Source organism: Geotrypetes seraphini, chromosome 17 (assembly GCF_902459505.1).
Source record: "Geotrypetes seraphini chromosome 17, aGeoSer1.1, whole genome shotgun sequence".
NCBI classification, from domain to species: Eukaryota; Metazoa; Chordata; class Amphibia; order Gymnophiona; family Dermophiidae; genus Geotrypetes; species Geotrypetes seraphini.
The window spans coordinates 16,301,615-16,419,902 of NC_047100.1; the positions used below are offsets into that span (position 1 = coordinate 16,301,615).

General features: G+C 41.9%; 1 protein-coding gene across 1 annotated transcript; it reads right to left on the reverse strand.

Annotated features, from left to right (window-relative positions):
* Positions 1-722: 722 nt before the first annotated feature.
* IL17RD (interleukin 17 receptor D) lies at positions 723-111,809 on the reverse strand. The gene is made up of 13 exons (XM_033925724.1): positions 111,613-111,809; positions 51,181-51,238; positions 40,780-40,905; positions 27,282-27,400; positions 24,452-24,572; positions 22,478-22,522; positions 22,228-22,379; positions 19,224-19,289; positions 14,262-14,316; positions 13,261-13,371; positions 9,295-9,479; positions 2,616-3,546; positions 723-1,965 (listed from the first exon to the last, which is right to left on the reverse strand). The coding sequence occupies exons 1-13, from the start codon at positions 111,742-111,744 to the stop codon at positions 1,850-1,852; spliced, it is 2,217 nt and encodes a 738-aa protein (XP_033781615.1). The 5' UTR covers positions 111,745-111,809; the 3' UTR covers positions 723-1,849.
* Positions 111,810-118,288: the final 6,479 nt, after the last annotated feature.

A 118,288-nucleotide genomic window follows, 5' to 3' on the forward strand; every position in this document is an offset into this window, starting at 1 on the left:
CTTAGCACTATTTGGAGGGAATTCATTAATGTCTGCTGCTCTTAAGATGGGTTATTTTAGCACAGGGTCCCATTTTATCTAGTGAGAACTTGTGGTATAATGGTATAACACGTTGTGAATTCCCCCTTTAACTGACCAAGAGCCATTCCTGCCCGGTTAAATAGCTCTGAATATGGGGCAGATACTACATAGGTGAGTATCATTCTAACTAGTGCTAAACATGTTTCCAGTGAAGAAAAATTAAAACCACTTAAAAAAATGTGCATCTTGTGTTTTGTAAACTCCAACTAGAACTGATCTCTGGCTTTATTCTGCTACGGGTCCAGGGCAGGAATGATAGTTTAAATGCATCTTCCATTTTTAGATTAAAGATGGAACACTTGTAGCAAGAAGTGTGGCGTTCTCTATCTCCAACTTGTACAATAAGTTTAAAATTAAAAATAAAAATTTACTAGCGCACAGTTAAAGATGCCATTTATACTTTATTTGAGCTTGGTGTGTGGCTCAGGTAATATAATACTCCATATCTGGAACTTGATTAGAAAATCATATTTGAGCTGCAGAATTCTAAACGTGGAAGGGCATTTTCAATGGGATGTCTAAATCTGAGTTTGGATGTTTTGGGAAAGATGTTCAGAAATCTAGTAGAGAAAATGTCCATTTTCAAAACAGCAAGATGTCTAATTTTTTTTTTTAATGACCTATCTAGACGTTTTGGCCCTTAGTACGTCTATCTTTATTGGCCATTTTCAAATACAAAAATGTCCAAATGAAAAGCACACAAAACAAGCTATTGGGACATCCAAGCAGCCAGCATTCTTAGCAAACCGGCCACACAGACATCTGAGCACAGCAGATGGGCATTCTAGGGGGTACTGTAGTGAATGTCACATTTAAAAGTCCCAGGTACATGTCACTATAACCTGTTTATGCTATATGGTGAGACCTCCAAAACCTACCCAAAACTTACTGTACCCACCCGTACACCACAACAATAGCCCTTATGCCTGCAGGTGTCAGGCAGGATTTTGGAGGGCTCACTTCAGAATATAAATAGATTATAGTGACATGTACATGGGGCTTTTAAATGTGACATTCACTGCAGTGCCCCTCTACGCTGCTCAGCTGTCTGTGTGACCACCTGAAGCTGTAAAACAGGCTGGAATGTACTGGGAGGGGGGGGGGGTCACATCTCTGGGTGGCGGGAGGAGGTTTGGTGACCACTGGGGGGGAGTAAGAGGGAGGAGGTCATGCCTTAATCTCTTCATAAATTGTTATTATTATTATTTAGTGTTCATCTGGTCAGTTTGGGCACCTTTTTGACCCTTATTCGTTTTTAAAGCAGGTCTAGCTTCAAACATCTAAATGATGCCCTGGATGTTTTGTTAAAGAACGTTCAAGACCTAAGCCCACCCAAAACACTGCTAACACGCCCTCTTATGATTTAGATGCACTGGAGCCAAAACAACCAGAAAGACGTCTGGAAAGTCAGTTTTGAAAATGCCCACTTGATTATTTTGACTAGTAAGATGTCCAAGTGCCAGTTTATGCTGTCTTTTTTGAAAATGAGTCCTATAGTAATAAGCAACCATGGAATGAATAGTTGAATTTCATCTCTCTTACCCCATCTTCAATTATATACATTCAGAGCAATAAATGTTCTTATGAGGCTATCTGGATTACAAATCCACCGACAATAAACTCCGGTTTCTACTCCTGGCCCAAGGAGAAGGGTCTCACTTGCTTCAAGTAGTCTAGGGCTCTGAAGTAAACGTAGTACGCAGAGGTTTGCACCCTTTTAGGGGCCATCTGTTAAAGTGGCAATGCATATCAAAATTTGTAAGATGCATTACAAAGGAGCTATGGTCTGCAGTTCTTCAGAATGAATGTGACAATGAGATTCTGCTTTATATATACCAAGGACCAGAGCTTTGGTGGGACTGAGGCTGGATAGGTCTTCTTCTCCTAGAAGAAAGAGAGCAAAAATTAGTTGGGATTCTTACCCAAGTTCTTGGTGTCAAGCTTGGAATAAAGGTAGTCTGGAATAACATAGTTTGAATGGAGACTTTGGATGACATCAGTGAGAGGTAGCATTAACAGCAATGGTTGCCAGGAAAAGCATCCAAAGAAGCTTGGGGCATGATTTTAGACCTTGGATGATAAAGACACATGACAAAAAATAGAGCCAAAGCATGAAGAGAAGTTGTTCTGTCTAAGTGGACTGAAAGGACTAGAGTCTGAACAGATGTAGTTGCCAACTGAATATCTGTTCCAGTATTGAAACAAGCCCAAAATTCAAATTCAGGCTTGTTTTGGTTTTGGCCAAAACATGCCAGTGTTATTTCGGCTGAAACTGAAAATCTGTCCTCCCCCAAACAAAAGCAGGCCCTACTCCCCCTCCCCAGAACAAAAGCAGTCTCCATTCCCAACCTGTTTGAACAAAATCAGCTACCCCTCCTCAGGCATGAACTGCTCCAGTAATAACCAGATAGTGTTGTGGTGTTCAGAGGATATATCTAGCAGCACTGTCCAGTTATATAATTTTGAATATTGACCTCAGTGGGGTTTTTTTTTTTTAAATTTACTGTATAATATATTACACAATTAAATCTTACCTAATCCTGAAAATGAGGAGATGCTCTCTGCAATGGAAGATGTTTCTGTCTGGTCTGTTAAAAGTCCTTCCATTAAAGGAAGCGATAATTCAGATGACGGAACTGAAGAATCGTAGATTCCAGAATCCCGGGGCATATCTGCAGGAATAACAGCTTTCACAGCATGCAGTAATGGCTGAAGCACAGAGTTGCCATCTTGAATGTCCTGGGAATCTGTGTCCTCAATCAGGTTCAGCTGCTGAGACAAAGAATGAGAGTCTGAGCTAACCACAGCAACGACGCTGACGTCTGTCTTTAAGCAGAAATCATCATCTGAGAGTTTGCTTGCCATGTCATTTAATACCAGGCCAGAGTCAAACTTTTCCATGATGGGCTCTTGATAATATGAAGTAGGAGGCAAGGAAGGAAGGAACTGCTTCTCGAACCAGTCAGGCTCCTGATCAATAAACTGATGCATGTTGCAGATGGCAACGTAGAGGGGCAGACCAGACTTGCTTCGAAAGTAGTTTCTTTTACTGGCGCTTACAGAAAATTGCTCAGAGTCTTGCAGACTAAGGTCCTTTGAGTGCAGATGAGAGTAGAGCTGAGGGATGTGATCCATGAGTTTGTATTTTTTGGTGCGCTCTAGTACACCAGGAATGTCACCTTCAAAGGAATAATCAAAATACACAGTGATAAACTTGCTAGCATCCGATTCTTGTTTCCTTTGACATAGTTTCTCAGCTATTATGGACACAGCCACAAGGAAGAGTTCTCCTCTTCCAGTATCTTTGCTTGTTCCCTTGTGTCTATGGTTCTTTTTTTCCACAAAATATTTCATTCCTTTGGAGCACACAATGACGACGTACTGGGACTCGTTGATTTTCCGATTCAACCACTCCCTCTGCCCAATTTTACAAATTTTTAAATGTTCCCATAAATCCACTGCCACCTGGGAAAACAAACAGCAACCTGGTTTACATTCAAAAGATTTAACTAGCTTATAAGAGAAAATGGTGAACCTTTATTCTCAAATAATAGAAACATGATGGCAGATAAAGGCCAAATGGCCCATCTAGTCTGCCCATTCGCAGTAACCATTATCTCTATCTCTCTCTGAGAGATCCCACGTGCCCTGACAACTTCCTGCCCCTCTCCTTAAAGTTTTAAATACTATTTAAAATCTCAGAATAATAATGAAGTGACACAGCTATATTGTGGTACTTGCACAACAGTGGTTATCTGATCACTTTGGATACCTTCTGGGCACTTATACCTGTTTTCAGATTGCCTAAGTCACAATGTATAAGTTCCGTCTAGTCAGTCTCTTAAACTTTCAATTATCGCTGCAGGACGACTAAGTCTAGGTCAGTCCACATCCTGCCTACCTCCCGCCCTAACCACTCCTTCAAAAACGCCCCTTTAAACTCTGGGCGCACAGCAGCACTGAAAAAGCCTAAGCTGCTTTTAGATACGTCTAAAACCCGTTTCGATTATCAGCACTTGGATGACCTGTCTTTTCGATCATCCAAAGTGTCGATTTAGGCGGGTTTTTAGATGTATTTTCGTTTCGATTATGAACCTCTTAGTGTTTGGGCTGAATCCTAAATTAAAAGAATAAAATATCCAGTGATCTTTTTTATTTCTCTGAAAAAGCTGACCATGAATGAGAAAAATGTTCAATTTAAACACCAGGGGTCAGCCTTGCTACACTTAACATGATCTGCTACTCAGAAGCATTTAACTCTCTCTCTCTACATGTTGCATTTTGTTGCAGGTATACATGATCAAGTTGGATAGCCTTTTTTTAGTTGCACTCCAAAAGAGCGGCCCCTGTAACTCAACAGCCACAGGCAATAGCAGGCCTGACTGGAAACACAGATGTTACTACACTAAACTTATTCTTTGTATTTCTAATCACCTTGTTTTAAAAATATTACTATCCTAGCAGTGGTGTATGCTATAATGTGAAAAGGGTCATGGATTTTAGACATTGCCTTTCTGCGGCCTAACTAGGGTTGCCAAATTTTACTATAGTAAAATCTGGATCCCTTAGACCCACCCCCAGTCCCATCCAGTTCCACCCCGCCTTTCTGTGGCCTAACTAGGGTTGTCAGATTTTACTATAGTAAAATCCAGACCCCCCCTAGACCCGCCCCCAGGCCAACCCAGTTCTACCCATCCCTACTCCATTAAGTGGATTTCCTCCTGCCGACGCAATTTAGAGGAGGCTTTTCAAAACCTGGACAAAGTGCCGGGTTTTGAAAAGCCGTCCAGGGAAATCCAGACGTCTGGTAACCCTAGGCCTAACCAAAGTAGTTTACATTTTTATTATATGCAGGCACTTGCTCTGTTCCTAATGGGCTCAAAATCAAAGATTATTTTTGTACCTTAAGCAATGGAGGGTTAAATAACTTTGGCCAGAATCACAAGAAGCAACAGTAGGAACTGAAGCCATTTTCACAGCCCACTGCACTAACTGTTAGGCTAATCCTCCTTATTTTGTTCTTGCACTGGGCCTGTCCCTCCATGGGTTGCTTGGGAATGCTGCACGAGAAGTGTTCACAGCTCCTAGAAGGGAGGAAGCCATAAGCCCCAGCTTGGGTTTACCATACAGCTCCAGAAAAAGGAGAATGGATTGAAAGCTACATGTTTTACTTCCATTGCTTCAAGGCAAGTAAAACCTAGATGTCCCAATCCATCCTTCTTTCTCTGGAGCTATATGGTAACCCTACCCCAGCTGCAAATCTAGGGGCCTTTTTACTGAGGTGTGCTAAGTCCTAACGCGAGCTTAGTGCACTGAAAAAAGCCTACCGCAGGACATACTAAAGTGTCTTGCAATAGTTTTCCTCTTTGTGCATGCTAATCACATGTTTGGGTTATTTTTTTTTTCCAATTTAGGTTTGTAGGGTGCATGGCATAGGTGGGGTAAGGGCATGGAAGCATTATCTAGCTAGCGCTCACATTGCTGCACACTAATATGTTAACATGGGGTTAATGCGAGAACTCTTAGTGCCTCCTAAGTAGGACGCAACAAGTGCTTCTGTTTAATTATTTTCAATTGCCCTATATTAATGACAATAGAGCACAACCTGAAAAAAAGCCCCTTTTTAGGAACGTGCTAGAGATAGGATTAGGCCCCCATTTACAAAGCCGTGTGAGTAAGTGCTGTGTGGCAAATGCTCCAACACTCATTCAATTTCTATGAGTATTGGAGCATTTATCACACTGGTCCATGCTGTTGGACACTGTAAAAGAACATAACATAAGAATAGCCTTACTGGTCCATCAAGCCCAGTAGCCCGTTCTCACGGTGGCCAATCCAGTTCCCTAGTACCTGGCCAAAACCCAAGGAGTAGCAACATTCAATGCTACTGATACAGGGCAAGCAGTGGCTTCCCCCATGTCTTTCTCAATAACAGACTATGGGCTTTTCCTCCAGGAAATTGGCCAAACCTTTCTTAAAACCAGCTACGCTATCCGCTCTTACCACAACCTCTGGCAATGCGTTCCAGAGCTTAACTATTCTCTGAGTGAAAAAATATTTCCTCCCATTGGTTTTAAAAGTATTTCTCTGTAACTTCTTTGAGTGTCTCCTAGTCTTTGTAATTTCTGACAGAGTGAAAAATCGATCCACTTGTACCCATTCTACTCCACTCAGCCGTCTCTTTTCCAAGCTGATGAGCCCTAACCTTTTTAGTCTTTCCTCATAAACTCATGCAGTTTAGTCATGCAGGAAAGTCTCAGGTTAGGGCACACTAAGCCCATGCCTTGGTGAATCTTAGTAAAAGGTTCCTCTAGACCAGTGTTCTTCAACCTTTTGCAACCTATGGACCGGTGGAAATAAAATAATTATTTTGTGAACCGGCATCGGTCTGTGGACTGGCAGTTGAAGAACATCCAATCTCCGCCCTAGACCCCGCCCCCATAATTGTAACACCATTTTTTCCATTCATTTTTCATATACACACACAATATAATCATATTAACAACACATAATGGTTCCATTTACCTTAGACTTTCCTGCATGACTAAACTGATAAAAGGTATGGAAAATTTTTCATACGCTGACAGGTTAAAAATGCTGGGGCTGTTCTCCCTGGAGAAGAGGAGACTTAGAGGGGACATGATAGAAACCTTCAAAATCCTTAAGGGCATAGAGAAAGTGAACAAGGACAGATTCTTCAAACTGTGGGGAGCCACAAGCACTAGGGGTCACTCAGAGAAATTGAAAGGGGACAGGTTTAGAACAAATGCTAGGAAGTTCTTTTTTACCCAGAGGGTGGTGGACACATGGAACGCGCTTCCGGAGGATGTGATAGGCCAGAACTCTGTACAGGGGTTCAAGGAGGGTTTGGATAGGTTCCTGGAGGATAAGGGGATAGAGGGTACAGATAGAACTTGAGGTAGGTTATAGAGGTGGTCAGAAACCACTTCACAGGTCGCGGACCTGATGGGCCGCCGCGGGAGCGGACTGCTGGGCGAGATGGACCTCGGTCTGACCCAGTGGAGGCAACTTCTTATGTTCTTATGTACCTCTGGGAATAGGGAAATATGTACTGTACCTGAGAGTAACTCACCTTGCACTACCACTGAATAAGCATGGGCTAAATAAAAATAAAACAAAAATGTCCAAAATAAACATAAAATGATCATTACTTAAGGGTGACACCTATTAGCTGGATTCACTGACCATGATTATAGGATTCCAGTGAGAATGTGAATTTAACAACCAAGATTACAGGGTCCCAGAAAGAGCCCTTGTGGACAGCACCCAGTCAAGAACTGTCATGGCAATAACCAGACAGGGTATGATGGGAGAAGTGAAAAAATGTTTTGGATAGTTGGAAATAAAGACAATGTTCTCCCTTAACAACTGTTTATAGCATAACTATTTTGTTGGAGAGCAGAAAGCAATCAAAGAGCAATAATGGGCAAAATTAAAAATTATAGCCCAACTTGCGTGATACATTTTTTTATAATAGATTTTGGAGTTACAGACATGACTTCCTCTAAGGGAATTGCTTTTCAAGGGAGAGATTTTGGGCTACTTTTAAGCCATTTGTCTCTACCAGATTGCTGAATTAAATTTATGTTCACCGTAACTTCTCTTAAATCTCACGCAGCATTCCTGGGGGTAGGATGGGTGGGGAGAAAATGAAAATTATAGTAGAAACATTTCTGTCCATTTTGGTTTGGTTGATGATATGTTCTACATAAGAATTTGTATTGTTGGACTGTCTTTAATAAAAATGATTTAAACATAATAGATTTTGGAGTGGTGTTTGACAGTATAATATTTCAAGAGATTAAAATTTGTATAAATCATGTAACAGTTTGCGAAGATTCAGCTTTATTGTAACTGCATAAACCTTAATTTAAATTAAGATACAAATTGCACTGTTAGCCTGCAACACAGACAGAACCCACTTAGCAATTATTCCTATTCTCTCCTTTAGCTAAATGTATCAGGAACTGTCTATTTTGAGATGGGCAAGGCAGGCTTAACTACCAGAGCAGCTGAACATTGGCTTGGGACACCCATGGTAAAGTGTGTCAAAGTCCACAGCCTCTGATGTCATCGCTACTGCCTTACCTGGTCCAATGGTTAAACCTTCTCTCCAGAGAAAGGAAAATGGTAAAACCAGAGGACATAATTTGAAGTTGAAGGGTGGTAGATTCAAGAGCAATGTTAGGAAATTCTACTTTACGGAAAGGGTGGTGGATGCCTGGAATGCCCTCCCAAGAGAGGTGGTGGAGAGGAAAATGGTGACTGAGTTCAAATAAGCATGGGATGAACACAGAGGATCTAGAATCAGAAAATAATATTAAATATTTAACTAAGGCCAGTACTGGGCAGACTTGCATGGTCTGTATATGGCCGTTTGGGGGAGGATGGGCTGGAGAGGACTTCAGTGGATGGGAGGGTGTAGATGGGCTGGAGTAGGTTTTGATGGAGATTTTGGCAGTTGGAACCCAAGCACAGTACTGGGTAGAGCTATGGATTCTTGCCCAGAAATAGCTAAGAAGAAAAAAAAATTTAAATTGAATCATGTTGGGCAGACTGGATGGACCATTCGGGTCTTTATCTGCCATCATCTACTATGTTACTATGTTCTAAACCCCTCTCTCCCAAGGGTTCCTTCCTTCATCTCTCAATTCAGCATTTTTCCCCTTTCCTCCCCCATCGAGTCTCTCTCCTTCTTCCTTCTTCCTCTCCCTTCTCCCCAGCATCATTCTCACTTGTCTCTCTCTCTCCCCTTCCACCCTTACAGTCCTGTAAACTTTATGTGGGTTTCTGGCAGCAAAAACATGAAGACAGGATGTCTTTCACCATCTCCTGGGCCTTTTCTCTGATGCATCCTGCCTACTCTGATGCAATTTCCTATGGGTGGAGTACAGCAGAGAGAAGATCCAGGAGCTGTTTTCATGCTGCTGCTGCTTCTGGCATTTCACCTAAAGATTATAAGACTGCAGTGGGGTAGGGAGGTAAAGAGAAGAAGGAGCGATGCTGGACCCATGGGGAAGGGGAAAGGGAAAGGAGAATCATAAGAAGCAAGGAGCCAATGGAATGGGGGTACCATAATAGAGGGGGAAAGGGGGTGGAGGCCAAAACAAGTTGGCTCAGGGTGCCATAGTCTTTTGAGCCAATCCTGGGGATGGGGTACACGGACGCATTCAATAAGAAGGATGACCATACCTCACAACCACAGAAATCCTGAAGGAAATAGGCAAAGCACTGGATAACATGTGTGTGTTTATGGCAGTCTCTACTAGAATAGCAGAGGAACACTTTGGGCCTTGGATGAGGTCTTTCTACATGCAGCACTGCTGTGTACGTGGAGGACTCTGAACCCTCTTCATCTAAATGGGAATAAATATTTTCTAGATTGAAGAAAAACATACATGTTAATCAAATGCACTGAACAACGCTTACTTTACTTTTTTGGTACAGAGTATGAAGAAGAGACAGTCAAATATATACCAGAATTCCTTAATCCTTCTCAAGGGTGTTTTTCAATTCTCCAACCTCCCCTCCCCTTATATGCCCACTAAGGGGCTGATGTAGTGGAGTGTGTAAAACTTTGTGCAGGGCTAGTACGGGATGAATGTGGTTTTAGCACACATGTTTTTGGGTGCACAGATGCAGAATGGTTTTGCACAGAAGCCAAGCTTTAAACACCAATGCAGAGCATATTAAAATCAGTGGTAATAAGGCTACTTAGCTATTCTGCTCAGATGTAGAGAACTGCAAGGAAGACAGAAAGGCTGACCACAATGCTGGGATTTTAACCCCAAATATGGATAGGCTTAAAAGGGTTAGCCTGGTCTCCTGCAGTCACATTAGAAGGAATTTCATGCCTGTTTCTTCCAGGGGTGTAGTTACAGGTAGGCCTGGGTGGGCAAAATGACTTAAGTGGCAACTGCATCATTCCCCTCTCCTACCCCTGAATTTGGCATTTGCCATCTTCCTGCCCACAGACTGGTAACACCCTAGTCTACCTTAGCATCTTCACGGGTGGCAGAAATGATGCACATCTGTTGCCTGCACCGGCCCCATAGGCTTCCCTCTACTACATTTCACCCTTGCTGACATCACTTCCTGTTTCCTGTCTAGCAGGACACAGTGGAAGGAAGCAGAGGTGCATCATTGCTGCTGCCCACACAGGGGAGATTTGCTGGGCCATGGTCAAGGGAGTGCAAATGCCTGATCCTGGGGTAGAAAAGAGGGAGACAGATGCATGACAAAGGAGTGGGAGGAGTTTTTGAAGGATCACTCATATTAATTGTGAGCCCACCCAAAAAGACAGGTCTCCTCCTCTGGTTTCCTCTTTACTGCCAGCATATAAGACCAGCAGCTTCTCTTCTTTTTGTTCCACAAAGTGCATGGTAAAAAAACAAAAACAAGGAACTAAAGGGGAGATGTGGTGATGTGGTTCTGCTCCAGCAACAGACTGAGCTATGCACAGGTCTGAACCCAATAATATTCTATTGGCATCTGGAAATGTGTATACATCTGCACATATGATGGATTGTTATCCTGCACATAAAGGGTTTTTTTTACTAAAGCTTAGCAAGCGCTAATAGATATTAGCATGCAAAGGGTCAGGTGACCCATACATATAAAATAGGATGTACAGCATTTATCCTCTAATTCTATAACAAGTGCTGAAAAGTGCATGCACAAATTTGGACACATACCCAATTTGCGCATGCAATTTAATTGAATATGTTATTGGGACTAACTATAATTAATTATAAGTTATGGGTGCAAAATTAGGTGCCAAAATTTTATGTGTGAGTCAAAAAAGGGGGCACAAAAATGGGTGGGTCATGGGCAGCAGATGGGGTGCATTTCTTTAAGTTATCCACGCCTAAATTTAGGAGCGGACATTAGCACCATGTTCTTGTTGTGCAAATAGCTGTGCCTAAAATTAAGCACGGTTCCTGGGTGTAAAGATTATTCTATAAAATTTGCCTAATTTTTAAATGCAAATTATACAATGGTGCTTTTTTGGCACTGATTTTTTAGGCATCATGTATAGAATTTAACCCTTAGGGCACCCTAGTGCTTTAGTAAAAGGACCCTAAATAAGATGTCTATTCAAAAAGTTCCAGGCCTGATTTTATATATTTTATATAAACAATCTTACACCTTATTCCATTGAGTCTCCTAAAAAGTACTCCCCTTTCCTATGTATACACTATTCCCAATGTCATTTCTACTTCTGGAAACAGTCCTGAAACACATCTTCAGGAATCGCCAAAAGTCGCTGCATCAAATTTTGCTTTATGTCTTCAATGGTGAATCGTTTTCCTTTCAGCGTGAATTTAAGTTTAGGAAACATGAAGAAGTCAGTGAGAGTAAGGTGACTAGGGAAGAACTGTCATTGTGTTTTTTGCAGTTGTTCTTCTGGTCGGTCATCAACTGTAGAACAAATTTTGCCGAAATGCAAGACATCCTCAACTTCTCTGATAGAATGTTGTGGCATGAACCAATGGAAATGTTGTATTCCTCTGCCAATTCTCTAACAGTTAATCGCCAATTAGCATGCACCAGAGCCCTCACTTGTTCAACACGATCATCATCAGTTGACGTTGATGGTCTTCCAGTTCGCAAATCATCTTCCATAATTCACGACCACTTTTGAAACATGAATACCATTCAAAACATCTTACACGACTCATGACATGTTCCCCATAAGCCACTTTCAACATTTCATAAGTTTTTGTAGCAGTCTTACCCAATTTAAAACAGAACTTCACGCTGTAGTGCTGCTCATTGAGGTCACACATGATGAAAAATAGCTGATCACGAAAACACGCTTTCACAAAAACTGCTATAGCTTGAAGATGAAAACAGATATCAACAAATGGAAAAAAGGAGGTTATTCTTGAGGTTTCAAGCTAGTTAATGTCACCTAGTGCATCTCAAAAGAACTTCCCGTTGGTGCACAATTTAAACTGGCTTGGAACTTTTCAAACAGACCTCGTATTGGTAGGACAAAAATTTTATCCATAGAATAGCATTCAACATGGGCACAGATGTGTGCGAATGGTTAGACCTGTACACAAATTCTAGCTGCCATGTATACAACCATGTCTGCAGTTGTACCTTTCCAGATTAGCATGCATGTTCTCTGCTGGTCCTATTTTCATAGGATTTGTTTACGGACATGCCAAGTCACATGCCTTCAGCGTGTGACACATGCAATCAGGCCCCTTCTCCAGCTTATACACTTAAGGGGCTTGATGTCATCCAGTGGTGATGGCAGTGGCGTCCTCCCCATCATCTCCTTGAGTGCAGTACCTCCCTCCCTCTCAATCCTGGGGGCCTTCCTTCAGTTGCATCTTGTCCCTTCCTCTCCTTGAGGGCAGAACAGGTTGAAGGAAGGCCCGCAGAATTGGCTGAAGCAGCCTGGCACTGTTGATGGTGCCTGCTCTGCAAAAAAAAAATTATTCATGACAAGGTAATGGATTACAGGGAGAGTAAGGGGACAGAAAGAGAGGTTCTGCATGTGGAAAAGGCAACAAGGGGGACAGGTGCTGTATCGAAGGGGCATGAGGGAAATAGGGAGAGCGGAGCTGCATCAGGAAGGACAGGGAGAGAAGAGGTGCTGCACAATGGGGGGGCAAGGAAAGAGAGGTGTTGCATTGGGAGAGCAACAAGGGAGACAGGTACTACATGGGTGTCAAGGAGGGAGACAGATGCTGTGCAGGAAGAAAGAGAGATACTGCATTGGAGGGGCAACAAGGAAGACAGGTACTACATGGGGGGGGGGCAAGGAGGGAGAGAAGAACTGCATGCTGAATATCTGGATAAAGCAGTCAGTACAAGAACTTATCTGGATAATGTAAATATTCAATCCATTATCTGGATAACTTAGGATAGTCCTACATTGAACAGATAAGTTTTTCAGATAGAAGACTGAATACTGACACTATCAGGATAAGTTCCATGACCACACGTGCTTTGACTGTAAAGATAATCAAAGGCATTGTTTAGATAGTGCTTCCAAATATCCCAATCGGCAACATTATTTGAATAACAGATACTATTATCTGGATAAGAGCTTTTGAATATTGACTTGATTTTTTAATATGAGTTTCATGTGGTCTAGTACAACACAGTTAAAAAAAAATATAAAACAGTCCCTTTAAATACCTTGCTGCTTTTTTCGGCACATCACAGTGAAAAGTGTTGCAAACGCTGAAATGATAACCAAGGGGACAGTAATAGCGATAGCCCTTATTGGACCTGCCCAAGGAGAATGAACTATGAAAAGAAGTAAAAGGAGAACATTCAATATATCACGTAATCTTACTGTGCAATTTTATGGTCAGGCTTGTGTTCTTCGTGTAATCTACTATTTTATTTATTTATTTTAGTATTTATATACCACTTATAGCCTAAGTGGATTTCATTCAGGTACTTAAGCATTTTTTCCTATCTGTCCTGGTGGGCTTACACTCTATCTAATGTATCTGGGACAATGGGGGGGAATTAAGTGACTTGCCCAGGGTCACAAGGAGCAGCATGGGATTTGAACCACTGCGTCACACACTCCCACTAGGAAACATAAAAACATAAGAATAGCCATAATGGGTCAAAGTAATGGTCCTTCTATCCTAGTTTCCAACAGTAGTCAATCCAGGTCACATGTGCCTGGCAGAAACCCAAAAAGTAGCAACATTCCATGCTACCAATCCCAGGATAAATAGTGGCTTCCTCCATGTCTGTCTTACTAGCAGACTATGGACTTTTCCTCCAGGAACTTGTCCAAACCTTTTATTAACCCAGACATACTATCCTGGCAATGAGTTCCAGAGCTTAGCTATTCTTTGAGTGAAAAAAATATTCCCTCCTATTTGTTTTAAAAGCATTTCCATGTAACTTCATTAAATGTCTGCTAGTCCTACAGAACCAAAATACCCTGTACATCTGATATGCTCATTGATCGTTTACCATTTCTCAGATCATTCCCCCTCCTGTTTAGGCCTTCACTACCCTCTCTTTCTCCTTTTCTTTCCTGTCATGGGTTATATTTATTATTTACTCTGTAAACCAACCTGCTACAATTACTTTGAATGGTGGTATAGGAAGTGCTAATAACCACAAACACATATGCATGAAGTAGGAGGTTTAAGTAGGGGAAAAATTCCTACCTGGTTTCAGGGTATAGTGTATGGATTTTCGTGTGACATTTGTGTCATCAATCAGCTTAAAAGACAAAATGCAAAATGATTTCTATTAGAAGCCAATAAGTATTTAGAAAAACTGACAATAGAAATAGAGTTTAACACAAATATCCACCAATTAAATGATTTAACATTCCAGAAGAACAAATTCTGGTCTTTAAAGCAGTTCTTCACAACCTTCTCCTGGAGGCACAGCTAGCCAGCTGGGCTTAGTCATACTGCAGGGATAATAGAAAGTTTTATGAGGCTACCTGGACAGAGCTTATACGGTGTGAATTAGGCAATCTAAAAACAGAAGGTATCCAAAGTGACCAGTTACACTGCAGGGACAAAGTACTGATCCCCACCCCCTGACACTACCATAAAAATGTACATACCTGCCTCCAGAACATCAGCACCTGACATAGGAAAGCCTAGTAGAGCTGCACAGAGGTGGCTTAAGTAGTCTGGGGGGTGGGCTAGTGAACCATAGAGAGGAGGACCCAGGCCCATAAGCCACTTTAACCACTGCATTCATGATGTGATCCCACCAAAACCCTACTGTACTTCCATATAGAGCCATAAGGGCTATTGGGGTTATAGACAGATAGGCATAGTAGGTTTTGGGGGTGTTTTCGGGAGCTCACCATGACCTACAAGGGAGTTGTGGTGAGATGTTTACGTGGCACCCTTTTTGTGAAGTTCATAGCAGTGCTCTGTAAGATGCCTCACTACTCTGTTGCCATGTCTGGGTGGCCAGTCCATCATTTTGCTGGCCCCTCCCATGTCCAAAAGGTCTTGTTCTAGGTTTTTGGGACTTGAGATGATTTTTTGGACAAGAATGAAGTATAAAGATAGACGTACTAGCAGTCTGGACGATCAAACGACTGGACGTAGAAATAGATGATTAAAAAAAAATTAAAAATATTGAGGATGTATTTTTTGAGAACGGACTTTGGACGCTGTCAATTTTGGGCGACTAGCACCCTAGGCCCAAAACGGACTTAGATATTTGTTTTGATTATGTCCCTCCACGTGTATAGCCCTTGATGAAGATTGCCCCCAACTTTGTGGGTTGAGCTGCAAACTTTTCAGTGGCCCTTCGTAAATCTGTCTTATGTCTGTCTGGTAATCCTACAAACCTGACTGGCGAGATGTGCCTCCAGAAGAGGGTTGAGTAGCATTGCTTTAAGGATAATAAAAGAGTAGATAATTCTAAGAAGGAAAATGTATCAGTGTGGACTCCTGGTAAAATACTGATGCCTGAATGTTACTTGGGCTACCACAATGGTCACATATTTCACCAATTTTGAAAGAACTGCACTAGTTGCAAGTTGTATGGAGAGTGCAATTTATTTATTTAAAAATTTATTACCTACCACATCCACTAGTTCTGCACAGGTTACAATAAAAATATACTTAATAAAAATAATTTTAAAAAAGAAAATCAGACCACATAGTAAACATCACAGCATCTAAGAAAAACAGGTACAAATTTCGACCGTATAATTCACTGATAAATACAATTAAAAAGGAATGTCTTCAAATGCCCTTCTCAACTCTAGAACCCCAGGCAAAGTTCTGACCTGTAGAGGTAGAGCATCCCACAAATAAACACCCTGAATAGATAACAGGGAACACTGGTTGGCCAAAAGTTTCACAAGTTTGAAAGATTTGACTTCCAGTAACAACTTAGCCTCAGAAAGCAAAGAGCATGAAGAATGATATTGTTGAAACATAAAAGCCAAAACGGATGACCCACTGTCATTCAACACCTGATAATTTAAAGTTTTAATCTTAATTCATAAAGCCTTGAGCAACGAAGCCCCTGTTAGCTTAGCTTCCAAAGTGATAATTTATCGTCCCAATCGAAGTCTGCACTCGGCTGATAAACTACGTCCTGCTGGACGTGGCTTCTTATAAAGTTCTTAGGTTGTGCACTTATCACTCCTCCATCTTTTATGTTGGAGGTGTGACATATGGAATACTCTACCAGCGGAAATTAGGAAAATTTGTTCAGCTGCCCAGTTTAGGAAACATTTGAAAGCTTTCCTGTTTGTTAAAGCTTGTCTTGAAAACTTATCATCTTGCCAATTTTAATTTGTTTTTGACTTTTGTGCAAGTGAGTGCTGCTTGTCTAGTAAAAGATATGTAACAATTTTTTGAGGTGTTGCACAGCTTCCGTACCTTTCTATTTGCAATTAGACATGTATCTTTTGACAGTTAGTTTAAAGAGTTTATGTAAAAGTCAATCAAAATTCCAATAAAACATTTTTAGTTAAAAAAAAAAATCTTTTGTATGTACTGGATGTAACACACCTAGAACTGTGGGGTAATGCAGGATAGACATTTTTGGGTCTCATTGCATAAAATGAGACCCCGTGGTAAAATAACCCAAATTAACAGTAGCCCACATTGATAACTTCGCCCCCCTTAATCTTTGTGGGGACTGAGGACTCCAAATAACACGAGATCAGCAGAAACTACAGATGATTTCACACTCCCTGATCTTTATTTGCATCTTTTCTTCCTAAGCGCCGTATACAGGTAATTTTACAGGTAATTTTGTCCATGACATTTTCTAGAGCTTGTCTGCTCTGAGTCTACATACATCCACCTATTTATTGCACATATTTAACACGCTGTGCTCCTTGCAGCTTTTAAGGTAAAATAATATAAAGTGAAACACTCCATATGAAATATCTTTGAATTTGGAACACAGGGTGATATTGAGAATACTGTTGGAAAGGTACACCTCTGACACAGAACTATAATATAATGTACAGCTTCAGTTCATCATGGTCAACATCATGTTTGATCTTCAGTAGAGAATGACCTGGATTTGGAGGCCATTAGCAGCTAAGTTATTTTTTCTTGCTTTTGCTATAGATGTTATGAGCTGGACTATACTGCCTTTTGTTACATTCACCCACTGACTTTCTTCTGTATTAGGCGTGCTGTTTAATACCACCTGGCAGGCTATTTTAGTTGCCTTGTTTTCTTGGACTATTCTTCAGCATTTACACATAAACAGCTTTTGTAGGAGTGGAGTTTTTTTGGCCAGATGAAGCTGAACTGAGGCCTTTTTCTCCACTTCTTTTCTTTTTCCTTTTTCCCTTTCTCTTTGGGGAGTGTGAATGTTGTGAGTTGTAAGTAAGGCCTTGTAGTGTTGCTGGGTGTGTGTATCATTTGTCTGTGTGGGGCTTGTTTTTGAGTGAATAAGAAAAAAATTTTACCCCATCTCTGCCCCACGGGTTAGGTCCCTGTCAGAGAGCTTGGTCCTATTCCTGTCCCCACAAACCATCTGATTACATCTGCACAAGCCTCGAATAGTTTTATACTGAACTTATTTTATGAAAGTATAAAAAGAAACAATATTCTGTACATTTGTCATTTTATAAATCAAAGTTCTGACTGACGAACTAGATGAAGAGATCTTTAGGTGGCAGGGCTTTGTTTATAAATGTTTATCAACACAACTAATATACTACTTTATCCTAAAGCAGGGGTTTCCAACCTTTTGGCTTCCCTGGGCCGCATTGGCTGAAAAAAATGTTTCTGGGGCCGTACAAATGCTGCAGCAAGACAGAGGATGGAGCCAGCAAGACGGTAAACACCCGGGGGCAGCAGAGGAAAACACTGCATCACCCTCTACTGGGGCTGCACAAAATACTTCATGGGGCCACAGGTTGGACACCCCTGTCCTAAACCAAAAAAATTAAATTAAATAAATAGAAAATTTTTTCTACCTTTGTTATCTGGTTTCTGGTTTCCTCATCTTCCTGTCATTCTATTCCTTCCATCCACTGTCTGACTTCTCTCTGCCTCTTCCATATGGAATCTACTCTATTTCTATGATTCTACCAGAAACTATGCTTCTCCCTTCCATCTCTCCCCCTCCCCCATTGGTCTGGCACCCATCTTTTTCCCTCCGCTCCCCCCATAGTCTGGCATCTCTGTCTTCTTCCCTTCCATCTTTCCTTCCCTCCCCTCCCCCAGGTGGTTTTTAGCATCTCTCTCCTCCTTTCCTCCCCTCGGATCTGATATCTGTCACCCTAATCCAGCATGTGCCCTTTTTTCTTTATCTAGTTTATTAAAAATCTGTTATCCTGCCTTTTTAAAATTACAAAGCGGCTTTACAACAATAAAAAACAAAAACAGGGTAGTACAGACACATTAAAATTAATAGCTAATTTATATCCAGTAATGACATCTACAAAGTCTCACTAATTAAACTGACACAGTATGTGCTTTTCTCTCTCTCTCCTCCCCACTTCCCTTCAGCGCTTGTTCAACTCTCTCCCCTTCCCACTTTCCTTCAGTGTCTGTTCCTTTCTCCCCTCCCCTTCTCTCTCTCCACTTCCCTTCAGCGCCCTTTGCGTGGTCCTCCCTCCCTCCTGATCTCCGTGGTCCGGGCATCTCCTTTTCTCTCACATTCGTTGGTGATTTTCAATTTTCTATCTCTGAGCGGCCTGAGCCTTTTCTCAAGTCGCATGCAGCTGCACTGAAACTTCTCCTATGACACAATTTTCTGTTTACGGTTCTGTCAGAGAAGAAGATTCAGGCACATGTGCATGACTTGTTTAAAGGCTTGTGCCATTCGGAGACAGAAAACTGAAAATCACCAGTGAAGGTGAGGGGAAGGGAGGGAAGGAGATGCCTGGCCATGGCAATCGGGAGGAAGAAGAAAGGGGGCTGCTGGACTGCATGATTGCAAGGGGTGATAAGTGAAGCAAAGCACGCAAAATATTTAACTGCAGGGACAAGGCCATTCACCGCTCCATGTGACGGTGAATGGCCTTGTCCCCGTACCCACGGCAACCAGTATTTTTCCTCTCCATTTCGGCAGGTTACCCGCAGCTAGTCGCGGGTAACAGTCACAGTGTCATTCTCTAGTCTTCAGTATGAAAGCTGGCAATAATAGCTTCAAGGGGGTCTCTAAAACATTACCTCGATGATGTAATCCCCTGGGGAAACATTCTGAAGGACACAGTTTGTTATTTCTGCATTCCAGTCCTGCAGAGAAAGAAAAATAAGTATTTAAAGCAGAGCAACGTTTATTTTTAGAGGCTGTAGGAAATGAAGTTATTAAAGACACTGGATACTGCCCTATGCAAACAAAAGTTCTAAGGTAAACAAAGTAGGTGTTTTCTGTGCCACCTACTATTAAAATGCAGCCTTGATTACAGGACTAATGTCAGACATGGCTTTAAAGGAGGATTGTTTAATCTCTCTGATCTGCTCTCCATATACAGTAGGCACTGTCAGTGAGCTCCTTCTAGTTACACGTGCATACAAATGAGGTAGTGCATACAAGTAACTCATGCATATTCATTACAGAGTTCCAGAAAAACAAAACTAGTCAGAGGGGGACTGAGGACACTGTCGAGAACCAGAATATAACTGGTTATCTCTGCAATCTTAGAAACATAACCTGTTACAGAGAAGGGTGACAAAAATGATAAGGAAATGAGTTGACCAAGGCTAAAGTGGATAGGGATCTTCAGCCTGGAGAAGAGACAGTTCAGGGGAGACATGATAGAAGTCTATAAAATACTGAGTGGAGTGGAAAGGGCAGATGTAAATTGCTTTTTTACTCTTTCTAAAAATACAGTACTAGGACTAGGGGGCATGCAATGAAGCTACTAAGTAGTAGATTTAAAACAAACTGGAGAAAATATTTCTTCACTCAATGTGTAATAAAACTCTGGAATTTGTTGCCAGAGAATGTGGTGAAAGCGGTTAGCTTAGCAGGGTTTAAAAAACATTTGAATAATTTCCTAAATGTCCATAAGCCATTATTAAGATGGACTTGGGAAAATCCATTGCTTATTCCTAGGATACGTAGCAGAAAATCTGTTTTACTCTTTGGGATCTTGCCAGGTATTTGTGACCTGGATTGGCCACTATTGGAAACAGTATACTGGGCTTAATGGACCTTCAGTCTGTACCAGTATGGCAGTTCTAATGTTATTATGTTCTTATGACTTACTATATCCTATACGAATGTTTATGCTGCATGCATCTGGCACATAAATGTCCACTTCCCTGTATTTTACAAAAGGCTCTGTCAGCAAATTCTGTTCTAAAATGCAGGTGAAACCAGAGACGCCCTGACATGTGAGTCTCAATTCCTACTTCTACATCCTATCTAAAATAGCACTGCACATGGACTTAGGCACAAATAATTTTAGAGCAGTTTCTCAGCTAGGGAAAGTAGATGTACATATTTTTCACCTTTTCTGAGATATCCAGTCTATAGCCTTTCCTTAAATTCACTACAAACCACTTCAGATTGTGCGAGTACATAAATGATTTTTCAATCTTCACATATGCTTAGATATCAAGAACCCAAAGGAGACAAGCTCCCTTTTCAGGCTCATGCATTCAATCATTGCATATGGCTTTTTAAATTATTCAAATTTTTTATAATTTTTCATTCTTTTGTAAAGTAAACGGTGATAAAAGCTAACTTATTTCAAATGGTGGATTCAGGGGACCCGAGGATAGCAACTCCGTACAATTGAGAAAAAAAGCCGTGCGCCAGAAAATGAGCTTGCCTCAGTTTCTGGTGAAGTTTAATCTCCGTGTCAAAAGTTTGAATGAATCACAAAAAGATCCGTGCTTTAGCGTGTCCTGCTTCTAAACGTCACTTTTCTGAGATAGGCACAATTGTGTTCATCTATGTGCCAGAAAGAACAGCAGACTGTCTTCTTTTAGCACCTGCTATTTCTGAAGGCAGCTGATCGAGGGTAAAACAGTACAGGTAGTTTGAAAATCAAATCTATGCATGCTGTTCCAAACCCCCCCCCCCCCCAAACTAGACATTCCCCAGGAATGTCTCTATTGAAACCAGCTAAAAGGATGTGCATTTTAAACACCCATACAAAAAACAAAAAAACATTACTGGGGAACATTTTCAGTTAAACATATATTTTATCTGTGTGTGGAATAGGGGCAGGGTGGGGGTATAATATTCTTTAGGGGTTGGGGGATTTCTTTGGAGGGTTTATGTATCATGTAGATTTTATTATATTTTGGGGAAAGGAGAATGGGGTTCATTTGTATTGTAAAATGTACAACTTTTGCTATTGTTTTGTTGAGTTGCATAGCTGTAATTTTTTTCTCTATGATCATCAATAAAATTGTTATATATATATATATACATATATTTACCTATACAGGAGGCCCTCAATATTCGCGGGGGGTTAGGGGCAGAGCCGGCCCGCAAATATTGAAATATCGTGGATAACTTTCAGGGCCGGCTCTGACCCACCCCCGCCTCCCTCCTGCGTCCTGGACCTTCCCCAGACCTTACCTAGTGGTCTAGCGGCGACGCGGGGCAGGATCGATTGTCCTATGCTCCTATCCTGTGCAGAGCCATCATCAAAATGGCTGCCATGAGTTCCCGTGGTAGTTTCGAGACTACAACGGGAAGTCACGGCAGCCATTTTGATGATGGCTCTGCATGGGGCAGGAGCATAGTAAGATCACTCCTGCCCTGCATCGCTGCTAGACCACCAGGTACGGTCTAGGATGCAGCGTTAAAAAAAAAAAAAAATTGCGAAAACCCAAATCCGCGGGTACTGAAACCACAGATTCGGAGGGGGTACTATATTTCCTAACTGCTGTTATCTTCAATCATATATTTGGTGGTCAAATCTAAAACTTTGATTCCTTTAGCAGTGTTGCAATAGGGGGAGGGGGGGTTCCTTCTTGAAATTATGCACTAGAATTGTAAGTTAATCTTCTCTGTCACAATGATTTCTATTGTGATTGTACAATTAATACTTATAAAAATAAAATTTACAAAACAACACAAAAACATATATTTATTTTTTACAATTGTCCTCCAATGTTCACATAAAAAAAGAGAAATAGATGCCTAATCATCTTGTCTAGCCTATTTACTTCCCGGTACAGACTAAATACTCAAGGCACCTTTATAACTTACTTGTCTGCAGGTCTTTTGCTTGAAGGTCCTATCGTGCTTAAGCTTGTAGTGAAGATAATAAACATTAAACCCAAATCTGTGAGGAGCATGGTCAAAAGACACCTGCATGTTCAAACCTTGCTGGGTGATGCTCAGATTTTTAGGTTTCCAAACTGCCAAAGGAGAGAGGTTTATGGTTTTCCAGTTGCCCTTTCCATAGCAATAGATTTTGTAATGCATTACAAGCCAGCAAATGTATGCAAATACTTACAAGGTTTGCAGGTCAGGCTGTCAGGCTGTAGCAACAATTCACAAGCTGTATGAAGAAAGGAAAACATTATTTCTTATTTTTCATGTATCTCACTTTTCCCCTTTGGTTCTTTACAGTATCAGTCTCTTGCTTCTGATTTTAAATTCCAATACAGAGATCGAGGGCCTGATATTCAGTACTACTTAATTAGGCAGGAGAGGATGCTTTTTCATGAAAACTAATTTCTATTTTATTTTTGAATGCTAATAAAAGTCCTTCTTGGATGTTGCTCATTTTAGGATATCTTGAATTTTATGAATGCTTTGTAAACAACTTAGATTTTTCACAGATAATGCATGATTGAAATTTCTTAAATAAATAAGCAGTTAATCAGGTTGTGGCCAGCAATGGCTTCCACCTTCGCTGCAATAAGGAGATGGAAGCAAATATAGGCAGTCTCTGGGTTAAGAATATCTGACTTATATTGGACTCGTACTTACAAACCAGAGTCCTGCCTCTCCCTTCCTGTACTAATGTGTCCCCTTTTCCTCCCTTCCTGTCCAAACATGACCCTTCCATGTCCCAACGTACCCCCGTTGGTCCTACCCTCTGTTCTGTATCCCAAATTCATGCCTCCCTCCAGCTGCTTTCTCCCAGCTGCACTTCTCTTTGCAAAGCCATGAGCAGCGGCTCCAGCATGCAGCTCCCACCTGACCTGGAAGCCTTCCCTCTGACATCAAAGGGAAGGCTTCTGGGTCAGATTTATGAGCCAGCACTGAAAATCACTACTAAGCTAATAACATTTTTCCCCGCCATAAATTCATCCCTATTGCTACCCACTATATTCTACTCTAGTAAATTTAGGAGTTTAGTGAAACTTTGAGTTTAAATTTAGGAACTCTGTCCTAGTCATTTTTCAGAGGCCATTTTAGGAGCATAGCTCTCAAAGGGGCCTTTCCAGTTAAACTTAGTGCACACCAATGAACACTGGATGGATGGATGATGCCACTGAGTTGGCCACTGACTCATGGCAACATGCACAGTGAGGAATCCAACCTGTGATGTTTCACAGTAGAGTACAGGAGTGATTTTCCATTGCCTTCTCCGGCGCAGTGTGTGGCCCCACTTTATCACTGCTGCCCAACATGGAGCACCTCAGCCTACAACCCCTGGTATTCCTAAGTAGTCTCCCATCCAGGTACTAGCCAGGCCTGACCCTGCTTAGCTTCCAATAATATGAGCAGGCCTACTCAGGGCGGCCAGGCCATAGGCTCCCAATGAACATTAGTGAGCATTAAATGCGGCTCATCCTGTTTTATATCTATGGGCCACGTGGCACTTAGCACACGCTAATGTCCATTAGAACATATTAAGCTTCAGTAAAAGGGTCCCAAAAGTCAGAAACACAGGTCCTTTGACTATTGGGCCCATAACTAGGGTTACCAGATGTCCAGTTTATCTGGACATGTCCCCTTGAGGGCAAGTCTGGGCGTCCAGATGGCTTTTCAAAACCCGGCAATTGTCTGGGTTTTGAAAAGCAGATTGTGTCGGGAGGGGCATCCGCATATGCACGGAAGCCCTCCGCTCAAGACGGGCAGGCTGAGGGGGTGGGGCTAGGGGGCGAGGCTGGGGCATGGGCATAATGGGGCGGGGATGGGTGGAACTGGGCCAGCTTGAGGGCGAGTCTATGGGCATTTCCAGATTTTACATACATAAAATCTGGTAAACCCTACCCATAACTAAAGGGTGCCAACTGGATCCAGATTTGCAGGACAGGGTTGATCCAGTCCTGGGTTTATCCCTTTGCATGCAGGGACTTGCAGTTCTGATTTCTCTATTGGATTCTTTAAGAAAAGTAAGACTGCAAGTCCCAGTATGCACTGGGACACACACAAGACTATATTTACGCTGTCCTGTGAATCTGGATCCAGTTGGCTTCTTTAGCCATAATATATACTGCAGGTGTTCTTTTAAAGCTGGGGGTGTTATACTTACTAAGAGTTCTGAAAAAAAATGGGTGGCAATTGCTTTCATTTTTCACGGAGGGAAAGGGAACAATCTTTACAAAATAATCTGTTTCAAATTTCAGGTTCAGAAAAGGTTGAGATTCCAGCATCTAGAAAAGAAAAAAAAAACCCGATTGTACTCTTGTGCATTTAAAAATAAAGTTGCATCCTCTAAATATTCTGCAGTATTTCAGATCCACACATTCAAAAGAACAGCGCTCACTATCACGGAGCTCCAAAGTTATCCAGGGCCCAGAGAAACTTAGGCCCAAATTCTGTAACCAGCGCCTAATGTTAGGCACCTATTTCGCAGATGCCCAACTAGATAGGTGCCTATCTAAATTGATTAACAAGCTCAATTTGATCAGCAATAATTGAAACTTAGGCGCCTATCAAGAAAGAGCGATTCTGCAATAAGGCGCCTCTAAAAATTTAGGCGGCCTTCAAAAAAACTGGCGCTATGCATATTAGGCATGGGCGTGGACACGTGTTAGGCGCCTTGTTGTAGCTCTTAAGCGTGCTTAAGAGCTCACATAGGTGCCTAACTTTTAGTTGTGCCTAGAGCTGGCCTATTTATTGGGCGCCTCCAAAATAGGTTCCGCTCAGCGTGATTCATTAAACAGCACCCAATTTTACTTGAATTGCGCTGAACAGTGCCTAATTAGGCGCCTAACTTTTGGGCGCTTCTTATAGAATTTGCCCTTTAAAGCCTAAAACAGTGTGGCAAAAGGAGTCTGAATCTACTCACTGAAATTAGGGTTCATAGACAGTAACGCGGAAGACAAAGGTGCGCGCCGACAACTGAGCGCAAGACGGAGGCGTGCGCCGAAGAAAAAGACTGTTTTTAGGGACTGCGATGGGGGGTTTTGTTGGGGAGCCCCCCCACTTTACTTAATACATATCGTGGCGGCGTTGTGGGTGGTTTGGGGGGTTGTAACCCCCCACATTTTAGTGAAAACGTAACTTTTTCCCTAAAAACAGGGAAAAAGTTACGTTTTCAGTAAAATGTGGGGGGTTACAACCCCACAACGCCCCCACAACGCAGCACGATCTGTATTGAGTAAAGTGGGGGGGTTTCCCCCCACACCCCCCGTCGTAGCCCCTAAAAACAGTCTTTTTCTTCGGCGCGCGCCTCCACGCTGCGCTCAGTTGTCTGCTTGCGCCTTTGTCCCGGCGCGCTTTTGACCTGACACCGAAATTAGTACTGCGGGTTCTATAATGCATGAGAATAAGATTGTTAGAAATCCAGGATTGGCCTAAAATCTTCTTTCTTAGTAGCTCTGCTGTAAATAGAATACAATACTTCCATAGGCATTAATTCTGAAATGTTTTGTGTTGCTTGCCAGTATATATCACAATGGATCCGTCATGAATGAGGTTAAATTTGTGCCCTGTTGATTCCTGGTAGACCTAGAACAGTTGCAAGCAAAAGCAATCAATACGGCTTTTCTGCAGGGAACGTTACTGAAATGTATTTATTTATTTTATTTGCCTTATAGACCCCGCCTCCTAAAAAATGAGGAAGTCTGTCTGAGTTTAGCCGGCTCTCCCATCTACCTCCTCCCCAGGCCTGGTTGCTGTAATTTAATCTTTGAGCAGCCAGCAGCAGCCAGCTTGCCCCAGAAGCCACCTTTCTGCAGCAACTTCCTGTTCCTGCATAGGCGGGAGGTGGCTTCCAGAGCAGATTGGTGGCAGCAGGCTTACCTTGTTGCTGCTGCTGGCTGCCCAAAGATTAAATTACAGCAGATGTAGGAGAACCAACTAAACCTGGTCAAAATGTTATTATTATTGAACATGCAGCTCCTGATTGGTAAGGCCTGACTTTAGTACAGTGTTTTCCTTCACTCGCTGGCGCTCCGGCTGCTCTCTCCTGCTGCCCAATCCAGTCTCCCCCACGAAAAACTGTATTCGCGGTTTTTCTAGATTCGCGGGGGTTCCTAGAAAGGAACCCCCGCGAATATCGGGGGAGTACTGTACATAATTTTACATACATAATTCTATAAAATGAATAAAAACAAACATGAAGAAACAAACCTCAGAAGGTCAGCAGTGAGGAAAAGAGAGCCAGAAAAGGCTTATACAGAGAGTCATACAAAAGTTTTCCAAAAATCAGCATGCATGGCGAATCGATATCTAAAAAAAATGCATTTACGAATAACTGCATTTTAAGTAATTTCCCGAGATTGCCCTTATCGCAACATATTCGTAATTAACACACAAGTGAATTTCTGGGACTTAAGACAAGTTGGGAGTAGAACGGGGCAGAGAAAACTTTGTGCCCACTCACTTCAGTCTCAGGCCCACCTAAAATTGGCTGTCTGGCTATGCCACTGCCTACTGCCTATAATTATATTAAAACTAGGCAAATTCTTGTCACAAATAAAGGATTTCAGAGTTTATATGTTCACAGTCTCTCTCCCCCTCAAACTGAACCCAGATTAATCTCCCCCCCCCCTTCCCTTCTCCTACAAGCCATGGACCTTAACTAGGGATGGCCATGAGGGATATGGAGAGATGCAGAGACTCACTGTGGGGACCTTATTTGCATGTCATACAGCCTGAAAAGCAGATCAGAAAGCAGGGACTTAAGTCCAAGAAATTCACAGCACATAATTTATGCCTTATTCTGTAAAGAAGCACTATAACATGTAACTGTCTTTGCAGTTAAATGTATTTAGTGCTACTTCAGAGAATAGGGCATAGTGCAGTTTGGCACATATCTGACAATTAGGGTGGCGCCCAACTGTACACACCCAGATTTGGCCCTTTTAAGTCCTAACATTTATGACATGTTTTGAAAAATAATGCGTGGCACTTACTGTTCTTTTGAAGCTCAAATTTAATTGCTTTGGGTCCTTCAAAACAATTTGCTGGCATAACCTTCCCTCCGATTTCAGTTCCTCTAATATGACTCGAAAACCTTTTATGAATTCAATGCCTGGAAGAGAGAAACACATGCTAAAGACATCAGTATTTCAACACCCAATTATTCTACTGAATCAGCACAGTAAAATGTAGAAACCTCTTTTCATACTAATACCTATAATCAGAGGCAAAGCCACATGGTGGTACTGGGCAGGCCTGGCCCGCCTACCCAGCAGCAGAAGACTTTGACTTCACAGGCTACCGGCAGTGGTTCCTACACACTGCAAGTGGCTGGCATTTTGCAGCAGAGGGAAGGCTTCCAGGTCAGTCATTGGCAGCGTGTAGGAACCACTGCTGGCAACCTGAAGAGAAAGCTTTATGAAGCAATGTTGTAGGGGTTGGGGATGGGAAAGGGGGGAGGGAAAAAGAGAGAGAGAGAGAGAGGCTGCATTGGCTGTGGAGGTTGGGGAGAGAAAGAGAGAACCTGCTGTACAGGGTTGGGGGGTAGAAAGGGAAGGAAAGAGAGAGGTGGGGGTAGGACGTGGCAGAGAAAACTTTGTGCCCACTCACTTCGGTCTCAGGCCCGCCTAAAAATGCCACTGCCTATAATTATATTAAAACTAGGCAAATTCTTGTCACAAATAAAGGATCTCAGAGTTTATATGTTCACAGTCTCTCTCCCCCTCAAACTGAACCCAGATTAATCTCCCCCCCTCTCTTCCCTTCTCCTACAAGCCATGGACCCTAACTAGGGATGGCCATGAGGGATATGGAGAGATGCAGAGACTCATTGTGGGGACCTTATTTCCATGTCATACAGCCTGAAAGCACAGTTACTTACCGTAACAGGTGTTATCCAGGGACAGCAGGCAGATATTCTTAACGTATGGGTGACGTCACCGACGGAGCCCCGGTACGGACCTTTTTAACTAGAAAGTTCTAGTTGGCCGCACCGCGCATGCGCGAGTGCCTTCCCGCCCGACGGAGGAGTGCGTGGTCTCCAGTTAGGATAAGCCAGCTAAGAAGCCAACCCGGGGAGGTGGGTGGGTCGTAAGAATATCTGCCTGCTGTCCCTGGATAACACCTGTTACGGTAAGTAACTGTGCTTTATCCCAGGACAAGCAGGCAGCATATTCTTAACGTATGGGTGACCTCTAAGCTAACAGAGAGGGAGGAGGGATGGTTGGCCATTAGGAAAATAAATTTTGTAACACAGATTGACCAAAGTGTCCATCCCGTCTGGAGAAGGCATCCAGACAGTAGTGAATGTGTGAACTGAAGACCAAGTGGCCGCCTTGCAGATTTCCTCAATAGGAGTGGAACGGAGGAAAGCCACAGAAGCAGCCATAGCTCTGACCCTGTGGGCCGTGACAGGTCCTTCCAGCGACAGGCCGGCCCGAGCATAACAGAACGCAATACAGGCAGCAAGCCAATTGGACAGCGTTCGTTTAGATACAGGGTGACCCAGACGATTAGGATCGAAGGTCAGAAAAAGTTGAGGAGAGGAGCGGTGAGCCCTGGTACGGTCAAGGTAGTACGCCAGGGCACGCTTACAATCCAGCGTGTGAAGAGCCTGTTCCCCAGGATGAGAATGGGGTTTAGGGAAGAAAACAGGCAGCACGATGGACTGGTTGAGGTGAAAGGCTGAAACCACCTTAGGAAGGAATTTAGGATGGGTACGCAGAACCACCTTGTCATGGTGAAAAACAGTGAACGGTGGATCGGCGACCAGTGCATGTAGCTCACTAACCCTCCTGGCAGAGGTGATGGCAATGAGGAAAAGCACCTTCCATGTGAGAAGTTTGAGCGAGGTAGTAGCCAGAGGCTCAAAAGGAGGTTTCATGAGGGCTGACAAAACCACATTGAGGTCCCAGACGACTGGGGGAGGCTGAAGAGGTGGTTTGATATTGAAGAGGCCTCTCATGAACCGGGAAACCAGAGGATGAGCCGTGAGGGGTTTTCCAAGGATAGGCTCATGAAACGCAGTGATGGCACTGAGGTGGACTCTGATTGAGGTCGACTTGAGGCCAGCGTCGGAGAGAGAGAGCAAATAGTCCAGTACAGTTTCCACCGCCAGAGAGGTGGGATTGTGATGATGAAGAAGACACCAAGCGGAGAACCGGGTCCACTTCTGATGGTAACATTGGAGTGTGGAGGGTTTCCTGGAGGCATCCAAAATGCGACGGACTGGCTGAGACAGGTTTTCTGGAGAGGTCAGCCCGAGAGAAACCAAGCTGTCAGGTGGAGCGAAGACAGATTGGGATGTAGTAGAGACTGATGTTGCTGTGTAAGAAGAGTAGGAAACACAGGTAGAGGAATGGGATCCCTGGAACTGAGCTGAAGCAGGAGGGAGAACCAATGTTGTCTGGGCCACCGAGGGGCGATGAGAATCATGGTGGCCCTGTCCTTGCGGAGCTTGAACAGGGTCCGCAACATCAGAGGAAGTGGAGGGAAGGCATAGAGGAACCGATCCGTCCAGTCGAGTAGGAATGCATCCGGTGCCAGACGATGTGGAGAGTAGAGTCTGGAGCAGAACTGGGGCAGCTGATGGTTGTGAGGAGCTGCAAAGAGGTCCACCTGTGGAGTGCCCCATCGAGCAAAGATGGAGTGGAGAGTGGGAGGATCCAGGGTCCACTCGTGAGGTTGAAGGATGCGGCTGAGCTGGTCGGCCAGGGAGTTCTGTTCGCCCTGGATATAGACTGCTTTGAGAAAAAGATTGTGGGCTGTGGCCCAGGTCCAAATTCGGAGGGCCTCCTGACAAAGGAGACGAGATCCGGTGCCGCCTTGCTTGTTGATGTAGTACATGGCGACTTGGTTGTCCGTGCACAGGAGAAGAACCTGAGGATAGAGAAGGTGCTGGAAGGCCTTGAGAGCATAAAACATGGCTCTGAGTTCCAGGAAATTGATGTGATGTTGACGCTCCTGAGGGGTCCAGAGTCCCTGGGTGCGTAGATCCCCTATGTGAGCTCCCCATGCATAGGGGGAGGCATCTGTGGTGATGATCATGGAATGAGGGGGCGGATGAAGAAGGAGGCCCCTGGAAAGATTTGAGGAGTTCAACCACCATTGAAGAGAGTGCTGAAGAGATGATGTCACAGAGATGGGATGAGAAAGAGGATCCCTGGTCTGCGACCATTGGTTGGCGAGGGTCCATTGCGGTATTCTCAAATGGAGTCGCGCCAGAGGAACCACATGGACTGTCGAGGCCATGTGACCCAGAAGAATCATCATCTGGCGAGCAGGGATGGATGGTTGGATGAGCACCTGTCGACAGAGGTGAAGCAGTGTCCGGTGCCGGTCGGCAGGAAGGAACGCTCTCATGGAGTTGGTATCGAGAAGTGCTCCGATGAACTGAAGGCGCTGCGTGGGAAGCAGATGCGACTTGGGATAATTGATCTCGAACCCCAAGAGATGGAGGAAAGAGATGGTGTGGTGAGTGGATTGCAGCACAAGCGGAGCGGTCGTTGCTTTCACCAACCAATCGTCCAAGTAGGGGAACACTTGAAGGTTGTGGGACCTGAGACAGGCCGCTACCACAATCAGGCACTTGGTGAACACCCTGGGCGAAGATGCGAGACCAAAGGGAAGCACTTTGTACTGATAGTGGTGATTGAGTATCTGGAATCGGAGGTAGCGACGTGAAGCCTGATGGATTGGGATGTGAGTGTAGGCCTCCTTGAGGTCCAGGGAACATAGCCAGTCGTGTTGAGACAGAAGAGGATAAAGTGTGGCAAGTGAGAGCATTCTGAACTTTTCCTTGACCAAACACTTGTTGAGGTTCCTGAGGTCGAGGATAGGACGAAGATCTCCTGTTTTCTTGGGTACCAAGAAGTAGCGGGAGTAAAATCCCTGACCTCTTTGGTCTGGTGGAACTTCTTCGATGGCATTGAGAAGGAGGAGGGATTGGACCTCCCTGAGGAGGAGAGGAGTTTGGGAGGAGTGAGAAGCAGACTCTACGGGAGGATGGTCTGGAGGAAGAGTCTGAAACCTTAGTGAGTATCCGTGACGGATGATGTTTAGAACCCACAGGTCTGATGTGATGGCCTCCCAGCGTCGTAGAAAGATGGTGAGGCGGCCCCCGATAGGTTGAGGCAGAGGCAGCGAGGGTTGGAGACTGGCTATGCCCTGGAGAAAGGAGTCAAAAGGGCTGAGGAGGCTTAGTTTGAGGGAGAGGCTTAGCTGTCTGGTGAGATTGCGAGCGAGCCTGAGAGTGTTGTTGCTGTTGTTGGCGAGGCCGACGAGATTGCTGTTGAGGAGGATTCAGCGGCCTAGCAGAAAAGCGACGTTGGTAAGAAGACTGAGGTCTGTATGGTCGTGTCGGCGGAGTCTTCTTTTTAGGCTTAATGAGGGTGTCCCATCTGGTCTCATGAGCCGAAAGTTTTTGTGTGGTGGTATCTAGAGACTCCCCAAAAAGTTCATCACCAAGACAGGGCGCGTTGGCAAGGCGGTCTTGGTGGTTGACATCCAGGTCAGATACTCTCAGCCAGGCAAGGCGTCGCATAGCAATTGCCAGAGCAGAGGCACGGGAGGAGAGCTCGAAGGAGTCATAGATTGAGCGTACCATGAACTTCCTGAGCTGAAGGAGGGTGGAAATTTGTTGTTGAAACAAAGGGACCTTGCGTTCAGGGATGTACTTTTGCAGAGCAGAAAGTTGTTGTACCAGATATTTCATATAAAAAGAAAAATGAAATGAATAATTGTTGGCTCTGCTAGCCAGCATGGCATTCTGGTATAGGCGCTTTCCAAATTTATCCATTGTTTTACCCTCTCTGCCAGGAGGGGTGGAGGCATAGACACTGGAACCATGAGATTTCTTGAGAGTGGATTCTACTAGGAGGCTCTCATGTGGCAACTGGGGTTTATCAAATCCCGGGATAGGGATGACCCTGTATAAACTGTCCAGTTTCTTAGGGGCACCTGGAACAGTAAGGGGGTTCTCCAAGTTTTTATAAAACGTCTCCCGCAGAATATCATGGACGGGGAGTTTGAGAAATTCCTTGGGAGGTTGGTCGAAGTCCAAGGCTTCTAAAAAGGCCTGGGACTTCTTGGAGTCGGACTCGAGTGGGATGGAAAGAGCCCCAGACATCTCCCGAAGGAATTTTGTAAATGAGGACTGCTCGGGCTTGGAGGTGGATTCAGCCATGGAGGGTTCCTCATCAGTGGAAGAGGCATCCTCCTCGGTACCGAGGGGGGATTGCTCCCATAAGTCAGGGTCCCTGATGGCCGGCTCAGCATGGCGGGTTTTAGAAAGGGACTTGCCAGATCTCATGGATACGGTGCCGGGGGATGAAGACCGGTGCCGATCTCTGTCCCGGGAGGAGTGGTGTCGATCCCGGTCCCGAGACGATCGATGTCGATCTTGGGTTCGGGATGGGTCCTCCGCCGTGCAGGTCTGTAATGTAGGCTGTGCCGATAAGACCGGCATCGAAGTATTCATCGGTACCGAGGGGGTGGCCACTGGCGTAGTGGTGCGAGGCTCGGGCCGGACCGGTACCGGAAGGAGCGGTGCCAGCAGGGTTGGGAGCAGTTCCTGAAGCTGGTGCTCGAGTTGCTCCTGTAATTTAGTTTGGAGGATGGCCGAGATACGGTCCTCCAATGGGGGCACCGGTACCGTTTTACTTTTCTTCGGTACCATAGGTGCCGCTCTACGCTCCGGTGATGAGGAGGCCGATGAAGAGGCACTCACCGTTATCGGAGCGGAGCGCTTACGGGACTTGCGGGACGTCGGAAGGACCGGTGTCACCGCCGTGGCTGGAGGGCGCTCAAGGGAAGTGGAAGGCTTCTTAGCTGGCTTACCTGGCGCCATCGACCCCGCAGAAGGATCAGGTGGTGTCGATGTTGACGGTGCCGATTTCGGCGGTGCCGTCGACGTCGGGGTCGGATCCATAGCAGAACCGGTGCCGAAGAGGAGATTCTGCTGAATTTGTCTATTTTTAAGTGTGCGTTTTTGAAGAGTCGCGCAGCGGGTGCAGGTGTCAGCCCGATGTTCCGGACCCAAGCACTGTAGGCACCAGTTGTGTGGGTCCGAAAGGGAAATCGGGCGTGCACACCGCTGGCACTTCTTAAAACCCGGCTGAGGGGGCATGAAGGGGAATACGGCCTCAGCGAAATCAAAGCCGGAGGCTTGTATGATGGCAACAGGCCCCGCCGGGGCCTGTTGAAAAATAAAGGAAAAAATAAAGTTTTTTTTTTTTTTTTTTGTAAATTAGACAGAAAGGAAAAACCCGAAGGAAAAAAGCAGAAAAAATCAAAATAACGCGAGCGGGAAGGCAAAAAAGGAGTGTTCAACAGCCGTTGAATACCACATGCGTCTTCTTCGCTCCGCGGAAACGAAGAAACTGGAGACCACGCACTCCTCCGTCGGGCGGGAAGGCACTCGCGCATGCGCGGTGCGGCCAACTAGAACTTTCTAGTTAAAAAGGTCCGTACCGGGGCTCCGTCGGTGACGTCACCCATACGTTAAGAATATGCTGCCTGCTTGTCCTGGGATAAAAGCAGATCAGAAAGCAGGGACTTAAGACATATTGGAACAGACTTATAGGTGTGAGGGGACGATATAACAAATTTTAAATAAACTTTGAAACTTTGATATTACCATTTATCTGTGCTATTTTAGTACATGTCCTATTTTATGCAATGAGACCTAAGTATTAACTGGGGTTAACAGTAAATTAACATGTCTTAATGGTAGCCTACCTTGATAACTTCCTCCCTTAATTAAAGAAAAAGAGAATGTCTCTAGAGCCTAAAATCACTGTTGTATGTAATAAAAGTGAGCCAAATGTAGGACAATCGAGCCATTGTGACATCACTATTGAGGTTGGTTGTTAGGCACTGGTGGAATGAGGCTTTATGACATCATCATATTAGCTCTGATTACCAAAGCCTGTAACTCTTCACACAAAGGAAGGAAGTTATGAAGGTGAGTTACCATTAAGATGGATTATTTTACCACTAACTTGTGCTACGGTTTTTTTCCCGTACAGGGCCCATTTTATGCAGAGATGTAGTAAACAATAAAATAACCCATCTTAACGGTAGCCCACTTTGACAGCTTCCCCCTAAATATGTATACTTTGAAAGAAAGGAGGATAGGGGACACAAACACACTTAATTACCTCCAAGGTACAAATGCACAGAGGTAGGCATATTTCAATAGAAAGAAAGTTCTGGAATAAAAGGGGGGTCAGAGGATGAAAGTAAAAATGGGTAAAATCTGAAAAATCTAAGGAGATATTTCTGTATAGAAAGGGTGGTGAATGCATGGAACAGTCTCTCTGTGGAAGTACAGATGAGGACCGCATCTAAATTCAAGAAAATGGCACAGGGGATCTCTGAGGAAGAGAAATGGATTGTGAAGGTGAGCAGTTGGTGTGGATGGATAGGCTATGTTGTCTTTATCTCCCATCATTTTCTATGTTTAAAACAAAATATTCTAATTTAATTAGTAATCAGCATAACTTACTCACCTCCCAAAACCACATCCAATTTTTTGCTGCATATACATAAACAGAATAGATACATAATGGACAGTTAGCACCTGTTTTCATGACGCCTCAAAAAAAAAAAAAAAAAGATTTTCCTTAATGAAATGAACTGTTCCCTCCCACTGACTTCAGGAGGATGTGAACCAGCGCAAAGTATATTGAAAATGTTCCTTGTTAGAACTGGGCACTGGAAATTGCTTGCCAAAAAATGTTTTTTGGTTTGATAAACTAATAAATTCAACCTTTCATATTAATACCCATTCGTGACTCTATGTCTTATTTTCTTAGATTCTGCAGAGCATGCGTTCTTAGTCACATTCTCTATAAGTTGTAAGTTATTGATTTCTATTGCTTTGTGGTTTGATCCTGTAGCATGTTATGGACTCTGTTAATGTGCGTATCTCTGTTCCTGATGTGTATGTATCCTTGTAACCTATTCTGGGCTCCTGGGGAGCTATAAAAATGAGTGAATAAATAAGATTAGCTAATATGTTCAATGCCTGTGAGACAGAGCTCATTTAAACTGACCAGAAATAGAGGCAACAGAATACCTTTTTGTTTGGGGGTGCCCAAGCTCCACCCAAACCCCACCCCCATAATAACAGTACTGCCATATCTTCCATTCATTCTTCATATACATGCAATATAATCTTATTAACAATATGTAATGGTAACCACAAAATTAATGTACACAAAGCACACTGAAACATCTGTATTCCTTAAAGCCATGTTCTGAAAGGAGATTTTCCTCTCTTTTTTTTTTTAAACCATTTAGTAAATCAAGCCAAAAAGCATGAACATAATCAATCATTGCACAAACTGTACTTAATCCAGACTGTCAAGTTAAATTCTGCCAATAGTGTATTGTCACTCTTTAGCATACAGCAAAAGGACATCTAAATAAGAGATTTCCCCACTACAAATCATAAACATCATAACTATGAACCCCCCCTCAAATCAAACCCTCCCTTCCCTCAAATGCATAAGTTCCCTTTTCCACTGTAAATACATCAATGCGGATTATCATACGATGTCTCTAACCAATTAATATAGCAGTCCCATACTTTTTGGAAATGTGGTACTCTGTTACGCCTCAAGGCGGTTAGTTTTAGACATAAAGAGGCTGGTTCTGGAAGCAGCACCTGCACCATGTTAATCACGGACAGCCACCACTTACAGAATCGCGGTGAGCAGGGACCCTAGGAGCTGGAAATGTAGGACAGGGTTTAACAGGCCTACATTCACAGCGCCTAGGATCCTGTCACAATCGCGGCCAGCAGCGCCTAGTGACGCTGAAGTCTGGTGCCCTCCCTAAACACATCCACTTCCAGGCTTCAGCATCAGTGCGTGCCACTAGTCACCAGGGACCTAAATGCTGGTCCCAGAGACCACATAGCAGCGGCTATTTTTTTTTTTTTAATGATGGTTTGAGATTTTTTAAAAATTTTTTTATACATTTTCAAAATAATCCACAAGAATCCACTTGTCACAGAAAACAGAGTACTGTATATAGAAAATATGATTATCACTACATAATAAGAAGACAAATCAAAATAAAGTAAGTTAGATAATCATTGAAATTCAGGTATTATAATTATTCATATCTTCAAACTCTTAAGAAGTCCTCAATTTCCTAGAGAAAACAATAAAAAGAAAGACAAGGAGGGCATATATTTCGCATTAATATATAATCATAGAAATGGCTTAACGTTGTTAATACACAGCCAGAATTTTTCCTTTTAGATTGCCCTACAGCATTTTCTTAGTGTCCAAAAAGGTATGAAGGTGCTCGAGAACAAGAAAAAAAACATATTTAATTCTAGAATATCTAACTAAACATCTACAAGGATAACCAAGCATAAATGTAGATCCCAAACTTTTAACTTCTTTCCTCATAGCTAAGAATAACTTCCTACGGTCCTGAATGGTCTTTGTGACGTCAGTAAAAATCCAAATTTTCTGACCAAAAAACAAAGTTTGGGAGCTACGGAAAAAAATTCTTAGTATAGCATTAAGATCTTGCTCAAACACCAAAATTATAATCATTGTTCCATGATATTTAATTTCTTCTTGTGTATTTTCCAAAATATCGGTTAAATTATTCAAATCCAAAGATTGTAATCTTTCAGCTTAATTATCTCGAGGTAAACTATCTGACTTGTTACGCAAGTAATAGATCCTATTGATTGGCGGAATTGAGTCCGAGGAAAATTTTAAATCAAATATTTTTTTAAACATGTCAATAGGAGCTATAGTTGCAGATTTAGAAAAATTCAGTAGTCTTAAATTAAGTCTTCTATTATGATTCTCAAGCTGCTCAATTTTTTTCTGGAAGTCTGTCCTTAACAAATGTTGCAGACATATTTTGAATTGAGGTTATCTCTTTATTGATATGGTCAAACTTAGAATTAGTCTCAGTCTGAATGTTGTGAACGTAAGTTGTAAGATCGTCAATTTTACTTACGACCACAGACATATTAGTAGTGGATTTAGTAATTGCAGCTTCTAACCTCTGGAGCACTCGCCAAATGCCGTCCAGTGTCACCTGCGAAGAGCGGTTCTGTCCCGCATCTTGTGATGCCAGAAACTCAGCGTTCAGGCCAGCATGAGGCCCCCCCCCAACAGCGTGAGGGCGTCAGACTCATAAGAACCTCAGCGTTCACACTCTCAGTGTCCTCCTGCGCTGGGTTAGGTGGAAAACGGACTGCAGGAGGGGACACCTCTGGTGGCTCCTTCCATCGGAATTAACGTTGGGTTCCTTCCCCCTTCAGTGCTTCCCCCTTCAGAACTGGTCAAAAAGCGATCCATTGAAGCTTGCCTGGGCATGGGGAAGTCCGCCCGAAGACAGCCCTTAAGTTTAGTATGGGGCATTATCGGTTTTCCCGGAATAAAGAGGCAAATGCCTAATGAAAATTGTAAGGCACAACGGAGCTCGCATTCAAGCAGCTATCATGCCACCATATTGTTTTCTCCAAATCTCGGATCTGCCACGGGGGCTTTTTGTAGTCCCTGAAGCAGATACCGAAACGAGGTGCTCGTCGGACTCACTCAGAACAAGTCAGCATTCTGACAAGTTTTCTATTCTTAGACGCTGAATATGTGCAAACATATATGTGAGAACGAATACAATAATCCTTATATTGAAACTGAAAGTCATTATCGATTAGGCTTTCTAAAGGGCTATATATCTACCACAGTAATTTGTGAATGGACACAGAAAAAGTAAGATTGGGACACTTTTGTTTAGTACTTAATTTTCACGCAGTTGGTGCCTTCAAAATACAAAGGAGAGAACATTTATTATGTTAACTGCAGCATTTACCTATTGGTAACTTTCCCGCATGCAGTTGTCTGAGCAGTGGATACTGCCGAAGTTATTGAAGTTCTCCCCCTCACTAAAATATATTGACCATATTGCTTTCACATTTCACTCAATATTCATGCTTTGATTATATTGTGTAATTATTTAGGACAGTGTATTGCAAACCGTGTGCCCGCGACGGGCAAGATTCTGTGGTGTGATGCGAGATGCCATGAGGAGAGGCGCCGGCACTAGCTGACTGCTTACAGGATGTGCCTCTCCTCCTCTAGCACTCCTCCACTGGCGTAGCAATAGCAGGCTCTGCGCCTATGCGGATGTCGACATGATAATAATAATATTTTATTTTTATATACCGTCATACCCGTGAGTTCTAGGCGGTTCACAACAGGTAAGCATAGTACAAACAATGCAAATCATTTGAGATTTGACAGATTAAGTGCATACAATATAAACCCGTTGGTCCAGAATGACACACCCTTTATTAAAGAAATACATACAATATAGGAAGGATATAACAATGTTAAAATAAAGTAAAAAGTTAAAAGAATAAGATACATGAAAAACCCAGCCTGCTATCTATCTGTTTTCTAAATTGGAAATAAGAAGAAGCTTCTAACACAGTTTTGGCCAGCCATAAATTCAGTTTGACCACCTGAAAAGAAAAGGTTCTCTCATGGAACCTTTTATAATGACATAATTTTATTGAGGGATATGCAAACAAGTGTATTCTTCGAGAACTCTTGTTAGTATAACTCAAAGTAAAATGAGGAGTAAGATAACCCGGTAACATGTGCTTGACGTCATTGAGTTGATGTCTGCGCATTTCCGGATGCCCTACAGCCGCGGCACTGAGTTTAGCGTGCCACGGCTTCAGAAAGTTTTCAGAACACTGATTTAGGAGTTTGGCAGCAGGTTTTAGATTTATTACTCCTATTAGGGGATCTTTTGAGATTGAGGTGTTTATCATAGATCATTATCCAAATGGATACAGTGGCTTAATAAGGAGGGTTGGGGGGGCAGTCCACCCTGGGCGCCATCTTCCTCGGGGCACCTCTCCTCCCCCTCTTCCCACACCTCCCACTGCCACGTGTACGCCCTTTCCCCCAGTACCTTTTTAACTTCAGCATGAGCAGCCGTTAACTCGCTGCCCATGTCAGCTTCAATGCTCTCTCTGACATCACTTCCAGGACCTACGCTTATGAAGTAACGTCTGAGAAAGCGCCAAAGCTGACGTGGGCAGTAAGTTCAGGTGGTGGCTTGCACCAAAATTTAAAAGGTATGGGGAAGGGACATTCATGTGGCTGGGGGCTGGAGAGGGGCACCGCCATCCCGTGCGCTGCATACCCTCGCTACGCCACTGAGTGGATGTAACATAGTAGATGACGGCAGATAAAGACTCAAATGACTGTGAGCTCGCTGAGATGGAGAGGGAAAATGCTTGAAGTACCTGTATGTAAACTGCTTTGAATGTGGTTGTAAAAGTACAAAAAAGGTGTTAGGCAAGTCCCAATCCCTTGCCCTTTCTCCTCGCTGTTCCTAGAGGTTGAAGTTGCCAGCAGTTAGATACCCCCAGCCCCAAAATATCCTTCAGGTTCCACCAAACCAAAGCCCCATGCATCAAAAGGAAAACTGCTAAGCAGTAGGGCTCCCAATTTACTAAATTCTTTTTTAATTTCAAAAAGAGAGAGAGAAAGCAAGCAAGAAAGGGGTCTACAATCCAGTATCTACAATGGCAGACTTCAACATGTCACACAGAAAAACCTCAAAGATGCACAATTGGCTCTCCGCATTCAGGGCAACAAAAGCCCTGCTTGTGTCAACAGGCTGACCATGGAAGGGAGGAGTCCAGGTCTCTCGTTACCTAAGACCCTCAGCTGCAGTTCTTACTTCTTGCTTTCAAAGGGATTAGCCTCTGATCAGTACAAGAGAAAGAACACCAGCTTTGTATCCCAGGGGAGATTTGATTTAGACCAATCTGCAGATTTAGATTGCTAAACTCCAAGCCAGTCTGCTACTGAAAGGGCTGTGTATCAATTTCACATTCTTTCTTAATGCCAGGAAACAAGTAGACTATAGCTTCCACCCCCCCCCCCCAACCTCATATTTTAACTCAGAGCACGAATAATTACAAATGATGTGATTAATCTGGTGGACTGATTATAATGCTGCCTAACCCTATTGAGATTTTTGTCCTCTTAAATGTTTTGAATTTTACGTTTATGCTGTCACAAGTGAGTAACTGCCAGGCACTGTATAAGAGGTACCAAACTTTCTTTGTTTGTTTGGTTATTGTTGGTTAAGGTTAAAAAAGTAAAGTCCCACATATGTTATTACATCCATCTGCTGGAAGTCAATTAGTTTTCCAAAAATTTAATGTTTCTCTGTCAAATATAAGATAGAATTAACATTGGTTGCAAGTAATCCTTCAAAGTAAAATGGATTCTCAGCCCTCGTTCTGAATGAGTTCGACATACAAAGGAAAGGGAAAGATGGAAGGAAATATAAGAATTCTAAAATCAAGAAGAGAAATTCATGACCGAAACTGGAAATCATATTGAGGAATGGGTGACAATAGCTTGCTTTTACTATACAGGTTTATACTAGGACATTTAGGTCAAATTGGTTTCCTTTCAAATTACTTACCAAGGGCATTTGCTGTCCAATGCACTGTTACTGCAACTTGGTCACTGCACGCGTACTGGCTGATAGTAATGTTCTGGACATCGGCAATCACATGCTTTCCTACAGAGTTCAAATAAGAGGTGCAATCTGCAACACAGATAAACAGGGAGCGTGTGAAACCACAAGTTAACCTAAACATATCCTAAGCTAATTAGCTACATGCATGAATACTTTCATACCACGCAATCTTTAATCAGAGGACCAAGACCATGACGAAATTCCCTGCCAGGTCATGCTTTCAGCACCCAACAACACTCATGTTAAAGGATAACTATGATGTCCTTTCAATTGACACTGCTTCTGTCACCTCAGTGCTTGAGGGAAGGAGGAGGGATTTGCAGCTCAAGACCATTGCCTCGCTAGTGCTTCAGGTGGGAGGGAGGGGGGTTTGCAGCTACTTCAGGGATTGGGGGCTTGAGGGAGATATAATCCTTAGCAACTCAAAGAAATGTACAAATTACTACCTAAATACTTCTAATCTCCGGACAATCCATTTGTAATCTGCCTTGAACTGCAAGGTAATGGCGGAATAGAAATCCCTAATGTAATGTACCGGCGAAAGAAAGCTCTTCCAGAGATGCAAAATGATGTCCACGCATAGGTTGGTTCAACTTTGGATAAAGGTCAAAGTCTGGTGGACTCATATCTGGACTGTAGGGAGCATGAGGTAGTTTTTCAATGACAACATTCCCTATGTATGGGCGAGCATTGTCGTGAAGAATGAGTGGCCCAGCCAAGAGCAACTGAGGTTGGTTTTGTGCATTTTTTGCAAAAAAATCACAATAATACACTGCTGTGACACTTTTTCCACATGGAACTTTGTCTGTGATGATGATGGCTTCATGATCATAAGCAAAAATCATCATTTGTTTGACTTTTGATTGAGCTCTTCAAAATGTTTTTGGTTGTGGGGAAGATGGAGCTCTCCACTTGTCATTGAAAAACTATGCGAATACGGCTGAGTGGTGTTACCTCATGCTCCCTACAGTCCAGACATGAGTCCATCAGTCTTTGACCTTTTTCCAAAGTTGAAACAACCTATGCGTAGACATAATTTTGCATCTCTGGAAGAGCTTTTTTCAACTGGTACCCGAGCCATTTGGCAACTGAATAAAAATGGTGTCTTGGATGGAATAATGAAGCTTCCCGGACATTGGACTTGGTCATTGCAAAACAGGGAGACTATATTGAAGGATTGTAAAGAAATACTTGAAAAAACAAACAAACAAACATGTAAATTAAAAAAAATAGTGTGCATTATTTATGAAATGACCCTCATATATTTTTCTTGAATTGTTCCAATTTCAGGTTTTTTTTTCTGGATATCAAGACAGATACATGTTTTGGTGGGTAGGACATGGATTGTGATATAGGGGCTTAAGTTTCATGTTCATTGTTGAAACTATATGTAGTCAAAGGAGGGGCAGCCATCTTGTTTTTTCCTTTTACCGTTCATTGATTTTGCCTCCAGAATTCATCCCTCCCTCTATATTTTGGATTTTATCTGAGATGATATATTTGTACCTACATCTATCGTGTCAGTTTTGTTTTCCTTGCTCAATTTGTTTTATATTTATTCCATTTCCTATTTCAAGTGTATTTGATAATATATGCTTAATTAATAAATTTTCTAAAAAGAAATAAAAAGTAGCCTGCAGGTGTGAATATCCTGTTCTGAAGGTGCTTCTAATTTTGTGCCCAGCAGACTCACTGAAATCATGTCATACCCCACAACACACTGAACGGTCACAGTAATCCAGTATCACTAGTCCTAGCTTTATGCTGCTTCAGCAGCATAGCATTTATTTTTATAAGCATATAGCCAAAGAGTCTTCCACACAGTAAAAATGTACAGCTTACTAATTAAAAGCTCTTTCAGTAACTCATATTATACTTCACTGTCTGTAATGTGATTAAAATTTAATGTGCAAGGTAAGAGATTACTTACCACTGTTCCATTAAACTACTGAAGTATTTGTTTTAAAAGCTGGAATGGTTTCAATAGATTGGTTTCCTTCTGCCAGTCTGTTCTCCCTTTTCTGAGTTACAGAATGCTATTCACTAGGACAGCTGTTTTCTATCCATTTAATCAATCCTGTTCTTTCTGCCTTTCTTACAGCAGCATTTGTTTCAGAGGGTCCAGCGGAGTTGCACATCACGCTCTCACAAGAGGTCTGGTATTGCAACTCTTTACTACCAGTGGGATCCTGTAAATACAATTTTTCTTGTACTTAAGACATGGCTTTTGTGCTCCCCAGCTTGTGAAAAAGTAATCCTTTTTCACATTGAAAAGTCCCTGAAGCCCTCACTTTAGGCAAAAGATATGGAATAAGAAAATATTTTCTACTGCTAACTAAAATTTGAAGGGTTTGATTCTGCCAAAATTCTGGAAGAGCTTAGAGGCCATTTTACTAATCTGTGCTAGTAAATAGGCCTAGTATACCCTAATACAGGTCTTTTCCGTGCATTAACCCCCAAATTCTATATATGGCATCTAAAAAAAATCAGCACCAATCAGAACATTGTATAGGGCAATTCTATAAAAGGCATCCGCTATATATAGACTCACGCTTAGCATTCGTATGCATGACTAGCATTTTAGGTGCACCCATTTAGGCCAAGAAAAACAAGGCCTAAATACCTGTGCTTAAGTTGTTTGTGGATCAAGCATATTCAGTAAGTTTTAGGAATGCCCACAATCTGCCCATGTTCTTCCCCTGGCCATGCCCCCTTTTTTGGATGTTATTTAAAAATACCATCGTGGAAGCCCAGACCAGATGTATTCCACGTATCAGCAAAGGTGGAAACAAGAGCTGGCGTGGTTAAAAGGTGAAGTGAAAGAAGCTATTAGAGCCAAAAAAAATCCTTTAAAGAATGGACAAAGGATCCAAATGAAGAAAATAAGAAGAAACACAAGCACTGGCAAGTTAGATGCAAAGCATTGATAAAGACAGCTAAGAAAGAATATGAAGAGAAACTTGCAAAAAAAGGCAAAAACTCATAGCAATTTTTTTAGGTACATCAGAAGCAGAAAACCTGTGAGGGAATCTGTGGTACCACTGGATGATCAAGGAGCAAAAGGAGCGCTTAGGGAGGATAAGGCCATAGCAGAAAGACAGAATGAATTCTTTCCTTCGGTCTTTATGAAAGAATATGTAAGAGATCTACCTGAATTGGAAATGGTTTTCAAGGGTGATGATGCGGAAGAACTGAAAGAAATCTCAGTGAATTTGGAAGATGTACTAAGCCAAATCGACAAGTTAAAAAGTGATAAATCGCCAGGACCGGATGGTATACATCCCAGGGTACTAAAGAACTCAAACAAGAAATTGCTGACCTGCTGTTATGATCTGTAACCTGTCGCTAAAATCATCTGTAGTACCTGAAGATTGGAGGGTGGCCAATGTTATGCCGATTTTTAAAAAGGGCTCCAGGGGAGATCCGGGAAATTACAGACCGGCAAGCCTTACTTCAGTGCCGGGCAAAATGGAGAAATAATTATAAAAAATAAAATTGTGGAACATGTAGACAAACATGATTTAATGAGACGGAGTCAGCATGGGTTCTGCTGAGGGAGATCTTGCCTCACAAATTTACTTGACTTCCTTGAAGGTGTGAATAAACACGTGGAAAAAGGTGAGCTGGTTGATATAGTATATCTAGATTTTCAGAAAGCTTTTGATAAAGTTCTTCACGAGAGGCTCCTGAGAAAATGGAAGTGTCATGGGATAGGTGGCAAAGTTCAGTTGTGGATTAGGAATTGGTTATCGGATAGAAAACAGAGGGTAGGGTTAAATGGTCATTTTTCTCAATGGAGGAGAGTAAACAGTGGAGTGCCGCAGGGGTCTGTATTAGGACTGGTGCTATTTAACTTATTTATAAATGATCTGGAAATTGAAAAGAGTGAAGTGATTAAATTTGTAGATGACATTAAACTGTTCAAAGTTGTTAAAACACTTGCGGATTGTGAAAAATTGCACGTGAACCTTAGGAAATTGGAAGACTGGGCGTCCAAATGGCAGATGAAATTTAATGTGGCAAATGCAAAGTGATGCACATTGAGAAGAATAACCTGAATCACAGTTACCGGATGCTAGGATCCACCTTGGGGATTAGCACCCAAGAAAAGGATCAGGATATCATCGTAGATAATATGATGAAACCACCCAATGTGTGGCGGCGGCCAAAAAAGCAAACAGGATGCTAGGAATTATTACAAAAGGGATGATCAACAAGACTAAGAATGTTATAATGCCCCTGTTTCACTCCATGGTGCAACCTTATCTGGAATACTGCGTTCAATTCTGGTCTCCTTATCTCAAGAAAGATATAGCGGTGCTAGAAAAGGTTCAAAGAAGAGCGACCAAGGAGATAGAACTCCTCTCGTATAAGGAAAGACTAAAACGGTTAGGGCTCTTCAGCTTGGAAAACAGACAGCTGAGGGGAGATATGATTGAAGTCTACAAAATCCTGAGTGGAGTAGAACAAAGACTAGGGGACACTCGATGAAGTTACAGGGAAATACTTTTAAAAGAAAAAGGGGGAAATTTTTTTTCACTCACAGAATAGTTCTGGAACGCGTTGCCAGAGGATGTGGTAAGAGCGGATAGCGTAGCTGGTTTTAAGGAAGGTTTGGACAAGTTCCTGGAGAAAAAGTCCATAGTCTGTTATTGAGAAAGACATGGGGGAAGCCATGCTTGCCCTGGTTCGGTAGCATGGAATATTGCTACTCCTTGGGTTTTAGCCAGTTACTAGTGACCTGGATTGGCCACCGTGAGAACGGGCTTCTGGGCTTGATGGACCATTGGTCTGACCCAGTAAAGCTATGTTCTTATGCACACTAGAACTGATGTGCACCACTTTATAGTGCACCAACCAAGTTGTGCATATAACTTCTAATTAGATCCGATTAGAATCAATTATTAGGTGTTAATTACCAATTATCAGTGCTGACTAATTTGTTAAACAATTCAGTATTTAGGAGGCACTAAGGGGCTCCTGCATTACGGAAGCAGTGCCAGTTAGTGCAGTGATAATGTCAATATGTTAGCTGATTAATATATCCATGCCTATGCTCTGTTCCCGACACATCTCTTCCCCCCAAAATGCTGCATGCTTTAGCACCTCCTGTGTTAAGTGCATGTAAGCACCTACTACAACTTATTAAAGGGCCCCTTAATTAGGAAGCACATCGGGAGGTATTCGAAATGTAAATCTTTTTTCTCATGTAGAGAAAATGATAATCAGTTGCTTTGTTTCCCCCCAGTATTTGGCAGCAAACCTGGGTAAGCCTTAGAAAGTTCAAGCTCACCAGCTGGCGCTGGCTCAGCTTGTCATCCTTACACACAAGTCCAGAGCATACCAATTCAGTCACTGTATCCTCTGCTCACAGCCGGCACTGTCAGGGGAGGGGGATCATAGCAACTGCTTGGGCTTTGTAGCTAAAAGATGCTTTGCTGTCCCCTGCATGAAGTCCATTCCTCCAGCTGAATTACAGGCCAGGCACATGAATGCAGAATCCACATGGGCTGGATTCCGATTCGCTGAATGCCCTATGGTTGTTCAAACACTGGCAACATTTGGGCAGGCATTCAAGAAAACAGAGCTTATTTATTTATTTGTAGTTTTTTTATACTGTTCACTATTACGCATGCTTTAGGCCAGGACTGTTAAAATGCAGTCCTGGAGGATAGCAAACCCAGCCTCGTTTTCAAGGTAATGAATATGTATGAGATATATTTGCATTCCATGAAGGCAGTGCATACACATATATCTGTTGAACATTCATTAGAGGTGTTCTGAAAACCAGACTGATTTGTGGCACTGCAGGATTGCAGTTTGACATCCTTATTTAGGCAATACACAAAAAAATAACATTAGAATACAGTTTAAGACAAAAAATAAAACAATAAAAAAGAACCCAGATCTGACCTAAATAAAAAGCTATCAATCAAAAACAAGACAAAAGAAAAAATTTAATCACTTTTAATTCACCTTGAAAAATCACAGTAAAAAACTTTACTCCAGTCAGCTGCAATGCTCATTTAGGGCCTATAAATGGAACTATAAATGGTCACTGTCTCATCACCTCTAACTTGCTCCTCACCTAGGAGGAGTGGCCTAGTGTTTAGAGCTGCTGCCTCAGCACCTTGAGGTTGTGGGTTCAGTCCCAGCACTGATCCTTGTCACCCTGGGAAGCCACTTAACCTGCTATTGCACCAGGTACCATAATTAAGATTGTGAGCCTGCTAGGACAGACAGAGAATATACAAAACAGTATGTGATAGTCTATGTTGTGTTAACTGCTGTGACCTGTTGCACACAGACATATATAAATTGGGCTTAATTATGCTATGTAATTCCCTCCCCCCTTTTAAAAAAGCATAGAAGAGGTTTTTAGCGCCAGTCTGCATGCTGAATGTTCTACGCTGCTCCGATGGTCATAGAGTTCCTAGGAGCGTCGGAGCAGTGCAGAGCGTTCAGCACGCCTGCAGGCTAAAAACCTCTTCCGCGCTTTTGTAAAAGAGAGGGGGTTATGTTTTAAATCTGTAGTTCCTGGACAAATTGGTCTGTTTGGTTTTTTTTTCTGTTATCAAACTATTTAGGTAAAGGTGGAATAGGAAAAACTTAATAAGATAAACACTTTTACTGAGTAGTACTAAACATAGAGAAAACCTAGATGAGCCGGTTGATATAGTGTATCTAGATTTTCAGAAAGCTTTTGATAAAGTTCCTCATGAGAGGCTCCCGAGAAAATTAAAGTGTCATGGGATAGGTGGCAAAATTCAGTTGTGGATTAGGAATTGGTTATCGGATAGAAAATAGAGGGTAGGGTTAAATGGCCATTTTTCTCAATGGAAGAGAGTAAACAGTGGAATGCTGCAGGGGTCTGTACTAGGACTAGTGCTATTTAATTTATTTATAAATGATCTGGAAATTGGGATGATTAAATTTGCAGATGACACTAAATTGTTCAAAGCTGTTAAAACGCATGCGGATTGTGAAAAATTGCAGGCGGACCTTAGGAAATTGGAAGACTGAGTGTCCAAATGGCAGATGAAATTTAATGTGGATAAATGCAAAGTGATGCACATTAGGAAGAATAACCTGAATCACAGTTACTGGATGCTAGGGTCCACCTTGGGGATTAGCGCCCAAGAAAAGGATCTGGGTATCATCGTAGACAATACTATGAAACCTTCCACCCAATGTGCGATGGCGGCCAAAATAGCAAACAGAATGCTAGGGATTATTAATAAAAGGGATGGCTAACAAGACTAAGAATGTTATAATGCCCCTGTATTGCTCCATGGTGCGACCTCATCTGGAGTATTGCGTTCAATTCTGGTCTCCTGTGTCAAAAAAGATATAGTGGCGCTAGAAAAGGTTCAAAGAAGAGCGATTAAGATGGTAAAGAAGAGAGAACTCATCTCGTGTAAGGAAAGACTAAAACGGTTAGGGCTCTTCAGCTTGGAAAAGAGATGGCTGAGGGGAGATAGGATTGAAGTCTACAAAATCCTGAGTGGAGTAGAACGGGTACAAGTAGATCGATTTTTTACTCCGTCAAAAATTACAAAGACTAGGGGACATTCAATAAAGTTACAGGGAAATACTTTTAAAAGAAATAGGAGGATTATAGTGTAGCTGGTTTTAAGAAAGGTTTGGACAAGTTCCTAGAGGAAAAGTCCATAGTCTGTTATTGAGAAAGACATGGGGAAAGCCACTCCTTGGGTTTTGGCCAGGTACTAGTGACCTGGATTGGCCACTGTGAGAATGATCTACTGGGCTTGATAGACCACTAGTCTGACCCAGTAAGGCTATTCTTATGTTCTTTTGTACCATTTAAGCTCACTGCAACTGTAGTGTCTCTTCATTGATCTGATGAAGAAAGGATAACTTTTGAAAGAAAGCTTGTTATATAAGAATAGCCTTACTGGGTCAGACCAATGGTCAAGCCCAGTAGCCCTTTCTCACAGTGGCCAATCCAGGTCCCTAGTACTTGGCCAAAACCCAAGGAGTAGCAACATTCCATGCTACTGATTCAGGGCAAGTAGCAGCTTCCCCATGTTAATCCAATAAAAAGGTGTCATCTACAGCAGTGTTTTTCAACCGCTGTTCCGCGGCACACTAGTGTGCCGCGAGATGTTGCCTGGTGTGCCGCAGGGCCGCCATCAGGGCAGTACTACCAGTCCTGCATTCAGGGGCCCGGGCTCCCCCAGGGTCCTAGGCAGTGTTCTAAGGCAGGGGCGCCAGTAGCTCGCCAAGGCAAAGTGAGTCGATCACCCAGGACTCACTTTGTCTTGGCGATCTAATCTATCGAGCCGATAAGTCTTCTTCTCCCCGACGTCAATTCTGCAGTCGGAGAGGAAGTTCAGGCCAGCCAAACGCTGCCTGGCTGGGCGGAACTTCCTCTCCGTTTGCAGAATTGACGTCAGGGAGAGCATGCGTCGGCGTCGGCTTTGGGGCCTGTTATCCATTGGTAGGTCCTGTTCCCCGATGGCAGCGGCAGTGGCAGTGGCTTGGGGAACGGCAGGGAGAAAGAAAGAAAGGGGGCAGGCAGGGAAACAGAAGGAAAGAAGAGAAACAGAAAAAAAGAAAGAAAGGTCAGGGAGAGAGGAAGAAAAAGTTGGGGGAGGGAATGAGGTGTAGAGGAGAGAAAGCATACAGGCTGATAGAAGGGAAGAAAGATTGGATGCACAGTCAGAAGAAGAAAGTGCAACCAGAAATCACCAGACAAGGTAGGAAAAATGATTTTATTTTAAATTTAGCAAAGTGGAGGCAGTATTACCACAGTTTTCAAAGGAATTTGCCCAAATAACTTAATAGTTAACTGGGTAAATTCCCAGAGATGAAAACTTCCCCTCACTTACTATGCACAGTTCTGAATTTATATCTGCTGTCTATATTTTACAATATGGTCACCTTTTACTAAACCGCAATAGTGGTTTTTAGCGCAGGGAGCCTATGAGCATCAAGAGCAGCGCTGGGCTCCCTGCGCTAAAAACTGCTATTGTGGTTTAATAAAAAGGATGGAGGGTATATTTGTCTATTTTTGTATGGTTGTTACTGAGGTGACAATGCATAGAGTCATCTGCCTTGACCTCTTTGAAAAAAACCCAGAATAGGAATGATAATTAACATTTTCTCAGCGTATAGTGTGCTTTGTGTTTTTTAATTTTATTATTGGTAGATCATTTTGACTTGGTCATTTTAAAGTAGCTCACAAGCTCAAAAAGTTTGGGCACCTCTGAGCTACAGCGTTGAAACTGTGTATTTCTATTTTATCCCCCTTTTACAAAACTGTGGAGCGTTTTTTAGCGCCAGCCGTGGTGGTAGCAGCTCTGATGCTCAGAATTCTATGAGTGTCAGGGCTGTTACCACTGTGGCTAAAATCCACACTACAGTTTTGTAAAAGGGTGAGGGGTTAGTTTGTGATGACATATTCCATACTAGGCGAAGGTGTTTTCTGTGTTCTGTGTGTTTGAAAGACATGGTTTTCTGTTAGGATTGACGGTGTAGGATTGATCTGTGCTGGTCTGGCTTGTTTAGTTTTACAGAGCTGTCATCTGGAGCTGTCATCCGCCGGCTCATCGGGGATCGATCAGAAGAGTGCTGAATAAAGTATTTTATAATTTTTCTCTATTCTGTTTACTTAATATTTCATAATAAAGTAATTATAAAATACTTTCTTTGTGTTTATTTGATTCCTATTCAAGAGAATTACTTTATATATAGTCAATATAGGCACAGAGTTAAATTTTTTAACATTTTCTAATGGTGGTGTGCCTCGTGATTTTTTCATGAAACAAGTGTGCCTTTGCCCAAAAAAGGTTGAAAAACACTGATCTACAGTATGGTTGTTGACCCTTACTTCCACTTAGCCAAATAAAAAAGCCAGGTTTTCAAAGCTTTCTAGAAAGTTAACAACCCATGCCACTCTTGCTTTCACGATCCTGTCCTATTCCCAGCTAAGCAAGGGAAGGTAGTGAGAAAAAGAGAGGAAATGAGTGTAATGCAGAACAGAGAGTTGGGCTGGGGGGGAGGGGAGAGAGAAGATGACAGAGGTTGTTGGACAGAGGGGGTTAGGGGAGTAAGAGGGTTAGTAGGATGCTGGGAAGAGGGTAGGGTAAATAAAGGGAGTCGGGGTAATTTTGGGGAGATAATGGGGTGGAAAAAGGGCTCAGGATATAGCTGAACAAAGGGTCAGGGAGTTGGGGAATGCTCAGCAGACGGAGGGAGAAGAATGAGGAGAAAGCATGGCAGAGTCGTCTTTACCCTGAATTTACAGATGGCACAAAGTGGTGAATCAGTTCTGTCACGTGCAAGCTGAGCACTCTCATTCTTGTATTAAAACGTACTTACTGTCATATTTGAAGGTGATATTTGGCAGTCCAGTGTTTCGGCTGAAGAAAGGCAAGCCCTAGACAAAGAGGCAAAAATAAAAACTATTCAATTTTTTAAATGTTTGACTAATATTTGACTTTATACCTAAACACACTTTACACACTCATCCAATTGCTACTGAACACCACAGGGAAAATATGTGCCTGCTGCGCGACAAGGTACCAAAACTGGGGTTGAAAATAACAGTTATAATAGCTATAAAAGTGTGGAGTGGCCACTTTCATTTTTTAAAGTTTTGTGTACTATAGGTCAGTGGAAAAGGACTAAGCTATTTTTTTCACAACTTTGATGCTTTTCATGTTCTACAACATAATAACTGCACATACTCAAAGTGGGACATGTGATTTCTGGGGTTAATTACTTTTTTACTTATAAACATTTTTTTGTTTTTTAAAGGTGTAATTAGTCCATACCCAAGGCAGAAATTCTGCAGTGTAATTGATATCCCTCTATCTTGCGGAATAAAGAAGTCATGCACCCCACATTTAGGGCTCCTTTTACGAAGCCGCTTTAGCGGTTTAACACGCGTAATAACGCGCACTAATTTGCCAGCCGCTCTAGCAGGCGGTAGTTTTTCAGCTAGCGTGACGGTTAGCGTGCACTAAAAAGGTGCGTGTGATAAAGCTGCTAACCCGGCTTCATAAAAGGAGCCCTTAGTGTCTTTTCACTCAATGGGCCACATTTATAAAGGAAACAACTATAATTTCAAATTACAGCTGATAGTCTGACAAAAAAAATCCTAAAAGATCTTTATCTTCAAAATAACTGATATGATTCTACCAGCTGTGCCTTTAACTAAGCCCAAAGGATCAAGTATATTTCAGGTTTCCAATTTTGTTATAAAATATAAATAACCAAATAGGTCATTTACAGATTTGAAACCCTTTGGAACTGGCAGAACAGATGGCTTTGATCCCCCCAGGCTGGCTTAGGTTACTTGGGCCTGCCAGGTTTGGGGAAGCTATAATTTCAGCAGCTATAGCCCCTATAAGGAAGGAAGTTTCAGTCATGAATATAAAGTTAACAAGACTATTTGAGAAATAGTTTCAGATTGCAAAATTAATTTGGGGTGGAGGGATTCTTCCGATAATAAATGCAGCCTAGAGTTATGGCCATTTTTCAGTCTTGGATAATGTTTTTTTTTCTCTGTCACTTTTTCTTTGTTTTAAAAGTTAAAGAGTCCGATATTCAGACCATGGGAGGCAGCCCAGCTATCTCCCACTGTCAGCAGCAAATCCAGAAATTCAATGCAAAGCTGAATCCAGTGACCAGCTTTGAATTTCTGGGGTGGGGGGCTAGCCCTTTTGACATAGCCATTAAGCAGATATTCTTTGGCTGGCTGGCTAAGTTTTAGTGGCCAAAGTTAAACCTGCTATTTATGCAGGTCTATCTGGCTGCTAAACTTAGTCGATCAACCAATAAATACTGGAGCTAACTGGCTATGTTGCACAGCATAGCCAATGACCGGGCTAGCTACTAAGCACTAATATTTGGCGGCCATCTTGTATTGAATACTAGTGCTTAGCCAGCCACAAACCGTTCCTGGCTGGCTAAATAGCGCTGAATATTGGGCAGATAGTCATAAATAAAATATTCAACACATTTTATTAAGTTACTAGTTGGGAATTTCAAGTATTTTTTTTTGTTATAAAATTTCAGTTCAACAAGCTGGAAAGAATATGCACTCTTGGACTGGGGTGGCAAAGGGAACAGTATATGGATAAAATAGGAATTCTATCTCCAACAGGCTGACTTCTTTTCACCCCTCTACTGCTGAGGCATAGGCTCCACTGTCCCCAGCCTGCTCAACACGTACAACCAACAGCTGACTGACTTTTCCTCACTATAGCACACGCTGGCATGTGCTTGTCTAGGACATGCAGACATCTGCTTCCAAGCAGCCATGGCCTCAACTGCCTTCCCTACCACTGCTAGCACAGTGCCCCATACAGCATGGCCCGGAGTTCTGCAACCAAGGATGTGATGAACAGTCATGGCTAGGAAATACCTAGATTCTCTAAGCTTGTCTTGTCTTACATTAAGACAAGAGCAACCAAAGACCTTGCTTAGCCAGACCACATCCAAAATGACATGCACTAATAATAAAACTAGCAGCAACCCATCATCCTGACAAGGAAGCTCAGTCATCTACAGATTGCTAGGTAGTCCTGGGTAATTCCCCCTTTGCTGTATTTCACTCCGCTACCACAAAATAGCTGCACAAATACAAATGATTGACATGGGGGGCAATTTTCAAACTATCAGCCTAGTTGCACAGTCCATGGTTCCTCTTTGCCTAGTTTTCAAAGAGAAAAGGGAAAGGGACTTGTATACTGACTTTTGTGGTTTTACAACTACACTCAACGTGATTTACATGCAGGTACTTCAAGCATTTTCCCTATTGTCCCAGTGGGCTCACTATCTAATGTACCTGGGGCAGTGGAGGATTGAGTGACTTGCCCTGGGGCACAAGGAGCAGCATGGGGTTTAAACCCACAACCTGAGGGTACTGAGGCTGTACCTCTAACCACTGCTTCATATTCTCCCCCGATACAATATCAGACTTTAGCTAAGTATAGAACAATGAAGCCATTGTGACATCACTGATAAGGTTGGCTTTTATTGGTGGACCAAGGCATTATGACATCAGGGAAAGAGACTGGGATTTGTATACTGCCTTTTTGTAGTTATAAAACTTGAGCTACTGTGAATCTGAGTTCTTTTACCTCAGATTATTTTAGCACAGGGTCTTATTGCATAAAATGGGAGCCTGTGCTAAAACAAGCTGAGTTTTATTTATATTTATTTAAAACATTTTTAATCTGCCTTTATCCAAGGCGGCTCACAGTATTACATACATATTTCAGGATTTGCACAACATAAAGATCCCAAACATCAACAGAAATCATAGGATTATACCATTTTTGACAACCTTCTGGCAACACAAGCAGCAAAAATCAACCATTCCATCTCCAATCTTATGACAATATCAGACAACCTCAAAACATTCAGAAAAGAAATCAAAACCCTGCTTTTCAAAAAATTCATCCAAATATCTTAACCCCTCCTCTTTTACCTCCAGAAGATTCACCTACCTTCAGATAACCTTCCCCCAAATTACCCACCTTAACACCTTCCAATTAAACAAATACCATCAATAGATTGTAACCTACCCTCTCTAACTGCATTCCATATGTATTTTTCATACAGTTCTTCACTGTCAGTTTAATTTCCATCCTATAAGTTCACATAGAATTTTTCTTTTTTCAACCATCTTTATTTTCTCTTCTTTATTAATTTCCAGGTACTTTAGTTAGATTGTGAGCCTTCGGGACAGTAAGGGAATTTTTAAGTACCTTCTTACTTCTCATTTATAATCTTAATGTATATTTTCTTCAAACCGCTTAGAACCTAACGGATGTAGCGGTATATAAGAAATAAATTACATTACATTACATTACATTTCAACCTATAAATTACATATCAGCTGCTCATTTACTGCATTACTTCAATCAAGCAGCACAAATCTAATAACTTACAAAAAAAAGATGATATTTAGACAGAGGTGAGAGGCACGTCCTGTAGGAAGTCGGCTGGCGCAGATGACTCTCCTCCTGGCCGACGTCTTTCCTCTCTCCGCACCTCTCAGATCCCTCCACCAAAGCAGGTTGTGGCCAGATGGGTCTCCGCGCATGTGCGGACATTGACGTGATGATGTCACGCATGCGTGTGATGTCATTGCATTGACGTTCGTGCACCTCCGGGTGCCTTCCATCCGGGGCACTGGATTTAGTGTGCCACCAGCCGGAAAGTTTGCGAGACACTGCTTTAAATAGTGCTTAAAAATTGGTGTTAACCATTGTTCTATAAAGGACATGTGCATTTTATAGAAGAGCAAGGAAGACCTGATTCTATAAACTGCGCCAACTTGTATGCGCCATTGAGCGCAATTGTCAATCATCTGCTAGATACCATTTATAGAATCACACTAGTAGGCATTGAATCCTTAGATGCACGTCCATTTGTGCCAGGGTTTTCTTGGCCTAAATGAGTACTCCTTAGTCAAACCATGTCCAAAATCCATCCCTAAGCATGCCTGTTTTCTCGTAAGCATCTCAGAGTAGTTACCTACTAAGTTAGGTGCCTAAATAATTTTTTATGCTATGTATCCTAGGAATAAGCAGTAGATTTTCCCCAGTCTATCGTAATAATGGCTTATGGACTTTTAGGAAATTATCCAATGTTTTTTAAAAATCCTGCTAAGCTAATGGCTTTCACCACATTCTATGGCAACAAATTCCAGAGTTTAATAACACGCTGTGTGAAAAAATAGTTTCTCCAGTTTGTTTTAAATTTATTACTTAGTAGCTTCATCGCATGTCCCCTAGTACTAGAATTTTTTGAAAGAGTGAACATGTGATTCATATCCACCATTTCCACTCCGTATTTTATAGACCTCTATCATATTCCCCGTAAGCTGTCTCTTTCTCCAAGCAGAGGAGCCCTAGCCACTTTAGTCAAAGAGAAGTTGTCCCAAACTTTTTAGCATTTTTGTCGCCCTTCTCTGTACCTTTTTTAATTCCGTTATATCTTTTTTGAGATACGGCGACCAGAACTGCACACAGTAGTCCAGTTGCGGCCGTACCGTGGAGTGACAAAAGGGCATTATGACATTTTCATCTTTGTTTTCCATTCTATTCCTGATAATTCCTAACATTCTATTTGCTTACATAGCTTAGATCCTTTTCCTCCTGCTCAAAAGAGCTTACAATCTAAACAGGCAAGACAGACAAAGAGGATGTCATGGATACAGTTAAGGGGAACGGTTAATTGGGCTGGGTTGGAGGGCAGAGGAGTAGAGTTAAGGATTGAAAGCTATATCAAAAAGGTGGGTTTCCAGTCTGCTTTTAAACAAGGGAAGGGAAGGGGCTTAACGGACAAACTCAGCTAATTTATTCCAGGCTTAGGGGGCAGTTAGATGAAAGGAACGAAGTCTGGAATTGGCAGTGGAGGAGAAGGGTAACGCTAAGAGTGACTTATCTGAGGAACAGAGTTCTCTGAGAGGTGTATAAGGAGAGAGAATGAGGAGAGCATCACATAGCTCATCTGATTGTGCATTTGCTGTAAATCGGTTTCAGTTGTTTTGGTTGGACTAGAAAGGTGGCATAAAAGCCCGCAATACAGAACAGAACTGAATTACCCTAGCGATCTCCATCCAGCTATCTCAAGAGAGGACAGCTGGCTACAGATTAGTCACACAGTATGCACAAAATCTTCCACAGGACAAAAGGGAAATGGAATATAATTACTATTATTATTATGACTATTAGTTTTTGTTCAGTAGTTTCTTTCACTCCTTTGGGCCTCCAGCTTAATCAGAGTCAAGCTCAGTTTGGCAACAACATATGGACCTTAATTTACATATACCTGGAATCAGGGCCAGCGCACCACGGTAAATAAGTATGGCACAGGAGCACCAAAGTGCAAAGATGCAGGAATAAAACAAGTATTTTTTAAAGGGAGAGCTAAAGCATGTGCATGTTAGCTTTATTTTATTTTAAGACAACCCCATCCTATTACTTCCTGCACAGTAACATAGTAAATGACGGCAGATAAAAGACCCGAATGGTCCATCCAGTCTGCCCAACCCTACATGCTCCATAAAAAAATCATTTAATTAAAATTGTCCTTTTTCTTAGCTATTTCTGGGCCACAGACCCAGAGCCCTGCCGTGTGCTTAGGTTCTATCCACTGGAGTTTCCATCAAAGCTCACCCCAGCCCATCTTAACCATTTCAGCCATCAAAGCCTTCCCCAGCCTGTCCTCAACTAAATGTCCACATACGGAACACATACCATACTAGACTGCCCAGTACCGACCCTAGTTCCTTCAATATATACCCATTATTTTCTGATTAGAGATCTTCTGTGTTCATGCCACACTCGTTTTAACTCTGTTACCATTTTCTTCTCCACCACCTCCCTTGGGAGCGTATTCCACAGATCAACTACCCTCTCCGTAAAGAAGAATTTCCTAACATTACTCTTGAATCTACCACCCCTCAACCTCAAATTATGCCCTCTGGTTTTACCATTTTCCTTTCTCTGGAATAGATATTGTTCTACGTTAATACCTTTCAAGTATTTGAACATCTGAATCATATCTCCCCTATCCCTCCTTTCCTCTAGGGTATACATATGCAGGGCTTCCAGTCTCTCCTCATACGTTTTCTGGCGCAAACCTCCTACCATTTTCGTCCCCTTCCTCCGGGCCGCTTCAAGTCTTTTTATGTCCTTATGGTCTCCAAAACTAAGCACAATACTCCAAGTGGGGCCTCACCATCGACCTGTACATGGGCATCAACACCTTCTTTCTTCTACTGGTTACACCTCTCTCTATACAGCCTCCGCTTTGTCACATTGTTTCTTCACCTTTAGATCACTATCACCTCTCCCCATCCGTGCACATCAGCTTCTCACCTCCCAGCACATACAGCTCCTTCCGATTTCTAAACCCCAAATGCATTACTCCGCACTTCTTTGCATTGAATTTTAGTTACAAGATATTGGACCATTCCTCTAACTTTTACAGATCCTTTTTCATGTTTTCCACTCCCTCCTCGGTGTCTACTCTGTTACAAATCTTGGTATCATCAGCAAAAAGGCAAACCTTTCCTTCTAACCCTTCGTCAATGTCGCTTACAAACATATTGAACATGATCAGCCCCAGCACCGATCCCTGAGGGACTCCACTATTTACCTTTCCCTCCTCAGAGTGAATTCCATTAGCCACCAGGCATCTGCCTATCAACCAGTTTCTAATCCAGTTCACCACTTTGGATCTTAACTTCAACCAATCAAGTTTGTTCATGAGCCTTCTATGAGGAACCGTGTCAAAGGCTTTGCTGAAATCTAAGGAAATTACATCTAGCATATGCCCTTCATCCAATTCTCCAATCACCCAATAAAAAAATTCTATCAGATTCATTTGGCACAACTTACCTTTAGTAAAACCATGTAGGTGGTTGGGGGCAGTCACAAATAGAACACAGAGACCCTACATTGCAGCAGCAAACTTAGAATGCAACAAATTTATTTTGTAAAAATTTGCAATGCCTCCTCATTCTGCTAATCTTGTACTGCCCTGGTAGTCAGCAAAGCTCATTGGCACCTCGACATCTAATCTAAAAGAGATATCAAAGCATACTATAAATAGAATACTCTGAATATTAAAATTTAATTTTCATTTTAATTTAATTTAATTCTTATATACCGCTAATAACCGTGAGGTTTCTAAGCGGTTTACAAAAATGATGCATTAAAGATACAATAAATAAAAACTAAATAAATAAGATAGGTACTTGGAAATTCCCTAACTGTCCCAAAGGCTCACAATCTAACTAAAGTACCTGAAGAAACAGTATGAAAAATAAAAATAAAAAGGCAGAGGTAGAGATAGAGATAGAAATGAAATATTCCAACAAGTAATGAATAAATAATAATTATTATCATGATTTATATAAAACATACCAGATGCACATAGGGGTCCTTTTATTAAGGCACGCAAACCAATTTAGCGCGTTAAATGCATCCATTATATTCTATGGGCACCTTAGAATTTAGTGCGTGCTAAATCGGTTAGCGCACTTTAATAAAAAGTACCCCATAGTGCTCTACAGAGACACAAGGGGAGAATTCTATAAATTATGCTTAAAAATCAGTGCTGGAAAGCCCTTTAGAGAATCACACTTGGAGAAGCATTTTCGGTATGATAAGTCAAACCTGATTTTAGACATTTTGCAAGTCTTAGGAGTTATCCTAGATTCCACCTTGTCATTTGATCTTCATTTAAACCTACTTCTAAACAGCGTCTTCTGGAAATTTTGTCATCTAAGATGAATTAGAAAATATTTTACATATGATCACTTAAAAATCATAACGCAAGCCCTTGTCTTGTCATAGTTAGATTACTGCAATGCACTATATTCTGGCTGTTCTCTAATTACTGGAAAACGCAACAGGCAGACTAATCTGTAATGCAATGAGATCCAGCTGTGTAACCTCTCTTTTAAACAAATTACATTGGTTGCTGCTGAACAAGGCCTACATTAATTTCAAGATATATACTTTCGTTCATAGAATTCTGTTCAGGGCAACTCCTTCATGCATGACACAAATGACATAAAGACCTTCTGTGTATAAATTATCCCACTCTCAAGACCAAGTTAGAGTAAACTTTCCCTCTGAAAAGAAGTTAAAATATAAATCATCTTTATGCCTATCTTTCCGTGTCAGGTAGCAAAATTGTGGAATATTTTACTCTTGGTAATTGGGTCTGAACCAAATGATATGATATTCTACCAAAAATTTAAAACTTCCTTATTTTTAAAATTTTTAGACAATTAGGACCAAATTATATAAACGGTGCCAAAAAATCAGCACCGAAAAAAGCACGATAAGTGCTATTCTATAAATGGTACTCAAAGTAAGGCACCATTTGTAGACTAGCACTTATACCTGTGGTCTCCAACATGTGGCTCTAAGACCGCATGCATCCTCCAAAGTCCTCCACTGTGGTCCTCAAACAGTTGGCTGAAATGCTTTTCAATTCCTGTAAATGTTAACTTCAACATGCAAACTGCAAATAATCTCTTAAGTGTGTTACGGAATTTTTTACTGTTTACAATCCAAAATAAAGTTGAGTTTTTATTTAATAATTTTTATTGAGCAAATTCAAAATAGTACAAAACTCCTTCTACATTCAGTGAAACAGTACTCAACTTTTCATTATCCCATGTACCCTGTTGAAAAGTAAAGATGAATTAACTCAAAGCACACTGGATTGCACTTATAGTCCCCCTGCTACCCCACCCCCTGCCCTTGTTATAGCAAACTATGCTCATAATGATAATAAGGAACTATTAAATAACACTTTTTTTCATATTCATGTTCTTATACTCTTAAGTTCAATATTCTGCTGCATGTTGCTGGCAATAGGGTTGACCAAAAGGGCTCCCATTCATTTTGGAATCGTCTTCCCCTTGCCGAGAAGTCTTGAACTGCACATTTTTCCATTATTAACAAATGTATCACTCATATTAGCTCTCCAAGTCTGCAAAATACTTTTAAGGGCCATCAGGTAAGTCCATTAAACAAACTTCTTCAGTCCTCTCTTATATAGTCCAGTGGCAAGGCTAATTCCAAAGATAAACTGGGCTGTGGGTTTGACTGGAAATTTCCAAATATTAGATGTAAAAGTAAACATCCGGTGCCAAAACGCAGCTGTGAGTGGACACTTCCATAGCATATGGCCCAAAGAGGTCCTAGCTTGACATTTACAGTAATTTGAAGCAAAGATGCTTTCTGAGGTGCCACATAAAGTCTCAAAATGATTTTGTATTGCATTTTCCACAGGGAGCTAAGACTTTTATTATATTTTCAATCAGGTCCTTGGGAAGCGAGAATCCCAAATTGGTAGTCCAGTGACTTTGAATTCCAGAGTAATTAATTGGCATTGAATTTCGATGGCACAGCCTAAGTGATGTGCATGCAAACTCTTTAGTCAGCCATTTTTCCAATATGGTCAGCAAGAAATTTTCTGGATTTGTTTCAGGGAGTCCTATGAGCCTTAAGTTATCTTGCCTTGATTGGTTATCCAGCTCCTCAAGCTTTGCGGCTTGCTCCTGTAGTTCCTTCTTAATGTTCGGTAAGATCTCATCATCCCTGTGATGTGAGCATTAAAGTCAGAGGCTCATTGTTCTAGAGATGCAGTCCTGGCGAGGACAGCAAATTGAGCCTCGGAGAAAGAGCCATAGACACCACTGGCGCAAGCTGCTCCTCCAAGAATGTAATAGTCGTGACTCCATTGCCTTTTTCTCATTGCTGCGTGGTTTGTCTTTGTCTTCTCATGTTGATTTCCCGGACATTTCACCTCCAACTTTGGTTACAAACTTGTCCATGCAGTGAGAAAGTCTTTTAATTAGCAGACCTCCAGATTTTAGTGATTGCCAAGTGTTTTTTTAGGTCGGCTGAAGCGTGGGTCCCAGAATAGCCTTAACCAGTGTCTTGCTCTCTCAACACATCACATGACTCCCTATAAAATGACTTTTTAAAATATGCTCTTGAAGTGTTGTAGAATCAATATTAGTATTCATTTTTGGGGCCCTCGGTATGTTACCATTGTTCTGGAATGTTGCTCGCCTCGCTTCTGTGGCCTCACGCAGGCGCTTTCCTGCATCTGTGCATGATTGTGAGGTGTAGTGGAGAGGACAGTTGCGTGCAGATGCTGTGGGGGCGCTTGCATGGGTTTGCAGAGGTGGGGCGGGCAACGTTCCAGAACGTAAGGTAACCATTGGAGGCAGTGCAGCTTGTGTGTGTACATAATCTCATGAACTCTCATGAAATTCGGCACCTCTCCTGGCGTGACTGCTTGATGTAAGATGGCGGTTGTGTCTGATGCTGGAGGAGGTGAGAGCTGAAGGCGGTTGTGGACGCAACCACCGGACACTTAAGGCATAAGTTTTCCAGGCACAAGTTGGATATTGATTCTCCCCTCTACAAAAAAGCCTAGAGGACTACACCAAAATCTTGTCTCTTGCAGTTGATATTTCTGACCCCGAAATATCTAAGAAAAAGGTCCATTTAAATTAAATCATTTTATGGAGCATGTATGGTTGGGCAGACTGGATGGACCACACAGGTCTTTATCTGCTGTTCTACTATGTTAAAGTTTAATACCTAGTCTGAACAAGCAGGCCTAAGCAGTTTACAAAATTTGTAGTACAGTATGTGTAAGCTTGACATCTTTTTGTGGCCCTCAGAACTTTCTCATATTAACTATGTCGCCCTTCACATGAAAAAGATTGGAGACCATTGACTTACACCAACTAAATTCTAGTGTAAATCCACATGCCTAAATTAGGCACAGATCTCCTTTATTCTATAACAGCAAGCACAAATTCAAGGAATATCCTTGATCTACCCATGACCCTCCCATGGTTGGGCCTCCTTTTTGGAATTGCATACAAAATATATGCGCAGATCCCGAAACCTAAAAATGTAAGTGTGGGTGGGTAAGCAGCTGGGTGCAGGGCAAGAGATGCCGGACCTGTTGTATGGAAGGGAGGGTTCAGCTACAGGTGGCCCCTATCATTGGGTGACCCTGGGATTTTGCTGGGCTCACTTGACAATAGCTATGCCCCTGATCTAGGTGCCTGCTTACAAAATTATCCTCATAATGAACAGTTAGCATGCATTATACATTTAGAAGGCTTCCTATTCCTTCCAAAAATAGCAGGATAAGTGATCAGAGAGTATACAGAAAGAAGAGCTGGAATTAAATCATCAGGATATTTTGTGGCTAGTGGAATGCGTTTACAGAACAGCATACAATCCAAAATGCCTGAAGAGCAATTCTAAAGGGCCTGCAAGAAAACTGGAACAAAGTTTATTTTGCCTGAAGACGACAGAATATATTTAGAAAGAAAAAGTTCTGAAGCACCCATGCTTGGAACGCCCATTAAAGAAGTTATAAGACCTTATTTTCCTCTAGGCTCTGTTACCATCTGGCCATCTGTTCTCTTAATAGCAGGAACTGTTCCAAAAGCAGATTGTTACTTTAATTGTTGGGCCATGGATTCAGGCACATCCCTGTGTTCCCTGTACTTTTACCTGGTACTCCACACAGCTGTTTCCCCTTCAGGTACACAATATAGCCTTTACTTCCACATTTCATCATATAATTCTTGTTTATTAACTTTTTCGTCTTGGCATCTAACTCAGCTCTATAAAATTCCTTTTGTAGTGATAAAGTAAGATGCAATATGGTTCTGAAGCAGGCCTCCATAATGTCTATAGCAAAGACAATCAGACCACATAAGAACATAAGAATAGCTGCTACTAGGTCAGACTAGTGGTCCATCGTGCCCAGCAGTCCGCTCACGCGGCAGTCCTCTGGTCAAAGACCAGCACCCTAACCGAGACTAATAATAATAACAGTTTATATACCGCAATACTGTGAAGTTCTATGCGGTTTACAAAAGATTACAAGAGGTACAAAATGAGTGATCTGAAGGGAGAAGAGAGTGAGAAATAGGTCAAGAAAACCGTTGTTAAGAGTGGAGTGTGGGTCAGTTGTCTAGGTACCTCAGGAATAGGTATGTTTTTAGGCGCTTCCTGAATTCCTCGTAAGTGGAGGGCGAGAGCAATTGTTTTAGATCTTTGCCCCATAATGCTGCTTGATGTGAGAGAAGGTGTTCGTAGTGTTTTTTTTAATTTGCAACCTTTGACTGGGGGGGAAAATGAAGTTCAGGTGAGAGATTCTCTTGTGTTTGTTGGTGGAGAAGGTGAAAAGGTCTGTTAAGTATTTAGGGGCTAGACCATATAGTACTTTGAAGTAGATGCAGGCAAACTTAAACTTTATGCGTGCTTCTGTCGGTAGACAGTGCAACTGCCGGTAATAAGGAGTCACGTGATCAAACTTCTTTAACCCGAAGATAAGTCTGACCGCTGCATTATGCATAAGCTGCAGACGTCGCATATTCTTTTGGGAAATTGTTAAATAGGCGATGTTGCAGTAGTCGAGTTGACTTAGTACGAGGGATTGTACCAGGATTCTGAATGCTGATGTATCGAAATAAGACTTAACGGATCTCAGTTTCCAGAGAGTGAAAAAACCTCTTCTGATTAAGGAGTCCACCTGGTCTTTCATGGTTAGGCACTGATCTAGAGTTACACCCAGTATCTTCATGGTGGACTGAATAGGGTAATTAAGATCGTTGATGCTTAGTGGGGTTTTGGTGTCAAACGGGTGAGGGGAAGCAATGAAGAATTTCGTTTTTTCTGAATTAAGTTTGAGCTTGAAGTCTGTCATCCATTGTTCCATCACATTTATTGCTTCAGTTGTCTTGGGAATGGTTTCCGAGATAGAGTTAGCAAATGGGATGATGAGCGTAAAGTTGTCTGCGTAACTGAATAGTTTTATCCCTAGCTGGGTCAGTTGCATGCCCAGTGAGGACATGTAGACATTGAAAAGCAATGGGGATAGCGGTGTCCCTTGTGGCACACCGGAAGAATTTCTCCAGGTATCGGAGAGATCGTAGTTGAAACGTACCTGATAGGTACGAGATGTAAGGAAGCCCTGAAACCAGTTTAACACCTCATCCCTGATGCCAATGGCATCCAGGCATTGAAGCAATTTCTCATGGTCTACCAGATCGAAGGCAGAGCTCATATCGAATTGCAAGATCAGGGCATTGAGGCCCTTGCTAAACAATAGTTGCAGATGGTCTAAGATAGCCGTGATTACTGTCTCCGTACTGAATAAAGGTCTAAAGCCGGATTGAGTTTCATGGAGGAGAGAGAACTGGTTGAGATATTCCATCAGTTGGGTGTGAACCAATCCCTCCATGATTTTTACAATAAGTGGGATGGATGCTATAGGTCTGTAGTTGATTATTAACGTTGATGGTTCTTTTCTACCAGCGCCCGTTCTTGTTCAGCAGGAACTTGTCTAACTTTGTCTTGAATCCCTGGAGGGTGTTTTCCCCTATAACAGCCTCCGGAAGAGCATTCCAGCTTTCTACCACTCTCTGGGTGAAGAAGAACTTCCTTACGTTTGTACGGAATCTATCCCCTTTCAACTTTAGAGAGTGCCCTCTCATTCTCCCTACCTTGGAGAGGGTGAACAACCTATCCTTATCTAAGTCTATCCCCTTCAGTACCTTGAATGTTTCAATCATGTCCCCTCTCAATCTCCTTTGTTCGAGGGAGAAGAGGCCCAGATTCTCTAATCTTTCGCTGTATGGCAGCTCCTCCAACCCCTTAACCATCTTAGTCGCTCTTCTCTGGACCCTTTTGAGTAGTACCGTGCCCTTCTTCATGTACGGCAGTACAGCGGCATGATAACCTTCTCTGATCTGTTCGTGATCCCCTTCTTTATCATTCCTAGCATTCTGTTTGTCCTTTTTGCTGGCGCCGCACATTGCGTAGAAGGCTTCATCGACTTGTCGATCAGAACTCCCAAGTCCCTTTCCTGGGAGGTCTCTCCAAGTACCATCCCGGACAACCTGTATTCGTGCATGAGATTTTAAATAGGCATCCTTAGATGTGCTAATTTTGCGCAGCTAATTCAGCTACTGGGATGAGAAAAGGGGTGGGGAGGGAGCCTGCAAAATCACCTTTACGCACAGAAGACTGTCTGGTGTATGTGTATCTTCCTCTTAAGTATCATTCGCCAGTCAGAAGGAGGATTTAGCCCGCAGCACCTCATAGCTACTGCTTTCCCTCTACTGAATTTCCTCTACAGTCAGAACAATACAGGACCTTGTTTTGGAAAACATATTATGAAGAGAGCCCCATGTTCTTGTTTGCCTAGAGTCCACCAAAGAATCTTGCCCTGGCCAGGAAGGGAGGTAGAAACAACCTGCCGCTGGAGAGGAAAGAGGACACCCCCCTAATATGCAATGAATTCTAAAATGACATGTACCAGAACACCACTCCTAGCTGAAGTACATCCTTTAAACTTGTACTTCTTTGAACCCTAAAATATTCTCTCTCTTTCTCTGACAGGCAATTTCTGCATCAGTGTAAAAAAAAAAAAAAGTCCAAAAACACATGGAACAGCTGGAAGACAGATCAGTGTCCTTAAAGACATCAATTAGGAAGTCAGAGAGTTAAAGGCTTTCCTTGCTTTTTGACTTTGCTTTTTCATGGGATTATTTCAACTGTTCTCTCCAAACTTGAAGCTGGCAAATTAACAAAAGATAATAGAATTGCAGTTCCAATGCAAAAATGCTTCCCATTGATTTTAATCCTTGATCAGGTCTCAAAATCAACAAGCTACATAAGTAAAATTGACTTGGTGCTTGTTAATTCATTGCAAACTGCCTTGATAAAGCAATGTAGGAGGTGTATCAAATTAAATAAAGTAAACCAAAATAAGCTTTCAAACCTGATCTTAAGGCAAAGTTACATTTTGAACAGCATTTTAGAAAAGATGTCAGCTCAGAATAAGGATGTCCAGATTGGCATGTTATTGATGATACTAGAATTTTACATCAGAATCTGCCAAATAAAATATATCAGTCCAAACTCAAATACATGAGAAATGGATGTCCATATGCGGTGATCACCCAGCATGGATATCTATCTTACAAATGGAAATATCTGAACTATGAATGGGGCAAAAAAAAGGGCACAGATACCATTATGGCAGTTTAGGAACATCCATGTTTTTAAAATGGCGCCCGACTTGCACCAGTATTCAAAGAAGAAGTATGTATGTATTTTTGATTTGAAACTGACTCCATGTACAAAGCTGCTAGATCCATGACCCCTTGTATCTGCTTTTCCTGTGGGTACAATTTTTTATTTTTTTTTGCTGGAAACGTAGGTGTGAAGATTTGTAAACACCAGCTTTCTGCATACTTTTCTTCCCCTAAGTTAAATATGCCTCTGGAAACATTCTCTAAAAGTTTGCTTATAAGATGGCAACAGAGACAGTCCAATCATTAGGCAGCAACTTTTTTACTGCATTCAAACTTGGAAAAAAGTAACGTTGGGCTTCAGTAGGTTATTTCATTGTCATCTACTACTACTACTATACTACACCTACTACTACTACTCCATCTACTACTACACTTACTACTACTACTTATTATTTCTAAAATGTTACCAGACGCACACAGCGCATATAACAAACATGCAAGAGATGGTCCCTGCTCAAAGAGCATGCAATCTAAATCCTTCTCTTTTACTATTTTAGTTCAGTACTCTGCTTTTTCAGCAGTCAGTTTAGGCAATAGTGTAGCCTTTACAGTCTCTGTTAGGGTTTTATACAAGAAGTATTTTAGGTTGCACTTCAGAGCATAAGATAAGATCATATTAGTGCATGGATAGCAATTGAGGTGAGTCTCTGTTTAAACTCCCTCCCACCCTCCCCAGCTCCCACTCATCCCAAGGCTTCTGATTTATAGGCTCTTCAGCCCATTAGGAAAAGGGCATTTATTTGGTAGGATTTTTTCTGCTTTTTCTTCTCTTTTTTTCATCAGGTGTGCTGTAACCACACAGTATGGCTGGGAAACATTGTATCATCAAAGCTGTTGCTCAGGTTATAGCTTCTGACTCTGTGCACACAGAAAATGTTATCCAAGCAGAGGGAGTAGTTCCATGTGCAAGCTGTCTTCAGTTTGAATCCCTCATGTAGGAAGTAAAGGAAATGAGAGAGGAGGTGGCAAGACTGAGAAGCATCTATGAGAACGAGAGGTAAATCGATGAAATGCTTCACGAGGCATCAAAGATTTCCAGCAATGGGGGAAGAAGAAGCTGTGCTGAGGGAGAATAGCTGGACTCAGATTACGGACCCTGCAGGATTGATACTGTGACTCCACCTGCCCTTGCTGAAGAACTAGTATGCAACCTTGGAAGTGGAGGAAATGAGAGCATCCTAGGGAAAGAAATGACCAAAGCTCGAAATCCCCAAAGCTGCTGGATCCATGACCTCTAGGAGGCATAAGGTAGTGGTAGTTGGTGACTCGCTTTTGAGGGGTGCAGAGGCATCCATCTGTGGACCAGACATGATATCCTGGGAGGTATGCTGTCTGCCTGGTAACAAAATCCAAGATGTTACAGAAAACTTGCCGAGACTCATCAAACCTAATGCTATTATCTGATGCTGCTCATCCATGTTGGCACTGATACTGCTAGGTACCCTCCAAATGTATCAAAAGTGACTTTGTGGCTTTGGAAGAGAAGGTGAAACAGGTGTGCGCAGATGGTATTCTTGTCAATCTTCCCTGCTGAGAATAAAGGCCAGGGTAGAAAAGCTCGCATCCTGGAGATGAAAGTGTGGCTGCATGGATGGTCTTGTCAAGAGCGTTTCATCTTCCTGGACTATGGGATGATTTTCCAAGGGAAGCTGTGCATCAATAAAAGAAGGGAAGTGTCTTCAGCAACTGACTGGCTAACCTACTGAAGAGGGCCTTAAACTAGAATCGTTGGAGCGGGGTGATCAAAGCCCCCAAGTGAGTTTAAGCCTTCAGGTAAGTGAATCACTAAATACCTCTATCCAAATGGGAAAAGGGGGGCAATGTCTGGAAAACAGTATATATTAATGCTTGAAGTATGGGAAACAAGGTACTGGATCTAGAGGCTGTGATGGAAGAGGCTGAGTTGGATTTAGTAGTAATCACAGAGATGTGGTTCATGGAGTGGTCAGAGATTTAATAGTAAAGGGGAAGTATTACTAATAGGCGATTTTAACATGCGAGGTGTTGACAGGTATCCCTAGAAGTAGGGAGATCCTGGATTCTCTAAACGGAAAACTGTTCCAGCAATTGGTAATGGAACCCTCGTGGGATGTGGCCATAATTGGCTTAGTGCTTACAAATGCAGAAAGTGTTTCTGATGTTACAGTGAGTGATCATTTGGCATCCAGTGAGACCAGAATTGAACGCAAAGTAGGTGTTCGCACAATATATTTATTTACTTATTTATTTTTTGGGAGTTGGCCCACCCCTTTTCCAGTTGAAGCTCAAGATGACTTGCTTTCAGGTATAGTAGGTATCTCCTGGTCCCAAGAGGGCTCACAGTCTAATCTTGGATCTGAAGTAATGGAGGGTTATATGATCTGCAGTGGGATTTGAACCATGTTTCCCTAGTTCTCAGCCTATTACTCAATATGAATGATATATTAAAATTATTTTTCTCATTAAGGTTCCTCAAGATCCCTAGCACAAATTCTACCACTGCTGTTAATAGCAGAATAAGAAACAGTTCACAGGAGATGTGTGCTAACAAACTGTGTATCTCACAGCACAAAGCTACATAAGTGTGATGTACAGGGTTAGTAGAAGTTACTGTAACTGATATATTTTCAGAAAAGGTGGACAAATGCCTCCGTCCTGTAAATCAAAAAGAACAGCAATGCAAGTCCCCTTAATTCCAAATGGTATTTTTCCCCTAGTGTTGGCCATTTGTTTTCTTTCAAGTGTCACTAGTGAAAGAAGAGAACCGTCCTGGGTAAGAGGAAAGAAAAAACACATGACGGCATGCTTGAACAAATGTTAAAACCATCAGTTCCTACTCCGCTGAGCATCAGTATCGGCTAACCGAAGGGGAAAATAACTTCCGATTCTGAAAACAAATGTGCTAACATTCCTAAAATTCTTTTTCGGTCTAGGAGAAACTGATGGAAGATAATAAAACCTTTTTGTTGTTGTTCACTAATGTTACAATAAATCACTTTGGAACTAAAAGGCAGAGACACCTATTACAATAGCAAATTCATAGTAACATACTAGATGATCAAAACAGCCCATCCAGTTTACCCAGATTATCCCAAACCCCCACCCCTCAACCTCTTGCTGCATGCAGGTTACTCCAACCCAATTCATGCCTTACTAACAAGTTCAAATTAATTTTGAGCTGAAACCTTCATTGCTTAATTTCTATCCTCTATTTAGGAATCCTCCTTTCTAAAATTCATGGTTTATGTCTCTGCCTCCTTCTCTCAGAGGACAGTCCAATCATCCACCACATTTTCCATGAAAAAAAAACTTTTTCCAGCATCGCTCCTTGTAGCTTCATGTCATGCCTCCTGGTTCTAAAGCTTTGGAAAAGTTTCTTGTACATATTTATATTTCAAGTATTTAGACATTTGTCTGAAATATCCACTGTTCCTTTTCTCCTGTAGGGAATGTACATTCAGGACCTCCAGTGGGGAGTGTGTGATGCAGTGGTTACAGCTATAGCCTCAGAGCCGAGGTTGTGGGTTCAAACTCACACTGCTCCTTGTGACCCTGGGCAAATCACTTAATCCCCCTCCCCCCACTGCCCCAGGTACATTAGATAGATTGTTAGCCCACCAGGACAGACAAGGAAAAATACTTGAGTACCTGAATAAATTCATATAAACTGTTCTGAGCTCCTTGGGGAGAATAATATAGAAAATTGAACAAAATAAATCCTTCTCATATGTCTTCTGCACCATTTTGATTGCTTGCCTCTGGAATGCCTCTAGCTTCTTTACATTCCTACTGAGATATAAAATCCAAAGCAGAACACAATATTCCAACATCATCACCTCTTCTTTTCTGCTGGTTATTACACTGCAGCCCAGCATCACTTTGTTTTGGCCATTCCCTTATCATATTGTTTTGCTATCTTGAAAACATCAGACACCATCATCTCAAGGTCTCTATCCTGGTCCATGCATATTAGCCTCTCTCTAACCTATCACATATAGCTCCTTTGGATTTCTGCAACTGAAATGCATCCAATCTGCATTTCTTCACATTAGAACCCAACTCCCAAGCATCTTCCAATTTTTGTAGATCACATATCATATTGTCTACCCCTTCTGGAGTGCCCAGTCTGTTTCAGATCTTCATGGTATCCACAGAAAGACAAATGTCCTCCTAAACCTGTGATGAAGGATCTCCCCTTGGCCTCTTCCATAATTTGTTGAATTCTGTTATTGTTTCATTTTTACCACCATCTTTGGGAGGTTCTTCCAAACATCCCATCCTGAACTACTCTCCCCACTGCTTGTTATAACTATGACCCTGAAAGCATGGATCGGCAAGTCCTGTCCCGCAAGGCCACCAACTGGTCAGGTTTTCAAGCTCTCTCTAATGAATATGCATGAGCTAGATTTTGATGCACACTGGCTTAATAGTGTGCAAACACATCTCATGCATATTCATTAAGGTTATCAGACATCCAGATTTCCCCGGACATGTCCTCCTTTGTCCAGTTTTGAAAAGCTTCTAAGAAATTGCCATCGAGCAGGAGCAGGCAGCGGGGGAGGATAGGGTGGGATTAGGGGTGGAACTGGGCGGGCCTTGGGGTGGGGCTAGGTGTCTATATTTTTCGAATGGAAAATCTGGTAACCCTAATTAGGAGAAGCTCAAAAACCTACCTATTGGTGGACCTTTATGACTAGATTTGTCCACCTTGAACCTAGAGTTTCCATTCCAACAACAAAAAAGGCTAATAATTCAAAAATGCAAGAATACTTTTAATTGCCGCTGCAGTTGCCCTAAATGTAAAATCAATCTTGTTGACAGCATATAACTCCCTGTTACATCATTTACTTGGCAGGATTCCATAAACATCTTCCGAAACACTGCTGCCGGCCAATATTCAACAAGAAGAAATTTGAACATATAACACCTTATAATAACATGCTTCACTGGCTGAAAATTGAGAATCGAGTACTATTCAAACTAGGTTGTCTTTTCTTTAGAGCACTAAAACGGACTCCTGCCCTCCTACCTTACCAACCATTTCTCTAGACCTCAGTCTTTTTTCAACTTCTCCTCAGTTACAGGTTGTACCCACAAGAGATTCATCTCCAGGCTCTTGGCCTACCAGGCAGCTTCTAAGGATTCAGAGTGGAGTCTTCTAATCCGAACTTCATCTTCTTATAAGCACTTTAGAAAGCTCTTAAAAACACTCCTCTTCTCAATTTCTGTATAGTACCCCCTTCTTCTAAGTCCCTTCTCTTGTTTCTCTATGCCCCCTTCCCCTACTACTCTCCCCTTCCTCTTTGATCTGTCGCCTTGAGCCTGTATAGGTATGTGCGACTCACAAATGGAAGATTAGATTAGAAATATGATGACTTAGTTCAAATAACTCACACTCTCATCACTGAGAAATCCCCTTTTCACTATTTCACTACCCTCATTCTTCCTCTGTCATTATTCTTTAAATCCTTATCAAATGTTAATATGTTGTATTTGTTCTTTGTTTACTCTGTAAGCCGCTTAGAACTGTAAGGCTTGTGCAGTATATAAAAATAAAGATTTATGTTATGTTACAGAAAATTTGTATTAGAGAAAATATGGCTATTTGGCAGTTGTACACATGCTCATTTTCCATCTTTCATGTAATGTTAGGAGGCAAAGTCATGTTTTTCCGTCTCTGATCCTAACTGAACAGGGGGCATCTTCTTCTTTGAAAGAGAGCTAAGATCCTGAAGGTGACATGCACAGGAAGGATGAACAAAGTTTAATTGCTTTTTCAAGAAAGATTCTGCCACAGATTGGACTAACTTTTGAATTTAGACGGTTTATTTACTGGCTGGATGCTCTGTACATGGTATTATTATTTTACATTATTAAGTAGGTGAAGATTTGTCACATATCTGTGAAAATTACAGGGAAGACAGGTGCAAAGGAAGCAAAAACAGTGATTCAGGGAGCAGTTACATTTGCAAATATAAAACTATTACTTAGAGATCAAAGGGAAGGCAGATCCGCCAGTTCTTTCTGAGGTGCAATTTGCTAATCTAACTTCCACTTCCAAATAGCTTTGCATGTTGTTTGTGAAATTCTAGTTTATGGGCACAGATTTCCTGTGGCAGGAAGAGACACATCAACATTTTGATAGCCTGGAGGTACACCATTTGAAACCATCCAAGAAAGAACAATGATTGTTATTTGGAGCTCCATAGCCCTCTCATCCGCACAGGATCTGAATGTGCAGGTTTCAATACTTAGAAACATAGGTACAGCCATCTTGGAGAATAGATGACTTCAAAGCATGTGTCTGGAGCACAGAACACGTGAAAGTTTCCTAAAGAGCAGAAGAAGGAAGGAAAGTTTTATAATCCCCATCCAGTAAAATCCCCACCCTTATAGAAGATGACTATGGGCTAGATTCACTAAGCAAAGCGATCGTGTACTGATTGGTTTGCGACCCGTTTACGACCCTCGACCCGATTCACTAACCTTCTGGCCGCACCCAATGCGATCCACACATGCAAATGAGGGGAATGGCATGCAAATCTAGTAAGGCAGCGATTCACCAACATTTTTCAGGCACATCGACTGGGCTGGCTGATCCGAAAACAAGCGACTGGTAAGGACCAGTCGCTCACATCCCTGCCGACTCTCCTGCTCCAAGCTGCCCTGAAATCCAAACTGATATGAAAGGAAACCTTTACAATACAGCTCTTGCGCAGCTGACAGTAGAATTTGCTACAAATGGAAAATGAAGGAGCTATTAAAAAAAAAAAAGCCCTCTTCCTTGAGGATCCCCCTGCTCTCTGCTGCCCCGATGATCTGTGCCACCTGAGTGCTAAACCAGCAGTGGCACAAAAATGATTTTCAAATCCTTTGGAGCAGAAGGGACGTGTCCATCAAAGAAAGGTCCAGGAAAAGAAAGAAATGCAGTATTGAACGGTTGTTTATTATTATTATTTTTTTTACCACTCTGGCCATGGAAGACCTCGTCTCCTCTTGCCCCAACTCTCCTGCTCTCTGCCGCCCTTCCCCGCAGTGCAAGCTTGTGGTTTTAAAATGAGGATGCACTGCATGGAAGGACGGCAGAGAGCAGGAGAGTCGGGGCAAGAGGAGGCGAGGTCTTCCATGGCCAGGCAGCTGCTCCAGCTTCAAACGCAAATGTTTCCGAGGTGATGCAAAGCAATCTCGCATTGTGAAGGGGCCTCTCAGGTAAAAGTTTTTTTAAAATGCCCCCGGCTCGGACGGGCATGTACAAACCATCTACAGATGGTCTGCGCACGGATCGTACAACAGTGATCTGTGCAGGCAGATGGGGGTGTTCCTCCAATCGCCCTATCTGCATATTTGTCTTTACTGAATTAATCGGACCTGTGTGGATCGGGCGGGTTAGTAAATTTGGCCCTATGTTCAATAAAGCCTTTTTACTCAGACCTTTTAAAATTGTCCTCTTGGAGTCATTCTTGATCATAAACTATCATACCAGGATCATATCAGCCAAGTAGTCTCGAGAGACTACGGGAGCTCACAGCAGTCATTTCCTATGCGTGATCTGCACGGGGCAGGAGCGTAGGAAGATTGCTCCTGCCCCAAAAGCCTGCTAGACCACCAGGTAAGGTCCGGGATGGGGGGAGGTGAGGGTGGGTCAGAGCCGACCGAGAAGTTATTCGCAGTTTTTCATACTTCGCGGTCCGGTTCTGCACCTAACCCCCGTGGATACGGAGAGAGAAGTGTATAAGTGTTTTTATCAAATTTGAAATAAACTGTAAAACTAGCCAGGCTGGATGAGTGAACATCAACATAACCTGGAGAAGAAAAGCAAAGACAAATACTATCATATTTCCTGCAAAAGTTCCAAGAAATGCTTCAAAATGAGATGATTCTGACATCTGATATGATATTCAATTAACTGCTATAACATTTATGCTTTTAAAACAGAACACATTCAATGACTTGAACTGAATTGCATTCTCTGTCGCTCCTGCTCTGCCCCCTCTCCCCCTGGGATTTTCAAACATGTCTTATTTATTATGCTGCTTGCAAAACCCTAATATAACAAAGCAGATAAAGCCAGTTTACAGAAAAGCTCCAGGCAACAGGGATACAAATGGTTTACTTCTTAGCTACAACTGAGAAAAATTAAAAGCTCCCCGTAAGTTCGACACATGTTACAAGTTAATTAACTAAAAATGTATACCCTCCAAGGCTATAACATTAGTATAATATTAAACACACATTAGTTAATTGACATTTAATAACAAAGTTTTGTGGTTAAAAGCTGTTGTTTCCAGGTACAGTACAGCCTTTTAAGTTATTGGGGATTTTTTTTTTTATGACATATCAGTTTATATGTTACCAAGAAACTCTGAAACAGAAAAAAAAAAACCCTCTATTTAATTTGTTATTCCAAACCAATGAATATTCTGTGGTTTTTCAAAGTAATTTATATTACATTGGTTATTTATGGATCGTTAATATGCACCATAAGAGGTTCAATGTGATTTACAATTTCGAAGAGCCTGGCCATATCAAGGGATTACATTATTTCATTAGGGTTCATGACACAGATAACTTGCTGGAGGATGAACTAAAGTCAGCGATTGTAGCTAAACCTGTTTTCACAGCTTTAGCAACGATCGCTTTTACTGACCCAATGCACAAAATGGCCCACTGCATGTTTTTCCCCTTGATTGCCAATTTTCTGATCCAGCCATGCAAATTAGCTAAAACCCCTTGCAAAATATCCAAGTGATTGATGCACTAACATCACTTGGCTTTTTTGCATTATGTTTTAGTGATCGTATAAACCATCTGCCTATTTTGTTACACATGCAAAATATCTGTCCCATTAAAAAAAAAAAAGTCCCCACTGCTGATGACAGCTCTCTCTCCAACAACCCCCGACAAACGCACCCCTCCAAGCCACTGTCCCCCTGAACACAAAAAAATTGCAGGAGGGATGCCCACTCCCTCCTGCTACTGGACATCACACCCCAAAAAATGGCAGTAGGGATGCCCACTCCTTCTTGCCATTGGACGACCCCCCCACCCCACCTCAAACCCCTCCTGAAATCTCTGACGTATCTCTAAAATGTTGGAAGCAGGAAGCCCACAGAGAGACTCCTGCTTCGGCCGCTAGTCCCAAATGATACACCTACCCTTCCCCGGTGCATCATATGATGCACAGGAAGGGGCCAAAGGCCCCGATAGGTTCAGTCGCCAATAGCCCTTTCCAAGGGGTGGGGATTTAGGCGTCTGAGTCAATCAGGCCTTAGACACCTCCCTCTGTATCCAGGATACTGAGGGAGGAACTTAAAGCCCTAATTGGTCAGGCCAATCAGAGCCTTAGGCACCTCCCTCTGTATCCAGGATACTGAGGGAAGAGCTTAAAGCCTTGATTGGTCAAACCAATCAGAGCCTTAGGCTCCTCCCTCAGTATCCTGGATACAGACGAAGGTACCTAAGGCCTGGTTGATGCAGATGCCCAAGACCACACCCCTTGGAAGGGGGCATGCTTAAGACCATGCCCTTGGGAGGGGGCATTCGGTGACTGAACCAATCAGGGCCTTTGGCACCTCCCTGTGCATCACATGATGCACCAGGGAGGGGAAGGTGCGTCATTTGGGACAGGCAGCCTTTCTGTGGACTTCCTGCTTCTAAAGTTTTAGAGGTAAATTGGAGGTTCGGGATAGGGGACTTCCAGTGGCAGGAGAGAGTAGGCATCCCTCCTGTCATTTTGGGGGTGGCATGGGGGATGGCAGGGGACCTATGGTGGCAGGAGGGAGCGGGCATTCCTCCTGCTGCATTGCTGCCATTGGGTGGGGAAGTCGCATTGGCAGGAGGGAGTAGGCATCCCTCCTGCCATTTTTGCTTGTGGGGGGGGGGGGAGATCACAGTGCCCTAACAGCAGTGACAGGAGGCTGCTTCCCCTGTCACTGCTGTTAGGGCTCTGCGCATGTCTCAATTGCTCACTGAGCGATTAATCAGTTGTGTTTGCTTGCAAATGATTTCCACCTCAATGCAAATCATTTGCATGCAAACTTGATAGACATTGATCACTGCTGGAGAATCAGCCAACAGCGATCAAGCGATCTTTAGTGCATCTAGCCCTTGCTTCATGTTCATGAAGGCATGATTATGGCATAAGATTTGGAGATAAGATTGGCTATATCTGGTGTTGTAGTCTTAATATTTCAGGTTCTGGTATTGGTGTCACTTTTCCAGTTTGTAGGAAGCTTTGCCATCTATGAAGACAGGAAAGGTGATTTGTGTCTTCTTTGATTTCTGTTGTTGGGGGGGTGTGCAAAGTAAGTTTTGGTAGGAGAGAGTGTTCCTTAATTGTGCTGGTAAAGGGGTAAAGCAGTGGGGTATTCATATCTAAGACTCAATAAATGAAATTCTATAACTATGCATATGCAGTTCACATGTCATACTTCACAGTGGTTAAAGCTATAGCCTCAGCACCCTGAAGTTGTGGATTCAAACCCACACTGCTCCTTGTGACCCTGGGCAGGTCACCTAATGCCCCCATTGCCCAAGGTACATTAGATTGTGAGCCCATTGGGACAAACAGGAAAAAATACTTGAGTACCTGAATAAAATTCATGAAAACAGTTCTGAGAACAGTATAGAAAATTGAATAAATAGTGTGAAAAGTTTCAGCCTCTGATAACCAGAGCTGGTATTGTGACATTATAATGCCTCATTCCACCAATGTCTAAGAGCCAACCTCATCAGTGATGTCACAATGGCTTGATTGCCGTATACTTGGCTCACTTTTACTACATTTTGATTTCTAGAGTGGTTAAAGTTACAGCCTCAGCAACCTGAGGGTTGTGGGCTCAAACCCATGCTGCTCCTTGTGACCCTGAGCAAGTCACTTAATTCCTCCATTGCCCTAGGTACATTAGATCGTAGGAACAGACAGGGAAAAATGCTTGAGTATTTGAATAAATTAATGTATACCATTCTGAGTTCCCCTGGGAGGAAGGTATAGAAGATTGAATAAATAAAATAATAAACAAACGTGGAAACACAAGATGGCGGATGGATGCTGACACAGCTCTGAAGCGTCATGCTTTACCTCAAAATTTTTCCCTTTTTTGCTGACTTTTTGCCTCTTTAACTATGCCGCATATGAAAAGAAAGGGAGTGGTGAAAACCGCGGTGCTGTCAGCTTTAACATCCACTCTTATTCAGCTTACTTTGCCACAAATGCTCGAGCGGCAGGCTGATGTCGGACCTTGGCTTCTCGATCGGAGGGCAGGATCTGTGGCGGAGTTGAGCGTGGGAACACCCGACTCCTTGGATCAAATTTCACTTTCGCCCCTGACGCCGGCTATGCCTCCTTGCCCAGCGGGGACGAGGAGAGAGGAGGCTAGCCCGAGGAGTGAAGGAGGGGAAACCCTGGAGCTGGATTCTACAGGTGACTTATCCAGAGGAGAATCGCTGTCTGAGAAGATCAGTATTCAGGCGGAGAAGCCTGATACTAAACCAGCAATTACAATGGAAACGCTTTTTGAGGCCATCAAGGCACTGGATGTGAAAGTTCACAAGATTTGTAAGTACTTGTTTCCAAAATGGATTCTTTTTCTTTAAATATTGAATAGGAAAAACAAGAATGTATGCAAAAAATAAAAACAGAAACAGGTCAATTGAAAGAATCAATATTGGTAATTGTTAAAGATCAGAATTTCCTCCAAAGGAAAATAGAGCAAATGGAAAATTTTAATTTTTTTATTTTTTTTAATGTAATTTTTTTTTTTTTTTTCAGTTTTCAATTACAATCAAGTTAACACTTGTACAAAAAGGTAAAGTTAAGCAACAAATAAAATACAATATATATTATATTCTATTGGCCCACTAATCCAAGAAAACTAAATATAGCTTAACTTTAACTCAAGTCCTCAATTTAGAACCAAGATGTAGAAACCAGCGAGATAATTACAAAGAAATAAAAGTAAAAATAAGGTAACAGATGTTGGCTGAGACAGGAAATCAAAATCTATGAGTGCTTCAGATATCCAATCCTTTTTTCAGGAGAGCAGCTGACAAGAAGGTTGTTAGTTGACTAGGATCAAAGAAAACATATTTTTGCCATTGGTACACTATCACACATTTACATGGGTGACGAAGAAAATAAGACGCCCCAAGAGCAATAACTCCCGGCTTTAACAACAAAATTCACGTCGACATTTTTGTGTATCTCTTGACAAATCTGGATACATTTGTATTTTATACCCTAGAAATTCTTTCTGTTTGTTCTTGAAGAAAAGTCTTAATAGCCAATTCTTGTCTGGTGTCAAAGCAACTGTTAGAAGAAGTGTTGCCGGCTTTGCAAGTTCGCTATCTAAAAGTTCCAAAATTGTAGAAACATTAAGTACTCGTTGAACATCTTCTTCCTTTAATTTTTCTTCCCTTTTCATTGGTAAATAATACACTTGGGTAATTGGCGATAGCAATTCCTCAGAAATTTCCAGTATCTCTTTCATATAGCATTTCAACATATCTCTAGGAGTTACAGTTAATCTAAGATTGTTATTACGAGAGAAATTTTCTAAGGACTCCAGTTTTCTCCTTAAATTAACATTATCTCTCACAAGTATTTCTGTAATTTGTTTAGAAGCTTTCACTTCTTGGGAAGAATTCAAAGTTGAATTTTTTAAATCTTGTAAGTCAACTTTAATATTCTTAATTTCCTTTTCTTGGGAATTAACTTTATGCTCCAACTGAGAGAGCTGAGGATTAATAGATTTAGCCAGATTCGCCACAAGGTCCCAAATAGCCTCAAGAGTTGCCTCTTGGGGTTTTTCCAATGTAAAGAAATTTTTTTTAGAAGAAACAATTTCCTCACCAGCTAAGGTTCCTTCGTGGCTGCTGATCTCCTGTTCACAAATCAAATGTGGCGCTGGTAAGTCCCCAGGTTCTAAAGGGAAACTCTGCAAATGCAGAGAGTCCCACTCCATGGTCCCCTGTACGCTGCCATCAGCCTCCGGGAAGAGTCCCACATCGACTCCCGATGGTTCCTCGACCCGCGGGGAACTTACGCCCTGGGGAAGAGGAGGAGGCACTCCAGCATCGGGGCTCAAGGTGGTTTCTGGGCCCAAGGAGATCGCTTCCGCCTCACCCCGGTGCGTCTCCAGCAGGCAATCCGACGCTCCAGCGATGTCCTGCATTCGACGCAGAAGCCGATCGACACTGCCGAAAGCAGCTGGGTCCAGACGCCGCGAGGCTCCAGCGGCACTATGCCCTCGCCGCTTCAGCATCGATAAAGGTAATTTTTATGTAGAAGTAAAAAATGTTAGCAAGCTTTCTGAACCGAAGCACTCAGCCAGACCTTCAATCCGCCATCTTGGTCCCGTCGGCTACTTTGATGCAAATGGAAATGTTAATAGGCGTTTGAATGTAAGGATTTTGAACTTTATCACTGATTGAAATTTTCAAGAAGTTTCTTCTTGAAAATTTAAATTTTCCATCAGAGGCTATACCACCTAGTAACAAAGCTTATTTTCTTCCAGTACCTAAGGGGAAAAATATCTCCCCTGAAAATCCTTTAACAACTAGAGAGAATGAATATTTACTTCAGAATTTGACCGCGATCTTGGAAAATTCCTTATCAGAAGTTAACGATCAGGCAACTGCTTGTGAGCTTTGTATTTGAGCAAGATCTTACATCTATGATGAAAATTTTCTTTAAGAAGGGAGTAACCCCATTTTACGGTCAGAGAATATGGATGTATCCAGATGTAACAAAGTCCACGCAAGACAGACGAAGATAATTTTTACTTATGCGAGATGAAACAAAAAAAACTGGGTGCTACCTTCTTGCCTATCCCTGTTAATGTATAGTAAAGTATCTAGGTGTAAGATATGTGTTCTTGCTTCCGGAACATTTAAGATCCTTTTTGGATCTCAAGAAACTGACCAGTACTACTGGATAGGAATATGGAATAGCTGAGGTTTAGTCCATTTAAGCCTTTTCTTGAAACTTATTTCTGAAAATTTTCTCCCAAATTATCGGTGTTTCTCTATCATAAAGTTGTGGTCTAAGGAAGAGATTTATTCCTATGATTATCTATTTATGTTAACAATTTTCTTGCCTTTTTTCAATGGAATTTACTCTGCGTTACTAAAACGTATGTTATAACTTGTAATAATTGTATAAAATAAAAATAAAATAAACGTAGCAATTAGTGCCCAACACTATTACTGTTCTACAAATTAGCATGCAACTGCTACAGCAAATTAGTGTAAGAAGGGTGTGCATGTGGGAGGGGCATGTATGGAGCACCAACCTATGCACATAACTAACGAAAATTATAAGTTATCTGCATTGCATGGCACATCTAGGCTCATCAACTCCTGCTAGCCATAGACCAATAGTATAAGCGGTCATGCCTACATGTAAGCAAGTCGATGGCAACTTGTGCTTCTTGGTTCCAAGGTTCTATTCCTGCAGAGGTTCTCAATGCAATTCTTGGAACATACCATACCAGTCAAATTTTCAGGATACCCACAATGAACAGGCATGAGATACTGTAAATCTGCAGCTACTACTCCATTGTATGCATATCTATATCATGAGTAAGTAAAGGTCAGCTGATTACAGAGTTTATTACATAGATGTATCCCTGAAATATTGGGTGAAAGATTTCATCGTATTGTTTTATGATGACACCCAGATCCTTTTCTTGGGCGCTAACCTCCAAAGTGGACCCTAGTATCCGGTAACTATGATTCGGGTTATTCTTCCCAATGTGCAACACTTTGCATTTGTCCATATTAAATTTAATTTGCCAGCGTTACAGAGATTTGCAATGAGTTTCTCCGATTCATCAGAATTGAATACAATTTATGGCACCGGTAACTCCTACATCTTCCTCAATAAAGACCGAGCTAAAGAATTAATTTAATCTCTCCACTATGGCCTTGTCTTCCCTGAGAGCCCCTTTTATTCCTCAGTTGTCTAGTGGTCCAACAGATTCTCTTCCTGACTTCTTGCTTTTAATATACCTAAAAAAGTTTTTACTGTGTGTTTTTGTTTCCAGTGCAATCTTATTTTCAAGATCTCTCTTCTCCTTCCTTATTAGTACCTTGCATTTAACTTGGCATTTCTTGTGTTGTTTACAATTATTTTCAGTTGGATCCTTCTTCCACTTTCTGAAGGATTCTCTTTTAACTCTAATAGCTTCCTTCACCTCACTCATTAACCATGCCAGCTGCCATCTTCCTTTTTTAATACATGGAATATATCTAGTCTGGGCTTCCAGGATGGAATTTTTAAATAATATCCACGCCTTATGCATATTTTTGACCTTTGCAGCTGCACCTTTAAGTTTATTTTTTTTACTATTCTCCTCATGTTATCATAGTCTCCAGTTCTAAGTTAAGTGCTGTTGTATTGGATTTCCTGTGTAAACTTATTCCTGGGATTATATCAAATCTGATCATGTTATGATCGCTGTTATCAAGCGGCCTCAGCACCATTACCTCCCTCACCAATTCATGTGCTCCACTAAGAACTATTTCTAGAATTGCTTCACCTCTTGTCAGTTCCGGAACCAGCTGCTCCATAAAGCAGTCCTTAATTTCATCAAAGAATTTGATCTCCCTAGCATGCCCTGATGATACATTTACCCAGTCAATATCAGGGTAGTTGAAATCACCCATTATTACTGTGTTACCTGGTTTGTTAGCCTCCTTAATTTCTGATAACATTTCAGCATCTGTCCGTTCATCCTCGTAAGGCGGATGGTAGTACATTCCTAGCACTATCCTTTTCCCCGTTACACATGAAATTTCTACCCATAGGGATTCCAAAGTGTGTTTCTGCTCCTGTAGAATTTTTAGTCTGTTTGATTTTAGGCCCTCCTTCACATAGCTACACCTCCACCGATTCGATCCAACCTATCACTACAATATAACTTGTGCCCCGGTATGACAGCGTCTCATTGGTTATCTTCCTTCCACCAGGTTTCAGAACTGCAATTATAATGCTTAGCATGGATCTCCCTTGTGGTCAGGGTCAGTCCGTTCACATTGAGTCCAACCAGTCCTGCACAGCACACCAAAGTACTGGAACTCCTCGAGTTTTCCATGATAACGGGCTACTGGGCTTGATGGACCATTGGTCTGACCCAGTAAGACTATTCTTATGTTCTTATGTCCTATCACTGGTGTTGTAATGGTTGGTTTAGAATTATATAGATATAATAGGCATATATTTGGGACAGAAAGTAGGAAATCACTACCCCCTGAGCATAGCCTCGTGCACCAGACCAAAACAATAATCACAATTCAGCTCTCATGTCTAGTTAATTAACATACACATGTTCCTAATTTCATACTCCCAAAAGGAAAACTGAAGCACTGATTGTTTCTGAACTCTTAACATCACCCAGAATAATCAGCACTGATCACAGATACTGCCTTATAAACTTCAAGTTTAAACTTAGAATCTGGAATTTTGCTGAACAAGTTCCAATTTTACAGAAAGATAATTGTATACTCTTTGTATTTCTAGATTTAGTGTTTTTTCATAAAATCTCTAGATTTAGGGCTCCTTTTATCAAGCCGCGCTAGTGGAGTTAGCGCATTTGACTTTTAATCACGCGCTAACCCCCGCGCTGGCCAAAAAACTACCGTCTGCTCAAGGCAGGCGTTAGTGGCTAGCGTGGCCGGTGGTTTAACACACTCTATTACGTACGTTAAACCGCTAGCGCGGCTTGATAAAAGGAGCTCCTAGTGTTTTTTTTCATAAAATCTGTGCACACCTTTTTTTTTTTTTTTTAGAAATCCCACAGGACATCGATATAACGTACATTACATTCAAAACCATCTGAAAAGGCACACTCGGTGTGACAAAATGGTGCATTTCCACATCCTGCATTTGCAGAGTGACATAATTTATTTCTTTTTTCATTCACGTTTCTATACTGTTCTCCAAAGGAAGCTCAAAAATGGTTTAGCTGAATTTATTCAGGTACTCAAGCATTTATCCCTGTCTGTCCTGGTGGGCTCACAATCTATCTAATGTACCTGGGGCAACGGGGATTAAGTGACTTGCCCAGGGTCACAAGGAGCAGTGTGGGATTTGAACTCACAACCTCAGGGTGCCAAGGCTGTAGCTATAGCCACACACTCCCACATTTGAACTTACTGTATCTATTTGGCAGGCATGTCCCTTGGAATGTTAGCCACCATAATTCCTAATGAGAATGAATCCAACATTTTATTTGCTTTTACTGCAGCAAAACAGAAAAGGCAAGTCAACTTTATGCGGTCAGAAATATTACTCTCATTTCAGGTTATCCTTAAACCAGAAATGAAAACTTGGTGGACATGACAGGAGACAAATGATTTTACAAAAGCTCTGTTCTTTTACACTTTTTAAAGCACTCATTGTTCATCAATGTCAGAGACAGGATGCTAGAATCAATGGACCTTTGGTCTGATCCAGTAAGACAGTTCTTATGGGTGTAATGGCATAGGGGAAGAATGAGGCAGAAAGGAAGGGGGAGATTTGTTGTTTTTTTTAAAAAAAATATGTGTGCTTGAATTATTGTCTATTCGCCAATATGGTAGAATCTACTGTTACCCTTGTACTTATGTTGGAAGTAACAACTCGATTCGTACCTTTATTTGACATATAGATGTTACCTTCTCATTTTCAGTTTATACTCTGAACTGAATGTTTCTCCTATCTTCCATTTACTTTCTTCTTCCTTCCCTTCGCCTTTTATTCTTCTTTCTTTTCTTCACGCTATGAGCCTTCACAGAGGCATTGTACGGTACTTCTATTCTATTAATTGATTTGTATCTCTTCATCAAGATGCCTAATGTAATCTCCTGTTTTGTACCAAATTTCAATAAAACTTTACTGAACTAAAAAAAAAAAAAAAAAAAGGAGCATTGCCCAGAAGAAATGTACAACATCCAAGCATTAATCAATGTTATGGGTCCCCTGGTGGAGGCTGGCCTTGCGGAGCCTTATCGGCGCTTTGTATTGGTAGCTAGCTCTGGGGCTTGCTAAAAAACTTATCCTGGAAGGGGGAGATTTGTAAAAGCTCCCACACACTTGAACAGAATCACACAGCTGTCACCTGCAATATACACAATATACTATGGGGTGTGTGGTCCTAATCTCTCCAGGGAATGCAGGACTACAACAGTGATTGTGCATTGTGGTATTCAAAGAAAGGTAAGATTAATGTTCACCCTCCATTACTGACCTGGAATTTGTGTTCTCCGTTTCCTCAACCAGCTGTGCACATTCCTAAATTCAAGTTCACATTCATTCTAACAAGAATTGAACTCTTATATGTTAAGCGCTATATTGCACAACGTATTAAGTACTGACAGCTTATTAAAGAATATTCATCTTGATTTCCCCAAAAGAGTCTTTTTTTGTTTTTGCAATCTAGTATCTGTAACACTTCCTTAAGTAGTTGACTACACAGCTGCTGCTCCCCTGCTCCATAGTTTGTATAGTAACAAAGCAGATGTTGATTTATAAAACCAAACAGTTCATCCTTCTAAGTCACCCAGTTGTTCCTGTCCACCATATATGGATATATCTCAGGAGCCAGACATAGAGCGTAACCACCTGCAAGATATCATACCTCATCCAAGATAGTTTTTATCATCTTCCTTCATTGTATTCTACAATCTTGAGTAGATGTAAACTACTACTACTATTATTTCTATAACGCTACCAGATGTATGCAGCACTGAATAGTCACACAAAAAAAAAAAGTCCCTGCTTGAAAGAGCTTACAATCTAGACCAGTGGTTCCCAAACCTGTCCTGGGGGACCCCCAGCCAGTCAGGTTTTCAAGATATCCCTAATGAATATGCATGAGAGAGATTTGCATATAATGGAAGTGACAGGTATGCAAATCTCTCTCATGCATATTCATTAGGGATATCTTGAAAACCTGACTGGCTGGGGGTCAGACAAACGGGATGTCATGGATACAGTTAAGGGGAACGGTTAATCTGCTGGCTGGGTTGGAGGGCAGAGGGGAGTACAGGACAATGAAGCCATTGTGACATCTCTGATGAGGTTGGCTCTTATTGGTGGAATGAGGCATTATGACATCACAATCCCAGCTTTGCCTCCCAGTGACTGAAGTTTTGATTTTAAAAACTCTGATTTGGGACGTTCTCTCTGCAGTTCCCCCAGATTTCAGGGAGGGTGTGTTTTGGGCAGGACTTGAGCATTCCCAAAAGTTAAGACATTTTTCTATCTTAATGAAACAAAACCAAAATGTCTAGGGCAAAAATTGAGATGATTTTGTCTAGACGTGTTTTAAGCACAACTTAGTTTTAAAAAAGTGCCCTAAATAACCAGATAACCACTGAGGAGATTAAGGCCTGATCCCTCCCCTTAATCTCCCAGTGGTCATTTACTCCCTCCCACCAAAGATGCGACAGTGACGGTGATAGTCACTCTTATTAGAAAAGCAAGCTGATCCCAGGAGTGGTCAGTGCAGTGAAGGAGGCGCAGGGCTATATCCCACTCTAACTGGTACACTTGTGGTGGAAAGTGAGCCCTCCATAAACCACTAAATACATGCTGTGCGAAGCTGATCTTTGGAAAATGATTTGACCATATGACCCTTTTGCTTCAGAGTCTTCATTGGCTCCCGGTTTATTTTAGAATTCAATTTAAATGCGCTTGTATTTCTTTTATAATTCTACATGGTATCTTTAATCCTCTTATTCCTTTATTTTGGAATGTTTATCGATTCTCCTTTGCAAGAGGTATCCAACAATTTAAACTCTCCCATCCTTCTAAAAAAGAGATTAAAGGAGTCAAGATCTTCAGTCAATCTCTGGTCTTTAAATTCTCTCAACTCTGGAATGATCTCCCCCTTTTTTTTAAGGAGTTCCAGTTCATTTCAATTTTTCCATAAATCTCTAAAAACTACTCAATTTGCCAAACATTTTGAAAATTAATTCTTTTGAAATTTTGCTATTATCTTCTATTTATCATTTGTAAATCATTCCCTGTTTATTTAATTGCTGTAAACCGAGTCGAGCCTTCTCAAAATGATGACTCGGTATACAAAGTTAAGCTTTAGTTTAGTTTAGTTTAAGGGCTATTGTAATGGTGCACAGTGAGGTACAGATGTTGTTTCTCTGTTCCTGAAGGGTTCAAAATACCATATAAGAGACTTGGGGTCCATTAGCAAAGTTTGTAAAGAATTGATCTCTAGTATAAGCCTCTGATTTCTGAATGAATTTTACACACATCCAGGGAGGGTGGGAGGGGGGTGATAAGTAATTATATTATTATTTGTTAGATATAACCATTTTTGAACCAAAAAAACCATCTTTTTTTTTTTTTTAATAAATCTTTATTGATTTTAAAGTAGTAACAGTGCAATACAACATCTTGTTTCTTTCAAAAATCACCATTTCCCCAGAGGTTTTTGTGCTTGGTGCATCTTTCTTTAGGTATCTTTTTTTGTGGGGGGAGGAAAGCACAAAAACAAGCCATTGGGGACATTGACGTGATGACATCACACATGCATGTGACGTCATGGCGTCAATGTCTGTGCATGTGTGGAGACCCTCCAACTGCGGCACTGAGTTTAGTGTGCCTTGCTCACACTTTGATTGTCCTTTGGGTATTTACGGTACATACCTTCACCTGGAAACATTCCAGAAATAATACATCAAATGTTACCTTTGCCTCAAAATGACCATAATAGGATCAATTCAGAAAGACGGAACAATCAGGAAATGCTTCAACACAATCTGTATCCCAGTGCCAATGAAAAGAAGAATACCAGCGCATTGTCTCTTTATAAACATATTTAATTGGTTTGAAAAGCATTGAGTGCATTGCTGTTCACACTGACTTGCTTGAAATCAGACACTTTTGCCCTACACCACATGACTGGAATGATTTGAATTGGAAATATTTCCAGTCTACGCTTTGCCAGTTCCAGCTCCCAGAGTGATATAACAGATGACACGCAGCACAATAAATTCCTTTATTAACCATAAATTTGAGACTGCTTTAGGGATTTAAAGTGTTCAGTTTCGTGCTGAAAAGAGAAGGTAATCCCATAGTTTGTCGGTGTACGACAAAAACAGAGGTGCGGGTTATTTAATTCCGTCTGACCAAACAACCAAGGGATATTCTTTTGTATGAGAAAACATCTGTAATTAATGTTTTTGCATGACCTGTTCTCCTCTGAAAATGGGGAAGTTATTCCAACCAAGATCTTTGTTGTAATTTGGTTTTTGTTAAGGGAGTTCTTTATTACTGATTAACTCATGTTATCTGCAGCAGGGCCAATGGAAATAAAAGAGGTCCTGTGGAAGATTATATGCACTAATCTTTAGAAAAAGATCCCCTAACTAAACTAAGGGCTCCTTTTATCAAGCAGTGGTACAACCTTTTACTGTGGGCCAGCGAGGTAACTGCTCCAACACTCATTCAATTCCTATTAAGCATTGGAGCATTTACCTCGCCAGCCAGTGGCAAAAGGCTCTACCACTGTTTGATAAAAGAAGCCCTAATATTGTGGATTTTTTTTGTTTGTTGTTTCAGATTTTATGTATTTATTTTTACTATTGAATTATTTATGATAATTTTTTGTACACGGTTCAGAAATATTTTTTTAAAATCTAAAATGAGTTATTACATTTGACAATAAAACAGACTCAAATAACCTATTTTGGTAAGTTCTTTCAAGTCACCACAGTTAAACACAACACAGCTGGAGCTACTAGCGTGTGCTATCATGTTAATTAGCGCTAACACCATTAAAGTGTGCTATTTTACCTCAAGTTCCCATTTTATGCAGTGGATCTGGTTAGAATGATATGCAAAGTCTAGAATAGTATTGACACATGTCATCCTCACTCTAGCTGGCATAAGTCCTTGGCTTTAGGTCTTGGAGAGCTTAGCCCAAGGGAAACTCCAGAAGCCTGAAGATGACTGTCTTCTGTGATACACAAGAAACTGCATGGTGGATGTTGCAGAGCCTCACTTACATTAAGCTCCTTGAGTCATGTTCCTTCTCTGGTCCTATTCGGATCCAGGATGTTTTACAATCTTAACCCTTATTTTCCTATTTATACCCACTTTATTTTTAATCATTTCACATAACGTAGGGCTGGCTCAAGGAACTGTAGCGCCCTGAGCCTGCTGGCATTGGCACATTCCCCCCAGTTCCATAGGTCCAACATCTCTCACTCTCTCCTTCGATTCAGTGTCTCTCCTCTTCTCTACCCACTGCCCAGCTCAGTCTCTCTCTCCTCTTCTCTGTACCCCCCTCCCCATGGGTCCAGCATTGCTTCTTCTCCTCGAGTCACTCATCTCTCCTTCTCCTTTGGTCCAGCATCTCTTCCCCTCTTCCTGTAGGTCTAGGTAGTATCTCCACCCCCCTCCCCGTAGTCTTGTAAACAGTGTAGGAACTGCCAGCAGCAGTATCCTGAAGATAGGCTGCCTTTGACCAAGCCCTGGATCTTCCCGCTGCCGCATCCTTCCTGCTTTGATACAATTTCAGATGGGTGGGATGTGGCAGAAGCAGTAGCCAAGCCAGGCAGCTGATTTTTGAGGTGGACCTGAGAACAAAGTGGGTGGGCCACAAATTTAATCTCTTCTTCCTTTCAACTAAAGCAAACCCAAATTTAATTTCTGTTCCTCTCCCAAGCAAACCCTCCCCTCTATACCTGTTGCTGGCAGGGATTCCCAAGCCATTTCAGCCAAAGACCTCCTCCCTGTCAATAAGTTTACATGCTAGGCAGCTGCTGGCACTAGCCTGGAGCTGCTGCCGCCAGCCTCCATGCGCGTATGCTAAGTTTCGTTCAAGCATGAAAGTTTTGTGCGCGTATGCTATATTTTGTGCAAGCGAGGGAGGGAGTGGCCTGTGGCTCTAGGACAGTGCCACCAGCCCATCCGTGGCTACAATTGTAGTGGAGAGGGAAAGAGAAGGAGCAAAACTAACTACATCCATAGGGAGGGAAGTGCCGGGGGGGGGGGGGGAGGGAAGACATGCTGGACCAAGAATGGAGAGATGAATACCCATAGGGAAGAGAGAGAAGACTCAGCCAGGTGACAACAGAGACTAGGGATTTAGGCCAGCATCCTAAGCCAGTACTTTACCTGATCCAATGGTTAAGCCAACTCTGTAATAATGGGAACCCCATTATTATCTTGTTTATATTCAACAGGAAGTGCTTATTCCAGAGTTTTGCACATCACTGTTCAAATAATGCATAGTTTACATACAAAATCAATACATACAAAATCATCATCATGACAACACATATAAGAAACAATCACAAACAATAAAATAGCTAATTAAGCAACTAGCGCTCCTTCACACGACATAAGATGCAGAATTCAGGTTCCATACTTCATTTTACAAAAAAGGTGGTTTTTTTTTCAGTAACTAATCTATATCATTAGTGTTAGCACATAGTAACATGGTAGCGTATTAATAACTCAAACTGGTGATGGAAGAATCCAGACTACCTCTCAGGAGCTTAGAGGCACAGATGTTTAACCCCTTCCTTTACAAAGCCATTCTAGCATTTTTAGTACCGGCCATGGTGGTAACAACTCGGAAGCTCGTAGGAATTCTATGAGCATCGGAGCTGTTACTACGGCAGCCGGCACTAAAAACGCTAGCGCGGCTTTGCAAAGAAAGGGCTTAGGCAGGTTTTTATTTGCATACTTTTTTCATCTCTCGTTGCAGTCATTTTCTCACATCCGAACAGAATGGAGAAAACAAAATCTTCTATAAACTACTCTCAACAACATCTGATTTCAGGATTACAGTTACTTGCTTAAAACACACAGATGTACATAACCATAATACAGTGGTACCTTGGTTTGCGAGCACAATTTGTTCCAGAAAAATGCTCGTAATCCAAAGCACTCATATATCAAAGCGAGTTTCCCCATAGGAAGCAATGGAAACCCGAGATGATTCATTCCATATCCCCAAAACAGGCCTATGTTGCAAATATTGTAAAAGCTCACCCTCCCCTGCAAACTTTCAAGATCTACTACAGTAACCCCCACCCTAATACCTCAGGTTTCCGCATCTAATTCACCCGTACCGGAGAACACAGCATCGGCCTCTGGCCCCGACTGAAAAGCTTTCCTTCCTCCCTCTGTGCACCATTGCTCAAGAAATCCTTCCTCTACCTCCAGCCTACCTCTTTCTCTCCTCTCTAAGCACAAACCAGCCCCCTCGCTGCCAACCCACCTCCCTGGCTCTGATGCCAAGCTTAACCCACAACTCTGGAAAGAATGTCAGCCGCACACTTACCCCCGGCATCTGCCTGCGGTTGGCGAGTGGTTTCTCCCCTCCTCAAACTTTTAAGTGCTCTCAGGGAATATCTTCATCACTGTGCCGCCAACATTCAAACCTGGCATGCAAAATTACCGTTGCAACGTCAGGAGAAGTGCTCCAATCTGGAAGAAGTTGTATTGGGCGGGAGAAGCTGATGTGCTTCTCTCCAACTACCGGCTAACGAGTTGTGTGGAGAAGCCAGCCCAACACACTGAGCCACGTCCATGACGTGAGCCAATGGGAGAGAAGCCGGAAGTGAGTTGGTGGTTGTAAACAGTCACATTGTGGTGGGAGGAGAACTCGGAATCATGGCCGGCATGCTTCAGTTGAAGGACTTGGAGAGCAGCCCTGTGGCCAGCTGAATACTTCGTGTTCCGGGTGTGTACTGCTCTCTGCCGCCAGCCTCCCGCCCCTCTTGTCCGATGCCGGTGTCCACTGGAGGTAAGGGTTTGGGGTGGGCCACGTGGGGGAGAGAAGCCGGTTCCCGGGGTGGATGCGCTCGTTGATCGAGTCAAAGCTCGTTTTGCGAGTTAAAGTTTGCTCGAGTGTTTTGCTGGTCTTGCAAAACACTCTCAAACCGATGTTTGACTGTATGTCCTTTCAAGGTCTGTATGGCAGTCAGAACTGTGTTGGCCATAAAAATAAACACCAAGCTTATAAATTATATATGCAGTCATTTTAACTGTTCTACAAGAATGGTGCATATTTCACCAGTTTTGAGACAACTTCACTGGTTACCAATTAAAGTACAAAGTTATATACAAAGTAAAGTACAAAGTTATGACTCTGATCCATTAGGTTCTATATAGACCGGCACCAGCTTGTTTTGGTGCATTGTGGGAGATTTATAGAGCTGGTCGGATGTTGAGATCTGAGGGTTAAGGAAAGCACGAGTTTTGTTCAAGTTTTTCTGCCTTTGTTATAAATCAATTTTTGGCCTGGCCCCTACGTACCTGGTTTCTCAATTTAATCGGGACAGTCCTATTAGGCCCACATGCAGAATTCACATGTTCTCCTTCCCATCCTTATAGGACTGCCACTACAAAAGATTCCTGGACAGAACTCTTGCTTCCCAGGCAGGTAAATGGAATGACTGGCTGGGTAACATTATCATGCATTCCTCATCCTACTTCAATTTTAGAAAAGCAATAAAAACAAATTTGTTCAATCGATTGTAACCTAATTATCTAATAATGTATCACTGTACCTCAAATACAATGACTTTGTATTGTACCACTTCACTGTTTGTCCAGCACCTCTTATTGTAAACCGCCTCGAACTATCATGGCTTTGGCGGTATATAAAAAAATAAATTATTATTTTATTATAATTAATTTACCTGGACATCTAAGATTATGTATGAATTGTGCTAACTTTAAGAAATTCCTAAAGACTCAACTGTTTGTTGATGCCTACATGTAACGAGAATGAAATTTCTTCTTTAACTGTCTTGGCATACTGTCATCATAGAAAATGGGATAATAGAGATCGTTATTTTATGTTAATATGTTTTACGGTTAATTTTATGAATGTTTGTTGCTGGAAACTGCCGAGATATGTTTTAAATAAATAAAAAGTCCAAACAGTACTCTTACCTTTTACTAAGTCGCGATAACGGTTATTAGCGCAGGGAGCCACGCTGAATGCTCCGCGCTGCTCCCAACATTCATAGAGTTCCTTATGAGCATTGGAAGCCGTGTGGAAAACTCAGTGTGGCTCCCTGCGCTAATAACCACTATCGCGGTTTAGTAAAAGGGGGGGTTAATAATCAATGAGGCAAGTCAATAGAATTGTCACTGAGAGTAGAAGTTGACCAATTAATGTTTCTTAAGCAAGTGATTTTTTTTACATTTAACAGAATTAAATAACTTGCATCTCTGGGGTTTTTTTTGTCATATCCCAACAAACTGTGCAGTTACCATCTCTTTTTTAGCCTTTTGTTGTTGGCTTTTTCAAAATCTTGAATCCTACATTTATTGCACGTTAATTAAAAAAAGAAAGTAGCAGGCACTGATCCTTCTCTGGTGATCTGAACAGTCCACTATAAAACCTCTGCATGGCACTTCATGGCTAAAAATCCTTGCTCAAAAGGAATCACAAAAGGGAACTGAATGATTACTGAATTACAACATAGCAGCTAGATGAAGAAACCTAAGCTCCACCAACTTTAACTATTCACATTTAAGACAGGATTTGTTTCCACTGCTGTTTTTACATTGCACAGCTCAAGAAGTGGTTACCTGTGTTACCAGTCAGTTTGCTTTATTTATTTATTTTTAAAATTTCTATACCGTTTTTTTCCCCCCGATCTCTGGTTTTCAAATCTTCTCAACTTTGGAATGAACTCCCCTTAATTCTCTAAGGAGCCTCAGTTCGTTCCAATCTTTCCATAAATCTCTAAAATCTTTTCCATTCGCCAAACATTTTGGAAACTAATCTCTTTGAAACTTTGCTATTACCTTCTTTAGTTTTTATTTAATCATTGTAAATTTTTCTTCATCTCTATCTAATTGCTGTAAACCGAGTCGAGCTTTCTCAGAATGATGACCCGATATATAAAGTTAAGCTTTAGTTTAGTTTACAAGGACTTACATACATAAAATGTTAAAAGTCTATACAAAATAAAAAAATAAAACAGACAAGTTCAGTCTTACATAAAATCAATTGCTCAGAAAAATACATCAAAAAATAGTTGAGTCTTTGACATTTTCCTAAATGAATTCTACTCTCTACAGTTTCTAATCTGGCCAACAAGGCCATTCCATAGCTTGACTCCACATGCGAAAGTCATGGCATTTGTTTCCACATGTTTAGGGTTAGCCTTTGTTTTCAGCAATGCAGCACTTTCAGAACGTAGGGATCTTTGTGGTTGATAATGAGACACCATATTACTTAAAATTTCAGACATCGTACCATATAGAAATTGATGATGTAACATAATTGCTTTAGTATATTTAACTTGATCTTTATCTTTTTCAGCTTAGCAGCTTTTCTCTTACTCCTATGGATTTCTATCTCCTAAAGTTTAGAAACAGAGAATAAGGAAGGCAGATAAAGACTATATGGCCTATCTAGTCTGCCTATTCTATACCATCTACTATCCCTTCCTCTCCCTTGAGAAATGGGCTGTGACATGGCAAATGAGGTTTAACGTGGATAAGTGTAAGGTGATGCATGTCAGTAACAAAAATATTATACACGAATACAAGATGTCTGGTGCAATACTCGGAGAGACCCCCCCAGGAAAAAGACCTGGGAGTACTGGTCAACAAGTCGATGAAGCCGTCCGCGCAATGTGCGGTGGCTGCGAAAAGGGCAAACAGAATGTTAGGAATAATTAAGAAGGGGATCATGAGTAGATCGGAGAAAGTTATTATGCCGCTGTACCGGGCCATGGTACCTGGAACACTGTGTCCAGCACTGGTCGCTGTACATGAATAAGGACACGGTACTACTCGAAAGGGTCCAGAGAAGAGCGACTAAAATAGTTAAAGGGCTGGAAGAGTTGCCATACAGTCAGAGATTAGAGAAACTGGGCCTCTTCTCCCTTGAGAGGGGACATGATCGAAACATTCAAGATATTAAAGGGAATAGACTTAGTAGATAGAGACAGATTATTCACCCTCTCCAAGGTAGAGAGAATGAGAGGGCACTCACTAAAGTTAAAAGGGGATAGATTCCATACAAACGTAAGGAAGTTCTTCATCCAGAGAGTGGTGGAAAACTGTAACTCTTTTCCAGAGGCTGTCATAGGGGAAAAAACCCTCTAGGGATTCAAGATAAAGTTAGACAAGTTCTTGCTGAACCAGAAAGTATGCAGGTAAAGCTAGTCTCAGTTAAAGCACTGGTCTTTCACCTAAGGGCCACCACGTGAGCAGACTACTGGGCACGATGGACCACTGGTCTGACCTAGCAGCGGCAATTCTTATGTTCTTAGAGATCCAATGTACTTGTCTTGAATTCAGATACAATTTTTGTCTCTACCAACTCCACCAGGAACCCATTCCATGCTTTCACCACCCTTGCCGTGAAAAAGTATTTTCAGAGGTTACTTCTGAATCTGTCCCCTTTTACCTTCATCTTATGCCCTCTCATTCCAGAGTTCCCTTTCAGATGAAAGAGACTCACCTCATTATGCTATGTTTTAAACATCTCTATCATATCTCCCCTCTTCCGCCTTTCCTCCAGAGTATACATATTGAGTTCTTGAAGTCTGTCCCCATACGCATTATGACAAAAACCACTAACCATGTTAGTAGCCACCCTCTGGACCAATTCCATCCTGTTTACATCTTTTTGAAGGTGCAGTCTCCAGAATTGTACACAATATTCTAAATAAGATTCTTGCCAACTAAATCAAAACCAGCCTCCATTGTGCTCTGATGCCATAAGCTGCCTTTAAAGGCATGGAGGACAATTCTATAGAATGCACACCTTAATTTAGGCATGTCTGATGTGTATAAAGGCAAAATAGGCACAACTTGCGTGTGCACTTGCCCAAAGCACTATTTTGTAAACTTGCATCTAAGTAGCATAGTGCGCAAGTGAAAGTGGAAGGAGCATGGGCAGGAAGTAGGAGTGTCACCCATCAATGCACACATCTTACAGAATACTATCCGATGCCCAGGTTGATTGATGGATCTAGACACACTTTTCTATGCCTGTCATAAGTGGAACACCTTCTATTTGTTGCAACAATACAGGTTTGCGCTAGTCTTCGGTAATAGCATCAGGGCACCCTGAGGCTGCCATAGATTTGGCACTCCCCATGCTGCATTGGGACACCAAAAAGGAGGTGGCAGTTTACAGAAATCCAAATACTGAAATTAGTAAATAAATTTGTGATTACTCTGTGACTTTTTTCCACCCCCATCTCCATGCAGCTCAGCTGTAGGTACCCAAATTGGAACTTAACAAAATAAGATAACACTATTTTCAGCCACAGTGGCAAAATAACACTCAGAATTTAGGAAGCTGGTTGGTTGGGCTGAGAACTTTTCAGCACCCCCTCGTACTCGTAAGTACTCCTGTGGTAAAATTCTTAAATGGTCGTGCACCAATACTAACATCAATGCACAGCCATATATTCTAGAAATAGAAAAAGGCAAAATTTACAGCCTCACTAGAAATGGGTTCCGTGCATGGGAAAGTCCTGCACAAAGAAGCCATTTCTTAGTGCAATTAAAAATGTTCCTTTTTAATGATGCATTTAGCCAGAGTCCATTCTTTTAAATTAAGCTTTTTCAGTTCTCCTTCCATAATGATGACCGGGGGGGGCGGCCTGCTGCACCAGTTGAACAGCTCTCCCCTTCCCTCCCCATATCCTATCTCCCCATATCCATATCCTGTAGTTCCTTCTCAACCCCTTTCTTGCCACCCTGGTCTAACTTCTTCTCTATCATCATTATTATTATTAAATTGTAAAGTACTCAGATACCCTACGATGGGCGTATAGCAAAACATAATAAACTTGGCAATCTGCAGCTTATAAAAGGACCCCATACTGCGTTATGTACACAATCCAAGATGATTTTGAATAAAACAGAAATACATAATACACACTCCCAGCCAAATTCTACAAAATATACTGGCAATTTCCTGTGTTAATATAATTGTTAAAGTTTAGCATACCAGAGCATAAGCTATACAAGGCATGCTTTACTATGGCTTTTCTTTAATTTTGGAATGATGGGGAAAATGCTTAAGACCACAAAGCTGGTATGAAATATAGTTCTTAGGAGGAATGCCCCAGAAATGTGCCCAGTATAGAATATATCCTGTCACAGAACCCTAACAAAATCAACTACTGGAAGATCACAGCCAGATGTTCTGCATTCTGTTGGTTAATGTTATAGAAACGTCCATGCCCTCCGCTTTCAAATTAAAAAAACAAAAACCCAACACTGCTTATAAAAAAAAAAAGCCACAGGAGTTATCTTTAACAGAACTTTCAAAAGGCTTTTCATTAATTCATAGCCAGTCAACCACAGATTTTCCCACACACCGGCACAACAAAAGTCAGAAAAGTTACTGATTGCTTGGCTGGATGTGAATACGATCAGCAAGCTGTAAGATCAGCAATATCGGGTTCCTCACTTGGGGGCCTAGAGATGAAAACCTAAAGTCCACCCAGCAAGGACTGAACAAAACTCATTACTGCTACGCCAAGAAAACTCTGCACCTCAAAACCTCAGCCTAAAAGTCCTTCACTTTTAACAATAACTGTGTGCGAAAGCCAATGATGCCAAACATATGCTGATGGAGACACAAATTGAGGCGATTTACATACATGAAAATAATCTGAAATATTGCTCCTCTAATAATTTAATGGATATAGGTTATACATCTCACATTGCAAGTGCAAGTTCATTTTACACAAAAAAGCATTTCAACCCCTTGTGTTCTAGCTGCCGAACATTCCTTTTAACAATACAGGAAAATAAAAGCCGAGTAATTCCCTATGAAGCATTTGTCCTCGACAAACTTTAAAACACCTATCAAGCATAAAATGGCTATTAGATGTGGAATAGGCCCAAAGGGATATTCTAGAAAAGCTAACTGCAATGAGATGAAAGTTTAGCATAACCCAATTTCCGCCCTTTCTGTACTCAAGGCTAAATCCAGTACACTTCCCCTACTTCCCTAGCCTGAAGCAACCACTCACCCTCTAGTGCAGGGCTATCAAAGTCCTTCCTCAAGGGCCACAATCCAGTCGGGTTTTCAGGATTTCCCCAATGAATATGCATTAGATCTATTTGCTTGCACTGCTTTCATTGTATGCAAATAAATCTCATGCATATTCATTAGGACAATTCTGAAAACCCGACTGGATTGCGGCCCCCCAAGGAGGGACTTTGACATACTTGCTCTAGTGGGAGTTATTTACATTTGTACACCACAGATGCCAAAGAATATTATTTACAAGTTGACTTACATCCTAAGACAAGGAACATGAGTGTGATAGGGCAATTAATTTAAGAGTTGTGAGAGGAGGTGGCAGGAAGAATAAGGAGAATGGTTATCTGTAGTTCTTATATATCGCTGTTGTTACCAGTATGCAAATATAATATTTTTGGGAATGACTATGGGGTTAAGATGGGGCAGGGGGTGGGTAGATTTTAGCAGAGTGGCAGGGTTAAAATCTTCCTTTCAAAAATTACTCTTACAGCAAGTCCTCAAGTGCCAATACATCTATCGTTGGGGAACTGGAACAGGTTAGACTGCTAAACATCTCTACATAAGTACTTGGCAAAACCTTCCACCTCAGCACGCATACAGAACACAGACAGACCTTCATCCAAAACTGAATAAGAGACCATAAAGAAACAGGCAGACAAGTGAAATGGAAATCTGCAGTGCCACTAGAGCAGTGGTCTCAAACTCGCGGCCTGCCAGTACTATTTTGAGGCCTTCGGTATGTTTATCATAATCACAAAAGTAAAATAAAAGAGTTTCTTGATCATATGTCTCTTTAGCTATAAATTACAATATTATTATTAAGACATAGGCAAAAGGAAAGATATATACACTACAAAGAGTTTTACCTTATGCAAAATTGTCATTTCTGTAATAAGACATTAACTAGATTTTTTCTGAGGCCCTCCAAATACCTACAAATCCAAAATGTGGCCCTGCAAAGGGTTTGAGTTTGAGACCACTGTGTTAGAGGGATTGGGTTGATGGGAAGGGGTCTTTATTTTGCATTTGGGGCTACAAGGAGGCCTGGCCATTGTAATTTTGGGGGTGTGTGGGAGGGGCCTGGAGATTGTGATTAGGGTTGTTGAGAGACTGTGACATTATGATCGGGGGTGTGGGGTGTGTCTTCATATTGTTAGGAAGTATAGGGGGCCTTACAATTATGTCAGGGAGTGCAGAGGGGCCTGGACATTTTGTTCAGGAGTATGGACTAGGGATTGGGTGATGTGGGAGGGTTTGGGAGTATGACTGGGAGGGTCAGAGAGAAGGATGTGGAAGGGGAAAAGAGCGTTGTCTTGCCAAATTCTTTATTTAATTCTGGTTGCCATATACCATTTTATATGCAGTGACAGGCAGCACAGTTGCTCTGCATATCTGTACAACGCAATGCAGTCCTGGGTGGTTGAGTAACTCTTATCTTTGCAGCAAATGCAGATCAGATGCTAGGCACACCCCTGCATTTAACACAAAGGCTTTGTGTTAAACACGCAGTAACTACAAAGTTAACTTCATGTATTAAAAGGGCCCCTAAATGCATTAACATAAACTATTTGCATGTGCATTAGCAAAACCTTTATATTTATTCTTTATTAATTTTCACTTTTACATCACCAATATTTGGAAAACAAACAGAAATTCTTGAAATAAAATATAATAAAGCTGAAAAATACATTAAGAAATAATTAACACCTTTCACCCACATTTAGGTAATTACATTACATTACATTACGGATTTCTATTCCGCCTGTGCCTTGCGGTTCTAGGCGGATTACAATATAGAAAATATCTGGGACATTCCAGTAGAATTACATTTCAGGATAGGAGTAATTATGATCCGAAATGAGGAAAAAATACATATCAATAAGTAATAAAGGAACACAAAAGCATTGAAAGGTCACTCCGAGACCCTGCCCCCAGCCAGTCTACAGCGAATGTATGGAGTTTTCACTATGACATTCAATTCTTCTATAGCACTTAAAAATTCCTCAAACTACTTAGGGTCCAAGAATTGAAATTGTTTACCTCCATGAACAATATAGCAATTGTAAGGAAATCTTTACGCAAAGTTAGCCCTAGCCCGAAGCCCGAAGGGCCAAGAAGGCTTTTCGCCTTATTTGTGTATCTCATGCCAGGTCTGGAAATATCAAAATCCTTTATTAGACCTTATCCATAGTCGAAAGGCCAGCTCAGATTAACATGCTAGTAAATGCACAGGTCCCTCATTTCTTCTTATACACTTTCGCATTTTACTTCAGTCATTTCATCTACCAGGCTCACAAACTTCCAATTAGCAAACGTGTTTCCAAACAGAATTAAATCCACATGTTCACATCAAAGTTCTATGATCCCTAGAGGAACATCCTGGATAAAATCAAACAAACAAACAAACAAAAAAACCATCTGGCCCCAGTTAAGCATTTCTTTAAACACTGCTTATTTAATTAGCCAACTTGACCAACTGACATCCTAAAGAAAACCTGGAGTTACCTACAAACACGAACAAGTCTTTCTACAAGCAAGCCAAAAAAGACTACAATTGTAAACAAAATTGGAAAAAGCATTGATTTTTTAAGTTTTCCAATATAAGAATAGCTTTACTGGGTCAGACCAATGGTCCATCTAGCCCAGTATGCCATCTTCACAGTGGCCAATCCAGGTCAAAAGTTCCTAGCAAAAACCTAAATAGTAGTAGTATTCCATACTACCGATCCAGAGCAAGCAGTCTCAATAGCAGACTATGGATGTTTCCTCTAGGAACTTATCCAAACGTTTTTTAAAACCAACTACATTAACTGCTTTTATCACATCCTCTGACAATGCATTCCAGAGCTTAATTATTCTCTGAAGGAAAAATATTTCCTTCTATTGGTTTTAAAAGTATCTTCCTGTAACTTCATCGAGTGTTCCCTAGTCTTTGTAATTTTTGATGGAGTAAAAAAATGATCCACTTGTATTCGTTCTACACCACTCAGGATTTTGTAGACTTAAATCATCTCTACCCTCCCTTTTCCTAGCTGAAAATCCCTAATCTCTTTAGTCTTTCCTCATACCAGAGGAGTTCTATCCCCTTTATCAACGGCCAACAATCAACCAACAGCCTAAGACCTTGCCGACTTCTTTTTCAACATGAGAATCCTGTGGAACCCAGCAATGCTGACCAAATGTGAAACTCCTTTACCCCCCACCAACGACCTTAGAGACAAAAAAAACTACTAACCAAGCTTTCCACTCATTACAGCTCCCTGAATAATTGCCCCTCCTACCTTTTCTCTTCCACACCTGAAAGTATCATCACATGGATTACCAAGCTCCTAAATATCATCCTAAACCAAGGTCAATTACCGGAAGAAATGGGAAAAATAGTACTTACACCAATACCAAAATCAATGAATGCAGACTTCTCCACCCCCACATACCCATACTCACCAAACTCCTAGAAACCCATGTAAGCAAACAACTTACACAACGAGAGAGTCATGAGGACAGGATGTCAAGAGATCAGCCAAGGGTGTATAGTTCAAAAAATCACTTTACTGATGGGTATGCAACAATGGCTTAATAGACTCGACATTGGCAGTGTTTCAGCGTCTGTGCCTTTATCAAGAATGTAAGGGACCATGTTAAATATAGAATACAACATGATTACAAACTGAAACATGATAAACATATATAGCATCACGTAATCAAAACATAACGTGAATAAAAGCATAGCGTAATTAAATACATATTCAAGGACATATGTATAAAACATAAAAGCATATGTATAAATATGTGTTCATAGCATAGATAAAACCATAACATGTGCAAAATATAATGTGAATGAAAACATTGTGTAATTAAAAGCATGTCAAAGACATGTATATAAAACTTTGAACTTTTGTAGGCATAGTGCGACACACAAATACCAGATTAGATTAGATTATCATCTTGGTCACTCTAATAAATCTTCAGACAACAAAGGTAAAAAAAAGGAATCTATTGACTGAAATATTTTAGCTTTGGGAAATATATATAGCAGATGTCTTGTGTTCAAGAGAAAAGGAAATGCATTTCTGGATTTATTTCTCCAGTGTTGATGTACCGTACTTGCTGACCTAAGCTTGTGGGGATCCCAAACACCGCTAACTGAGGACCTCCTTCAAAGGTGGCCAGAACTCCTTTCTACCAAGTGTAGCAGTTGCTGGCAGCATCCTTGAGACACTGTGATGCCAACATCTGTGGCTTAGAGACGTTGTTGCTGCCTGCCAAGCTTGGTCAAAGGGATTTTTAGCCACCTTTAGAGGAAGTCTTGAAGGTCCTCTTCAGCTAGAATATTTATATTTACATTAGAGACTCTGGCAGAGACCCATTTACAAAGTATGTATTCTTCTCAATTAATATTTCCAAATTAATATCTTTGCTTATTTGTAAAGTGGTCTATACCAGAGCCTATAATTCAGTAGCATAATTAAATCAAAAAACGAGTTCTGAAGTGTATGGGGATGGACAGGGATGGATTTGATTTCAGTGGGGACAGATTAGATTCCAGCGGTGATGAGTGGGAATGGGCTCGATTCCAGCAGGGGTGGGTCTGTCCCAGCACAACTCTAGTTCATAAGACCTATGTCCTATTCCTCCGACACTGCCTCAGATTCTTAAAAAGCTACACTTAAAATAAATAAATAATAAACCAAGGCTCAAGCTGTACTGGCATCAAATCCATAAGCACCTGTGCTTTATAAAGGGTTGGACTGGTACATCAGATTTAAGACCAACACCATCACTTGCCTATATCTAGGTCCCCTCTCATCTTCAGGGCAATTCCTTTTTGTAGTTCCCACCAGGTCCAAACCTTTCAAGTATCCAGAGGTGCCTCAATCTAAACATACTGCTAGACATGAGCTTTGTAGATTAATGTAATGTAATGTAATTTATTTCTTATATACCGCTACATCCGTTAGGTTCTAAGCGGTTTACAGAAAATCTACATTAAGATTATAAATAAGAAAGGTACTTAAAAATTCCCTTACTGTCCCGAAGGCTCACAATCTAACTAAAGTACCTGGAGGCATAACCCACGTGGTCTTGAAAGCACACATGCACCGTCATCTTTGAATAATTACCACAGTCCTGAGGAAGGAACAAAATCCATATTGTTTTCTGATGCAAAAGTATTTGCTGAAACCATAATACACTGGCCCGTATTAAATGCCATTCATGTCAGACTCTAAAATTACAGACTTTCAGAGTTACGTGTTAACATCTGTTTGATTATATGTAACATTTAGCTGTCTTTTTAACAAATTAAATGAAATTCTGGGTTTAAGAAACATATCGCCATGGCTATTTGTTTACAGCTATGTGTAGCAGGAAAGATACTGTATGAAAACAGAAGGATTCAGCAGTAGAGCCAAAGAATCTGACCTGGGGGGTGGGGGGGGGGCGAGTTGCTTGCATGTCTATGTTGCTCTACAAATGTAAGTGAAGTTTGAGTTCCCATTTGAATGACTCCAAATAGTGTATTTTAATTTTAGGTAATCCCAAAAGGATAGGCATAACAGGATCAATTATCAAACTATGCAAAATGCCTTATGTGTCTTCTGATGTAGCAGCTCGCCCTAAAACATGAGAATCAAAATTGAAAATTTCATTTTTATCTGTCTAGATTTGATTTCTACTGCCAAATTCTTCACCCTTAATCTCACCAGGGTCACTTAGGAAGAGAGGCACTTTTCTATAGCTGGTCAGTCTTAAGCTTTGAAATACACATTGCCAGCAGCTCTCCGGAGACAAAGGGTTCCACTCAATTCAAAGCATCAGACTGAAGGCAGACAGATTAAAAGCAGTAGTAGCCATGAGTAACTTTCCTCTAGTTATTGGGGAAAGAGTAAAGGAGGCACAAAAATATCCCAACACACCCAGTTAACCTACTATTTTAAGGTTAAACATATCAGTTTTACTAATTCATCACACATTATCGCTGGCCCGCAGTAAAAAGCTTTTCTGCGGTTTAGTATAAGGAGCCCTTTATTATTTAGTATGGGGGGGGGGCGGAGAGTATGTGTGCCCTATGCTAATCAGATAGCGCATGGACATTGGTGTGCACTTACCAATTAGCTCAGGATTAGCGTGGGACCTCTTAACGTCTACTTGATACTCATGCGCTAATTTTGCAATTTGTGCATGGCCATTAATAAGAAAATAACACAGTCAGCCATCTTAGAACCATGCTTAAAAGAGGCCTCAGTGCATGGGAAACCCACGCACTAAAAACAGCACCAGCTACTTTTTAGTGCAGCTTAGTAAAAAGGACCCCGCTATGCACTGGTACAAACTTTGTGCGATATTTAATATATACCAAAAATTTACTTTCCCCCTCTTTTACTAAGCCCAATAGCACGGGCCGATGCGTTAAATGCTCCAAAGCTCAGAGGGAATTAACGGCGTTGGAGCATTTGCTGCAGCTTAGTAAAAGGGGGCCTTAATTTATACAGAAAACCCAATGACGCCACTGTTTCACTTGAGCTTCGTCGGAGGTATTTGTTGAATTCTCTCAAGCATGGTGGCTGAATATTCAACTCCTGCTGCTTTGAATTAAGGAGGGTTGTTGTGTTTTTGTTTTTTTTTAGACCAATGATACATTCATATAACCCAGTGGTCTCAAACTCAAACCCTTTGGAGGGCCATATTTTGGATTTGTAGGTACTTGGAGGGCCTCTGTGTGCAAATGCAAGCAGTGTCTCACTTCTGGTTCACCACACAATTGTTTCCCACGTACTCACCTTTATAGGACCCCCAGGGACCCCTGAAGAAGACTTTTTGTCGAAACGCAGACCGTGTTGGGTCCTGTATCCCTAGTGGACTAGGTCCTTTAAGGCACCTCTTCCCTGCTCCCCCGGTCCCTCTTCCCTGCTCCCCCTGTCCAGCAATACCTCTTCCCTGCTCCCCCTGTCCCTCTTCCTTGCTCCCCCGGTCCAGAAGCACCTCTTCCCTGCTCCCCTGGCCCAGCAGCACCTCTTCCCTGCTCCCCTGGTCCAGCAGCACCTCTTCCCTGCTCCCCTTCACTGCCTTCCAGACTTTGCCCACCCCCACCCTCCGAAGCCAGCTTGCTTGCCTGCCTGCCATCCCCCTGTGCAGTAAAACTCTCTCCCCCCCCACCACAAGCAGCACCTCTTCCCTGCTTCCCGGTCCCTCTTCCCTGCTCCCCCTATCCAGCAGCACCTCTTCCCTGCTCCCCCTGTCCAGCAGCACCTGTTCTCTGCTCCCCCTGTCCAGCAGCACCCCTTCCCTGCTCCCCCTGTCACTCTTCCCTGCTCCCCCGTTCCAGTAGCACCTCTTCCCTGCTCCTCCTCACTGCCTTCCACACTTTCTCCCTCCCACAGCGAACCTGCCTGCCAGCCATTCCCCTGTGCAGTAGAACCCTCTCCCCCCACCACTATCACCGCCATGCAGCCAACCCCACTGACCCTCCCACCGCAAGATGACCGTCAAACCTACTGGCGCCAGCAGCGGCCACATCACACTAAAGACGCTGCTTCGCGGCCTTCCCATGCTCTGATTTCCTCTGCCAGCGTCTCTGATGACCAGGCCCCTCCTCCAGGGCCACAATCCAGTCAGGTTTTCAGGATTTCCCCAATGAATATGCATGAGATCTATTAGCATACAATGAAAGCAGTGCATATTCATTGGGTGAAATCCTGAAAACCTGACTAGATTGCGACCCTCGAGGAGAGACTTTGACACCCCTGCCCTAGACTTTTCAGGTTGTTAAGGTTGTAACTGTCATTTTGTACAATAAATCCAATGCTTTCTCCTAGAACCGCTAGCTTTAGGACCTTAGTTGCTATTTTTTTTTGGGGGGAGAGGGTTCTGGTCTTGAAATCATTCATTTTTGGAGTTTGTCAACTGTGTCACCTTTTGAGGTTTTTACATCATTTTTGCTGCTGTGATAAAAGCAGCTCCTTGGTAATTTCCCAAATAATAAATTTATAAGGTGATCCTTCAATTATATTTAAATAGAATATAAGAAAATTAATTCATCTGTTGCCCTCTATGTTGAATGTAAAGTACACTTCTCCCTCCATATTTACTGTGATAGGGAATCAACAGAACTGCAAATACTGAAAAACCACGAATAACTTTTTTTATATGTTATTTGCTGTTCTCTATTAAAAACCATCGTGAATATGGTGAAACCGCGAATAACATGGTGGGAAACCTGGCCTGTTCCTGAAGGAGAGGCAAAACAAGGTGAAGAAAGTGCTAAGAATCGGCGATTTTCTCTGTAAACGCTTGGAATTAGTGATTTCTCTATGCAAGCTGATGCAATTTGGGGGGAGGAGCCAGCATGCTAAAAACCGTGAATAATCAAAACCGCAAATGCTGAAACCGCGAATACAGAGGGAGAAGTATATGTTGCACCTACTGTATCTGAATGTTAACTCATCTTGAGCTATAATTGGAAAAAAGAAAAAGGTGTAAGCTGAGTCCAAAATCCCTTCGTTCCTTATTTACATTTATTCCTTGCCTCTATCAGAAGACAAAGTATTTTACAACATATAAAATACATTAAAAACTTGTTAAAATACTATAAAATCAAACAACAACTACTACCTCCTTCTCTGGTAACTCAATCCAATTTCCTGTATATAGTGCCCACTTCCAACCAGACTAATCTACCGCAGCTCTCTCAAAATCCACTGACCTTCCCAATAAAATTCAAATCCGCAGAACATGAGAGCACAGTGAGTCAAGAGTCCATTTAGCTGCTTTCCAGAAGTGTAGAGAGTCAATAGAATTGTGAATCTCAGTAGGCAGCTCATTCCAGAACATGTGTTACAACTGGAAACATCCCATTGCTAATCTAATCGCAGATGAACATAACTGCAGTAACTCCTAGTATGCAGTAGTTAGCGGTCCCTGATCCAATGATTGCAAATCTCTCTCAGGAATGGTAACAAGGGTACTAAGGCTCAGATTCACTAACCTGCCCGATCGGGCCCGATCCGGGTAGGTTCGACGAATTCAGTAATGAAAAATATGCAGAGGGGGTGATTGGAGAACGCCCCCCCATCTGCATGCATGGATCGCGGTTGTGCAATCCGCACACATGCGCAGACCATCTGTAGATGGTCTGCGCATGCCTGTTCGAGACGCGAGCTTTTTTTTTTTTTTTTTAACTTAAAACTTTTTTTTCCTAGTTTATAGCCCTGCAGGGTGGGGAAGGGCAGGAGAGATTCAGGGAAGGGCAGGAGAACGGCGACATGGCAGGAGAGTTTCGGGGAAGATCGAGGCAGAACAGGACGGCATGCGGGGCAAGCAGCAGGAGATGAGAAGCAGGGCAGAGCAAGGCGGCATTCGGGGTGAGCAGGCAGGAGAGATTGCAGGGCAGAGAGCAGGACTTCCAGTCAGAAAGACGTTTCCGACTGGTCCCCAGCAGTCGCTTCTTCAGGTGATCGGCCAGCCCAGTTGGATCTGAAATTTGGTGTTGTGAATCGTGTCCCAGCCTACTCTGCATGTGTTTCACCTCATTTACATGCACAGATTCGAAGCGAATCGCAGGAGAAATAAGTGAATCAGGCCGGAGGGAAATTTGATAGTAAAGGGGTCGCAAACCAATCGGTACAAAATCGGTTTGCTTTGTGAATCTATCCCTAAGTGCCCTATGCAAACTTTAGCCTTAGCGCTCCCCCCCCCCCCATCCCAAATGAACTTTTCAGCCTATTGGGCCATAACAGTCATTATCATGCCAACACTACCCTTCCTAGAATAATCTGAATAAAGGGGCTATTTTGATATGCCACTTTTATCTGTAATCCAGGCTCTTTGGTGCCCCCTAGAAACTGCTGCTCTACGAGACTGCCTAGTTCTACCGACAGGTTGAGCCAGCCCTGGGCAGATGAGGTCTGTCATTCAAGTACGAATGATAAACTCATTGAATACTTTATAAAACTGGGTAAGGAAAAGGAAGCCAATGCAGGGCTTTCAGCACAGGGGTAACGCGATCAAATTTCCACCAGGACCTCGATCAGCTGGACTGCTGCATTTTCAATCAGTTGGATGAATCATATATTCTGTGGGGCAGCCTACATACGCCCTAGTAATGCCTCTGTTTTACTAACCAGACACAAAGGAAGCCAAAATATCCATTTATTCTCTTATCTCTCATTCTTTGTTTTATAGCATGCATAGGTATATACAGAATATAAATTTTAAAAATAAATAAATCTGTTTGAACGGGATACAATTACTTGAAGGTTTGTGTCTTTTCAATCTGCAGTGTCCCTGCAGTGTTTAGAGTGGCAGAGGGGAAGTGGCCTGTGGTTAAAAAGAGGAAATGCCAAAGAATTTTAATAGAGCAAACAGGCCTTTTACTTCCTAACAGGCATCACTTCAAAGGCAGGCCTGCCCCAGAGCAGTCAGTGTGTTACAGGGGCCATCAGTCATTCATTAGCATGTCAAAGCCATTCAAAACTTACAAGCAGGCCAAGATAAATACTATAGACAGCAGATAAAGCGTCTGCTAGTGGGGGGAGAGTGCCCACTGGAAAAGAAAGAGGCGCAGGAAACTCTGACCTGTTTTTGAAAATTTCTCCCTAGCACATGAAAGTTTGAGCACTGGAACTATGATTTTTGCAATTTCAAATGAGGTTTTCATAGTCCCAATATTTTACCATAAAAATACACTGTGTCTGGAAAACACAGAACCCCCAACATTTTTCCAAATAATCCAAAAACAAATGCACTATTATTAAAAAAAAAATAAATAAATAAATAAAAATTGCTGGAAAAATTGGATGATCCCTGTTTTTAAAATGGTCTTTGGAGTCCTCTAAAGACTATGGACTCCTTTTACTAAGCTGCGCTAGCGGTTTTAGCTGGCGTTAGTTCTTGGCGCATAGCGCAGGGTTAGCACGATGCTAAAAATGCTAGCGCACCTTAGTAAAAGGAGCCCTATATTGCAAAAAGAGCAATGTTACTAGTAACATTAAAATCTGAAATGGAAAAGCAAGCTATTCTTAAACTTTTACTTCATAAACAAACATGCTCTATTCTGTGGTCAGAAATTAAATGTGTTTCCAGATGTCTCCAGGCAAACACAGTATAGGAGAAGACACGAGTCTTGGCAATAGGAGCCGTATTCTTCCTTAAATTTCCTTGCAAATGTTTGTATACATGCCAGAGTAATAAGTACATTTTTGTTGATCCATCTCAGTTGGAAAGTTTCTTACACGATAAACCTAAAGTAGACAAATTACCTGAGATTATTGCAGAGGTTGATAAGAAGTGATAAAAAAACGATTATAGATATGTTGCCTGCTTGTCAGAAGTTATAATTTAAATTACCTTTTATGTATGTGATCTTTAGGGTGATGTTACAGTCCCAATAATGTGGACTTGGAATTGAAAGGTTTATTTTCTTTAATGTAATAATTTTTGTTCTACATTAGTGTGTATTCCTATTTTTATTTGTTGTAACAAATGAATAAATTTAAGGGAGAGTGTGGCGCAGTGGTTAAAGCTACAGCTTCAGCACCCTGAGGTTGTGGGTTCAAACCCACGCTGCTCCTTGTGTCCCTGGGCAAGTCACTTAATCCCCCCATTGACCCAGGTACATTAGAAAGATTGTGAGCCCACCGGGACAGACAGGGAAAAATGCTTCAGTATCTGAATAAATTAATGTAAACTATCCTGAACTCCTTTCGGAGAACGGTATAGAAAATTGAAAAAATTAATTAATTACTTTTAAAAAAAAAAATCCGTTTTAGCAAAATGTTATTTAGCAAAGAAGATAAAGTTTGCGATAAATTTTTGTGACAAAATAAGGCATGTGGTGCAAAGTGTTTGCTGGGGGGGGTTCCTAATAAAGGCCCCCTTTTAACAAAGCCAAGGTAGCGATTCTCAAGTGGCAAATGCGACACAGCCCATTCAATTCCTTTGGGCTGTGTCGCATTTGCCGCGCCGGGACTTTCTGCCGGGACTTTGTAAAGGGGGCCCAAAGTTTGGACTAATGTATTTCCAAGGGTCATGAGTAAGAAGCCCTTTTACTAAGCAGAGCTGAAAAAGTGATCAGCGCTATCCCCAGCACAGATCTTTCCCACATGCTGAAGCTGTTTTAAGCGCACTGGTAAAATGGCTCCATTTTCCATTATTCTTATTAATGGCCATGCAATAATTTCCCCATTAGCGCATGAGCAATTACTAACACCTATTTACTGGGCAGTAAGAACTGAGAAGACACCTGCTCTCTAACCCCCCCCCCCCCCAGACATGCCTCCAGCGCTATAAAGTAGATTACAGCAGACCCTCAGTATGCGCGGGGGTTAGGGGCAGAGCCGGCCCGCAAATAGGGAAAATCACAAATAAATTTTTGGGTCAGCTCTGACCCACCCCTGCCTCCCTCCTGCTTCCCCCACCTTACCTGGTGGTCTAGCTGCGACACGGGGCAGGAGCGATCTTCCTACGCTCCTGTCCCGTGCAGAGCCATGCTGTGCATTCCCATGGTTTCATGAGACTAAAAACGGGAGTTTCCGTTGTAGTCTTGTGAGACCAGGGGAACTCACAGCTCCTGCCCCGCGTTGCCGCTAGACCACCAGGTAAGGTCTGGGGGTTGTCCGGGGCAGCATTTCTCAATTACAAATCAAGGCTAAAAAAAAAAAAAATCAACTATGAATTGGGAGGGGGGGCTGTATATATTTTAGCACGAGGGAAGCACCTGCCAATACCAAAACTACCGCAGCTTAGTAAACAGACCCCTAAATGTTTAAACAATTGCAAATTATTTTAAAAGTATGGGCTCCTTTTATCATGCAGTGGTAGAGCCTTATACCATGGGCCGGCGCAGTAAATACTCTGACACTCATAGAATTCCTATGAACACCAGAGCATTTACCTCAGCAGCCCAGCAAGGTATGTGTACGAGTGAATAAACAAAAAATGTTTAATAATAGTACAGGTAAACAGGGTGTTGTTTTGGGGGAGGTTGGGTTTTTAAAAAAAATCTTTTTCAATCTACTACTGTGATGCTATAACCACAGTTGGCATGTTGGAGGTATTTATTTAATAAAATTAACAATGGAAAAAAAATGCAACAGCGGAGAAAAATGTCTGAAATGGGATCCTTATTAAAGAGTAGCAATAGAGCTCCCAAATAAACCTTTGAATGCGGATTTTACCAAGCCATCTGAGTTCATAATCTGCAGTCAGGTTCCTAAGCAATCAAAATGGAGATAAATCAAAACATATTTCACCCCCATTAATAATCTCCCAAACTGCAACCTGGAATTATGAGCCACCATTCCAGGACAGAAACGCATTTAAATCATACAGGGACACAAACAAAACTTTTGTCTAGAGCACAGCACCCAAATTGTAACAATCAACCTCTGAGCCAAAGCTCCAACCTGAACCAAAACACTAACGTCTTAAATCCACCAAAATAAAATCGACCTGTGAGCTTAGCTTTGGCTATTGCTCTGCTCTATCTGATCTAATTTGGGAATTTGGGTTATTATGCATTGGGGGAATTTGGATTATGCATTGGAATTGCATGGGGGGGAATTTGGGTTATGCATTGGGGGGGGGGGAATTTGGGTTATGCATTGGAATTGCATGGGGGGAGTGAATTTGGATTATGCATTGGAATTGCATTGGGGAATTTGGATTATGCATTGGGGGATTTGGGTTATGCATTGGAATTGCATGGGGAAATTTGGGTTATGCATTGGGGGATTTGGGTTATGCATTGGAATTGCATGGGAGGGTGAATTTGGGTTATGCATTGGAATTGCATGGGGGGAATTTGGATTATGCATTGGGGGATTTGGGTTATGCATTGGAATTGCATGGGGGGAATTTGGGTTATGCATTGGGGGGATTTGGGTTATGCATTGGGGGGATTTGGGTTATGCATTGGAATGTTCAGGATGCAGTAGGTAAAACGGAGCAATGCAAGTCAATGTCTCTCTGATCTTGTTTGTTTAGATTTGCTCAATGGAAATTTGCTCACTAAACTCGAATTCTTTCCCCGCAGAGTGGGAAAACCCTCTGGAAGTACGGGGGGGGGGGGGACCCCTAATTTACATACCGCGAAAGCCTTTCGGTTCGAGGCAGCGAGCTCCAAGAGGAGGAAAGTGCCACCGGCCCCCTTACCTTCGCCTCGCAGGCCTCCGCTCGACCAGCCTCAACGGACGCTTCGCAACTGCTCAAGCAGAGGCTCAAACTGAACAAGAAGGAGCCCAGTTGCAGGGAAGGTGCCATCGCGATCCCCCGGCGTCCCGGCATCAACTAGGTAGGAGGAAGGAGGACAGCGCGCGTGCGCGGCTCGCGCTCCGCCCCCTTCAAGCAAGGGACGGGAGCGCGCTTGGAATCATTTGGAAAATGGGCTTCTGTGGTAATAAGAACAAAGCCTTACTGGGTCCATCATAGTAGCTGGAGTATATTTTTTAAAAAAAGACAAGGACCCTGATGCAGAAAGTCACGTGCTGATGTCTGAATGTGTGGCAAACCTGCAGCAAATTTTTGTTGAGGGGGGGGGGAGAGTATGTAAAATACATGCACACAAGATGTCACAATAAGTGCAGCTTCTTGTCCTTATGTCCAAACCAAAACCTAAAGTGTCAGCACACAGTCAGTGGCGTACCTAGGGTATGTGGCACCCGGGGCCCATCATTTTTTGACACCTCCCCCCCCCCCCATGTAAAAAAATATTTTTTTGTAATGACCATGAAACGGAATAAATGGTCAGAATAGAAACAGGCAGTGAAAATTTTCTTATATTCCAAACATAACATAACATAAATTATGTCTGAATTGTCATGACATCAGAAGTACATATGGAGTAGTTGCAGGTGATGCTTGGGACAGTTCTGATTGTGTTAGTTCGGTTTTATGTGTTTTTTGAATAGAAGGGTTTTTATTTCTTTTTGAAGGTTTTGCAGTCTGTGGTCGATGTCAATTGGTTATAGGGTTGGGGGTCGAGTGTTGCAGCTCGAATGGCTAGGAGGTTGTCGAACAGTTTTTTTCTTTTGACGTTTTTGGTTGGAGGGTGTGTGAATGGTGCGTGAGTTCTCCTATGTCTGTTTGAAGTGGATTGAATTATTTAGCTGAAGAAATTAGTTACCCCCCCATTCCACACACATTAATTCTCTTCCATTTTTGTTCCCATTATAAAAAAACACTGATAAGTTCCCAGAAAAAAAATACATTAAAATAAGAAGTGAAAACAAAGGCCCCTACAGATGAGAACATAACATAAGAATAGCCTAACTGGATCAGACCAATGGTCCATCATGCCCAGTAGCCCATTCTCATGGTAGCCAATCCAGGATACTAATACCTGGTCAAAACCCAAAGAGTAGCAACATTCCATGCTACCGATCCAGGGCAAGCAGACACTTCCCCCATGTCTTTAATAATTGTAAGTATGTCTCCAACTATTTTACTTGTACATCGCCTTGAATTTTGAATTGGCGATTAAACAAAATACCTAATAAACTTGGAAACTTGGAAACTTGGATGTCTTAATAACAGATTATGGACTTTTCCTCCAGGAAATTGTCCAAATCTTTCTTAAAACCAGCTACACTATCTGCTTTTACCATAACTTCTGGCCACTTCATTTTTAAGTTTAGATCTTTCCTTTCAAACAGAGACCTTGCTAGATGTCAAATACAGCACAAGGTAACTTCACATGGACTTAGCTGTGCAGGAAATGTGAATCTCCTTATACACCCACCATATAGTGCAAAAATGTGCAAAGGTCTGTTTTTTTCTTTCGATCACTACATAGCCTAATGTCACACAAGCAGCGCTGTTACAAACATATTCTGTAGGTCAATGCTAAGGATAACAAAGTTTCCTTCCTTGGACCAGAAGGAGATAAACCACTGGAAGAGATCCCAAAACAACACCCAAAGACCCACTCAGTGTGTGAACCAGTTGAGTGGAGTGGACTAACTGGGGGGTGGAAATGGGCCCGGAGTTTGCTCAGCAGAATTTCCCAGACCACCTCTTCCTCTCAACACATTGACACGCTGCCACCATCACCACTAGGAACACCTCACTGGGTAGGCCAGCTATGCTATAAACTTTATAAAACACATTATTATATTTTCTTATAAAGCACATATTTTAACTGAACTCTCTGACATCCTCAGCCTTTCCATTCACAAAAATAGAAGGAAGAAAAGTTCCCATTTCCTGCTGTCTCATGTCCCCGGCCTATACAATATTTTTTTTCTGCAGACCCTTCAAAAGTCTGACCAAATCCTCGTTTCACTTGCATTATAAAGTACTGAGGATGCCATCTCTCCCCAATCCCAGGTCCTAAAGTCTAAGACAGTAGCGCAAACTAATGCTGCCAGATTCAGGAAAAAAATTTTTGATTCGATTCAGCCTATTGAATTGGTTTTTCAATTTGATTTTCCTGCCCAGTTGGGTGATTTTTTTCAAAACTCCTGGTGGGTTTTATAGCTTTTTCACCCCCTTTGGCTTCTCCTAACCACACTGGCGCTGTGGTGTAAATAAATTAAAGAAACAAAAAGGACTTTTCCTCTCTCTGTTAAATCCTAGCTCACGTTTGCAGTCCAACACCAGCTCTGGCAGGATACACATTTCAAATCTGACATATTATAATCACAAAACAGAAAATAAAATTAATTTTTCTACCTTTTGTTGTCTGGTTATATTTCAAATCTTGTTGGTCCAAGGCTCTGGTTTTCTTCTGATAACTTGCTTGCCAGGGTCTCCTTCTTTCTGCATGCTAACCATCCATCTGCCAACTCTGTCCTCCCTTTCCATTTCCCTTCCCTTCCCAGGAAGTCTGGTATCTTTCCTTTTTTTCATCTCCCTCCACAGATCCACCTTTTCTTAAATACCCTTTCATCCAGCATCTCTCCCTCCTTCCCCACCACCCCAGAGTCCACCATCTCTCCCTTTCTTTTCCTAATTACCCTCCTATCCAGTATCTCTATCCCTCCTCCACACCATCCCTTGTGTCCAATTTCTCTCCCTTTCTGGAACACCCCCTTCCCTCCGTGTACTTCTAAATCATGGTCCCCCCCAAAGGCCTGTCCCCCCTTAAAGGTCTGCCTGTCCCCCCTTGAAGGCCTGTCCCATCCCCTTGTAGGCCTGTCCCCCCCTTGAAGGCCTGCCTGCCTGTCCTCCCCTTGAAGGTCTGCACCCCCCGAAGGCCTGTCCCCCACTTGAAGGCCTGTCCCACCCCCTTGTAGCTTCTCCCCCCCCTTGTAGGCCTGTCCCCCCTTGAAGGCCTGCCTGCCTGCCTTTCACCCCCTTGAAGGCCTGTCCCCCCTTGAAGGCCTGCACCCCCTTGAAGGCCTGCACCCCCCCGAAGGCCTGCACTCCCTTGAAGGTCTGCACCCCCCCCCCCCCGAAGGCCTGTCCCCCCCTTGAAGGCCTGTTCCACCCCCTTGTAGGCCTGTCCCCCCCCTTGTAGGCCTATTGCTGGTTACGTGTGCTTGGGCAAGGAGCTATACTGAGACAGGAGGAGTGCTAGCCAATAGGACCACCTGTTAATCAGTTTCTCTATCTCCGCCTGCTGGTAGATGTGGGCTATCCCATTGGTCTCTGGATTCATCTGCTGCGTCTAAGGGAAAGAAAATTAACAGGTAAGAACATAATTTTTCCATACAATACAACGCAATACAATACAATACATACAATACAATACAATACATATTTAAGCTCTTCATAACATATATACCATGCAGAATTCCCATGTATTGTTTAATAGCATGTAAGTGTTAACATGTGTAGTTTCTAATAACATTGCTTTACAATATTCACTTCTGTTTAGGTTTCTTGTTACTGGTTTTATATTTTTCTTATATTACTGACTATTAACCCTGAATATTTGCACCACTTCACATTCATATACCGGGTCAATTGTATTTTTGTTACTTCTGTAAGTTTTGAAATTAAATAAAGAATATTGAACTTAAAAGAATTCAACAAAGCAGCATCTTTAACATGATAGAACATTTTAAGGAGCCAGGGTCCAGAACACATAAGAACATAAGAATTGCTGCTGCTGGGTCAGACCAGTGGGCTATCGTGCCCAGCAGTCCACTCTGCCCTTAGGTCAAAGACCAGTGCCCTAATTGAGTCTTACCTGCATACGTACTGGTTCACAAGTTCACAAGGGGAGAGTGTGGCATAGTGGTTAAAGCTACAGCCTCGGCACCCTGAGATTGTGGGTTCAAACCCACGCTGCTCCTTGTGACCCTGGGCAAGTCACATAATCCCCCCGTTGCCTCAGGTACATTAGAAAGATCGTGAGCCCACCGGGACAGAGAGGGAAAAATGCTTGAGTACCTGAATAAATTCATGTAAACCGTTCTGAGCTCCCCTGGGAGAACGGTATAGAAAATTGAATAAATAAAATAAAGAGTGAATAACACAGGCTCAGAGTCAGATCTTTGAAGAAATTCTGTTAAATCCAAACTCCTCTTCCTCCCTTTTCTTCGACATGTTCCAAACTGGAGCAATATTTTCAAACATAAATAAAGTGTCAAATTTTGGTTTTCAGAATTTTGGCTAAAGTCACTTGTACCTGTACCATACAACATCCCCACCCCCACCCCTTTTACAAAGCTGTGTTAGGAAAATTTGTGTTGTTTACCTGCAGTTACATCACTTTCTTTTCCAGAGGTAAATAAAAAAAAAGATTTGACAGAAAAAAAAAGAGGCCTGCGCTATTATTAGCATGTGAGTTTCTTGCATGTTGATGCATCTTTTAGCATGGCTGTAAAATGGCCACATTACCCATTTTTCCTAATCTAAGGCCCCCTTTTAGCAAGCCGTGTTAGGGTTTTTTATCACCAGCAGCTGCAGTAAAAGGTCTGATGCTCATAGGAATTCTATGAACGTGAGAGCTTTTACCACGGCGGCAGGCAGTAAAAAAACCCTAAAGCGGCTTGATAAAAGGGGCTAAATTAACATTACTATAAAAATTTCTTTACATAATATCATCACATTTATACAAACAAGCTAATTTCTATCTCATAAATTTCTCAAATAAATAGGTTTTCGGACCTTTCTGAAATAAGATATAAGAAGTTTGATTTTTCTGCATTGGTGGTAAATTGTTCCAGATTTGAACAAATCGGTACAAAAAGGAATTTCCCACATGTTTGGTTTATTTCATTTCCTTTGAAAGAAGGTGCCTTCCTCAGGGATCCAGGATGTAAAGAACGGCCTTTAACAGATGTGGAAAAAGTATATCAAATCCAAATCCGGAAGTAAAAATGCCGAGCGCGAAGTGCAGTCCTGGATCCCTGAGGAAGGCGTGCTTAAGAACATAAGAAGTTGCCTCTGCTGAGGCAGACCAGAGGTCCATCTCGCCCAGCGGTCCGCTCTCGCGGCAGCCCATCAGGCCCACTGCCTGAACAGTGGTCTCTGACTAATTTTACCATTTACCTCTAATCCTATCCCTATAACCTTACCTCTACTCTTATCTGTACCCTTCAATCCCTTAGCCAAAACACCGCCCATGTTGGGTCCTTCTAAAAGATTCATGTGGATTGAGTTTTTATAGTATTTTTTGTTGCTGTCAAGAAAATTTTGAATAAAATTCCCTTATGATACTTGTCCACTATCAGTCTTGTGCCGGTATTTAGCCTTAGATGGAGTTTACCACCCGCTTTGGGCTGCATTCCCAAACAACCTGACTCTGAGAAGATTCACACCCGGCATGCTGGGGGCCGCTACTGGCCTAACACCGTCCGCGGGCTTGGCTCAAGGGATGACTTTCAATAGATTGCAGCGAGGTAACTGCTCTGCTACATACGAAACCCTAGTGTGTTTATCTCCAAGGTTCGAGAACATTGAATTTCCACAGTTTTGTTTGTTTGGATCTACTCTTCATTTCCTGTGGAAACTTGGGTCTTCTTGGTTTTGTTAGTGCTCAGCACTGGGCCAGCTTGATTTACTACTCTAATTTCCACTTCTATTTTATGTAAATTCCAGTGTTTGCCAGCAGAGGGCGCAATCAACATTTTGGAGCACAAGTTTATAATCCAGAAAAGTTTGTCATTCCTCTCAAAAGGACTCAGAGAAAGCTGTTGAGGTCTACATAAATAGAAAAAAAAGATTATAAATGCATCATATTATTGTAAGTTCTTAAAAAAATATCAAAGTGCCAGTGCAAAGAGCAAAGATAAACTACCACAGTGAGCAAAAACAAACAAACAAAAAACCCAAACAGATCCGTGGCAGTGATATAGTTGTGTTTTCAGATGCTTATCATAATAAAAAGTGTGTGTGGGGGGGGGGGGGAAGGGGGTTGCATTTGAGAGCTTTCTGCCAGACACAAGAATTTTTAATCTAGTGTGTTTATCCTTCCCTCTATTCTATAATTACGGTAGTTCTTTTTGTAATCTTACATGTATGTTGTATTGTGATTTATGTTATTATTTGTTAGTAGTATAGAAAAAAAAAAAGCAGCCAAGCTAATATTTTCAGCAACCAGAAATGAGAAAGTGCCACCTCCACTATATATCTCAAATTACACTGACTCTCCATTGAAGCAAAAAGTCTCTTTAAACTAGAGTTGCGCAGGGACAGAAATCCCACCACTCCCCTCCATACCCACCAGAATTCTGCCCATTCCCACCAGAATCATCTCTTCCGTCCCCGTGAGGAATCCCCTTCATCCCCCCATAAAAATTACCTGTCCCCATAAAAAGCAGCAATTACTTCCGACAGTTGTGATTTTACTTTTAATTGAGTTTTACAAAAAATTAAAAGCAAAGTCAGACATCTGCCAGAACAGGCATAAAACCAATACCCCTTCTCCCTTCCCAGTCGG

What these genes read in the sequence shown, in the direction of transcription:
- IL17RD (XM_033925724.1), bottom strand. Translation starts at nt 111,744, where the DNA reads ATGCCGGGACGCCGGGGGATCGCGATGGCACCTTCCCTGCAACTGGGC. An exon ending in CAGCCTGACCTGCAAACCTT is followed by an intron (nt 22,380 to 22,477) that starts GTAAGTATTTGC and finishes CTCCTTTGGCAG; the next exon opens with TTTGGAAACCTAAAAATCTG. An exon ending in ACACTATACCCTGAAACCAG is followed by an intron (nt 13,372 to 14,261) that starts GTAGGAATTTTT and finishes TTCTTTTCATAG; the next exon opens with TTCATTCTCCTTGGGCAGGT.